This window comes from Eleutherodactylus coqui, chromosome 7, assembly GCF_035609145.1.
Source record: "Eleutherodactylus coqui strain aEleCoq1 chromosome 7, aEleCoq1.hap1, whole genome shotgun sequence".
NCBI lineage: Eukaryota > Metazoa > Chordata > Amphibia > Anura > Eleutherodactylidae > Eleutherodactylus > Eleutherodactylus coqui.
In genome coordinates, this window is record NC_089843.1 from 137,812,762 (window position 1) to 137,956,940 (window position 144,179).

Here is a 144,179-nt window from a genome sequence, read left to right on the forward strand (position 1 = left end):
TCCTCCCCGCTCTCTCCTGCAGCTCCCCGCTCCGTGCCGGCACCCGAATCTTCAGGGACGAGCACAGCGATACTCGGATAAAGCAAATTACTCGAGCGAGTAGTGCTTTTCTGAGTACGCTCGCTCATCTCTAGTTTTTAAATCACAAGAATGCTGTTAATTTATTTTATACTATCCATAATAAAGGTTTATATTTTATCTTAGGATAGATACAATCTTTGTTGCTTTTGAAGGCAAGTTTGGTGGAACCTATTAGAGCTCTATCTCCTTAGGGGTCCTCCTTTTTTTAGTTGTAAAACAATTTTTTACCCATGTGCATTCTGCTGAAGGATGGATACAGCAAATACATTGATGTTGTAAAACACTTTGTGAAACTTTGCCCTCACTTTACTCCTAAACATGTAAATATAGGCAAAACTAAAATGTCCAGTGTGTTTCAGAGTAAATTCTAGCAAAGGTTGATATATCACATGACCCTCTTTCCATTTAAAAAATCTGAGCTGCATTCAATATGGCAGAATTTAAAATGTCCGTTAAAAACGTCTCCTCCACCAAAAAATGCAGATTACCTTCCAATTAATATGTACACGTTTGGAGTCAATTTTCTATTATTACACCAGCCAAATGGATGTGTCCAGACTTTTGCCTTACCCTGTTTGAACTTGTATTATATTATTGCTGTACTTTATGTTTCTTTTTTTAAGTTATTTTTTGTTTTCTAGTTGTTTATTAGTAAAAAAAAAATATAGCATCTATTCGGAATAGATACTATAGAGTGAGCAGCAAAAATGACTGGGGTCAAATCCTTAGTAGCAAGGGCTAATCTTTCACCTACTCCAATTTTCTGTATGTGCCATGTAAAATATAATACAGTACAGTGTAAATCTCTGTTACTAGTATTAACATATTAAAACTTTATACAATAAGATTTAGACATATATTAAAGCTTGAGTAAAATAAATACATTATAAAAAGAATGAAAGAAAAAAAAAGAACGACAATATGTCAACACTAAAGAGCTTAGGGCAAACTATTTTCTCAATACCTATGTAATTGAATTGATATTCACTTTTTCATGAATATTAGAAAGGTAGACTTTATTAAAAATGGCAAGGGAAAGTGAGTGTATGACTGTTTAGAGTAACAAGCAGCACAAATTTATTCATTCAATACATCTCTGAATTATTTAAAACTCAGCTTAAGCACAAGGTCACAGAATAATTTTGGCAAGTACGCACTTTTACATGATGCATTTCCATAATTCCCCTGCATCCATAAAGTTAATCACAGCATTGGCATGCAAAACTTCTTCATGTACCAAATGGAGTCAGACAAAGGCTTTCAGTGAGTAATAGCACTAAAAAACAGAGAATAAATACAGGGATACATTATATACATTTGTGTTTTTGTTTCTCTTCACATACTGCAAATAATATGTTAGAATATAAATGAGCATTTTTATCAATTTAAAGGAGGATTTCCATTTATAAAGTTGAAAGCTAAAACATAATACCAGTTAAATGAAGTCAAATTACAGAATTCCACTGTAATTGCAGAATTTCTAAATCAATGATTCTTCCATTTTCCTTATTAGGTATTTTTACATTTGAGCATGAACTTATTGCTTAAGCAGTTCATAATATACTTTAGGAAAAGGTTACCATTTGTATAATATTTATAATCTCAGTTGTTGGAGTACTGTACTGATAGTTGTGTATTAGCCAGAACTTCAGGAGAGAAAGATGTAGGGCAGCATCATAGGAGCATTTGCATATTTGTCACAGCATATTTGCAGACAACATTCTTAATTATTACATTATTTTCCTACTTGTTGGAAGATCATTATTGTTAATGATAGGTTTGGTTCATTTTAACTATTCCATTGTTTATAAACTGTGTTTCCCCGATAATAAGACATACCCCAATAATAAGCCCTACCCCTGTTTTCGGGAGAGGCTTGAATACACCACTCACCTGGTCCGGCACTTGATTATTCACAGTCACTCAGTGAATGACATCATTGAATGGCTGTGATTGGCTGATTGAGCGCCGGCTGTGATTGGCTGTCGCTCGAGCCAAACACAGAGCTCGCTTTGCTGGAAGCCCCATCACTAGAACGAAGCTGAGAAGTCAGAGTGGAGGACACTGCAGCTTGCGAAGCATCGGGACTCGGCGGACCAGGTAAGTATAAGCCCCCCTGAAAATAAGACACTGCGCTTCTTTTGGGGCAAAAAATTATATGACAGTGTCTTATTTTTGGGAAAACATGGTATCAAAAGGGTTTCTCTAGGCAATTGGTATTGTTGACCTATTGTCAGGATATATCATTAGAGATGAGCAAACGTACTCGGTAAGGCCGATTTCGCAATCGAGCACCGCGATTTTCGAGTACTTCCCTACTCGGGTAAAAAGTACTCGGGGGCGCTGTGGGTGAGCGGGGGGTTGCAGAGGGGAGTGGGGGGGAGAGGTAGAGAGAGAGGACTCCCCCCTGTTCCCTGCTGCTACCCCCCGTTCCACCACGCCACGCCCCGCCCCACAGCGCCCCCGAGTACTTTTCACCCGAGTAGTGAAGTACTCGAAAATCGCGGTGCTCGATTGCGAAATCGGCCTTACCGAGTACGTTCGCTCATCTCTATATATCATCAAAGCTGATTGGCTGGAGTCTGCTGCTGGAGAACGTGGTCTGTGAGGTGTTCAGCTGCCAGCTGTCAACATTATAATAGGGTACAGAGAGGAAACAGACAGCCCCAAACCCTGTGTTGTGGCTGGTGTTGGTAATTGCAGGCTCAGCTTTCATTAAAATTAATGAGGGCTGCATTTGTAACTACTAGCACTGGCAATTACACAGGAGTCAGACTGATCTGCTTCCACTCTATACCACATGTGTTGTGGCATTGACAGCAGGCAACCAAATAGCTAATCAGTTGGGATTCTGAGTAGCGGATCCCAGCCGATCAATTATCCTGAGGATAGATTATCATCAATAACAAATGCATAGAAAACCCCTATTTAATCACATGAATAATTTAATTGGAAGACAAAACAAATACGTATTTTAATCTGAAAGGTAGTGGCAGGAAAACGAGTTCCTTTGAAGAATTTTCTTTCATCTTACATAGTTTCCATAAACTGTTCCTCTAAGATTAATCATGAAAGCTTCCATGAAGCATCTATCAGTTTCAGTTTTCCAGTGAGTGGAGAAGGTTCAAATATACTGTGTTTCCTTGAATAAATTCTCTCAATTGAATAAGTTCATGGATCATTAACAACTAAGAAAAGTACTACTTTGAACAAAAAGATAGAAGGCGTTGTTTTTAAAAGGTGAATTGTAACATCATCCACGCTGCATGCATCTCATTCACTCTCATTTTCTGAAGGAAAGTGATAAAAATTAAACAAACACGGAAAATTACTTTAATATTATGTTAATGTGAATAATTTTTGCTTTAAATTTATGCAAATTATAACTCTGTTATTTTAACAAACTTATATTAAGGAAAGCTGTACAATTTAAAGAAACACTTAACATAGAAATAAATTATAAAAGTAATCAGAAGAAAATCTGTAGTGGATGCCAGTCTACAGTATTTTTGACTGCCTTTTAAAACGTCTTGTAGAAATTCTAAAGACAATTTTAGATGTTAATGTCTACTAATTACTTATATTCTTGTAAAGCAGGTGGTTAATAGAGGTGGGATTTGACTAAAGGGCAAAGCTTAACATTCTGACTTTCTTATGGAAGACAGAGAAATGAAAAGGGCTCCTACTACAGCTAATTACCTTATAGCTCGAGATACATTTATGAAAAGAAGGGAGTGGCTACTTTCCTGAAATCTAACATATACAAGTACTGAAAAAAATTAAAAAAGGTACTGGTTGTATTTAGATGCAATAGAAAACCCCCATGCTATGTCTTAAAACAACAGAAAAAAGTTGTCTAAGGTATAACATAAAAATGTTCACCATGCAAAGGTGACTTTGCTCCCTCTCTCCTAGCATATCTGATTTAAATTATGGAAAATATATAATCACCATAAATACCATTGTGGAAACAATTACAGGCAGCGCTCAGCTGTCATTCAATGAATTGCTGAGCACTGCCTGTGATTGCCTGAGTGCTCAGCCAATCAGATGCAGCCCTTTCAGCAGGCGGAAGTTTTAAATCCCTGCCTGCTGAAAGGGATCCGGCAGCGTCAGAGAGGTGAGTATATATATATATTTATTCTTTACACCAAATAGGAATAATTATCAGGGAAGGGCTTATATTTAAAGCCCTTCCCTGAAAATCACTGCAGGGGTTGCCGGCAGACCATTGCTTTCAATGGGGCCACCTGCAGCAGCTGCGGCCCCATTGAAAGTAATGCTGCACAGACCTTCATTCACGTGTGCATGTACATGGGTGCGCCGATTTCGTGTGCACCTATGTACACACCAGCACACACTCGTGTGAATGCACCCTTATTTATATAGCGCATGCATATTACACAGCACTTTACAACACTTAATATTTTCTGTCCCCATTGGAGCTCAAAATCTATATTCACCTATCTATGTTTTTGAAGTGTTGGAAATTCATATAAACATGGCTAAAACATACAAGCTCAATGCAAATGTTGTTCTTAGTCAGACTTATGTCTATGGCCCAGTGCTAAAAGGCAACACTGCTAACCAGCTAACCATAGAGCTACAATTGCTGCCCAAAATACTTCAGTGTTGCAGTATATTAAATTTCTGCAAGTATTCTATTAAGATGTGCCACAAACACATCTTGATTGGTAGTAATGGATTGCACTCCTGGGGCCTTCACAAGGCCCTGGGCTGCTATGTCACTCTTAGCAGCACCATGCAATCTCATTGTGGTGGGGGAGTTTGGGAGACAGATTTGACAGCTAGATCTAAATGGTTAACAGCTGTGATAGAAGTTATTTTTTATTGCATTTTCTTGCAGACAATTATCAGTTTCTTGTGGGCCAGAGATTGCAAATCAACCTCCCTCCCCTTCAACTACAGCTCAGCTTTATTGCCTCAACAAACTTTGAGTATTAGAAAATGTTATCCAGTTAAAGAGGTAACATGCAGGTTTTCCTATCTAATTAGGGTTGTGTGGCTTTCTTTTCATTCAATTATTTTATTGGGTTTTATGATAAACAGAGAATAAAGTTAACATATTTGTTGCGTTAGAATACAATTTTTGTACCGTAACATAAATATTCTATATTTTGAAACTCAACTCAATTGACAACTTGCAAGTGTAAACCCCAGAACCAAATTCTCTCAACCTTGGTGCACTTTCTCCACTCCCCCATTGTACTCCTGTGAAATGAATCTTTTCCAGGATTAAACATAACTTTTCTTCCATTTTCTATAAATATGGAAACGGGGACACTGGAATTAAGTTGTGGTATTGCTCATTGTGATGTACAAAACTAATCTGTATTGGAAATCTTATATTTATCGTATTACTATGCAACTTAATTAATGTGTATGATATTAATTTATCTATATGTTTGCTTTCCTCTTCCTTTCTCTTTGAAAATTTTCAAGAAAAACAATTGAAGAAAAAAAGTGTATACTGCTTTATACTAATGTATTCTGGTCAGACAGAGGTCAAGACCTCTGTCAAGCCAATGAAGCCAAATGTATATGCTTAGCATATGTGATGTAAATATAGCCTCAAATAAGTTTAGGAAATGAAAGAATGTGGGATTGAGACATACTGATATTGCAAACTGATGGAGTCTGTGTACCGTAGAAATGAAATGTACTGCTAGCAGCAACTTTCGAAAGCCATATATACTGTTCACAAGAGGTTCCAGAAGTTGTTGCTGTTGCAGTAAACTGATTGGCAAGTTTTCTGCAAGGCTATCTTAACAGTGAGACAAACCCTTTTATTACATGAAGTGAAGCAAGCAGTTAAGGTTGAATTTTTAGTTTTTATGTTTATTATTTTTGCAATTCAATATGATACAAAATGCATTTATGTACTAGTTGTGCATATGAGTTGTGAAAACAGGGAAGTTTCCTGTACTGTACTGTGCTGTAATTGTTATGGCCTGTAGTTTAACCCTTTGCAATCCAATTTTGGATTCAGAGTTTCCTAAGGAGTTTTCTCTTTCTGCCATTATACAATAGCACCATCCGCTGGCTAGAGCCAGTACTGCGGTATGGGACATGCTGGAGAGGCCCCGACAACAGAGCGGCCAGTAACATACAGTAAGAATACCCTGCTGGATGTCTTCCGACATCGGAGCTATACAGCCTTCAATCAGAATGTCTTTAGATGTCAGACAGTGGATTGGAAAGGGTTAATACAGGAAAACATGATTCATCTGTTTACTAAACATACTTATTTATTTCATTTTTGACTAATAGGTAAATAAAGAGAACTATGGCAAAAATGGTAATTTTGCAAAAACAGTCCAAATATTTTTCTGCAATAGTGGAGCTGTTATTTAAAATTTGTAAGAAGCATTACATATTGTGCTATCTAGGCTCTGATATAAGACATATTTTGTAAGTATAGGTATATCTATTTATACCTTTCAGTTTGGCTAATAATTATATACGGTGTTACAGTACTTGAAATGAGTAGTTCCAGCAATCTATTACACTTTAATACATAATGAAAAATGCTGTGCAAATTGAAGTCTGAGTATTGTGCTTACTTTGCTAGTTCACGTTTAGAAATTGTCCTTTTCAGTTTGTACAATTTTATTTTAAGAGAAAGATTTAAAAAATAGATTCTTTTTATGAGCACACCAAACACTCATAAATTCCTAGCGTTAAATATCCAAACTCATATGAAAAAGAAATTAATTTCCTGTGCTTTTTGTAATGCTGCATATATAATTTTACTAGATAAAGGTTTAATTAAAACAGGATAGATTACTGATTTAGTCTATCTAGACACCAAAAGACAGTTTTTCTGTTTAAAGTAAAATAATCATCACAAAATATACATATTTTATCATAGTTCTGAAAAATTTTAGCTATAGAATTTAAATGAATGTAACTCTAATTGACAGCTAAAACTATTTCTTAGCATTTGCAGCCATATAATTTGTGGTATTTTGTGATTCACCTACACATCTCCATTTGCCTGTCTAACATCTAATAGGAAGAAAGACAACCACATATAAATTTGAAATTCATATTCACAAAATAATTGTAAGTTCATTAAAACAGAAGTCCAGTTGAGATATAAAAAATTATATTCAAGCTATTAACTCATTCATATCGGTGATGTCAAGCAGTTGTCCTGGCAACCCAGGCCTTAACGAAGACCTCCATTTCTATTGTGTATGGAAGTCTACTAAGGCCTGCCTGAGGCTAATAATACAGGAGTAATAATTGCAATACAGAAGTGTTACAATGTTTGAAACCAGTGAACAAGACACCATATGTTTCTAGTTACCTTGAGGGAAAAGAGAAATGAAAGTGATCAAAAAGCATATGTACCCACATTATATAAATGTATTTATTATTGAAAGTTTTCAAAGAGAAAGAAAAGAAAGAATATATATTGATATAGTAATAAAATACTCCTCAATTAAGTTACGTATTAAAGGGGTTGTAAAAGCATAGAAAGTAATTCTCACTTCACCCATTCCCACGCAGCTGCTGTTCATATATTTATCACAATTTATATACATATAATGCTGTTATCTAGTTATATGCACACTAAAATAGTGCCAAAAATTCAATTCATACAAAGAACACACATATGGCTCAATTACAAGCTGCAGAAAGTTGTAAAAATGCAAAATAATTTCCTGTCTTTGAGGTCATATTTAGATATCCATATGCGAGTTTTGCCTGAGAAGTTCAATTGTAACTCACAAGAGTGCCCCCCCCCAACAATTTTTACTTCTGAAAAACGCTCATTAGCAAGGCATACCTTAGCTAAGCACCACACTACCTCCAACAAAGCACAATCACTGCCTGCATGACACTCCGCTGCCACTTCTCCTGGGTAACATGCTGCCCAACCGCCCATTTCAGTAATAGTAGCAGTCAAGACAGGCCCCAGTAACAATTCCAAAGCAGCAGTATAGGGGGGAGCACAGTATTAGTTCCATTTCAGTAGTAGTAGCAGTCTAGACAGGCCCCAGTAACATATCACTAGCAGCAGTATAGGGGGAGCACAGTATTAGTTCCATTTCAGTAATAGTAGCAGTCAAGACAGGCCCCAGTAACAATTCCAAAGCAGCAGTATAGGGGGAGCACAGTATTAGTTCCATTTCAGTAGTAGTAGCAGTCTAGGGTATTAATGAGCGACTACTACCCCCAGCAGACACGCAGTAAACTGTAGACGGTCACAGGCTAAGCTGGGTAATAATGAGCGACTACTACCCCCAGCACACACGCAGTAAGCTGAAGACGGTCACAGGCAGCCCAAATATAGTATTTTTTTCCAATTTTTGGGAAAAAGCCCACTGCCTATATAGTCTGTATATGGATTTCCCTGTTGGAGGATGACTGTGGTTATTGAAAGCACAGTGCAGCCAGAAAACATTATGTGCAAGGCTGCAGTAACACCTAGCTGGGTAATAGTGAGTGACTACTACCCCCAGCAGACACGCAGTAAACTGAACACAGTCACAGGCAGCCCAAAGATTTTTTTTTCCAATTTTTTTGAAAAAGCCCACTGCCTATATAGCCAGTATACCTCTTTCCCTGTACCACTGTCCCTGCCTCACCAGTACTGTCCCTATACTCAGTAAAATGACTGCAGACTGAGGACGCGTTCGTCCGAGCTTGATATTCGTGCGAATATTAGGGTGTTCGGGATGTTCGTTATTCGTGACGAACACCATGCGGTGTTCTGGTTACTTTCACTTCCTTCCCTGAGACGTTAGCGCGCTTTTCTGGCCAATTGAAAGACAGGGAAGGCATTACAACTTCCCCCTGCAACGTTTAAGCCCTATACCACCCCCCTGCTGTGAGTGGCTGGCGAGATCAGGTGTTCGCCTAATATAAAAGTCGGCCCCTCCCGCGGCTCGCCTCAGATGCGGTGTGAGTTAGATGAGGGACAGTGCTGTTTATACCGGAGCTGCTGTAGGGAAAGAATTGGTAGTTAGTGTAGGCTTCAAGACCCCCCAAAGGTCCTTATTAGGGCCACTGATAGCTGTGTGTTGGCTGCTGTTAGCAGTGGGATTTTTTTTTTCTCAAAATCGCCTCTGCAGACCGTTGCACCTGGCATTAGGGACAGAAGTGCTGCATAGGCAGGGAGAGTGTTAGGAGTGAGTGTAGCCTTCAAGAACCTCAACGGTCCTTTCTAGGGCCATATTTATCCGTGTGCAGTACTGTCCAGGCTGCTGTTGGCTGTGCGGCATTTTTTTTGGGCTTCTCAAAATCGCCTCTGCAGAGCATTCCACCCTCCATTGATACTGCAGGGAAAGAATTGTATAGGCAGGGCCACAACACAGTTATTATTCATAGAATATACGCAGTGCTGCCTGTTGGTGGGAAAAAACTGAAAAGAAATCTATTTGTCCAGCCTGTGTCCGTCCTTACGCCTGTGGAGACGTGTGAGCTGCGTGAAAAACATTGCTAAATCATACGCACCCAGCTACGCTTTACTGCTGGGTTCGCCATTTGCTTTCCTTAATTGGGAAAAAAAATACCTGCTCTCCAAGAGTTATAATAACTCTGCTACCCTCACGTTCTGTGACACATAAGCAGGGACACAGCACAGTTATTAAACTTCTCAGGTTCATTGAATATACGCAGTGCTGCCTGTTGGTGGGAAAAAACTGAAAAGAAATCTATTTGTCCAGCCTGTGTCCGTCCTTACGCCTGTGGAGACGTGTGAGCTGCGTGAAAAACATTGCTAAATCATACGCAGCCAGCTACGCTTTACTGCTGGCTTCGCCATTTGCTTTCCTTAATTGGGAAAAAAAATACCTGCTCTCCAAGAGTTATAATAACTCTGCTACCCTCACGTTCTGTGACACATAAGCAGGGACACAGCACAGTTATTAAACTTCTCAGGTTCATTGAATATACGCAGTGCTGCCTGTTGGTGGGAAAAAACTGAAAAGAAATCTATTTGTCCAGCCTGTGTCCGTCCTTACGCCTGTGGAGACGTGTGAGCTGCGTGAAAAACATTGCTAAATCATACGCAGCCAGCTACGCTTTACTGCTGGCTTCGCCATTTGCTTTCCTTAATTGGGAAAAAAAATACCTGCTCTGCCAGAGTTATAATAACTCTGCTACCCTCACGTTCTGTGACACATAAGCAGGGACACAGCACAGTTATTAAACTTCTCAGGTTCATTGAATATACGCAGTGCTGCCTGTTGGTGGGAAAAAACTGAAAAGAAATCTATTTGTCCAGCCTGTGTCCGTCCTTACGCCTGTGGAGACGTGTGAGCTGCGTGAAAAACATTGCTAAATCATACGCACCCAGCTACGCTTTACTGCTGGGTTCGCCATTTGCTTTCCTTAATTGGGAAAAAAAATACCTGCTCTCCAAGAGTTATAATAACTCTGCTACCCTCACGTTCTGTGACACATAAGCAGGGACACAGCACAGTTATTAAACTTCTCAGGTTCATTGAATATACGCAGTGCTGCCTGTTGGTGGGAAAAAACTGAAAAGAAATCTATTTGTCCAGCCTGTGTCCGTCCTTACGCCTGTGGAGACGTGTGAGCTGCGTGAAAAACATTGCTAAATCATACGCAGCCAGCTACGCTTTACTGCTGGCTTCGCCATTTGCTTTCCTTAATTGGGAAAAAAAATACCTGCTCTCCAAGAGTTATAATAACTCTGCTACCCTCACGTTCTGTGACACATAAGCAGGGACACAGCACAGTTATTAAACTTCTCAGGTTCATTGAATATACGCAGTGCTGCCTGTTGGTGGGAAAAAACTGAAAAGAAATCTATTTGTCCAGCCTGTGTCCGTCCTTACGCCTGTGGAGACGTGTGAGCTGCGTGAAAAACATTGCTAAATCATACGCAGCCAGCTACGCTTTACTGCTGGCTTCGCCATTTGCTTTCCTTAATTGGGAAAAAAAATACCTGCTCTGCCAGAGTTATAATAACTCTGCTACCCTCACGTTCTGTGACACATAAGCAGGGACACAGCACAGTTATTAAACTTCTCAGGTTCATTGAATATACGCAGTGCTGCCTGTTGGTGGGAAAAAACTGAAAAGAAATCTATTTGTCCAGCCTGTGTCCGTCCTTACGCCTGTGGAGACGTGTGAGCTGCGTGAAAAACATTGCTAAATCATACGCACCCAGCTACGCTTTACTGCTGGCTTCGCCATTTGCTTTCCTTAATTGGGAAAAAAAATACCTGCTCTCCAAGAGTTATAATAACTCTGCTACCCTCACGTTCTGTGACACATAAGCAGGGACACAGCACAGTTATTAAACTTCTCAGGTTCATTGAATATACGCAGTGCTGCCTGTTGGTGGGAAAAAACTGAAAAGAAATCTATTTGTCCAGCCTGTGTCCGTCCTTACGCCTGTGGAGACGTGTGAGCTGCGTGAAAAACATTGCTAAATCATACGCAGCCAGCTACGCTTTACTGCTGGGTTCGCCATTTGCTTTCCTTAATTGGGAAAAAAAATACCTGCTCTCCAAGAGTTATAATAACTCTGCTACCCTCACGTTCTGTGACACATAAGCAGGGACACAGCACAGTTATTAAACTTCTCAGGTTCATTGAATATACGCAGTGCTGCCTGTTGGTGGGAAAAAACTGAAAAGAAATCTATTTGTCCAGCCTGTGTCCGTCCTTACGCCTGTGGAGACGTGTGAGCTGCGTGAAAAACATTGCTAAATCATACGCAGCCAGCTACGCTTTACTGCTGGCTTCGCCATTTGCTTTCCTTAATTGGGAAAAAAAATACCTGCTCTCCAAGAGTTATAATAACTCTGCTACCCTCACGTTCTGTGACACATAAGCAGGGACACAGCACAGTTATTAAACTTCTCAGGTTCATTGAATATACGCAGTGCTGCCTGTTGGTGGGAAAAAACTGAAAAGAAATCTATTTGTCCAGCCTGTGTCCGTCCTTACGCCTGTGGAGACGTGTGAGCTGCGTGAAAAACATTGCTAAATCATACGCAGCCAGCTACGCTTTACTGCTGGCTTCGCCATTTGCTTTCCTTAATTGGGAAAAAAAATACCTGCTCTGCCAGAGTTATAATAACTCTGCTACCCTCACGTTCTGTGACACATAAGCAGGGACACAGCACAGTTATTAAACTTAGATAATTCATTCACTAGAGGCAGTGGGGCCTTTCGTTTTCCAAAAAGGGCAAAAATTATATTTGGCCTGCAGTCTTGCGCCAATTTATTTCCTGCCTGGGAAATCTAATCACTGGTAATACAGCATGCTGAGGGGTAGGGGTAAGCCTAGAGGACGTGGACGTGGACGTGGCCGAGGACGCGGAGGGCCAAGTGAGGGTGTGGGCACAGGCCAAGCTCCTGATCCAGGTGTGTCGCAGCTGTCTGCTGCGCGATTAGGAGAGAGGCACGTTTCTGGCGTCCCCACATTCATCGCCCAATTAATGGGTCCACGCGGGAGACGGTTATTAGAAAATGAGCAGTGTGAGCAGGTCCTGTCCTGGATGGCAGAAAGTGCTTCGAGCAACCTATCGTCTACCCGCAGTTCTGCGCCGTCCACTGCTGCCAATCCGAATCCTCTGTCTGCTGCTCCTCCTTCCTCCCAGCCTCCTCACTCCACTACAATGACACCTGCTCAGGAGCGGGAACACTCCCAGGAACTGTTCTCGGGCCCCTGCTTAGATTGGGCAGCAGCGGTTCCTCTCCCACCAGAGGAGTTTATCGTCACTGATGCCCAACCATTCGAAAGTTCCCGGGGTCCGGGGGAAGAGGCTGGGGACTTCCGCCAACTGTCTCAACAACTTTCTGTGGGTGAGGAGGACGATGACGATCAGACACAGTTGTCTTGCAGTGAGGTAGTAGTAAGGGCAGTAAGTCCCAGGGAGCAGCGCACAGAGGATTCGGAGGAAGAGCAGCAGGACGATGAGGTGACTGACCCCACCTGGTGTGCAACGCTTACTCAGGAGGACAGGTCTTCAGAGGGGGAGTCAAGGGCATCAGCAGGGCAGGTTGCAAGAGGCAGTGCAGTGGCCAGGGGTAGAGGCAGGGCCAGACCGAATAATCCACCAAGTGTTTCCCAAAGCGCCCCCTCGCGCCATGCCACCCTGCGTAGGCCGAGGTGCTCTAAGGTCTGGCAGTTTTTCACAGAGACGCCTGACGACCGACGAACAGTGGTGTGCAACCTTTGTCGCGCAAAGCTCAGCCGGGGAGCCAACACCAACAGCCTCACCACCACCACCATGCGCAGACATATGATGGCCAAGCACCCCGCAAGGTGGGACAAAGGCCGTTCACCGCCTCCGGTTTGCACCCCTGCCTCTCCCCCTGTGCCCCAACCTGCCACTGAGATGCAACCCCCCTCTCAGGACACAGGCACTACCGCCTCATGGCCTGCACCCACACCCTCATCTCCGCTGTCCTCGGCCCCATCCAGCAGTGTAGTTCAGCGCACCGTTCAGCCGTCGCTTGCGCAAGTGTTCGAGCGCAAGCGCAAGTACGCCGCCACGCACCCGCACGCTCAAACGTTAACCGTCCGCATCGCAAAATTCATCAGCCTTGAGATGCTGCCGTATAGGGTTGTGGAAACGGAGTCCTTCAAAAGTATCATGGAGGCGGCGGCCCCGCGCTACTCAGTTCCCAGTCGCCACTACTTTTCCCGATGTGCCGTCCCAGCCCTGCACGACCACGTCTCCCGCAACATTGTGCGCGCCCTCACCAACGCGGTTACTGCCACGGTCCACTTAACTACGGACACGTGGACAAGCACAGGCGGGCAGGGCCACTACATCTCCCTGACGGCACATTGGGTGAATTTAGTGGAGGCTGGGACAGAGTCAGAGCCTGGGACCGCTCACGTCCTACCCACCCCCAGAATTGCGGGCCCCAGCTCGGTGGTGGTATCTGCGGAGGTGTATGCTTCCTCCACTAAAGCACCCTCCTCCTCCTCCTCCTCCTCTGTCTCACAATCAAGATGTGTTAGCAGCAGCATGTCGCCAGCAGTCGGTGTCGCGCGGTGTGGCAGCACAGCGGTGGGCAAGCGTCAGCAGGCCGTGCTGAAACTACTCAGCTTAGGCGATAAGAGGCACACGGCCCACGAACTGCTGCAGGGTCTGACACAGCAGACCGACCGCTGGCTTGCGCCGCTGAGCCTCCAACCGGGCATGGTCGTGTGTGACAACGGCCGTAACCTGGTGGCGGCTCTGCAGCTCGGCAGCCTCACGCACGTGCCATGCCTGGCCCACGTCTTTAATTTGGTGGTTCAGCGGTTTCTGAAAAGCTACCCACGCTTGTCAGACCTGCTCGTAAAGGCGCGCCGGCTCTGCGCACATTTCCGCAAGTCCCACACGGACGCTGCCACCCTGCGCACCCTGCAACATCACTTTAAGCTGCCAGTGCACCGACTGCTGTGCGACGTGCCCACACGGTGGAACTCTACGCTCCACATGTTGGCCAGGCTCTATGAACAGCGTAGAGCTATAGTCGAATACCAACTCCAACATGGGCGGCGCAGTGGGAGTCAGCCTCCTCAATTCCTTTCAGAAGAGTGGGCCTGGTTGGCAGACATCTGCCATGTCCTTGGTAATTTTGAGGAGTCTACCCAGGTGGTGAGCGGCGATGCTACAATCATTAGCGTCACCATTCCTCTGCTATGCATCTTGAGAAATTCCCTGCAAACCATAAAGGCAGCTGCTTTGCGCTCGGAAACGGGGGCGGGGGAAGACAGTATGCCGCTGGATAGTCAGGGCACCCTCCTGTCTATTTCTCAGCGCGTACAGGAGGAGGAGGAGGAGCATGAGGAGGATGAGGAGGAGGGGGAAGAGACAGCTTGGCCCGCTGCTGACGGTACACCGGCTGATTGCCTGTCATCCTTTCAGCGTGTATGGCCTGAGGAGGAGGAGGAGGAGGAGGATCCTGAAAGTGATCTTCCTAGTGAAGACAGCCATGTGTTGCGTACAGGTACCCTGGCACACATGGCTGACTTCATGTTAGGATGCCTTTCTCGTGACCCTCGCGTTGCACGCATTCTGGCCACTACGGATTACTGGGTGTACACACTGCTCGATCCACGGTATAAGGAGAACCTGCCCACTCTGATTCCCGAAGAGGAAAGGGGTTCGAGAGTGTTGCTATACCACAGGACCCTTGCAGACAAGCTGATGGTAAAATTCCCAGCCGACAGCGCTAGTGGCAGAAGGCGCAGTTCCGAGGGCCATGTTGCAGGGGATGTGCGTAGATCGAGCAGCATGTACATCCCAGGCAGTGCAACAGTCTTTAAGGGCCTGGCCAGCTTTATGGCTCCCCACCAAGACTGTGTCACCGCTCCCCAGTCACGGCTGAGTCGGCGGGAGCACTGCAAAAGGATGGTGAGGGAGTACGTAGCGGATCGCACGACCATCCTTGGTGACGCCTCTGCCCCCTACAACTACTGGGTGTCGAAGCTGGACACGTGGCCTGAACTAGCCCTGTATGCCCTTGAGGTGCTTGCTTGTCCTGCGGCTAGCGTGTTGTCGGAGAGGGTGTTTAGTGCGGCTGGGGGAATCATCACCGATAAGCGTAGCCGCTTGTCAACCGACAGTGCCGACAGGCTAACACTCATCAAGATGAACAAAGGCTGGATTTCGCCAGACTTCTGTTCTCCACCAGCGGACAGCAGCGATACGTAAGCAATACGTAGGCTGCACCCGCGGATGGAAGCTACGTTCTCTCTCACCATCCAAAACGGGGACATTTGTGCTTCATCAATCTGTGTCTAATATTCCTCCTCCTCCTCCTCCTGCTCCTCCTCCTGAAACCTCACGTAATCACGCTGAACGGGCAATTTTTCTTAGGGCCACAAGGCTCACTCAAATAATTTTTCAGAACAATTTTTATAAGTTTCAATTAGCTTAAAAGCGTTGGAACTTTAACTTGAACCAATTTTTCGTTACACTGGGCTGCCTCCAGGCCTAGTTACCACTTAAGCCACATTAACCAAAGCGATTCACCTGCCATCTTGGTTGGGCATGGCCAATTTTTACTGAGGTACATTAGTACTGTTGGTACACCAATTTTTTGGGGCCCTCACCTACAGTGTAATCATAGTAATTTCTATGTTCTTCGCCTGCACTCATGGTACAGAAAGGTGTGTGGGGTTGGCCTACAGTTTAGCTACATAAATGTCACTTGTGCCTTGGCTATACTAAGGCTACTGAAATGGAACGAAGACTGCGCTCCCGCTATACTGCTGCTTCAGAATTGTTACTGGGGCCTGTCTTGAGTGCTACTATTGCTTACATGGAACGAAGACTGCGCTCCCGCTATACTGCTGCTTCAGAATTGTTACTGGGGCCTGTCTTGAGTGCTACTATTGCTTACATGGAACGAAGACTGCGCTCCCGCTATACTGCTGCTTCAGAATTGTTACTGGGGCCTGTCTTGAGTGCTACTATTGCTTACATGGAACGGACACGTGGAGAGGACACGTAGTGCCTCAAAAACATCCCCCTCCTCCTCCAACAGGGAAAACATTGTTGGCAAATGCCTTTGCATTGGTTCGTCTGGCGGCAGTCCAAGAATTTCACCTTTACCGACACTACAAGAGAGCCCCCCCACCATCCCCCCGCCACGGCCCACTTAATCCTGGCCACATTCCGAAAACCAACAAAATACAACCGTGGTACTAGGTCCGCAGTCACCACCACATTACCACCAACGCGGTTACTGTTAAGGTGCATATAACCACGGACACGTGGAGAGGACACGTAGTGCCTCAAAAACATCCCCCTCCTCCTCCAACAGGGAAAACATTGTTGGCAAATGCCTTTGCATTGGTTCGTCTGGTGGCAGTCCAAGAATTTCACCTTTACCGACACTACAAGACAGCCCCCCCACCATCCCCCCGCCACGGCCCACTTAATCCTGGCCACATTCCGAAAACCAACAAAATACAACCGTGGTACTAGGTCCGCAGTCACCACCACATTACCACCAACGCGGTTACTGTTAAGGTGCATATAACCACGGACACGTGGAGAGGACACGTAGTGCCTCAAAAACATCCCCCTCCTCCTCCAACAGGGAAAACATTGTTGGCAAATGCCTTTGCATTGGTTCGTCTGGTGGCAGTCCAAGAATTTCACCTTTACCGACACTACAAGACAGCCCCCCCACCATCCCCCCGCCACGGCCCACTTAATCCTGGCCACATTCCGAAAACCAACAAAATACAACCGTGGTACTAGGTCCGCAGTCACCACCACATTACCACCAACGCGGTTACTGTTAAGGTGCATATAACCACGGACACGTGGAGAGGACACGTAGTGCCTCAAAAACATCCCCCTCCTCCTCCAACAGGGAAAACATTGTTGGCAAATGCCTTTGCATTGGTTCGTCTGGTGGCAGTCCAAGAATTTCACCTTTACCGACACTACAAGAGAGCCCCCCCACCATCCCCCCGCCACGGCCCACTTAATCCTGGCCACATTCCGAAAACCAACAAAATACAACCGTGGTACTAGGTCCGCAGTCACCACCACATTACCACCAACGCGGTTACTGTTAAGGTGCATATAACCAGTCTGACTGGGGCATGCAGACACCTTGACAGAATGAATAGTGTGTGGCACATAGGTTCCCCATTGCTATGCCCACGTGTGCAGCTCCTGATGGCGGTGGCACAGGATTGTATTTCTCATTGCTTCTGTACAGCATTGTGGGCTATCGCCCCGCCCCTATTAAAGAGGGTCGCTACCTAGCCGTGCCAACCCTGTGCAGTGTGTGCCTGCGGTCCCTCGTCGTGGCAGACGCACTTCTAAATAGACATGAGGGTGGTGTGGCATGAGGGCAGCTGAAGGCTGCGCAGGGACAGTTTGGTGTGCGCTGTGGGGGGGAGGGGGTGCGGTTGGGCAGCATGTAACTCAGGAGAAGTGGCAGTGGAGTGTCATGCAGGCAGTGATTGTGCTTTGTTGGAGGTAGTGTGGTGCTTAGCAAAGGTATGCCATGCTAATGAGCGGTTTTCAGAAGTAAAAGTTGTTGGGAGGGGGGGGGGCCCACTCTTGCCGCTATTGTGGCTTAATAGTGGGACCTGTGAACTTAGGATGCAGCCCAACATGTAGCCCCTCGCCTGCCCTATCCGTCACTGTGTCATTCCCATCACTTTCCTGAATTGCCCAGATTTTCACACATGAAAACCTTAGCGAGCATCGGCGAAATACAAAAATGTTCTGGTCGCCCATTGACTTCAATGGGGTTCGTTGTTCGAAACGAACCCTCGAGCATCACGGGAAGTTCGTTACGAATAACGAACACCCGAACATTTTGGTGTTCGCTCATCTCTAGTCTGCACGCCCGATATACAAAAGAAAACTAAATGTGCAAAACTGCTAAAAGCAGCCTCAACAGTACTACACATGGTCAGATGTGGCCCCAAGAAGGACCGTTGGGGTTCTTGAAGATGAAGATAACAGCCTAACACTCTCCCTATAGCAGCTACAGCAGGACGGCACTTTCCCTAATGTCTCTCAGCGTGCATCTGTGGTGAGCCGCGGCCGGCCCCAGTTTATATACTCGGATGTCACCTGATCTCCCCAGCCACTCACTGCAGGGGGGGTGGGATATGGCTGGAACTTCACAGGAGGAAGCTGTAATGCCTTCCCTGGGTTTCTATTTGCAGAAAACGGCGCAAACTTTTCTGGGAGGAAAATGAAAGTGACTTGAACGAGTAACGAGCATCTCGAGTACCCTAATACTCGAACGAGCATCAAGCTCGGACGAGTACGCTCGCTCATCATTAGTCTTTACCAAGTTCTAGATCCTAGCAAAGACATATGTAATGCAGACATTGGTTTATATGACTTGTCTGGCACTCTTTGTGACACTTTCTGTTGGAGTCTGCTTACGTTTTCACTTTGCTTTTAGAATTTGTGTGCAATTAAAGTTAAACAAACACATGTACAATGCCCCTGTGTACAGATAATTTGGGGCTGTGGACCTTCGTGTGTCCTATAAATTACCACAGAAAAATAATGTAAAATGCCTCCTACATTTTTCAAAATTGCCAAGACTAGTTGCGCTTTATATCCTGCAGGTTTGCTCCATGAAGAGTGGGCAGATATTTATATTTGTTTAATTAATTCGTAGTCATCTGTTTTGAATTATGTGTCACCTGTTTTGAACTTTGCAAATTCCACAACCACTGTAAGAACATGTTTGATAACAGTTTTTTTCTTCTATTAGATCATCTGATAACTTCCCTGAAGATGATCTGGGGGAAGTTGAGAGGACAGCCCATGCTGGTGCATCCTCGCTGTAGAACATCAATCCTGAGGGGCAGGAAGCAGCAGAGAATGGTTTGCAGCCCTTGACTTTGGCTCAAATACCCCACCATGCAACATCAAGGCAGCATAACCCAGATGCCCATCTCCCTCCTGAATTGCAAGTAGACCAAAATGTCCTGACGTACTTGGAAATCAGGAGAAAGAAGGATTGGTCAGACATATACTGCCACAGTTTAGCACATTCTTTCCATCTGTTGCCTTGGCACAAAATCCACACAATGCAAGCTGCTATTGCCATGCTTTTTATGGCATGTCTACCACCTGTGGAAAGTGAGGAGTGCTTTTTAGCTTAAATTAACCCTGAAAGATGGCTGCAAGCTGCATTTGGAAATTTTCCCCCCACCACCAGCCCCTCCCCAACCACAGTACAAAAGATGCATGCCCTATGAAACTGGCCATGTGTCTCTGAGTTTATCACATAGAGCCCATGGTCAGTTTCATAGATATGATCATTGTTATGCCCCCCCCCCTCTGCCCACCCTCAAAATCAATCCTCCATTACTGCCCCCCACCCAGCCTGGCCCTAGCACTATGGCCGGAAACCATAGGCTAGAGCCACTGTACCCACAGGACAGTGAGCCATACATGAGGAACCTCTAAAGGGTTTGGGGGGTTTCCTTTTATGTTTAATTTTTAGTACTTCTCTTTTTTAAACATGACAAAAATGTATACATTATGTTAATTCTGTTTAAAAATATTTTTTTTCAGCAAGATGCAATGAGTACTTTATTCATCCTCCATGGTAAACAGGTGCATCTATACAGTTCTCCTATTGAAAAATGTAACATTTTGTAGCAGTAGTCATACAGTGGCCCTGAAATGAGCCACTGTATGTTTACTTACAATATAGACACTCCAACACATGGTTGATGCAGGTGCTTACGTTGTTTACATACAGTGTGCTCATAATTCTTTTTCCAACAAAGTATGTGTCGTGGCTTGTCAGTCGTGACAACGTCATGTCATGGTGGCCTTAATATAGGTAAAGACCTGTTGCCTTGTTAAGCAGGTCAAGGGTTAATGCACTATGTGCAGAGTCTGCTGGTGCTGTCTGCCTTTGCCGCATGGATGCGTGCTGGAGTAGTCATGCCTGAGAGTACAGTGGAGGTGTAGTTTCTATTCACTCTTCCAGTTTTTCAGGTGCAGAGTGGCTTTATATTCTCACCCCTCCTGGTGATCAAAGCTGCTTATTCCATTTCATAGTGGAGAACTTGGAGTTTGGAGCTCTGATGGGCTGGGTGTTTTACTACTTGCAGATAAGTTGCTACGGGTTCCTTTTCAGTTGTATTGTTGCTTTACATTTCTGTTTTTGCTTTGCATGTTGGTTCATCTCTCCAGGGGTTCCTATAGGGACAATTAGGGCCCAGAACAAAGACCGCTGGGCCGCCTTTTATCAAGACGATGACTCCGCTTTAGGCAGGGACCCGTTGTCTCCCTGCTAGGTTAGGGCCAGGCTTTCTTTCCTCTCCCTGGAGTGGTGCTACTGTCCCGTATATGGTGTTGTGCGGCTATTTCCAACTGTGTGTTTGTTCCCTGTTGCCATGCTGAGTGTAGTACTATTGTGTTGCATGGGCTTTACATCTGGGCTACGTATTTCAGTAGTGGTCCGCACTGTTCCTCAGTGCAATGGTCTTTTAGTTACAGTAGTTGTTATCATCACCCTGCATCCGTGCTGAGCGAGGTGCTCGTGTTCTGCATGGACATGACAGTATGAAAGCAATAGTGCAGATAAAAACAGTAGTGTGGCACTATTGCATTACTGTGCCTGACAACCTTTAATGTGTCCTCGTTGTCCTGCAAATCCCTAACTAAAAATGTGTCAAATAGTATGTAACTAAACGAAAAAATGAAAGTATAGCCGGCTTAAAAAAATTGTACTGTTTGTTCGAGGAGGCAGATGAACTGATTTCCCCATAGTGCATCTGCCATGAAACTGCTCCCTGAGTACTCAGAAAGTAATATGTGAGGATGTCCCTGACTTGGAGAACAGATGCTGCTGGTCTGCATTGTAGCCTGGGGTCTTCCACAACCTCCAATGGGTAAGTTGTGTCATGGAATATAAAGTGTTACGTTTCAGAATGTAATAAGTATGTTTCTTACCTTGTATTGGACTATTGACCCTTAAATTGAAGACTAAAACCTATGCTTTGTAGTGCCAGTAACTGGGATTTTAAAATAAGAAGACAACAGACAAATTAAATAAGGCTAAGCTAGGTTAACAGAGAAGACACACAACTATAGCAGAAATATTGTCTAATGCAACAGCAATATCCTGACTGAAGTAATTTCTATGTCTAAGACGGGCCTTAAGAGCTTTGAGAATATTTGGTAGATGTCAATAAGCCTTATGATCAATCAGCTTTGTCACCTATGTAACACTAATCTTTGTACCAAGTAACTCTTGAATCCGCCTTCTTCTTTCTGTATAAGAGTTGGTAATGTTGATAATAAAGTAGAATTCATTGAGTTCTCGTAGAGAAGTGTCTTGACATAACATGGAGTGATTTCATGCTATTGATAGATAATTGCTAGCAAATCTTCTCATCACGGGCTTCCATATCTACCAATTTGGCACCTGGCAACGAGGTCATCAGATCGGTACCGGTGTGGTCCAATAACAGTTGCAAGTTCAGCCTCCTCTGCATTCCAACCTGCATCGTTGACCCTATTGATCTACCACAACGCTTTTTCACAGACATGAACAGAATCCTATCTCAATTCATATAGGCGAAATTCAAACCTTGGTTGATCAGCATCATATTCACTAAAGATAGATGGGTAGGAAGCCTGAGCCTCTCAGACGTTCAAGGCTACTATGCAGCAACACTTGCTTCTCAACTTGTACCCATGGTGAAGGTCTGAAAACAAAAAAAACATTGAGTCTATATTGAACATCATTTAGCTTATTTTATCTCAAACAAATCTTTACTCATAGTTTTGTTGTGGCATTTGCCTTTACCACCCTACCTATCTCCACTAGCTCAAATTTCTTTAAAAGTTTGGAACAAATTCCATGATCAGTCAAAACCACAAAGCTCCCTCTTGAAATACTACATCAGTCTAGATATACTTCAATATGCAATCCCATACATAAATATTTCAATTGGAGATCATTAGGTATCTATACAGTTATACATTTACATTGGAGTAATCGCTTGTTCCATTTGAGCAACTCAAAGCTCAATACCATCTGGCATCAGGAGACCAATGCAAATGCAGGGAAGGCACGGCAGACATTTTCGAGATTGTTCAGGATAATCTCATTATGGAACAATGCTCAACTAAGTTGAGATGGAGATGTTCATCAAGCCTCCTCCTTGGAACAACCTCCTCCCTCTCGTGTGACTTCTTAAATCTGTGCAACAGCAACCAAGGCAAAATACCATCTTTATCAACAGCTTTGGCCATCTCAGCTACTCTCTCACAAACTCAGAAGGTACCAGAAGCACCGCAGGCTAGCATCACATCGCGCATGTTAAATATTTATGGGTGATTACAGTGTGCAGCTATTGTGATTGGAAAAAAAATGCCATTGTGCACGCAAGAACGTTCACTGCACAAATACGTTACACAGGAGTGAGCGTATTTGCACTTATGCTCATCTGTAGGAGCCCTACCTCTGGTCACCTGCAGAAAAGCAACATAAATTCTGGTGCTGAGTTTTCGCAGCTCAGATGTTGTGTGTGAATGTTGCCTTACCAGTCCTCAATTAAATGCTAACACAAAGCTCGTTCTTTGACAATATAATATAATATGATTAAAGGAACATACCAGACTGTAAGGCCGGGCTCACATGGGCGGATTTATATTGCAGTTTCCACGATCGCTGTCCACACGGACTATCCGCTGTAAAACACAGGCATTGACGTTTGATTTTTCCTTCACACTCATAGGTACAAATTGTCTATTCCACCAGCAGAAGAATATTCATAGCATGCTTTAGTTAGTCATGGGATCTTAGCATATAACCTCCATCGAACTCAATGGAGGCATCCGACCCACAGCCCATACGCAATTAACATTGCGTATAGGCTGCGGATACCTGTGTCATTGCTAAGCGACAGCATGGGAAATACAAATTAACAAAAGAAAAAACTGTACTGTGCATTATTGCATGCGAGCCTCCACGGTAATCCACATTACAGTTAATGGAGGTAGGTAGGGTCATTGCCCCAGGCTCACAACCGTAATCTGTGGCAGGCCAACTTTTGAGCCTGGACCTCTGAGCCGAATCTTATGACTTATTTACATTGTTCAGAGTTATTCATACACCCGCGGGAATTTGAGCGGTAGTCGTCCCAGGTAAATGCATGCAAAGACTGAATAACCTAACAAGAGTTGCTCGGCCGTTCAGTTTCTGCATGCAGAAACTGAACAATTAAACTTTAAGTGTAAACAGCAATCATTCAGTTTTGAACGACTGCCTGTTTTAGGTGAATGGAGGCGGGCAGGGGAAAGCACTCCCCAGCTGCCCTGCCTCCACGCTAGACGTGCTCTGAGAGATGCCAGTGATACTCACTCCTGTGTAACAGCCCAGGAGCTGGCATCACTGGGATGCATTGTCGGGCATTGTTGGCATAAGAGTTTTTTATGGCTCAGTGATTGGTTTAAGATTCCTGAATGCAAGGAGTACATGAAAGATCCACCTGGTAGTATAACATCTACGGGTTCATCACATCAATGAGGGGCTTCTATGCTGGGGGATCCCTCCTCGGGTATGTGACCAACTCTTTCTGCATAATTTTATCTACTCCCAGAGGAAACCAAGGTTTGCAGACTTCTCCTTTTTTTGTTTGTCCCCATAGTTACATTTGGGCATTTGCAATGTGTTTTGTGTCTTGGGCACCACTGTGAGTATCTGGTGATATTTAGGGTCTGCAGCTCTGCATGTGCCAGTCGATATTATCTGGGGTATATCTAATGAATGCTATGTTAATTGCCTGAGCACTCTCCTACCTAATTGTTCTTTTAGTGACATAACAATAGGAAGCAGCTATAATAGTACAAGTCCTTCTGACAGTATACTGCTACTTCATATTGTTTATAGACAGTCAAGTTATCTAGAAGAGAACCAGTGTAATATTCATGGTCCAAATACCCCTCTCTCTCACCCTTCCTTAATATCTGCATATATTCTGCATTGTAGAAGAGACCATCATGTCCCTATATCATAGCATCAGCTGAAGATATCCCCATAACAGTGTGTCAGCCACAGATATCTACTATATGAAATATTTTTGCACAATGTTTGGTTTGAAATATGTTTTTTTCTCACATACATCTAACTAAAACTTTGGTGTGTCTTATAGTCCGAACAATACAATAATTGTTTTTCTAGAAAATGTTTTTCTTTCCATAAGGTTTATGTATTACTAGAGATGAGCGAGCACCAAAATGCTCAGGTGCTCGTTACTCGAGTCGAACTTTCAGTGATGCTCGAGAGTTCGTTTCGAGTAACGAACCCCATTGAAGTCAATGGGCGACTCAAGCATTTTTGTATATCGCCGATGCTCGCTAAGGTTTTCAATTGTGAAAACCTGGGAAATTCAAGAAAGTGATGGGAACGACACAGAAACGGATAGGGCAGGTGAGGGGCTACATGTTGGGCTGCATCTCAAGTTCCCAGGTCCCACTATTAAGCCACAATAGTGGCAAGAGTGAGACCCCCCCCCCCACACTGTCAACATAAAGATCGTTCTCCTCTGCCACAGCTGTAACAGCTGTGGCAGAGAAGAACGATGTTAGCCCATTGAATTCAATGGAGCGGGCAATACAGCTGGCTCCATTGAAAGCAATGGGCTGCCGGCAATCGCGGGATGAATTGTCGGGAAGGGCTTAAATATATAAGCCCTTCCCTGCAATTCATCCAGAAATGTGTAAAAATTAAAAAAAAATATACTCACCTTGTCCCGGCAGAACGATGTTAGCCCATTGAATTCAATGGAGCCGGCAATACAGCTGGCTCCATTGAAAGCAATGGGCTGCCGGCAATCGCGGGATGAATTGTCGGGAAGGGCTTAAATATATAAGCCCTTCCCTGCAATTCATCCAGAAATGTGTAAAAATTAAAAAAAAATATACTCACCTTGTCCCGGCAGAACGATGTTAGCCCATTGAATTCAATGGAGCCGGCAATACAGCTGGCTCCATTGAAAGCAATGGGCTGCCGGCGATCGCGGGATGAATTGTCGGGAAGGGGTTAAATATATAAGCCCTTCCCTGCAATTCATCCAGAAATGTGTAAAAATAAAAAATATATATATACTCACCTGGTCCCGGCAGACGGAGTTCAGCGTGGCCAGCGGCAGTCCTCCTGAACTGCTCTGAACAGCTGTGAGTAGTATTCAGCAGCCGGGGATTTAAAATCCCCGCCTGCTGAATGAGCTGCCTCTAATTGGTCACAGCCTGACCAATCAGAGGCAGATTCCACTCACACACCCATTCATGAATTTATGAATGGGTGTGTGACTGCTGCCTCTGATTGACTCAGCGGGACCAATCAGATGAGAGGCAGCAGTCACTCACCCATTCATAAATTCATGAATGGGTGTGTGAGTGGAATCTGCCTCTGATTGGTCAGGCTGTGACCAATTAGAGCAGGGGTGTCAAACTCATTTTCACAGATTGCCACATCAGCCTGATGGTTGTCTTCAAAGGGCCGACTGTAATTGTAAGGCTGCCTGTCCAAAGGTGATTGTTCATTGCTTTATCCGCGGCAATAATCCGACCGTGGGTAACGCAGTGAACGCTTTCCTTAGAGTTCACCAGCAGAGAATGATAAAAATTCAAATAACAATGAACACAAAACAAAATGCAAGCACAACCCCACAGAGACCTCCACAGTAATAGTGACTCCCACAGAGTCCTCCACAGTAATGGTGACCCCCCACAGAGACCTCCGCAGTAACAGTGACCCCCACCAAGACCTCTACAGAAATAGTGACCCCCACCAAGACCTCTACAGAAATAGTGACCCCCACAGAGACCTCCACAGAAATAGTGACCCCCACAGAGTCCCCCGCAGTAATAGTGACCGACACAGAGACCTCTGCAGTAATAGTGACCCCCACAGAGACCTCCACAGTAATAGTGACCCCCCACAGAGACTTCCGCAGAAATAGTGACCCCCACAGAGACCTCCACAGAAATAGTGACCCTCACAGAGACCTCCACAGTAATAGTGACCCCCACAGAGACTTCTGCAGAAATAGTGACCCCCACAGAGACCTCCGCAGAAATAGTGACCCCCACAGAGACCTCCGCAGAAATAGTGACCCCCACAGAGACCTCCGCAGAAATAGTGACCCCCACAGAGGCCTCCACAGAAATAGTGACCCCCAAAGAGACCTCCACAGTAATAGTGACCCCTTCAGAGACTTCCACAGAAATAGTGACCCCCATAGAGTCCTCCACAGTAATAGTGACCCCCACAGAGACCTCCACAGTAATAGTGACCCCCACAGAGACCTCCATAGAAACAGTGACCCCCACAGAGACCTCCGTAGTAATAGTGAGCCCCCACAGAGACCCCCACAGTAATAGTGACCCCACAGAGATCTCCTTAGTAATAGTGACCCCCACAGAGGCATCAACAGTAATGCTATTACTACTGGAGCCGATATAGGGGACACTATTACTAATAGTACCCGCTATATCAGCCCCTGTAGTAATAGCATCCCCTGAAATCCATATACTTACCTCCTCCTTATGGAAGTGCCGCTGCTCCTCTGCTCGCTGTTCCTGGCGCTGATTGCAAGTGCACACTATGAGGTCAGTGTGCACGTCTGGACGCCTCCTCACTTCTGCTCTCGCGGAACCAGTGAAAAGGTAGAAGGATCCTGGGTGCACACTGATGTCACAGTGTGCGCCTGGGATCGGCGCCACTGACTGAATACCGTCAGGGGAGCCGCGGCCCCCCGGCTGGTATTCACTGCTGTGGTGAGCGGCCGCCGGCATGCGATGCCGGCCATGCTCGCGGGCCACATTGAACAAAGCGGCGGGCCGGATTTGGCCAACGGGCCGTGTGTTTGACACATGTGAATTAGAGGCAGCTCATTTAGCAGGCGGGGATTTTAAATCCCCGGCTGCTGAATACAACTCACAGCTGTTCAGAGCAGTTCAGGAGGACTGCCGCTGGCCGCGCTGAACTCCGTCTGCCGGGACCAGGTGAGTATATATATATATTTTTTTTACACATTTCTGGATGAATTGCAGGGAAGGGCTTATATATTTAAGCCCTTCCCGACAATTCATCCCGCGCTCGCCGGCAGGCCATTGCTTTCAATGGAGCCGGCTGTATTGCCGGCTCCATTGAATTCAATGGTCAGTGCTCGTTTAATCGAGACGAGTACCGCGTGGTGCTCGTCTCGAGTAACGAGCATCTTGAGCACCCTAATACTCGAACGAGTATCAAGCTCGGACGAGTATGCTTGCTCATCTCTATGTATTACATTACACACCACTGCACCATTACACACTAAGGGCTCAGTCAGACGGGTGTTTTTTCGCGTGATTTGCGCATGCGCATGCGTCCGGCGATTTTATAAAACCATTGCTTTGCAATGGTATCGGACACATGAGCGCTTTTTATGCGCTCGTCCGATAAATTATAGAACATAAATCGCAGGTCGCACCTATCTGCGATCTGCAATTCCTGTTCTCTTCTCTATATGCGCTCAATGGGGCCGGCGGCAGCAGCGCCGACCCCATTGAGAACATATAGTAGACAAATCATTCTCCTCTGCCACAGCTGTAACAGCTGTGGCAGAGAAGAATGATGTTTGCCCATTGAATTCAATGGAGCCGGCAATACAGCCGGCTCCATTGAAAGCAATGGGCTGCCGGCGATCGCACAATGAATTTTCGGGAAAGGCTTAAAAATATAAGCCCTTCCCAGAAATTCATCCAGAAATGAGTAAAAACAAAAAAAAATTTATACTCACCTGGTCCCAGCAGACGGAGTTCAGTGCGGCCGGCGGTTCTCCTGAACTGCTCTGTGTAGTATTCAGCAGCCGGGGATTTAAAATCCCCGCCTGCTGAATGGGATGTCTCTGATTGGTCACAGCCCTACCAATCAGAGGCAGCTCTCACTCACACCCATTCATGAATTCATGAATGGGTGAGTGAGTGCTGCCTCTGATTGGCTCAGCGCAGGGACCAATCAGAGGCAGCACTCACTCACCCATTCATGAATTCATGAATGGGTGTGAGTGAGAGCTGCCTCTGATTGGTGAGGCTGTAACCAATCAGAGGCAGCTCATTCAGCAGGTGGGGATTTTAAATCTCCGGCTGCTGAATACTACTCAGAGCAGTTCAGGAGAACTGCCGGCCCACGCGCTGAACTCCGTCTGCCGGGACCAGGTGAGTATATATATATTTTTTGTTTTTACACATTTCTGGATGAATTTCCGGGAAGGGCTTGTATTTTTCTAAGCCCTTCCCAAAAATTCATCGTGAGATCGCCCGCAGCCCATTGCTTTCAATGGAGCTGGCTGTATTGCCGGCTCCATTGAATTCAATGCGCTGGACAGCTCCGGCCCGTTTCTATTAAAACGCGGCTAGGAGCCGTTTTTTAGGGCGATTTTTCGGTCCCAGTCACGCGATTTCGGCATCCGTCATGCGATCCGCAAATCGCTGGAAAAAACGCCCGTGTGACTAAGGCCTAAAAGGGAGACCACTGGGCAAAATTAACATGGAAAAGATCTTGGGGATTTTTGTTCACTCTAAGCTTAACTCGAGGAACTAATGTCAGGCAGTTGCTGCCAAGGTAAATAGCATCATGGGGTGCATTAAAATAGGTCTAGGGGCACATGACGAGAACATTGTTCTTCCTCTTTACAAGTCACTGGTTAGACCACACATGGAATATTGTGTACAGTTCTTGGCACCAGTAATCACAAAGGACATATCAGAGCTTGAGCGGGTTTAAAGGTGGACAACTAAAGTGATAAATAGAATGGGTGGACTACGATGCCCAGAGAGGTTTTCAAAATTGGGATTAGTTTAGAAAAAAGACCTCACAACTACGTATAAATATATCAGGGGACAATACAAAGATCACTCCAATGATCCGCTTATACTCAGGACTGTAACTGTAAGAAGGGGGCGGCCTCTACATCTAGAGAAAAGAAGGTTTCAACAGCAATAAAGAAGGGGATTCTTTACTGTAAGAGTAATGAGACTATGGAATTCCAAGCCCGAGGATTTGATGATGGTGAAGTCTATAAAAGAGTTTATGAGGGGCCAGGATGCCTTTCTTAGTGATACGATATTATATGTTATAGTCACTAGTTACATCAAAAGGGTTGTTGATGCAGGGATTATTCTGATTGCCAGATTGGAGTCGAGAAGGAATTTTTTCCTTAAATTTGGAAAATTGGCTTCTACCTCATTGAGGATTTTTTTTTTTGCCTTCCTCTGGATCAACATGTGGAGGAAAACAGGCTAAACTGGATGAATATATGAATTTTTTCGGCCTAACATACTATGTTACCATGTTACCATGTTGCATGAAGACTCACTGCTCCCTTCTCCCTTAAAGGGGTTGTCCCGCGGCAGCAAGTGGGTCTATACACTTCTGTATGGCCATATTAATGCACTTTGTAATGTACATTGTGCATTAATTATGAGCCATACAGAAGTTATAAAAAGTTTTTTACTTACCTGCTCCGTTGCTAGCGTCCTCGTTCCCATGGAGCCGACTAATTTTCGCCGTCTAATGGCCAAATTAGCCGCGCTTGCGCAGTCCCGGTCTTCTTCTCTTCTCAATGGGGCTCCGTGTAGCTCCGTGTAGCTCTGCCCCGTCACGTGCCGATTCCAGCCAATCAGGAGGCTGGAATCGGCAATGGACTGCACAGAAGAGCTGCGGTCCACGGAGGGAGAAGATGCCGGCGGCCATCTTCACCGGTAAGTATAGAAGTCACCGGAGCGCGGGGATTCAGGTAAGCGCTGTGCTGTTTTTTTTTTTAAGTCCCTGCATCGGGGTTGTCTCGCGCCGAATGGGGGGGGGGGGGGGCGGGGGGGTTGAAAAAAAAAAAAACGTTTCGGCGCGGGACAACCCCTTTAAGTTATAACACTTAAATGTTCAGTACAGTATACAAAGATGTTATCCAATACATTCTACATTTTATCCACACTAAACATTTATTTTTCATTTCAGAGAGAAAGTTAGCTGAAGGCAAAATTAAAAATAAATAGTCCTTTACACTGTAAAGCTAACAGGAAAATAAATGTATAAAACTGCTTTGATTAGCATGCTATATCAGCATTTAATGCAACATTAGGTTTATACTTGGTGAATTATCTTAACCCCTTCAGGTATGGCCTATTTTGTGAAAGACATGTAGCAGCAGCTGTATAATTAAAATAATTGGCAATGACCATGCAGTCTTTCCTGTAAAACTTTAGTATTACCAGAAAAGTCATGTGGCCAATTAAAAAGCTATTAGAAAACCTGCTCATCCCACAAGGATGTAGTTTTGGCCATGTGTGTAGCTGCTCCATATTTCCTCACCTTGAAGTGACTAAATGCTTTCTATTGACATTGATCTACAGTGGTCTTTCAATATACCGTACAATATTTATTGGCTCTGGAATAACCATTGTATGTTGTAACTATAACTAATAGTTGGTTCCAAAGGTTCCAAAATGTCAATCAAGAGTAATACAAAATGCAGATTAAAGAACGCTAGCAGTGTGGATTTTGGGGCTGCATATTCTGCAGGATGGCATAGTCCGAAACGCTGTTGCGGAATATCCTGTCCTGTGTGAAAGGTCCCTCAATGTTCTGTACAGCACATACTGTGTTCCAGAAAAATAACATGGAACCACCTTCACCTGGCGGCCAAAGGACCTGCTGATCCTGGTACAGGTAAAGATCAGTACAGAACATCTATTACCATAATGCACTGTAGAGAGACACTACTAGATAGCCAATCAGTGCATGCACTTAGTTATATAGGTGTTTTTAATTAATAAAATGCCAAAACTGATTGGCATAGCATTTCACGCACAGCAGATCTGGACTGTCTGTGTCATTTTATGTTGAATCTGGTATTAACATACAATGTCCTACGAAAGACCATTGTTTGTTGAAAACATTGTATCCTAAGGGCATTGTAACTTGAAGGATCACTGTATTGTGACATTTGGACACAGAAATGTTTGCCTGTGTCTGGTTGTTGACATCTTATTGTATGTAATGAGTGGCACACAGCTCAGGAACAATGATAGGTAAATACTTATGGTGCACTGTGTAGCCATCTCTAAGTCCCGTATGTATTAGGAAAATAAAGTCCCTTGACCCCTGTTTGTCATTAAAGAAAGAAGCAGATAAGTTAGAAGCGGCCATCCATGCATTTATCTCTCTTCATAGTAGTTTGTGAGAGTTGTCAAATGCTAAGCTTTTACCAAAACACGCATAATCTACAGTGGAGAAAGCCATATGTATGCTTGAACGCCTCTCTTTAGTGCTAACTGGGGAGAAGAGGACCCCCATTATCCTGATAAGTGTAAAAGTCCTGAATCTATCATGTATTTGCTACTTGTATATTTTTTATGCCATAAATCTTCCAGAAGGTAATACCCCTTTAAGTTTTACTGTTTCCCTTAGGAGTGGTTCAGTAAAACAGTGTGGACCTTGGCCCAGAACAGGTTGTGTACACCAGCTACATGTCATATGCTTTTAGGAGTCAGAAACACTATCTTTTCTCATTAGGGAGAGCACCAAGATGGTGAGTGAGGAGACTCAAATTGCCATGCACCCTTCTCTGGGTAATATGCAAATAAGGAAGATGGAATAAAACCTCCACAGTGCCACCGATTGGAAGGCAGCATTCCCTCAAGCCAAAGTCAGACTCTCTTTCCAAGCCTTGTAACAATGACTGGGAATTAAAAGCAAAGCCAGACTCCATGCACAGACAACTGTTTCAGGGTATTTCCCCTTTATCAGTGTACAGTAAGAGTCTGGCTGTGCTAGTATGATGCCTGGGACAGGGGTCAGAAATGCTATCTTTTCTCCTTAGCCAGAGCACCTAGACGGTGAGTGAGGAGACTCAAATTGCCATGCACGCTCCTCTGGGTAATATGCAAATAAGGGAGATGGAATAAAACTTCCACAGTGCCACCTACTGGAAAGCAGCATTTCTTAAGGCCAAGTCAGACTCTCTATACAAGCCTTGTAACAATTTCTGGGAATTAAAAGCAAAACTAAGATAAATCAAGCCCCTTGACAAACAAAGTGTAAAAACTGTCTAAAAACCATAATTAATGTGGTGCATAAAGGACCTTTTAGACTAGCAGAATTTGGCCCCAACACACTGCAACTCACTGTGTTTAAAAAAAAACAAACAAACAAACAAACAAAAAATAAAACAGCTATATACAATATGCATTAATTATCTGCAAAAAAATTAAAAAAATAGATGCATCACTCAACAGATGCTGTACACTTTGCGGCGTCTTCTCTGCAGGTCTCTCGAAACTTGCTTGCAGTTTTTTCTCAGCACTTACTGGTCAGGGGTCCAAATTCCCCGCCTCCAGGAAGTGCTGTCTATGATTGGCTCTCGAGCGTTACTCTCAGCCAATCAGAACCAACGCTCGATGAACCAATCACAGCCAATCGCAGCCATTCAATAGATGGCTGTGATTAGTTCATCAAGCACTAGCTCTGATTGGCTAAGCGGCGGCGCTAGAGAACTAATCACAGCCAGCGCTTCCTGGAGGCAGGGAATTTAAACCTCTGACTAGGAAGCTCTAAGAGAATACTACAAGCAAGTTTCGGGAACATGCACAGAAGATGCGGCAGAGTGAACAGCGGCTGTTAGGTGATGTATTTGTTTTTTTTCTAAGCAGCTAGGGCTTTCATACTGTAAAAGTTGCATTGTACCGCATGAAAACTGTGTCCACGTGTAATGCGATGCAACAGAAAGGAAGACTCCATAGGGAAACATGGGCTACAAAACATGGCAAATTGCGGTAATATTTAGCAACCCCCAATTTTTTTCCCCACAATGTTGTAAGCTACAAAACATCGCTAATGGGAAGGAAATCATAGGAAAGCATAGGCTTCACATACATGCAATTTGTATCACTGTCACATCGTGAGAAAATTGCACATTTCATTTGATGCAGTTTTTGATGCAGATTTCTGTAGCAGCAGCTTCAGTTGCGTGTTGCAGCGAGTGTTGTGGCCAAATACTGACCAATATGAAAGGCACCCAATATGTATGTTTTTTAGCACAAAATAAGCCAGAATTCTAGAGCAGTTAGATTCTGTTAATATTGACTAATATATGTAACAATATCAGCTATATTATAACAGAGCAGATGCTGCTGCTTCCACATTGTTAATAATTAATTTTTCTTTCTGTTAATTGATCAGTTAGATTTTTTAAGAAAGTATTTGCAAAATACAGCTTCATAGTGTGCACCCCCATAGGTAACAACAGCTCGTGTCTTTATTGCAATGAAATTGGCCTCCAGCCTTTTAAATACATCTTGTAAAGTGTGAAATTATTTAATTATAACACAGACCGTATTTAGCCAGAAGTCATATGTTCATCTATTTTGTGCGAAGATCAGAAGCTTATTTCCAACAACACATAAATAAGATATTTTGGATTTAAAGCAGAAACAATTTCACCCGTACAATAAGACTCTTCATTAACAAGTGAAATAGACCAATGAATACACCTCAAACAGCAGGAGCCAGATTAGAGACATCTTTAGATTGTGTTTACCATATTATTTTATATTTCTATTCTTCATATACCTAGTGTATCCAAGAACTATTGAAGTATTTCCCTTTAGGTTTAATTATTTCAAATGAACTACTGAGATGTTTGCATTTACTCTATACAGTAGAGACATGTACGATATTGTACATAATTTGATGTTTCATGTTCAGCATTTTCCCTTCACTTAGCATGTGTTTACTAGATAACTATTTAACATGTTACTACTGAAACCTATAGTAGTATCAATTGATTTTTATACACATATTTTTTTTCTTTCACACACACACACACACACACATATATATATATATATATATATATATACAGTTCAGAGAACTATATATATATATATATATATATATATATATATATATATATAGTTCTCTGAACTGTAAATTACACATTATATATGTATTTAGTATTTTATAACATTGTGCAAGTTATTTCTACTATAAACTATATGGAGGAATTTATTCAGAAATCTGTGGCAGCATCATGGCAGAAAAAAAGTTGTAAATGTTGGTGCACACCTGTTTTGACCAAAAATGTCACCCCCCCCCCCTTTGTGTTGTCCTTGCTACTTTTCTAGTAAGTGGGTGGGGCTTAGCAAGGGCCTTGGCCATCAGTGGCCTGGCTAATTTACAACAATTTGTTCCAAAACTTATTATAGGCAAATATAAACAGGAATCTTGTAAACTTAAAATCCTTTTTAGCAAACATTTATATAAAAAAAATGCATATGTAGACTAATCCACCACCACTATGCATGCCAACATGTTTCTGACATTAGTTCTTAGGTCATGGCTGCTTGCTGAGTGAACTGACATTTCTTATCTACAAACAAAAGCACCCCATGACCCATTAACACCTATAGATGAATGCCACACAGAAGACCTTTTGAAAACCTTCAAAATTAGTACTGTAAAAAAACACCATGTTTCATATTTAAACCACTGGGAGAACTACAGTTAAAAGATCCATATAGATCCCTGATTAAAAACTTTTTTTCTATAGTCACCACTCCTTAATAGACAACACACATTCTCAATGCCTTGGTAACACACTGGTGCTCACTCCTTGCCATGTGATAATCTGCAGCCATCCTATGCTGGGCCCACTACACCACCCTTTCTCCTAGCTACTCTACTGAGGCTTCCTTTTAGTACCACTTGGCTAACTCAGGGCTTTGGCCACTGGGCCTCTTTATATCACCCACTGCGGTCTCTACTGCAGTTCATCTTTGCACACCGCCTTGCAGCTAGCATCCAGGCTCTGTTCAGTTGGGCCTTTCTGGCCTCCTGGGCCTCACTGATTAACTCTTTGGAAGCCTCTAGCCACTCTTCAACATGGAGCTGTGGCCTCACATAACTCTGTGCTCACTACTCACTAGTGGCCCTGGTACTTTAACTGTGCTTGTTTCTGCACCACTATTTCTCTAATGGTGCCCACCCAGCAAATTGCTATGTGAGTATGTTACTGTCAATATGCTAGTCACACCATCAGGGAAGGTAACACCTACACTGTTTATCTCCTGGGCTTCTGTGCCAGTAATGTACTAAACACCTCTTTACTGATGCTTCATGTGCTTGACGAGATGGAGAGGGCAGGACGTCATTCCAACGCTTGTTGGAGCATTACTCTGATAGCCACACCACTCACATTTATCAGTTGAAGAGTGGAGAGCTTCTCAGCCATGGCACATAGCATTTATTCCAATTTCAATGCAGAGTTCTGTTACAATGATTATGATATTGACAAAGTATCTCATACCATACTTATTGAAAAAATTACCAAAAATGGGATGGAAAAGGCAACTGTTAGGTGGATTCAAAACAGGCTGAGTATTTGTATTTAAAGAATGGTCATAAATGGCTGCCCATGTCTCAAGTGGGGCACCACAAGGATCTGTCCTAGGCCCAGTGTTGTTGAACATTTTTATAAATACGCAAATTTTATAGATGAGCAAATTGAGGAAAAACTGATCAAAATTGCTGACGACACAAAGCTAGGAGGGTTAGATAACACTAGAAAAGAGACCTAGATAAGCTTGAGCAGTGGTCTGTGACTAATAGAATAGTATGTAATAGGGAGAAATACAAAGTCCTACAACTGGGCAAGAAAAATGAAAAAAAGCATATAGAGAATGGCAGGAAAAATGCTGCAAAATTGCACTGCAGAATTCCACCCATGAAATGCTAGGGATGAATTCTCCAGCTGTTCTGCAAGTGAAGCGCAGCCAAATCCACAACATTTAGGTGATGATTTGGCTACCTTGGAATTTTTGCGAAATGGCTGCGGGTATTCTGTTGTGGAATGCCCTCAGCGAGTCCTCTATGTGAGAAGGAAAGCTAACAAAGATGTAATTAATAAAAATCCTGGGTAACTAAATAAATAAATGTGAGGAATTCAGCTTAATAGGAAAAGAAAGTGACTGACCAGTAGCAATGCTAAAATTAATAACCTATTTACAGTATAAGCAGTAATGATTAACCACCTGAAAGCCACGTGGACTCAATGTAGTATTAAAGTGTTGAATTCTACTTATGTGACAAAGATAATTACAGCAAGAGGATTAGTGTTTTATTTTTTGCTACCCCTCTATGTTATGTTGTCTTTTTTAAACTGTTTATGATAAGCAGTAGTCATGTATTATTTGTAAGATATTCATTGTTATTTATTACTAGCTTGTTACCCGCGACTTTGTCTGTGTGGAATTTTTATTTTTTTAAATCTAATCTATGTTTTGCTGTATATTGAAACGTAAAAAGTTGAAATAGTGAAAAGAATGTAACTGCAATATGCTATATCAGCACAGGTCTATATACTACATTTTTCGTCGTGTTCTTTTGCTATAAAGGTTTTGTGGTCTGTATACATATGAGCATGGCACATAAAGTTGCGCATGAGACAAATATGTTTTTTCTAAATGTATGCCTGCTACCTTAAGTGTTTGCCCTTCAGCTTTATTGATTGTCATCGCTTATGCTATTTTTAGAGGGAATTGCAGTTTTTTAAATTGAAAACGGTTCTTTGTTCTAGGTTTCAACATGGAACATACTGTGTAAATTGCTGTTGTAATGAAGCAGTATGATAATCCAGTTCTCGTATTAAATCACTACTTTCCCAAGTTTGTTGTGGTCTACTCATTCTTTTCCAGTTATCCTTATCAGCTGGTCTTCCAGCTTTGTTAGTGCTTTTTGGTAAATTAAATCATTGTATGTAACATTTTCATTATGTTCTTGCAATCTGTTTAATATATCATCCGCCATATCAGTTTTCTACTTTTCCCACACTTGAAAGTCCACAGGTTGCTATAAATATGGCAAAAAGCTCTCTTACCTTGGCTGCTGATCTACATTGTACGGCCTCTTCCAGTGTTAAATCCCAACAACTGTCATTCTGTACTAACCCTTTTGCCTCACATGCCTCTATGAATGTAGACAATTTCTGACCATTGTGATTTTTAAGATCTTTAAAACAGGTTGGCCCTCGCATATCATGTAGCAGCATGCTGAAACAAAAGCATTCCATGTTGCTGACATGCACCAATTCATTAGTTCAGGCTAGTTCTGAACAGGTGTTCCTTGAAATAAGTGTATCAGGCTCCCTGATTAACCCTTTCCAATCCAATTTTTTTCCCTCCATTCTCCCCAGCTCCAATTTATGTGGAGCTGGGGAGAATGGCATTCACCCCCCTGATCTCTGACAGAGATCAGGAGGGTGTCGGCGGTCACATGTTCACTGGGGGAATGAGGAAGTAATACTTCCGCATTCTCTCTTCACCCTCCTGATTTTGGCTGTGACTGATAGCCGAGATTAGTAGGGTGCCGGTGGTCATGTGATCGCTGGGCGGAATGCGGAAGTAACACTTCCGCATTCTCTTTTAATCCGCCCGACCTAGGCTGTGAGTGACAGCTGAGGTCAGGAGGCTCCCAGCAGTCACATGATCACTGTGCGGAATGTGGAAGTGTTACTTCCGCATTCTCTCTGCATTACATAGCGCTATATGAGCGCCATGTGATGTTTGAAGGAGAACACAAAAAAGGTTAAAAACCATTTCTGCCTTCTCCTCAGGGGCCCTCGATGAGGACCAGTGTAGGAGTGCATCTGCACCCGATGTGTCTGACGAGCGGGTGCAGATGCAATCCTGCACTGCAGTGGCGGGTCCCTTCCGAAATTGGAGCTATAGAGGAATTTCATGATGTCGGAACAGGTAAGTCCTTGGAGTGGAAAGGATTAACCTGTTAACACAGGCATGTAACATGATATCATGGGTTGCAAACTGTTTGCCTGTAAGCATGGCTGCGACTTCATTTATCAATGGTGTGTTATATCGTTTGCCATGTTCCCCACTTGGTGTACGGTCTGGGTGCTTCACTAATTTATAATCTTCTTCCGGTGTTTTGTCTAAAGCGGTTTTGAAAGATGGTTAAGTTCATGCAACATTTTTAGAACACTATCTTTTTCAACCCCTTGAATATTTTGTCATCTGGGGTCTGCTTCATTATTTTCATCCACCATGAAATAAATCTGGAAGAACTTATGTTGCTGATTATCTGTAGGAAGTAAAGAGCCAATTCTATGGTAAATTTGACCTTGGCTTGTGAAAGTAGGTGAAAAAACTGGCATTATGCCTTACCCTTCCACACCAAATGATGTCATTTGGAAGCACAATTTGTATTTCCTAATGCTATTTAAAAATCACAGTGACTACAGAGTTGTAGTTGTTCCTCTGGCTCAACTAGTGATGGGAGCAAGATTTTCCCACCAGGACAACAGATACCAACAGTTTGTTCCTTCCATTTTAGCGCTTCTCAATGCCTACAATTTTGATTCAGGCTCCTTATGATTACTAATTGATGATTAACATAGTCAAACTATGGGTCATAATGAAATGCAGCATCATGAAAACGCTCCCATGTGCTACGTACAAATGCACATCTCCTTTCTGACTGTCATTCAGCAAATAAAACACACCATTTTTGTAAGCCTTCAAGCGTCTCTGCAGCTGTCAGAGATGCTTGACGCTCAGCATCTAAAATCTGACGGGCTCGAGTTTGCCCTAGGGTTTCGACAGCTCTGAGAGATGCATGATGCTCAGCATCTAAGGTCCGGTGGCTCTGAGATTGCTCCAATGTCTGTGTAGCTCTAAAAGACGCGTGACAGTCAACATTTAAAGTTTTGCAGACCTAACATTGCTCCAATGTATCTAATGGTGGCAGCACAGTGGCTCGGTGGTTAGCACTGTTCTCTCGTAGGAGTCCTGAGTTCAAATCTGACAACATCTGCATGGAATTTGTTTGCCCTCCCTTTGTTTGCATGGGTTTCCTCTGCGAACTCCATTTTCCTCCCACACTCCAAGAATATACTAACAGATGATTTTAATAATCGTGAGTCCCAATGGAGACAGAATCCGTAATATAAAGTGATATTATTTCCTGTGAGTAAGTCGCTCCCTACCCCCGTTTATTGACACTTAACCCCTTAGTGACGAAGCCTGTTTGCGCCTTAGTGACGGAGCCAAATTTTGGAAATCTGACATGCGTCGTTCAACGTAGCATAACTCCATAAAGGCTTTACATATCCAAGTGATTCTGACATTGTTTTTTCACCACATGTTGTACTTCATTTAGGTTGTAAAAAGAGACCAATATAATTTGTGTATATTTATTAAAAGTACCAATATTGGAAAAATTTTGAAAAAATTGTCATTTTTTCACATTTTCAACCGTAATAGCTCAAATATGTCCAAACATACTGTACAAATTTTTGATAAGATATATATTTCCATCTGTTTACTTTATTCTGAATGCACACTTGAAAAACTTTTGTGTTTTTTTTAACCATTTAGAGGACATACAAATTTAACATTACTTTTCAGCATTTTGAGGAACACTTTGCTTTCCTGCACCAAACCAAGTTTGCAAAGGCTCATAAGTGTCAGAATAATAGATACCCCCTCAAATGACCCCATTTTAAAAACTACACCCCTTAATGTATTCACTGAGGGGTGTCATGAGTATTTTGACCCCACCAGTTTTTTTCAGGAATTAATTCAATTTAGAGGAGAAAAAATAAAATTTCATATTTTTGCAAATATGTCATTTCAAAAAGACATATTTTTTTCCTATAGAGCCCATGAAAATGAGGATTTACACACCAAAATGGATACCCCCGTTTCTCCCGTGTTCAGAAACATACCCATTGTGGCCCTAATCTTATGTCTGGATGCACAACGGGACCCAAAATGAAAGGAGTAGTCGGTGTCTTTCAGAACATAAATTTTGCTTGAAGGCGTTTTAGGCCCCATAGCACTTTTGTAGGGCTCTTGAGCGGCCAAAACCAAAGAGAGCCCCCACCAGTGACCCCATTTTGAAAACTAGACCCCTTAACGAATTTATCTAGGGGTGTACTGCCCATTTTGACCCCACAGTTTTTGAATGAATTCAAGCCAAGCAAAAGGAAAAAATTGTGATTTTCGTTTTTTTGTCAATTCTGTCATTTTAAAAACAGCTTTTTTTCTACAGCACACACATGAATGGAGCCTTGCACCCCAAAATGGATACCCCTGTTTCTCCCGTGTTCAGAGACATACCCATTGTGGCCCTAATCTTATGTCTGGATGCACAACGGGGACCAAAACCAAAGGAGTAGTCGGTGGTTTTCAGAACATAAATTTTCCTTGAAGGCGTTTTAGGCCCCATAGCACATTTGTAGAGCTCTTGAGCGGCCCAAATCAAAGAGAACCCCCACAAGTAACCCCACTTTGAAAACTAGACCCCTTAACGAATTTATCTAGGGGTGTACTGCCCATTTTGACCCCACAGTTTTTGAATGAATTCAAGCAAAAACAAAAGGAAAAAATTGTGATTTTTGTTTTTTTGTCAATTCTGTCATTTTAAAAACAGCTTTTTTTGTACAGCACACACATAAATGAAGCCTTGCCCCCCAAAATGGATACCCCCGTTTCTCCCGTGTTCAGAAACATACCCGTTGTGGCCCTAATCTTATGTTTGGATGCACAACAGGACCCAAATTGAAATGAGTAGTCGGTGTCTTTCAGAACATAAATTTTGCTTGAAGGCGTTTTAGGCCCCATAGCACATTTGTAGAGCTCTTGAGTGGCCAAAACCAAAGAGAACCCCCACAAATGACCCCATTTTGAAAACTAGACCCCTTAACGAATTTTTCTAGGGGTGTACTGCCCATTTTGACCCCACAGTTTTTGAAAGAATTGAAGCAAAGCAAAAGGAAAAAATTGTGATTTTCGTTTTTTTTGTCAATTCTGTCATTTTAAAAACAGCTTTTTTTGTACAGCACACACATGAATGAAGACTTGCACCCCAAAATAGATACCCCAGTTTGTCCCGTGTTCAGAAACATACCTACTGTGGCCCTAATCTTTTGTCTGGATGCACAACGGGGCCCAAAATGAAAGGAGTAATCGGTGGCTTTCAGAACAGAAATTTAGCATGAAGGTGATTTAGGCCCCATTGCCTACTTGTAGAGCCCTTGAGCGGCCAAAACGACAGAGAGGCCCCACAAATGACCCCATTTTGAAAACTAGACCCCCTAAAGAATTTATCTAGGGGTGTACTGTGTATTTTTACACTACAATTTTTGAATAAATCTAAGCAAAGCAGTAGGAGAAAAATTACAATTTTCATTATTTCGGCAGTTGTATCAATTTAAAAACAGTTTTTTTTGTACAGCACACATAGGAATGAAGACTTTCACCCCAAAATGGATACCCCTGTTTGTCCCGTGTTCAGAACCATAACCCTTGTAACCCTAATCTACTTAAAGGACACATGGCTAGGCCTATAATGGATGGAGCACCCGTTAGATTTCAGGGTACAACGGTATAAATTCCAGGCCCCATTGCCCACTTATAGAGCCATTGAGCATCCAAAACGATAAAACCTCCCCACAAATGACCCCATTTTAAAAACTAGACCCCTTAATGAATTTATCTAGGGGTGTATTGCGTATTTTGACCCCACAGTATTTGAATAAATCTAAGCAAAGCAGAAGGAAAAAATTACGATTTTCATTTTTTTGTCAATTTTGTCAATTTAAAAACAGTTTTTTTTGTACAGTGTACATAGGAATGAAGACGTTCACCCCAAAATGGATACCCCCGTTTGTCCCGTGTTCAGAAACATACCCATTGTGGCCCTAATCTACTTACAGGAAACATGGCAAGGCCTATAATGGAGGGAACACCCGTTGGATTGCAGGGCACAACTGAATACATTCCAGGCCCCATTGCCCACTTGTACGGAATAAAAATTGACACCTTAAAAAAATATCCACCCCCCCCCCCCACCCCTACCGCTCCGCCCTTTTCGGCGTTACCCAAATCTTAGATAAAAGTAATAATGTGAACTGTGTAATATTTCCAAAGACAAGGGTAATTACGGAGGCTGGTTGGGATGGGTACATGGGGCTATAAAACCGTGTATCCCCCCTCCTCTCATGCTTTTTGGGGGCATTTCTTGACCTCAGTAGCGGGTATAGGGTGTAAACAGTGGCGCTCTGTGAGTCTCCGTAAGCTTAATGAGATGCGGCGGTCTCACACAGAAGGCGCTCAACAAGCTGCTCCTGGAACTGCAGGAAGGCGAACGTTCCCGGGGCTTCTTGTAAATTGCGTATTACAGGTAGCGGTCTGAATAACGCCGAGCTCACATGGCTGTAGGTGGAATCTGCTTGCGGAGGCCCGCAGAGGATCCCAGCTGTGAGCCCGGCTGTGACCCTGCGTACGGCTGCGTAATGTACTGCGCATAACTGCCTACTCACACAGGCGGTCATACGCAGTATATATATATTTTTTTGTTTGTATTTTCCGCACCGTCGCTTAGCGATGACGCGGGTACCCGCAGCCCGTATACAAGGTAGTTGCGTATGGGCTGCGGGTATATCTGTGACCATGGAGCACAATGGGCTCTATGTTGCGGATATCCGCGGTAAAATAGAACCTGCTGCGTTCTCTTTTCTGCGAGTGGATTACGCAATTCCGACCCACTAATGTGAGCGGAATTGGGTAATCCAATGCGATTGATCTGCGTATTACCGCGGATCAGAAGCATGCGGAATCCGTAATTCCTATCCGGTCATGTGAGACAGACCTAAGGTAGATCGCTACCTTTTTTTTACGTGACCGGGGACCGCCCAACGAGGCCACCCGTCACTGCTCCAGGCTCTCGGCGACCGTTGGTCGCTGGGAGCAAGGAGATTTTAAATTTCCTACTCTCCCCGACTCCTGCGCATGTGTCCGATGTTTTGCCGGCGGTCGCATGCGCAGAATCCGGGAACGTTCACGGAAGAAGATTGTGTCGGGGCGCAAATACGGAGGCCTCCGGCAAAAAGTTTCATCTCCTCTCACCGATCGCATCAGTGAGGGGAGATGAACCTTCACCTTTTTTTACTTTTACGTGATCGCCATTATCCATTGGATAACGGCGAACACGTGATCAGGAACCACTCACCGCGGCCCCCCGTGAAATCTCCAGGCTCTCGGCTAAGTTTTGTAGCCAGGAGCAGGGAGATTTTAAATTACCACGGCTTTTGCGCATGCACCTGCCATATTGGCGACGGGCGCGTGCGCAGAAGCTGGGGTAAGGTCCGCGGATAAATCCGCGGGCCTTAGGTACGTCATTTCATCCTCCCTCACGGATATGATCCGTGGGGGGAGATGAAACGCAAGTTTTTTAAACTTTTTTTATTTAACTTTTTGCACTTTTTTTTTTACTTTTTACCCCTTTTTTTATTTTTATTTTTTAACTTTTTGCACTTTTTTTTTTACTTTACATGATCACTGTCATCCATTGGATGACAGTGATCATGTCCCCAGTGACATCCCTCTGCTCTTGGCTACACATGGCAGCCAAGAGCAGAGGGATTTTGAATTTCCCGGGGCTTGAGCCCCTCTGTGCACGCGCCCGATGTCAATCATCGGGCGCGCATGCGCAGACCGGGATTTCGGGTCCCGGGACATCGGGACATCGCAGAGGACCGGGGGTCAGTATTTTCACCTCCCCTCATGGATCCGATCCATGAGGGGAGGTGAAACCTTACTTTTTTTTTACTTTTTCAACTTTTTCGCGATCGCCGCTATCTAATCGATAGCGGCGATCGCGGGCCCGGGGACCGCTCACAGCGGTCCCCGGTAACACCTCCTGGCTCCCGGCTACCTTCAGGAGCCGGGAGCCAGGAGATTTTAAATTTGCCGTGGGCTTCTGCGCATGCGCGTGACGTCATCGTCTGGCGCGCATGCGCAGAAGGCCGCCGGCGGGTCCGGGAGGACGAGATCTCCGTGGGACACCGCCGACAAGCCGGGTAAGTAATTTCAGCTGCCCTGGTGGAGCCGATCCAGCAGGGCAGCTGAAGAACTAACTTTTTTGACAGTTTTCTTTACTTTTTTGCGATCGGCGCTAGCCACTGGCTAGCGCCGATCGCAATGCCGGGGGGGGACTGCCCGCATCCTGGGATGACAGCTCCATGCTGTCGGCTACCTGCCGGCACCGACAGCATGGAGCTGTCACGTCCTCAGGCATGTGGGCATCAATCCAAAGAGGATGCATAAAACTACGTCCTCTAGGATTAAGGCCCACTTTCTGAGGACGTAGTTTCCCGATGGGGCAGTCGTTAAGGGGTTAATATTTAATTCATTATGCATATGTATAATCTTATGATCTTTACTTTATCACTATTAGGCCTTAGTCAGACGGGCGTTTTTTTGCGCGATTTGCGCGATTTGCGCATGCGCATGCGTCCGGCGATTTTTTAAAACCATTGCTTTGCAATGGTATCGGACACATGAGCGCTTTTTATGCGCTCGTCTGATAAATTATAGAACAGAAATCTCAGATCGCACCTATCTGCGATCTGCGATTCCTGTTCTCTTCTCTATATGCGCTCAATGGGGCCGGCGGCAGCAGCGCCGACCCCATTGAGAACATATAGAAGACAAATCATTCTTCTCTGCCACAGCTGTAACAGCTGTGGCAGAGAAGAACGATGTTTGCCCATTGAATTCAATGGAGCCGGCAATACAGCCGGCTCCATTGAAAGCAATGCGCTGCCGGCATGCGCGGGATGAATTGTCGGGAAGGGCTTAAATATATAAGCCCTTCCCTGCAATTCATCCAGAAAAATGTTAAAATAAAAAATATATATATACTCACCTGCTCCCGGCAGCCAGAGTTCCGCACGGCTGGCCTGCAGTGGGTGTGAAGGGGGTGTGAGTCAGACCTGCCCCCTGATTGGCTCAGCGCTGATCGCATGACGGATGCGCATCCGCAAATCGCGTGACCGGTGCCCGAAAATCGCCCGAAAATATGCTCATAGCCGCGTTTCATTAGAAACGGGCCGGAGCTGTCCAGCGCATTGCATTCAATGGAGCCGGCAATACAGCCGGCTCCATTGAATGCAATGCCAGCGCATTGCTTTCAATGCAGCCGGCTGTATTGCCGGCTCCATTGAATGCAATGCGCTGGGCAGCTCCGGCCCGTTTCTAATGAAACGCGGCTAGGAGCAGATTTTCGGGCACCGGTCAGGCGATTTGCGGATGCGCATCCGTCATGCGATCCGCAAATCGCGCGGAAAAACGCCCGTCTGACTAAGGCCTCATATAGCATTGCATGCATTATATTACATCATATGAGACATTAAGTTTTATAAAATACAATTATATGTCATTCTATTGTTTGTACTAATTGTTATTACATCAATTACCTGCATAAACTTTATGGAATTGCTTAAAAAATCCAGTGATAAGGCATTGATTTATGCAAGTAAACACTTCCATTCACTAATCTAAGAATGCTGCAATTCCTTCTATGTGCATGCATTGAAACACTACATCAAGGTCAACTTCACTGGCATGCAGAGCTGTTACTATTTGCCAAAGTGCTTCTGTTTCCTATTTGGATATCTATCTATCTGTACACCACTATGCATATGAATAAATATTAAAAGTGTCTTAATATCTATGTTTATTAATTCTTTGAAGAAAGCCCAATGTAATATAGTGTAAGAGTACTTCTTGTAAAGCAATTATTAATGTTCGTTTTTTTTTTGCTGACAGGTATTTGATTTACTACCATGTAAACTACAAAACTTTTCATCTAAATAACTACAGTAGCTTAAAAATGCAGATTATATACTGTATCCATGCAGAAGGCAAAAATAGATTTTCACGTCTTCTATATCAAAAGATAAAAATAAATTTGTTGCATATTGAATAGGCTGACAAAACATTCAATCACACAGAAAGCTGTTTTCGAATTTCCATAAAACAAAGACGACCCAATTTACATGATAAATTGCTTCAAGACAAAAATCTTAGCTGACTATCCAAATGTTTGCATCACTTATCACTGATTTGTCCTTCAGTACTAAGTGAAATAAAACTAAGGACTTATAGCTAATTGTGCCAGGAAAACACAGCTAATTTGTCCATGCTGCCAAAAATATAAATGGGTAGTGAGTCATTAGATGTGAGTGTAAATCTTACTAAATGTTATAACATACTTTAATTAATTAATTTATTGCCATCCAGTAAGCCAAAGACAGATATTTTATCTGAAAAATTGGACCTTGAAAGGTAATAATTTTGTATGTTCTGCAATGTTTTTGAGAAATGTGTGAAAAAATTTGGCATATTTAAAAATCGATATTTTGTTAGTTTTTAATACAAATGGTGAACAGAGATTTAAAACTAATAATAATGTCATTACTGCAGCACATGAGAAGTGTAATAAATCTTACTGTGCGTAAGAAGTACAGTATACTAATAGCCAAATTAAAAATACATTTTGGTAGGGAAAGGAATTATTAGACTTAGAGAATAAAAATCAAATATTGATGGTTTAGGGCTCAGTCAGATGAGCATGGTTTACTCGCTGCTAAGCAACGAGTAAACCACGCTGCTATCTTCCGTGAAAAGATCACACGAACAGGTTTCTTGTAGTTCCGTGGAGCAGTCCGTTCACACATCCGTAGTGCAGGCTGCATGCTTTCACGGCTCCCATAGGAGCCTATGAAAAGCACGCTGCACCTCAATGCACCACGGAGCTGACATGCGAGTCGGCACTTGCTGTCCTTTCTTTGCTAGAAGCGCAGATTGTGCACTTCTAAAAAGGGTCTGTGTGAACGCTACCATAGGAACTTATTGGTTCCTATAACAGCAAGTAAACCCCGCTCGTTTGACTGGGCTCTTAAAGAGAACCTTTCAGCTACTTTATGTTGTCCTCACTGTGGGCAGCATAATGTAGTGAGACACTCTGATTTTCGTAGTTTGTCACTTATGGGATAATGTGTAGTGGTTTTAAGAATATACAGAATGTTTCTTCAGCTGTCAGCAAAACATAAGCCCAGTTTATTCATGAGGTGCTGCATGCCCTGCCCACCTGCCCTGATTGACAGTTTTCTCGGTATGCAGGGTGAAGCTTTATTCCCATGAGTCTACGTCAGCCTCCATTTTCACGGCCGGCCAATATACGCTACGATCTGAGGAGTAAAAACTCATGAATGGGCGCACAAATCTAATGTTTGTGCGTTTGTTCAGACGGTGTGGGCCCCAGAACATATATATGCCAAGGCCGCCATGTCGTTGCCCCTTCCCTCCCTCTGGTCGGCTCACCGCCTCTCTCCTCCCCTCGGGCTGTTTGGAATGGGAGGGGGCAGGATGGGGATGGAGCTAAGCTCTGCCCCTGCCTATCCCTTGTCAGCAGCCAGCAATGGGAGAAGGCGGGACTGGGAGGCACTTGGCTCCGCTCCTGCCCCTTCCCACTGCAATCAGTCGGAGGGGAGGAGAGAAGAGGCAGGGAGTTTAGCAGTCACGCTGCCAAACTCCCTCCCTCCTCCTTTTCCGGATACTGTCATTGGCTCACATAGGACCCCAGCAAGCAACGTATTCCGTCCCAAAAGATAGTCCCAGGACAATTTTTTGGACCTGACATGAAAGCACCGACCCTATAATGACCCATCCAGATGGAATTATGTCACGGGAATACGACCATGTGATCTGATGCATTGGAATCCAATGCATCAGATTATAGCGTACATCGGCTGACCGTGAAAACGGCACGCCAATATACGCTCGTAGGAAAGAACCCTTAGGCTAGGTACATATTTGCACTAAAAAAATTTCGTGGTGCGTCTGCCATAAAACTGGCGTTTTTCTATCTGTGTTCAACTCTGTGTGGCCTCTGTATTTGATCTGTGTATCAGTTTTCAAGTCTGCAAAAAAAACCAGTGACAAGCTCAATTCTTTTCTTCTGCATCTTTTTTTTTTAAATGGGCAACACGTGAATTGCACATGGGTGACGTCTAAGTGTTGGGCGTTGTTTCCCCATTCCTATTGACTTGAATGAACGAGTGTAGTTTGTAAAAGAAATCAGAATACTGCATGCAATTAGTTCTTTACCATGCAATCTGTGTAAAAAAACTTGGCAGTGGGTCCGTATGCTGTCTGTGTGCAGTCTGTTTTTTTTAAATGAACCATATACAGACTACAAATACGATTGTGTACCACAGGTCTAATACCTATAGAACTGTCAACCATGGAAGCTTGCTAGGGCTAGTAACGCCTCATGAAAAGGCTGAATTCACCTCCTTCACAGGAGCATATGTGTTTTTACTCAACATTAATTTGCATGATTACACAATTTTACACAATCAAGTCCTTAGCTTAATTAGCGTTTTCTCATCCATCCACATGGATGAGTCCAGAAATCCCTTGCTTGCATAAATCCTCAGAATGACTTCAAATGCCTAAATAGAGGCACCTGTAAACCTTCCTAGTGTTTGACGCTGTTACACTGCCCCGCTACTGGTGTATCTTGACGCCACCAGAAGGTAGTGGTGTGACAGGGCTTAGAGAGAGGGACGGCCCTGTCACCCCCCTACCTTCGGATTGGCTACCAGTCAATGTTCTGTGCAGTGCCCCCGCAGCTGTTATGGCTACTACTGCTGCTCTGTCGGGTGCTACTGCGCCATGTCAAGCATCCGAGTAGAGCGTCAGATGAGTGGGGATGCGTGGCGCAGTGGAGCTGATCCGCGGTTATTGCTGGACAGAAGCGGAGAGCGCAGGCGGGGCTCACACAGCAGAACAAGGCGGCTGAGCGGCAACCAGAGGCAGGGGGAGCTGAGCAATGGCTGTAAGTACAGCACTGGAGCCTGGAGCGCAGCCAGGTGTAGGTGAGTAGTTCTAAATACTGCGGTGGAGCCGGGGAGCACAGCCTGCTTGAGATGAGACCACACAATTTCTGAAGCGCAGCAAGGGGGAGCACAGCATGCAGCGCAGCCAGGGGGAGTTGGGCGCCGCTACATACAGCAGCAGACCTGCCAGCAGAGCCAGGGGAAGATGAGGCAACTGTATAACTGCAGTGCAAAAAGGGGGAGCGCAATGCCGCCCCTCTCACCTAGCCCCACTGTCACTGCTCTGGGCACCTTGGCTCTCACTGTCTTCCCAGCCGGTGTACTAGCCAATCGGAAACTAGGGGCTTGCCAGGAGGCGTAAACCCCAGCAAAGCCTGGTAAGCCCCTAGCTTCCAGTGGCTTCAAAATACACCAGTACCCACTTCCCCCTCCCTTTTTCCAGCTCCAATAGGAGTCTATGGGAGCCACCAGCATATATTGGTCGAAAGATAGATCTAGAACTATCTTTTACGGTCGTGCGTAAAAGCACCTGCTGATTTCGGTCGCATATGTTCTAGTTTTTGTGGTGCAACGTTTTTACGCTCTGTAAATTTACCCATTTGAATGAATGCATTGGAAGCTCGCGTTTTTCGGTTGGACATGAAAACACGGCTAGATAGCCGCATAAAAATGCTCATATGAATATGACCGAAGGTTCAGGAATAGCCTGCAAGTTTTTAAAAACCACTGCACATTACTCTATATGTGACACAATGCATTTACAGTTAAAGCTATGTGGAGCGGATTTTAAAAATCGACTTCACATGGCAGGAATATTTTTTACGATGAATCAGCAATGCTTTTGAAAATTACTGCTGTGCAATCGTGCTGCGAAATTCAACCCTTTCAGTACAAGGGTTAAATTCTGCAGCTGTTTCGTAAGCAAAACCACAACCAGATCTGCACTATTCTTGCGGAATTCCCACAGTAATTCTGTCATATAAGAAGGCAGGCTAATGGTATTCTTACACATTGTATATTAGTTGCAGAATTTCAGGTGCAGAAAGTACACTGAAATTATGCAAGAAAGTGAAGTACATAAGGCTGGGTTCACACGGGACATATTTCTGCGGATTTCTCACGGATTGGCACCGAAAGTCCGCGAGAATTCCACTGGAAAACCGCAGCTGCGGGTTTTGGAGCAGCTTCGCGGCCTGCATTTCCGCTGCGACCATCTGTCCCCATAAAAAAGAAGAGAGAGGCCGCTGCGGGAAAAAAAAAGAATTGACATGCTGCGTCTTTAATTTCCGCGCAGCATGGTTGTTTCCATACCGTTTGTCCGCAACGGATTGGTGGCAGCGTGTAAATGAGATTTTTGCAAAATCTTGTCCACTTTGCTGGCTATTTCCAGGATTAGGAGCCGCGTGCGAAATTCTGCAGCAATCCATCGGGTGTGAACCCAGCCTTAGGGTGGCTTCACACGAGCATGTTTTTGTGCATACATGGGTGTGTGCATAAGTGCGGAGAGCGTTGTCACACATGCACAAAATACAGAAAAGTGAATAAACCCTTTGAAATCAAAGGGTTTTTTATTAGAGATGAGCAAGCATACTCGCTAAAGGCAATTACACGATCAAGCATTGCCCTTAGCGAGTACCTGCCCACTTGGAAGAAAAGGTTCGGCGGTGGGCGGAGAGCATCGGGGGAGAGCAGGGAGGAATGGGGGGGGGGAAATCTCTCTCTCCATCTCTCACCCCCTGCTCACTACCGCAACTCACCTCTCACCCGCACCGGCAGCCAAACCTTTTCTTCCGAGTGGGCAGGTACTCGCTAAGGAAAATGCTCAATAGAGCAATTGTCCTTAGAGAGTATGCTCGCTCATCTCTAGTTTTCATTCTATGAGCATTGTTCATACAAACACATGTACCCATGTGAAGCCAGTCTAATGTTAGTGAATTGAATTTTTAACAAATCTCATTCAATCTGCAGTATGTTGTAGGCTTCTTTCACATGAGGGTCATTTTAGTGCTCCAACACCCGCACTGAAAAATTGCGGCTATCAGAGTGCTAAATTGCATGAACAAAGATTAGTCACGACATGGCTAGCTGAGGTGTCTTGCAGTGCACTGATGCTGCAGCCCCAAAATTCCTTGGCCGCCAGGACAATGAAAGGCATCACGGTGAGGATGAAGAGAATCCCCCCAATGGAAATGAAGGGAGCCCCCTCGGGAATGAAGGTAATCCCTCACCATAGGGATGAAGGGAATCCCCCATGGTGGGGATGAAGGGAGTCCCCATGGCAGGGATGCAGAAAATCCCCTGCTGCAGGGGATTTCCTTCATCCCTGCGGTGAGGGACTTCCTTGATCCTTATGGCATTGGACTCCCTTCATCTCCCTTTGCTGGCCAACTCACATAATCTCCCATAGGAGTCTATGGAGCCGCAGGCGTTGTGCCATCAATAGATAGGTCAAGCCTATTGCACTACCTTTTGAGGCACAATTTTTTTAGGTGCGTCAAAAATCGTCTGTCTGAAAGAACACATAGGAAACCATAGGTTCTTTTAGATATGATTTTTTTGACCCACCTACTCTGCGTCAAAATGACTTTCATGTGAAAGAAGCCTTAGTCGTTGCAAATATGGATTTTTCATCATGAATTTCATTCATTTCAATGCAACGAGTGAATTCTGCAACTATATTTTTTTACCAAAATCCAAAATAAAGTAATGTGCTGATTTCATTGTAGATTTTAATGTAGAATGTTAGTGTGGATTGAAAGAAAAAATTACCACTTTTTTCCATGTATAAGACGCACCCCTGTATAAGACGCACCCCTAGTTTTCCCTCCCAAAACTCAGAAAATAAATTCTATACAGCTCTCCCCTTCACTTCCTATTTACAGGTTGCTATGGGAACCAAGCACAGAGTACTGTAAACTCGGCCAGCCAGTGCTGACAGGACATGGCTGGTGAGTATACAGTGGCTCTATGTGTGTGTGGTGTGTATTGTGCTGTGTATTGTGCATGTAGTGTGTGTGGGTCAGCCTTGGGCATACTCACCTAGCTGCTGCTCTCCCTCTCCCCGCCGCTGTTCTGTACTATGCCGGAATGTTAGTGTAAATTTTGTTGTATCACTTCCGACGAAAACATACACTATAATGTCGGCATCCCATGTATAAGACGCAGGGGGAGTTGACAAAAAAAATTGGCAAAAAAAGTATCTTATACACAGAAAAATACAGTATATATTTGTATTGCTTATGTGAAAGCACCCTATTATGGAAAATAAAATGTGAAATGGTGACATTTCCATATGAAATTTCTTTACTTTTATTAATTTGCTTTATCAAATTATGTATTTGATAAAGAAAACTAATAAAAATAAAGAAATATAGAAGAGAAAAAGTATTCTCTTTAGCAACAAATAACAAATCCAGCTCTACTGCATCAGGTGACAAACGCTGCCCTGTCTATGGCTGGGTTCCTAAAATATGCAGCTAAAAGCTTTAATTTAAATAATAATGTACTGTAAAATATAAAATAAAAGGATTGAGGTTTTGCAGAAACTGACACAGAAAATGATCAGCATTAATATGATTTGGTATCAATTTAATGACATACAGCAGCAGTTTCACAGCTAGTTTACCCTTTTCCTGCAACTATCGGTTAACATTTTACTTAAATATAATATGAAAAAAGCTGTTAATGCATTATTTTATATGCTTCAGCAACAAATAAAATATTAGCTATTTTTGCTGGCACATATTTAAACAGATGCGTTGAAATGTGAAATTTGCTTTGTATGGTCCTTGAAAATGTCTTATGATGGTAAATATGTAGTTTAAAAATTGAGAAAACAAGAGAATCAGCCAGTAGTAGGACTGACATTTATCACAGCTGTACTCTCTATGGCAATCTTACTAATTAACTATTTTTAATTGCATTTTCACAATCCTGGAAAAAGTTAATCTAATATGCCAAATTTTATCGCATTCAGCTCCTACGTTAAAGTGGATATGCTTTGATATCATTTGAGAGTGCACAAAGGGCTTTTGCTTAGCAATGTTAAAACATAGGTTGTCACACCAGTCTCCTTTCATTCTTTATCCCTTCAAACAGCATGTTGGTGCCTCGAAAGTGGGAACTACTGGGCAAACACATGTTATGTATAATCGCAGAATGTCAGAATGTCAAGTCAGCTCACAATAAAACAGTTTGAACACATTTGTGTAATAACTGCATGGTGCTAGTTCTTTGCAAACAATTTACATAACAGTAAAGTTAAACGTTGCTAGTAATTGCATATGTGGCTTATGTAGCGAAAGTTTGTGTAGCTGTGGAGTATTTAAAAATAATTTTCTGCTTTTTAACAATTTTTTATAATAATTTACTATATATCAGTTTCTATAAAAATAAAGATGCTGAAGAAGTCATATAAATGTAAGGGCATGGTCAGAGGAGGTGGCTCTGCTGCAGATTTTTTGCAGTGGAAAATCTACAGCTCATCTGCCAAAATCTGCAGCAACAAAATCCAGACAAAATTATTTATTTTTGGACAATTTAGGGCTTTTTCACAAGGACGTATGCGTTCACCCGCTGGCGATGTAAAAACGTGCGAATGAGTGCACAAATCTAACGTTTGTGCGCCCATTCAGACTGCATGGGACCGGCGCATATACACTGAGCCTGCAATGCCGTGGGGCAAGGGAGACAGTTTAGGCAGGATGGGGCAGGAGCAATTGTGCTAAACTCATGCCCCCTCTCTGCCCCTTGTCAGCAGCCAGCAATGGGAGGGGGTGGGACAGGGCGAAGCTTAGCAACTAACTCTGCCCCCCCCATCCTGCCCCTACCATTGCAAACAACCAGCAATGGGCAGAGAGGAGGAGAGAAGAGGGAGGAAGTTTAGCAGTCACACTATTAAACTCCCTCCCACACCCCTTCTCCGGCAGCTGTCATTGGCTCCCATAGGAGTCTATGGCAGTGGCCGTATTCCGGCTGGGAAACATAGTTCCAGGATAATCTTTCCTGCCCGGCGTAAAAGTGCCTGGCACTATATTGGCCGGCCAGGTGCTTTCATGCCACAGGAATATGGCCTTCAAGGCTGGAGACTCTGCTAGGGTTCCTTTTACAAACAAACCTTCGTCTGGGCACTAAATTGAGGGTGGCATTAGATCCAGAACATATAGTGACTGTGATTGGGCAGCTTCAGTCTATCTAGACGTGGTTTGTTTGCAGCCCTATGGAGCCTAGAGACATCTGATTATTCTGGGGCTAGGTGCACCTAGCATATAGGTGCTAGTCTGGGTGTTAAAACCAGGGATATCTATTTAAGCACTATAGTTGAATCTGCATCCTAGCAATTATAGGCCTTGTCCATACTATCCAAGGCATTATCCTCTCTACTTAAAGACTTTTGTCTTGGACCATTATTTGGTTCTCTATTCTCTACCACAAAGGCTCCTGATGACTCACTAGGGTGACAGAAATGCGTTGAGCCAATTGACATCTATAGAGTGAACCATTTGAGCTAACATTTGGAATTTTTTGAGTGAACTATTTTTGGCGCTCTCCAATTCCAAACCTACCACAGGTCTATTCTTGGGTATGTCCATGTGTATAAGTGGATCCATAGGCGTACCGGCAGGGTGTGCCGGGGTCGCAATGGCGACCCGCTCCTGCGCTTGAGGGGGCCCAGAGGCCACCCTCCAGCATATACTTTCACTTCTCCCTGCACTGTCGGCGGCCACGTGCTTAGTGTGGTCTGGCCGACAGCAGGAGCCACAGAGGACAGTAGGAGAAGGGAGGAGGAAGTAAGTTGGAGAGATTGTAAGCCGCCGACCGGGGTGGGCTTTCCAGAATACAGCGAAGTCCTGAACAAAAGACGCGACTCAAAACCAATCCGTAGCAATGAGATTTTACTTAATTTGGCAGAACCCTTAACCAACCCGAACTCCCCCAGAAAGTTACATACACTCAGCGGGGAAGCTGAGACTCTTGTGCCATGCAGCGCTGTGCTCTATAATGTGCGCCTTCAATATCCTCCAAGCTTTTGCCTAGCCGCAGGCCGTCTCTAACCAGCCGCTATTACCTTCTATCACCCTGGAAGTAGGAACAATCAGTGAGGATGCTAGGGAAGCACCGGCGGCACAGCACAAGAGCTTACAATCTTATCAACACACCCGTATTCTCCCCTTACACAACACCACTCAACAGATATAACAATATATATATAGCTCACAAGTCAAGGCAAAGTACAGTTGCGTAACGTGTGACTTGTAGATATCCTTAGACAGCTCTACGAGTATAGAGTTCTCTGTGTGTTAGGACTATGTCGGACAGCTCAGTCCCCAGCAGTGCGGCCGGCGGCCATCAGTATGCCTAACTAACTAACTGCCGGCCTTGTTATTAGTCTCAGTCAGATTGGCGGTGCGTGCACGTTTACACCAGAGGCCTTAGTTCTCTGGCTGACCCGGGTCTGGTGGGTACCTTTAGACTTTGTCCGGAACGCAGGAATAGGATTTCATCCAAGAACCATATGAACTCACTGACGCCGCTACTTCTGAGCCCGGTCTGCAATGACCATCTTCTCCGTTAAGATGGTAGTCTGACAAACTCTGGAACAGTCTCTAATGCAGCTCCCCTCACGGAAGCTCCGGTCCTCGTTGGGGTCCTTTTTCCGGTGGATCGCAGTGTCTCTCTCGCTAGCTGCAGTCCTCACCAGCTCGTCTCAGCTCGCTCGCACGCACCTAACCGCTTTTCTCTCCTACTCTCTATGGTCATGATGCACTTCTTTTTTCTCTGTCTCAGTCCAGAGCACAGTGACCTCTTGTGGTCAAAAACAAAATGACAGTTACAACAGAAACCAGGACATTTACAGCAGGAGGACTGTTTCACCATCTTACATGCCACCCCACTAGATGTTGCCGTCCCCGGCAACCTCGCCCACTCAAACTCATCCTGCGCGCAGCGCTGTGGTGGTACACCAGCGGTGGACCTGGCCGTCCTGCGCAGAGCCATAGGACCAGGGACAGTTGGCACACTCGGTGGATGTGGTTCTGCTGGCTGGGCATCTCTCTCCCTGAGTGGCGAGCTTGTCACGACCGGGGACTCCGACATGGCCGGGACAGGAACTACCCACCATTCATCATCTACCAGGGGTTCCCCAATACTAGGGGTAGGGATAAGCATCTCCTTATCAGCCGCAGGTTGCTGAAAGTGACAGTGTCTCAACATGTTACGGTGGAGGTTCCTTGAGGGTCCCCCAGTCCCCTCGGGCTCAACCTCATACACGGGGATATCAGGATCTACCTTCTGCTTCACTATGTATGGAACCGCCTCCCACCGCCCATCCAATTTTCCGGTTGGTCTCTTGGCTCTGACCATCACACGATCACCTGGAGCATACTCGTCCATCTGCACTGGCCCCGGGTTGGGGTGCACCACTTGTCTCAGGCGCTCACCCACAACCTTATGTATTGCTCTCAGTCGACGGCGATGGTCTTGCACCCAGGTGGTGGTGCTCCTCGGCGGAGGCTGCCTCGGATCCGGCATGTGAAGATCCTCGATCTCCTGGCCTGCTCTCCCAAACATAAGCATGTGTGGAGAGTAACCAGTGGTATTGTGAACCCTATTGTTGTAGGCCCACATCAGCTCAGGTAAGTACTCTGGCCACTGGGCTTTTTGACTTTCCTCTAGAGTCCGCAGCATCTGTATCAAGGTGCGGTTGAACCGCTCACACGCCCCATTCCCTTGTGGATGGTACGGAGTCGTGCGGGAACGTTCGATACCATAGAGCTGATACAGCTCCCTCATCAAAGCACCCTGGAAACATGCCCCCTGATCTGAATGAATTCTCCGCGGACACCCAAACACTTGTATAAAGTGTTTACAGACTGCCTCAGCAGCCGATTCAGCCGTCTGATCTCTGGTGGGCACGGCCACTGCATATTTTGTGAAGTGGTCCGTCATGACCAAACAGTAGGGGTGTCCTGAGGTAGAGTACCCGATCTGTACATAATCAATCAATAAGATTTCCAGGGGGGCGGAAGTGCGGATAGTTTGCACAGGGGCCCGTTGCTCGGGGCTTTTACTCAGCCCGCAGGACCGACATTTCAGACATGCCTCGGTCACCATTTCTCCCAAATCCGGGCAATATACAAAGCGCTGGAGCCATTGGTACGTCTTCGCGCTCCCGAAATGAGCCCCCCTCTCATGGGCTTCTTGAGCGGCAGCTGGTCCCAGTGACATAGGGATGACAACCTGTTGCCGGTGCTGCAGCTCTGACTGTACGTATATGGTCCGGCACAGGAGCCCCTGGTTAATACTCAGCTTATCCCATTGTCTCAGCAACTTCTGACCTTCCTGTGTCAGACTGGCCCGCTCGTCCGGGCGAGGCCAAACCTTAGTTCGGACCCACTCTCTCACTTTCCATAGGTCCAAGCAGCTACTTTGGACTCGTTCCCAATCTCCCAACGTCTTCCCCAACACCATCGGCATCCCTGAAGCCACCCCACTTGAATGTGTCAGATTCTGGAATGGTGGTACTCTGCCGAGGTGTGGAATTTCAGTGTCTTCTAAATCCTCTTCTCCCCTCTTGGTCGGCGACCCCACTGGAACTCGGGAGAGGGCATCGGCGTTGCCGTTCTCCCTCCCTGACCGGAACTGGATGCGGTATCGATACTTGGAAAGGCGGGCCATCCATCGCTGCTCAAGGGCGCCTAGCTTAGCGTTTTCCAAGTGCGCTAGCGGGTTATTGTCCGTCATCACAGTCACTTCTGCACCCATCAGATACTCTGCAAACTTCTCAGTCATGGCCCAGACCAGCGCCAAAAGCTCCAACCTAAAGGAGCTATAGTTGTCAGGGTTGCGCTCCGACTCCCTTAACGACCTACTGCCATAGGCAATGACCCTCTCACGCCCGTCTTGAACTTGAGATAACACAGCTCCAAGACCATGTAAACTTCCATCCGTGTACAGCAAGAACGGGCTATCAAACTGTGCATAGGCCAGGATTGGGGCGCTGGTCAGAGTTCTTTTCAATGCCTCGAAGGCTTCTTGCTGTCGTGGCCCCCACTCAATGGGGCGATTCCTGGGCCCTCCAGTTGTGCCTCTCAGCAGCTCGTTTAGTGGACCGGCCAGATGAGAGAACTTGGGTATAAATCTCCTGTAATAACCGGCCAGGCCTAGGAACGCTTGTACTTCCCGTAGGGTTCTTGGCTGGGGCCACTTTTGCACGGCCTCCACCTTGCTAGGGGCCGGTTGTACCCCTTCTGGAGTGACCACATGTCCCAGGAACTCTATGCGCTGTTGAAGCAGTTGACACTTTTTGGGCTTGATTTTCAGACCATGATCTTGTAGTCGTCCCAGGACCTGCCGCAGTTTTTTAAGATGATCTTCGAATGAAGTCCCAAACACCACAATGTCATCCAGATATATCAATACTGATTCAAAGTTTAGGTCACCCAGACAGTGCTCCATCAACCGCTGAAACGTCCCTGGAGCGTTGGTCAGTCCGAACGGCATCCTATTGAACTCATATAGTCCCATGGGCAAGATAAAGGCTGTCTTTGCCTTGTCTTTTTCAGCTACTGGCACTTGTCAATATCCACTAGCCAGGTCGAGCGTGGAAAAGTACTTGGCTCGACCCAAGGAGGATAGTGACTCTTCGATCCGTGGAAGAGGATAAGCATCCCGGATGGTTTGGGCATTCAATTTCCGATAATCTACACAGAACCGAAGACTTCCGTCTTTCTTTCGCACCAGGACCACAGGAGCAGCCCACGGGCTTTTACTTTCCTGTATCACCTGGTTTTCCAGCATGCAGGCCACCATATTTTTCACCTCTTGATACATCTTGGGTGGGATTTGCCTGTACCATTCTCGAACTGGCGCAGCGTCGCGGGTAGGGATTTCATGCTCGATAGCGGTGGCACACCCGAAGTCTTCATCATGCCTTGAGAACGCTTCCTGGTATTCCCATAGCGTGTCTTCCAGAAGCTTTTGTTGCCCCGGGGTCAGAGAGCGGGGGTCCACTCCCATCAGAGACATGATCACTCGACCGTTCCACTCAGCTGTTGGGGCCTGTTCTTGCTGGACCTTCACAGCAAAGGTCCAAGCTGACCTCCCATCTGGCTGTAGCGTGAAGCTCCTCCGGTGAATGACACCGCCCTCGGGCACATGAACTTCAGCCAGCAGGGTATTCCCAGGAACGATCGACTCACTGTCCCAGACATTGAGGCAGCGTATAGGCACGCACCCATCTTTCACGGTGACGAGTGCTCGGGCTACCAGCGGGCGGTTCTGCAGTTCTCCCCGTGGAGCAGGTTCGATCAGGACCTCCAGTCCATTCAGTGGCCGCTCAGCTCCCACTGGAAGCATCAAAATTTTCTCCTGGCGTGGTGGAATCTTCACTGGAGCTCTCAGCGGTACTCTCACATGCCCAATAGGACACCCTGACATGAGGCTCTTCTGTAAACTGCAGCTCCTCACCATCTGCTGTAGGACCTTTTGAGTTGGCTGGTGCGTGGTGGTCCGCTGCCAGTATTTAGGCCCTTCCTTGGCATAGAGGTGATGATCGAGGTCTCTCAGCACGTTCATGCCCAGCGTTACATCGAGTCCCTTTCGGGACGGATGATCTACCAGCACGATCCCCTTTTTGCCAATGTCCTGCCCAAACAGCCGGATTCGCATCCAGACGATCCCTTGTACATCTATTGCACCATTATTGGCAGCTGTCAACCAGATAACACTTCCATCTTCCGGTTCCATCATATGCCCGAAGTGTCTCTCGAAAAACTCCAACGGCATCAGGGTGCATTCCGATCCGGTATCCACTAGGCAGTGTACCTTTTGGCCCTCCAGCTCAGCTTCCATAATGGGACTGCTGGCATAGAGATCGCGTTCATTGCATAGTGGGCTTAGCTCTGAGGGAACTGCCGCAGGATGCCCTGTTACTGCGGCAGTCGGAAGTTTAAAGCCAGCTCAGGTTCCGTCTGTTGGTGGCACTCTCAAGCGATATGGCCATACTGTCGGCAGCTCCAGCAAAGAGGTCCCCTTGATCCCCGCACCCCGGATGGGTCTGGATTAATGGATCCTCGCCCCCGGAACACTCTCTGTGGAGGTGGGCAGGACGATGAGGTCAATCCCGGGGCCCTGGATGAGTCCGCCTTCATCTGGGACACTTCCAGGCGGAGTTCTCTCATTTCTGCTCGTAGGGCCTGGACCACATCCTTCAAGGACTCGGAGTCTTCAAGACCTCCCCGGGCCCCTGTCACTTGGGTGCTACTCACTGCCTTCACACTCACAGCCATGGGCTCTTCTTCTCTCTCTACAGCAGCCCGGTAAACATTATAAAATGTCAGGTCAGCATCTGCCCGGGTCATCTCTTGCAGTTTATCCTGTAAAAATCTATTGGATAGTCCTAGAATAAATTGGTCTCGTAGTAGCCGGTCCACATCCTTGAAAGCTCCCATGGCCCCTGAATCCCGTCGTTGCACTTCATTCAACACTTCCTGTAGGGCGTTAGAGTATTGTATTAACGTTTCACCCTCTCGCTGGGACCGGTTGAAGAAGCTGCTGCGCAACTGCGCTACCCTGGTTCGCCCTCCCTGTGCCCCCTCCAGCAGGGAGAATATTTTCTCCAAAGTGTCTCTTTCTGACTCGGGTCGTACCATCACGGTCCGTCTAGCGTCGCCTTCCAGGGCCCCCAATGCTATCTCTGCACGCAGCGCAGGTATCAAATTACTCAATTTAACTATACTTTGTACCCTTTCGGTCCAGTCCTGCAACCCCATATTTTTACCGTTAAACTTTGGCAAGTGCTGCATTAGTGCTCCAGCCGATAAGTACCCTACTTGGGCTGGCGTGACAGGTACTGGGGCTAGGAATTCTTGTTGCGCAGGGGCACCCTGGGCCGCTGGCGCTAGGGGAATGTTTCCCGCCACGTCTCCGTCCATGACGATCGCTGTATCCTGCCGAACTACGCCAAGTGTAAGCCGCCGACCGGGGTGGGCTTTCCAGAATACAGCGAAGTCCTGAACAAAAGACGCGACTCAAAACCAATCCGTAGCAATGAGATTTTACTTAATTTGGCAGAACCCTTAACCAACCCGAACTCCCCCAGAAAGTTACATACACTCAGCGGGGAAGCTGAGACTCTTGTGCCATGCAGCGCTGTGCTCTATAATGTGCGCCTTCAATATCCTCCAAGCTTTTGCCTAGCCGCAGGCCGTCTCTAACCAGCCGCTATTACCTTCTATCACCCTGGAAGTAGGAACAATCAGTGAGGATGCTAGGGAAGCACCGGCGGCACAGCACAAGAGCTTACAATCTTATCAACACACCCGTATTCTCCCCTTACACAACACCACTCAACAGATATAACAATATATATATAGCTCACAAGTCAAGGCAAAGTACAGTTGCGTAACGTGTGACTTGTAGATATCCTTAGACAGCTCTACGAGTATAGAGTTCTCTGTGTGTTAGGACTATGTCGGACAGCTCAGTCCCCAGCAGTGCGGCCGGCGGCCATCAGTATGCCTAACTAACTAACTGCCGGCCTTGTTATTAGTCTCAGTCAGATTGGCGGTGCGTGCACGTTTACACCAGAGGCCTTAGTTCTCTGGCTGACCCGGGTCTGGTGGGTACCTTTAGACTTTGTCCGGAACGCAGGAATAGGATTTCATCCAAGAACCATATGAACTCACTGACGCCGCTACTTCTGAGCCCGGTCTGCAATGACCATCTTCTCCGTTAAGATGGTAGTCTGACAAACTCTGGAACAGTCTCTAATGCAGCTCCCCTCACGGAAACTCCGGTCCTCGTTGGGGTCCTTTTTCCGGTGGATCGCAGTGTCTCTCTCGCTAGCTGCAGTCCTCACCAGCTCGTCTCAGCTCGCTCGCACGCACCTAACCGCTTTTCTCTCCTACTCTCTATGGTCATGATGCACTTCTTTTTTCTCTGTCTCAGTCCAGAGCACAGTGACCTCTTGTGGTCAAAAACAAAATGACAGTTACAACAGAAACCAGGACATTTACAGCAGGAGGACTGTTTCACCATCTTACAAGATGACAGGGGAAGAGGAGGGGAGGAGCAGAGAGGGCAGAGACTCACCAGCACAGCACGACATCCAGTGGACCAGGGATGATGAGGTCATCTCCCTGCTGCTTCCGTCCTACTGACACAGCTGCTCTCTTCACCAAAGAAGTAGTCCTGGCACCAGGGTATGTATATATCTGCCTGTCTGTATGTCTTTCTATGTGTCTGTCTGTCTATCTAATCTATCTATCTCCTATCTATCTATCTATCTATCTATCTATCTATCTATCTATCTATCTATCTATCTCATATCTATCTATCTATCTATCTATATATCATCTTTCTATCTATATATCATCTATCTATCTATCTATCTATCTATCTATCTATCTATCTATCTATCTCCAATCTATCTATCTATCTCCTATCTATCTATCTATCTATCTATCTATCTATCTATCTATCTATCTATCTATCTATCTATATATCTCCTATCTATCTATCTATCTATCTATCTATCTATCTATCTATCTCCTATCTATCTATCTATCTATCTATCTATCTATCTCTGAATCTCTCTCATATCTATGTATCTATCCATCTTTCTCTCATAGGCCTCATGCCCACTTGGACGCACGGATTTCACTGCTGAATCCCGCAGTGAAATCCGTACAAGCCCGGAGACATGGAGAGGGTAAATACATTATACTCACCTCTCCGAACGCTGCGGGGCTCCCCTCTGTGCTGACCGGATCTTCTTTTTTTCCAGTCAGCGGACGTGCTCAGCACGCCGGCAGCGTGATGCGTGCATGCGCACCAATATCTAAAAAAATCTCCTGTTCTCCCGCATATCCGCGGCACAGCACAAAAACAGCTGCGGCAGGAGCCGTCTGTGCGGCAGACCCGCAGGAAAATGGAGCATGCTGCGATTTCTTCCTGTGCCTGTGACCCGCACTCCGGGAAGGAATCCCATCTGCATGCTTTTAGCTGCCCTACTGATGCTAATGCATTCCTATGGGCAGCAAGATGCACGAATCTTTCGTGCGGGGCCACGCGCATATTTTATAAATAAAATCCGCACGTGGACATTGGCCCTCAGGCATAGGTACGGGGCGAGGAGGAAAAAGGGCCCAGGGGGGCCTGAGCTTAACTTTTGCACCCGGGCCCCTAAGCCTTTAGGTACGCCCCTGAGTGGACCTTTAAGGTAACAGCATTAAGGACTGCCCTTTTGATCTATACTTTTTTTCTGGGAAATATACATAAAACCAGAGTGTATTAAGACTTGGCATCTACCATCTGGTTAGTGGACAAGCCGAGTTGGTTTGGATATAGATATGCACTTTTTTCATCTAGTCCACAGGGGGACTGAATTTACTGGACTTGATCATTCCGGTGAAGGACCTCCCATGGATGGAATAGTCACCATTGACCCTTTTGCGAGTTAGCGAGCAAAGAAAGATTATAAATCACCGATATTGTCTGACATCTTGCTCCCTATCTCTTTACGTAGGATTGCTTACAGGCCATATAGCTGACTGATCATGGTGCCTATTATAATATTTTTTAGTAAAAAGAAATGGTGTTTTCATAAGGCCTTCTCTATTTTCCCCTGCAACTGTGATACATATGGCCATGTGATCTGATGCATTCGAATCCAATGCATCAGATGGTAGCGTATATCAGCCAGCTGTCAAAATGGCGACCAATATACGCTCATATGAATAAGCCCATATATTGTGGAAAAGCCATGGATCTGCCATAGATTTTATCCTTTGCATCTCAAAAAGGGATATCTGCTGTGAAAATTTATTAATCTTCTGTAACATGTGGATAAAATTTCCTTAAATCTCGTTCACTTTGCTTTTACTATTAGGCAACCTTCTCACACAACAGAATCACTGTGGGCACTCCATGATAAAACACCCGCGGCAATTTCACAAGAATTCTGCGGTGACCAAATACGCACCTAAATCGTGCGGATTTGGCTGCCTTTTCACTTGCAGAAAAGCTGTGGAATTCAATACTTTTGTATTTCAAGGTTGAATTTCACAGCATGATTCCACAGCATAAATCAACACGCTTTGCCTTCAGAATCTGCAGTGTTGTACAAAAACGCTACAGTTTTATCGTGGAAAATATCCACATCATATAACAAGAATTTTATAAATCCTCTTAATATCACTTGCACTGCACATGCTGGGGAATTTCCAGAGTACCTTATAACAGGGTGCAATTGGTATGGCCATTCCATTAGGGGATACATGTAGCAATTCCATGGGGAACCCACAGTGAACAAATCTGCACCTAAATGATGCGGATTTGGCAGAGTATGTAATTGCGGGATAGCTGTGCAATCAAACACTTGTATTTGAAGGGTTAAATTCTGCAGTATCATTCTGCAGCATAAATAAACATGCATTTTTGTTTTTCTTTAATGCAGATTTGTCAGGGCAAATTTCTGCCCCTTGTAAAGGAGATTTCTTAAATCTCCTCCACATAGCTTGTACTGTAAACTCTGCAGAATTTTTCTGTGATTCCACTAAAGGAAATTTTGCAGTGTTTGCTGTGTGTTTGAGGGCTTATTTACATGAGCATGTATTGGCCGGTGTTTTCACGGCTGGCCGATATACACTTCCATCTAAGCAGTTCCCCCCTTCCCTCCCGCTCACCGGCTCTCTGCTTCTCTCCTCCCCACCTCACCGGCTCTTTGCTTCTCTCCTCCACTCCAGCGTTTGCAATGGGAAGAGGTGGGATGGGGCGGAGCTAAGCTACGCTCTGTCCCGACACTCTCATTGCTGGCTATGGAAAAGGGGCGGGGGCGGGAGCTTAGCTCTGCCCCGTCCCACTGACTCTCATTGCAAACCGCTTGGAGGGGAGGAGAGAAGCAGTGAGATGGTGAGGGGGAGGGAAGGGGGGAACTGCTGAGATGGAAGCGTATATCGGCCGGCCGATCCACAGATGTGAATTTTGAATTTGCTGCAGATCCGCGTCATCGCCGACGCTTCATGCCCTGCATGCACACTGGAGCAACGGCAGAGACACTTGCAATCGGAATCCGACCCGGCCGTGGGCATGAGGCCTTATTCTATTTTTTTTTGCTAACCCACTTCTACAGTAGCTTTGTTTCAAAAGACTGCATCAAAATCGGCAAGTGTGTTTTTCGAAAAAATGGTGTGTATAAAGTTAACTTTAGGGCTCAGTCACACAGGCGTTTTTTCGCGCGATTTGCGGATCGCATAATGGATGCGCATCCGCAAATTGCGTGACCGAAGCCGACGATTCGCCGAAAAATCTGCACCTCTGATTGGCTGAGCGCAAGGACCAATCAGAGGCAGCACTCACTCACCCATTCATGAATTCATGAATGAGTGAGTGAGTGCTGCCTCTGATTGGCTGAGGACTGTGACCAATCAGATGCAGTCCATTCAGCAGGCGGGGATTTTAAATCCTTGCCTGCTGAATACTACAGAAAGCAGTTCAGGAGAACTGGCAGCTGGACGAGGCTGAACTCCGGCTGCATCAAAAAGGTGAGTATACATTTTTTTTTTACACATTTTCAGGATGCTTTTCAGGGAAGGGCTTATTATTTTAAGCCCTTCCCCGAAAATTCATACAGTGCTTGCCGGCAGCCCATTGCTTTCAATAGAGCCAGATGTATTGCCGCCTCCATTGAATTCAATCGGCAAACATTGTTCTTCTCTGCCACAGCTGTTACTTCTGTGGCAGAGGAGAACGATCTTTAGTATATGTTCTCAATGGGGTCGGCGCTGCTGCCGCACGGCCCCATTGAGCGCATATATAGAACACCGATTTGCGCAGAACGCAGATAGGCGAGTTCTGGGAATCGTTGTGTCCTTTAATTTATCGCACATCCGCATAAAGAATGGACATGTGCCCGCTCTCATTGCGATGCATTGGGTCTATATATCTGCAGCTCGCAAGCGCGTCTGCAAATCGGACCAAAAAACGTCCGTGTGACCGAGGCCTAAGGCTCTCTTTAGACTTAGGTGCTCATATACTTTAACTGGTATTTTATATATCTATCAAAGTAAAGTTAGCAATAGTGTAAAAGTGTAATAAATGTATTAAGAGGAACAGGTCACTTAATACATTTATCACATCTTTCAGGTCATCAAATCTGAAATATACAGTATGCCAGCTATGAGCTAGTGTAAAATTTGGTTAGAATTAATGCCAGTTTCTTGCATAAAATATAGTAAATTTGATGGGCTGCAATTGGCAATTTAGTTTGTGACTTATAGACCAAGTCAATTGGAGGAAGCCTCATGGGATCGGCATCTCCCAGTATTAAAAAAAAAATAAATTCTGCACATTCAACAAATAATTAAATGTGAAGGTACACTTTAAGCCATGGCTGCAACAAAAGGGCTGGGTTCACACAGAGCGGAATCCCGCCAGAAATCTTGTGGTTTTGCCGTAGCGAAGCTTTAAAATCCGCGGCACTTATCTGCTGGTTTTGGAATGGCTTCGCTGCATGGTTTTCCATTGTGGCCGGCACTCCCATAAAAAAGAGCATGGCCATAACAGAAAAAAAAAATAGACATGCTGTGGCCGGGGAATCTGGGCCGCCGGCTTTTGCTGTCTTTGCCGTAATGGATTGGCCTTCCCGTGTGGATGAGATTTTTTGCCAAACAACGGGGATTAGCGGTCGCAGGCGGACTCACCGCAGCAAAATTCTGCACAGAATTTCCATGGCAAATCCGCCCTGTGTGAACCCAGCCTTACAGTAACAAACATGTTTCAGCTCGCATGCTTACTTAATATCTGCATAAAAATGCCTATAGTAAGAGCATAAAAAATACAAGGTTTTTAGAGCATAATTTGATCAAAATCTGCTGGCCCTCCTACCACATCAAGGGAAACCTTGATGGATGGATTCCTAGCTCTATAGACACCTCTCATTGGGCTATAAAGCCTCTACATGAATGGTAAAGCTGGATATCTAGCCATATTCTATTACTGTGTCCTTAGGGACAGATGGGTTAATGGAGTGCACAACACATGTAGGCAGCTACTCTCACACAAGTGCCTATGCAACAAAAAGCAAGTGTGCACATGCAACAAATGAATTAAGTGTGAAGGTACACATTAAACTATGGCTGCATCAATTATAGTAACAAATACATGCTTCAGCACTCATACATACTTAATATCTGCGTAAAAATGCACAACTGGTGTTTATACTAACCACTAGAGATGAGCGAGCACCAAACTGCTGGAGTGCTCGTTACTCGAGTCAAACTTTCAGTGATGCTCGAGAGTTCGTTTCGAGTAACGAACCCCATTGAAGTCAATGGGTGACTTAAGCATTTTTGTATATGACTGGTGCTCCGCTAAGGTTTTCATTTGTGAAAATCTTAGCAAATCACCAAAGTCATGTAAAAAACACAGAAATGGATAGCGCAGGCGAGGAGCAACATGCAGGGCTGCATTTCGGGCTCCGAGGTCTCACTATTTAGCCACAATAGTGGCAAGAGTGAGACCCCCCCTGTCAGCATAACGATCGTTCTCCTTTGCCACAGCTGTAACAGCTGTGGCAGAGAAGAACGATGTTAGCCCATTGAATTCAATGGAGCCGGCAATACAGCCGGCTCCATTGAAAGCAATGGGCTGCCAGCGAGCGCGGGATGAATTTTCGGGAAGGGCTTAAAAATATAAGCCCTTACCTGAAAATCATCCTAAAATGTGTAAAAATAAAAATTATGTCAGCATTAAGATCGTTCTCCTCTGCCACAGCTGTAACAGCTGTGGCAGAGAAGAACGATGTTAGCCCATTGAATTCAATGGAGCCGGCAATACAGCCGGCTCCATTGAAAGCAATGGGCTGCCAGCGAGCGCAGGATGAATTTTCGGAAGGGCTTAAAAATATAAGCCCTTACCTGAAAAAGAAAGATTTTAGTGTAAAAAAGAATAAAAATGCAGGCATTCTCTTCAATGGAGCTGCTGCTGCTGCCGGCGACTCCTTTGAAGACAATGGTCCGCTGGCACACCTGAATTCTTTTTTAGGGAAGGGCTTTACATATAAGCCATTCCCTGGAAATGAATTAAAAGTGATTTAAAAACAAAAAAAATAGATACTCCCCTCCCTTCAGCTGCCGGGGCACAGCCGCGTCTTCTCCTGCTGTCCCCTGCACTGTGGTGCTGAACTGCTGTCATTCAGCTGAGAGCTGCGCTGTGCCAATCAGAGGCAGCATTCACTCACCCATTCAAGAATTCATGAATGGGTGTGAGTGAGATCTGCCTCTGATTGGTCAGGCTGTGACCAATCAGAGGCAGCTCATTCAGCAGGTGGGGATTTTAAATCCCCGGCTGCTGAATACTACTCACAGCTGTTCAGAGCAGTTTAGGAGAACTGCCAGCTGGCCGCAGCTGAACTCCGTCTGCCGGGAGCAGGTGAGTATATATATTTTTTTTATTTTTACACATTTCGGGATGAATTGCAGGGAAGGGCTTATATATTTAAGCCCTTCCCGAAAATTCATTGTGCGATCGCCGGCAGCCCATTGCTTTCAATGGAGCCGGCTGTATTGCCGGCTCCATTGAATTCAATGGACTAACATCGTTCTGCCGGGACAAGGTGAGTATATATTTTTTTTTAACTTTTTACACATTTTAGGATGATTTTCAGTTAAGGGCTTATATTTTTAAGCCCTTCCCGAAAATTCATCTCGCGCTAGCCGGCAGCCCATTGCTTTCAATGGAGCCGGCTGTATTGCCGGCTCCATCTAATTCAATGGTCAGTGCTTGTTTAATCGAGACGAGCACCGCGTGGTGCTCGTTTCGAGTAACGAGCATCTCGAGCACCCTAATACTCGAACGAGCATCAAGCTCGGACGAGTATGCTCGCTCATCTCTACTAACCACATAAAAAATGCAAGCTTCTTAGCACATACTTTATGTGCATGAGTACTGAAGCATATGTTTGTTACTGTCATCTATAAGTATTGACAGGCAGGTTAGAATGTCCCTGGGTTACATCTATAGGGGTTAACAAGCAGAGTTTAGTTTTCTGGTGATTTGATGGCAATTCATTTGTCTACATGGTTCAAAAGGTTGTTCCACAAAATTTTCTTATCACTTATCACTTAATGCATGTTCACTACCTCTCCATTCATTTCTTTAGTACTGCTGGAGTTAACCAAGTACTAGCCAAGTGATAGAGAACTCAGCTTGCCAGTTAGTGGCTTCAACAGTAATAATCACTGGCTTTAAATTTATTTCTAAATGTAGTATTCCTAAATTCAATAAATTGATTTCTCTTTTGATAAGGCTAATAATAAATGCTATTATAGTAAATCTTGGAAGACTCTGCTAGTCCTTTGTTTAAAATATCTCGTAAACTATGATAGATTGATTAGCTCAGCTCAGTCGTAAATTGAAGATTTTCTTTTACATGTGTCAAAGTTGTGTTTACCATGTTTATGCCTCTTGCTCAATTTCTTATTTATTGCACAATATACAAAAATAATATTTTTAAATAATATGTCTTGTTGCAATCGGGCATGACAAAAGTTCTTTCTTCTTTTTTTTTGGTTTGTTTTACTACTTTTGCTTACTAAAGCATTTTGTTTTAACTTTAACATTGTCTGAGTCTAATCCTTTCAGAAATCAATAGAAGGAATTCAAAATCCAATCATTAAAAGGGAACAGAAAGTTATCTAATTTTCACAAGCAATTACTTATTCAAGTTTGTTTGAAAGATACAGTGGATATCAATAAAGATGCTAGCAGTGCAATAAATATACAGTACATTTGAGGCCTGCCATATGTAATGCTCGTAGCATTCAGTTTGACTTATTAAACTTTGAGATGCTTACAAGTACAGGCTTTAAAAAGTCACTAAACCTTGAAGTACAAAATAAATCATGTAAACAAGGAGATTTGACTAAGGGCTTAGTCACATGGGCGCATCCGGGTGCCGATGCGCCCGTCTTTCTGCAGGATAAGACGGCCGCACTGCAGGATAAGACGGCCACTCCATTGCCGGTCATGTGTTCTTTCTTCCGGCGCTGCGGAGAGTCATCTGCACTGCAGGTGCGGCTGTCTTCTTTGTGCAGGAAGACGGGCGCATCGGTGCCCGGATGCGCCCGTGTGACTAAGCCCTAAGGGTGAATGCAGACGGCTGAGTCGGATTCCGACTGCAAGAATTCTAGCAGCAGGATGCGATCTGTGCCCCTGAAGTGACCCGCGGCTCACCTCCTCCGTTGTCTTCTCTCTGCTCTGTGATGTGCCAGCTGGCGCACAGCCGCATATGCGCAGAGCAGAGCCGGCGTGTCAGCGGTGACATTTCTGCGCGGGCCTCTGCGATGCTTGCACAGAAATAGGAACATGCCATGATTTGTTTACTGAGTGAGTTTTCACGCGGTCAAATCGTGGCTGTCTGCATAGAATTACATAAACCAATGCAACCCTATGGCAGCGTGCACGGGCAGAAATTCTGCGGGAAATCTCTGCGGGAGATTTCTCGCAGCGGGACCTGACCAGAGCATCTGCAGAGAGCAGCGTGACACTCACCTGCTCCCGCGACCCCGGCTCTTTCATGTGCCGGCTGCCAGTTAGCCGACGCATGCGCAGAGCGGAGCCGGCGGCCGTAGAGTGACGTTTCTGCGAGCCCCGCACAGAAATAGAGCATGCCGCAATTTGTTTGCCGCGCGAGATTTCGCACTGCCAAATCACGGCCGTCTGCATAGGATTGCGTTTGTTAACGCAATCCTATGGCAGCTTCCAGGGGCGGAAATTCCGCGGGAATTTCCGCCCGTCTGCAGGCGGCCTAACATGAGCATACAACTCTATTTGTAATTTCATCAGAAAATGTATAAAAATAACAGTGTCATTAGTTCAAAGTTAATGTAAACAGTGCAAACATTTATGATCACTTTTCCAAAACATATTACTACTAGCATAAAACCAGCCCACCTAATTATTTCTTTAAATAAAATAATACCACTAAAAGCTTCCAAAATGGAATCTTATCTGTTATATAAGAAAATGTTGCATACATTTCTTTGGAATTCTCACTGGTATGAAACTGAATTAAACATAAATCAACTTTTTAAGTAGGATTCGCCATAAAATTTTTCACTAAAAATTCCTGTTTACATTTTAATTTTGAATTGGCTTATAGCACAAATTCTTCGAGTAGAGGATGGATAGCAAGAGTGAGCACAACAATAGGAAATGTAGTGTAGCAATGGTGAGTAAAGATAATGCAGTAATAACATTAAAATAATGCACTATTTAAAATGCACTATATAACTTGACATTAATATTAAGTAAAGGCTCATTTAGACTGGATGAGTGTCGGGCAAACGATGCCCGACACTTGTCCCTACACATACTAGCTCCCGTGCACCTGCATGGGAGCTAGTATCACTGGCTCACAGCTGGGCGGCAAGAGGAGATTTCTCTCCTCGTGCTTCCCCGCCCCTCCCCATTGCCTTAATATATTGGCTGTTCAGTACTGAACGGCTGCTATTTACAATGAGCGATCAGCGATCAGCTCATCATCCATCGTTTATGCAGCATAAACGATGGACGATGAGCTGATCGCTCAGTTTAAATAACAGCCATTCAGTATTGAACGGTTGCTATGTTATGTCATTGGAGAGGGGTGGGGGTGTGCAAGGAGAGAAATATCCTCCTGCTGCCCACCTGTGAGTCAGTGATACTAGCTCCCATGCAAGTGTAAGGGCCCGCAACAACCTAGACACAAGGCCCACACTGAGGAGCTGGCAGGGGTAGAGATGGCAGTTGTCACCGTGGCTCTACCAGGGGGACGCATGTAACCTTGGCCAAGGTACTGCTAGGCCTCTTCCAGGCAACACTGGGGCAGCGGTTACCTGAATATGTGTAGTGGACTGAAGAAGTTGTCACTCATGACGCCCCTGTTCCTTCACACCGTTGATTCTCCAGCGGTAGAAATAATAAAGCTCACAAATGGGTAACATTGAAAACTCAATCAATGGGAACGGACAGTGACTGGAAAACTTTACTTCAGGCTTTGCAGAATACAGCTTATTCGCTCATGCAGGTAGACAACTTTAACAAACGGTCAGGGAGGAAGGACACAGCATGAAATCGGGCCTACAGTTGCTTTCTGTATGACTCTGGTCCTGGACGCACACACTCCAGGATGCAGAATAATACTGGAAGGGGAGCCAACACTCTGCAAACACTCACTTGAGACTTAGAAGGTAAATTGCTGAACGGCGGACTCTTTCTCCTCTCTCTCACTCCTTACAGGTGGTTCCTAGAATTGGGGACCTCAGGATACCTCTCTTCTGCTTCCATTCTTTCACCACATGAGGGTTGAAGGTACACCCATGTGGCCAACACTTTCACTTCTCTCACAACTGCTGAAGAAGGTTGAAGATGAACTCCGCCTAGCTCTCAATCACTCATATTTATCTTATTCAACACCACGTGACTAGACAAACTTGTTACATTTTCCAGACATATCCCAGCCACTCTCAGAGATTAACCTCTTACATGCTGCAGCTGTGCAATACACATGACAGCAGACAAGGCACTTTGCACAGTGCACCCACATTGAAGACATGACATGTGTGACAATAATGAAGAGGCCGGATATATAGACTTCAGGCCACTACACAGGGACATGGGAGCTAGTATGTGTGGGGACGAGTGCCAGGTATCGTTTGCCCGACACACATCCCATCTAAATGGGCCTTAATGATAGAAACAGTGATGAGACTGTAACCACATCACATTAACAAGATATTAATATTCATAGACTGACCAAAAATCTCTTAGGATGGGCAGCCTAGTCAACAAATATACACCAAAGTAAACCAATAGCCAAAGAAACAGAAAATTCCAAGAAATACTACTCAGAATAGTAGAAATTGTGGAACATGAGGATCAGGAAGTAAGTAAAACTCTGGTATATATTGAATGCACTCTCAGATATTCAGGGGAGACAGAACTAATAAATACAGTTCACCAATAGGATTCAAATAAAGTGCCTTGTAATACAGTGAGAATTTAACATTCAAGGGTCTAATGCAGTCCAATGTGATCAGTAGCCCTATCAGGTAGAAGGCTTATTAATAAATATATGCACTTAGTGCATTTTGGGGAGGTATGGCTGATGTTTTTACTACTTGTATCCTGATGAAGAGGGCACCATTGTTTTGTCTCTGAAAAACCCAGATAAGTCCACTGATTGCATTGGACTACATTAGTTCCTTGGATATTAAATCCTTACTATACAACAAAACACTTTACTTGGATCCTAGGGGTGCGCTGTAAATATGGGTTCTCTCTTCCCTCATGTGTAAGTATATCTACAACAGATACCAGAGTTTTATTTAATTCTTATGTATTGCAGCTCAGCCCCAATCCTTTTTTTTATAAATCTCATTGGCCCATTCAACTAGAAAATGCTGTGTACCTGCTGTCTACTACATTAAACATAAGGCGCTGAGCTAATAATTCTCATGGCTCCCAATTTTTGATAGACTGCGATCTACCAAATTGAATATTGATGAGCAACTTGCTATAAGTAGTAAGAAACACATTGCTCAGCATATTACCTTTACATCTACTGTCTCTGTCCATTCCTACAGTAGTTAATAGTTTCTTGTTCATTTTTTAATTCATATGTCAGATATATAAACTTTTTCCAGTTTGAACAAATCACAAAACATCAGTTTTGTGCACATAATTTAGTTTCTTAGAACCCTACAGCATAAGAACCAGAATAGAAAAATAACACTTTACCATTGTTAATTGTCTGAGATATAAAGGAGTCGCTAAAAAAGATCATAAATTAAGGCCATTTGTGCTACACAAATTACCTGTGGTTTTGTTATTTCAGATTCACAGTACAATGAAGACTCATATGAAGGAAATGTACAAAAGTACAAAACATGCATTATTAGAGAAAGTCCCCAACTGTTTTGTCAATAATGTGAAAATAAAAAGCAAAGTAATCAGAGAACAGTTTTAAATTATTGAACTATTTTTTTTTTCAAATTTTTCTTTAATTCATGTGATATTTAATAACTGTAAATTAGAGAAAAGGAAACATATGAAGGTTTTGTTCTGTACATAAGTAATCCAAAAATTTCCCTATTTCATTTGCTTAAAAAAAACAGTAGGTTATTAAAACTAAAGTAAACCCAATGCAGAATATGCATCTGTGTGGTGTTTAGGTTCTGTTCATATTTGTATTATGGCTTAAAGGGAATCTGTCACCAGGTCCATATTGCTCAAACTACAGGCAGCATAAATCCGGAACACATATGCACAGTGCCCTCATTTAAGTGTTATTCTGAAATACTGAGGCGTTTCCGAATTAACACACATCGAAGCAGAGAGAGATGTCACTCTTCATGCTGCAGGAGGTGAGAGCCCAACATTAAACTTATCGATAGTTTTCAGGTTCACTTTCTGAATATTGGCACCACATTTGTTATGCGCCAATCCAGTGTAATACTCCCGATCATTACAGAGTCCTTAAATATAAGAAACAATGGTCTATCTATCACATTACCTATCTCTTCTGCCTGAACTCCTTTTGTGTTTTTGCATTTTCATTTTTTCCTTAACACTTTCAAAAAATCGTAACCTTTTTATTTTCCCAACAATATAGTACATGTATTTTTAAGTAGTACCATTTATCATAGCATATAATGTATTGGAAATCTTTCAAAAATTTGTAGGTGTGGAGTAATGTAAAAAAAAGGGCCATTTTTGCCATTTTTGGGAAGGTTTGCTTTTATGAGGTTCATGGTGCAGTTAAAATTACATCTGATGTACATTCTGTGGGTCAGTACAACTACGGCAACACCAAATTTGTTATTTTTTTATGTAGCACCACTTTAAGGGCGAAGTTACACAAGGTGTGAGTATTTTGCGCCTGTAAAAGATGGACATGTGAACACACCGTAGGAAACCAATGGTTTTATCAGACATGTTTTTTTGTGCTCATTAAATTCAATGAATGGCTGAATGCTGCCTCTGATCGGCTGAGCGCTCAGCCAATCAGACTAGCACTTTCAAGAGGTGGGGATTTTTAAAATCCCGTCTTTTGAAAGTGCTTTAAATTAGTGCCAGGATTGAAGAGAAGATGACGTGCCGGAGCCCGGACAGAGTTGCTAGGTGAGTAATTTTTTATTTTTTTTTTCTACTCCCAGTGATGATTTTCAGGGAAGGGCTTATATTTAAAGCCCTTCCCTAAAAATAACTGTGGGAGTTGCCTGCATCCCATTGCTTTCAATGGGCATAGAGCTATGGTCACATGCATTTTGCAAATGCGTGGAGTGCTTTTTTGTGCAAATAGGTGCCCCAAAAAAATGCTTGTCAGACTGAGCCCTAAAACATAGAATACTTTTTTAAAAACCTTGCCATCACCATTTTTGTCCTCATAACCATTTTATTTTTCCATCAATGGGGTTCAGTGAGGGCTCGTTTTTTTTAAGGTGATCTATAATTTTTATTGATACCATTTTGCGGTACATACGTTTTCTCAATCACTTTTTCTTAAATTTTTTTCTATAAGTTTGGGTAACCCAAAAAAAACAAAAACAAAAACAATTCTGGTATCACTTATTGTTTATTTCAGACAGGATTTGCTGTGTATAATTGATAATGTGATATTTCGCTAAATGCAAATTTTACAGATGCAATCATACCAATTTTCAAATGTTTTTGCTTATTTTATTTTTTATGTGACTACTGGGAAAACGTTTTTTTTTTATTTTTAAATTTTATTACATTTTTTTTATTATTCAATAATTTTTAATGAAAGTCTTAATATAAATTAAACAAAAACATGCATATCACATATTACCCATTTTAGAACACTTACAATTCCCAACAGCGAGATTGTTCAAGCCTCCTTAGCTTGCTATGCCATTTTATACTTACATCATACCTCAAGATTTGAAAGCAAAGCAGTAACTGTGAAACAAAGGTATAATAGAAAAACTTGGCTCAAAATCTAATTGGTGAGGGACAAGATGGGGGGGGGGAGGGGAATGCTGAGATCCAACCCTTCGTATTGTCCTTATTATCCTTTAGTTCTCAACTGATAATCTCTTTTTGAAACATGTCATTATTGTACCAGGAGATGCAAACATCTTCTCTCTATCTCTTTCTGTTCACACCTTCCAACCTCTAGCCCCTTTAACTTCTCCCAGGGGTTGTTTCTCTGCCCAAGAACAGACAAGCTTACACATTTTTTTTCTAATAATTAATAAAACTGATTGTTTTGCTTATTTGTACATTTTTTTAGTCCCTATTGAGAAATCAAACTTCTAATTGTGTGATCATTTATACAGAATAATGAAATACTATAGTGTTACATTATGCTGCATTCTAATCGACCTTATATTAAGACAAGCCACAAGATTGTATAAATAAGTACTCACTTATGGCAGCACTAGGTCCTTCAGAAGGCAGCAAGCAGCCATGACCACTGGACGGTACCTCACAATTTCATCATGAGAGGCCTTTTGGGACCCTGAATGCTGATCTGCACATTTAAAAGGTTAACAGCTGTGATCACAGTTATGGTTATCTCGAACCAAAGATAGTTGACACATGTTGTGTTTGTGGCTCAAAGCTGAGAAAAAAAATATTTAATAGATTTGCTTTCTCTATATCACCTTCTACAATTTTTCCCATATCATTTTTCAAGGGGCCAACAACACTTTCAGTTATAATATTTTAACTATTTATAGAATTAAAGAACAGTTTAGGGTTAGTTTTACACACTTTGGTAATGAGTCTCCCTGCAGTGTGGGCTTCAAACATGACTTTACAGGAAAAATAAACGCCTCAGGCTTTCCAATGTTTGTTGTTATCCCTTGTGAACAGACTGTGACTTTGTAAGTTAACTGCTCAGTCACAGCTTTTATCCAACCAGGTCTCAGTTATTACCACTAAGTCATACTTTTCATCAGACATAATTACTTGCATTTTGTCAACTTTATTGGTCAGACTTCTAGCATTAGTCACCATGCATTTTACATGTTTTTTTTACATTTTTATTTCAAGTGTGCCCTTTTTAACTGTTATACCAGTTCTAACACTCCTAACCCCTCCCACTGTCCCATCCCCATTCCCCATTTTCATTATTTAGTCCCAGGTTACTACCATCAAATCTTCTATTTTGGTAGTTGCACTCCCTCTATCTCCTAGTTTAAACACTCCTCTAACCATTTAGCCATCTTCTCCCCAAGCACAGCTCCACCCTGCCTATTGAAATGTAGCCTATCCCTACGGTAGAACCTGTAGCCAATAGCAATGTCATCCCAGCACTCCAAGAACTCAATCCTCTTTTTCCTACACCAGCTCTTGGGTGAATTATTTACCTCCTTAATCTCTTATGCTACTTTGAAGATCATTGCCCTAAGCCTAAATCCTAGGTTCCTGAAATAATTTTTAAAGATGTTCGACGTACCTATAACATTATCATTGATGTCAAAGTGTATCATAGAAGTAAAAGTCTATCAGGAAAATGCCTTGTGAATGGGTTAATTAATCCCACTGGAGCAACAGCAGGAAGAAAAAAATGAGTATTAACTCACCTGGTGCTAGGTGGGATTACCCGGGTTAGGGAATACCCACCAGCACCACATGTCCTGGTATTTGTAGAAATAGATAGTCCTCATCCACGATCCAATCCTTAGGAGAGACGTCTGGAGTGGAAAACTGCCCGGTTAATCAAACGCTTTAATCTGCAAAAATCACTGGAGAGAAAAAAAACTCCATGCTCTTGTGTGTCCCAGGATTCGTGCTGTTCAGAAATGAAGCTGAATGTATGGTTATATTCTCATTTTATTATTGAAAGTAAATCCTAAGTGACAAGTTTCAGCACGACATTGTGCCTTTTTCAATTTTTTTTTAAACATTGAAACTTTTTTCTTCTCTTCAGTGATTTTCAATGTGTATCATGGTCGCTGGCTCCTCACTAGTGATAAATAATTATTGGAATAACCAGGTCGGTACTGATTGACCACATTTAAAAAATAATAATCAGGAGTCGGGATGACCCCATTTTCATTAAAGTCAGTAGAGTAAAAATCAAGTTCACTAATTTAGCTTCCAGAAGATCGATAACATAGCCAAATGCTCTCAAATTGCATGTGAATACAGCAACACATCTGGGGAACACTGCTCATAAAAAAAATGGTATAAACAGTGTACAATGGCGTGGAGGTCACTTGGAGCACAGGTGTGTCTCTGAAAATGATAAAAAGGCCCCAAACATATGCTAAGGAAGACATCAGGCATGGTGCTTTTAAAAAAAAAAGTAAAATTATACCAGATGAAGAGAAGTCACAAACATGGGCCTCCTCCAAAAAAATAAATAAATAAAAATATTAGAGCTATAACACTTTCTTGTGATTTTAAAATTTTGTTGTTTTAAGGGGAAGCAAAAAGAGAAGTTGGAGGAGGAGACAACATAGAAGTAGGAGAAAGAAAGCAGCAGTAGCACCACCAGAACTACCTTGATGGCAGAGAATGTTCCTTGTAGAAACATTAGGGAGTATAGCTCTTGCTCGTGCTTTTTAAATATTGTTGTTTTGGTAGGAAGAAGAAAGGTAAGGCTGAGTGTCCACGGGCGAGACTGAATATCGGAAGCGATATTCCGCCGTGGGGAGCACTAATGTCACCGCGATTTTCCGTGTGATTTTCCATGATGAACCTATCTTAATGATAGGTTCATCGCAGCAAATTGAGGCATGCCGTAATTTTTAGACTCAAGTGTACATTGGGCTGCACTTTTTATAGTTATCCTATGGAAAGCGTGTCATATGTGCTCTGCGTACAATTTATCGTCACGGATCACGCTATGACAAATCATCCATGGACAGCCAGCCTAACACTAATACAACCTTGAGGTAACACAGAACAACAGGAACTCTTGAAAAGAGGACCAGGAGCCTGGTCCATTTCCGTGCCAGACCGACACTTTCATCAGGCCCCTTTAACTCTCACACAACAGAGGTGTTTAAAAACTGTGGGCACATGTGGGCAAATTACATCATAGAATTATATGACCAAAGGCTCATGATGTGATAAACATAAACCTGCATTAAAGCTAGCAGATTTAAATGAAAAGAAAGTAGATGATAAATGAGGAACAAACAGCTATTAACAATATGTATAAGCAGTGAGTATGAAAAATAGAAAAATAAAGGAATGACAACAAAAACACCCATATATAATCCCACAGGAAATTAAGTCAAGAATGAATAAATCGTCAGATGAAGTAAATTAAAACCTATTAACAGAATTAAACATGATTGAAGGCATTCGCTGGTGATTTCTGCTTACAACTATCACTTGCATACAATGTACAGAACATAGCCAGTAGCAGCTTCACAGATTGATATTAGAGATGAGCGAGCGTACTCGTCCGAGCTTGATGCTCGTTCGAGTATTAGGGTGTTCGAGATGCTCGTTACTCGAGACGAGCACGACGCAGTGCTCGACTCCATTACATTTCCTTCCCTGAGAAATTTGCGCGCTTTTATGGCCAATAGAACCACAGGGAAGGCATTAAAACTTCCTCCTGTGACATTCCAGCCCTATCCCACCCCCCTGCAGTGAAGTGGCTGGAGAGATCAGATGACACCCGAGTAATTAAATCTGCCCCGCCCGCGGCTCGCCACAGACACAAGCTAAGAGAGATCAGGGAAAGTGCTGTCTTGCTGTATATTTGGCCTGCCTGTGACCGTCTTTAGTTTACGGCGTGTCTGCTGGGGGTTGTAGTCGCTGATTAATACCCAGCCTTGCGCATAATTTTTTCTGGCTGCACTGTGCTTTCAATAACCACAGTCATCCTCCAACAGAGAAATCCATATACAGGCTATATCACAGGCAGTGGGCTTTTTCCCAAAAAGTGGAAAGAAATACTATATTTGGCCTGCCTGTGACCGTCTTCAGTTTACTGCATGTGTGCTGGGGGTAGTAGTCGCTGATTAATACCCAGCCTTGCGCATAATTGTTTCCTGGCTCTGCTGTGTCCGTTACATGATCGCTGTCATCCTGCCAGAGGGAAAGAGTATACATATATATGCTGCATACGGCGTCTGTCTGGTTTTTCACCTCACCATTTGAAAAAATTGAAGCAAAATACTTAAGGCCTACCACTGGCCTTTGGCCACTTGACTGGTTCTGCCCTGTGAATTCCAGTAGCTCAGTCATACGCACCTAAGTCTCAATACAGGCTTGCGCATAATTGTTTCCTGGCTCTGCTGTGCGTTCCATAAGCGAAGTCAGCCTCCAACCACAGGCCAATAAGCGGCACATTTAATTTCAGTGTTCTGTTTCTGCTCTACTCGTAATACACCATGCTGAGGGGTAGGGGTAGGCCTAGAGGACGTGGACGGGGGCAAGGACGTGGAGGCCCAAGTCAGGGTGTGCGCACAGGCCGAGCTCCTGGTCCAGGTGTATCACAGCCGACTGCTGCGGGATTAGGAGAGAGGCAAGTTTCTGGGGTCCCCAGATTCATCTCACAATTAATGGGTCCACGCGGTAGACCTTTATTAGAAAATGAGCAGTGTGAGCAGGTCCTGTCGTGGATGGAAGAAAGTGCATCCAGCAATCTATCGACCACCCAGTCTTCTACGTCGTCCACTGCTGCAACTCTGAATCCTATGGTTGCTGCTTCTCCTTCCTCCCAGCCTCCTCACTCCATGAAAATGACACATTCTCAGGAACAAGCAGACTCCCAGGAACTGTTCTCGGGCCCTTGCCCAGATTGGGCAGCAATCATTCCTCTCCCACCGGAGGAGTTTGTCGTGACTGATGCCCAATCTTTGGAAAGTTCCCGGGGTCCGGGGGATGAGGCTGGGGACTTCCGGCAACTGTCTCAAGAGCTTTCAGTGGGTGAGGAGGACGATGACGATGAGACACAGTTGTCTATCAGTTTGGTAGTAGTAAGGGCAGTAAGTCCGAGGGAGGAGCACACAGAGGATTTGGAGGAAGAGCAGTTGGACGATGAGGTGACTGACCCCACCTGGTTTGCTAAGCCTACTGAGGACAGGTCTTCAGAGGGGGAGGCAAGTGCAGCAGCAGGGCAGGTTGGAAGAGGCAGTGCGGTGGCCAGGGGTAGAGGCAGGGCCAGACCGAATAATCCACCAACTGTTTCCCAAAGCGCCCCCTCGCGCCATGCCACCCTGCAGAGGCCGAGGTGCTCAAAGGTCTGGCAGTTTTTCACTGAGAGTGCAGACGACCGACGAACAGTGGTGTGCAAGGTTTGTCGCGCCAAGATCAGCCGGGGAGCCACCACCACCAGCCTCACCACCAACAGCATGCGCAGGCATATGATGGCCAAACACCCCACAAGGTGGGACGAAGGCCGTTCACCGCCTCCACTTTGCACCATTGACTCTCCCCCTGTGCCCCAACCTGCCACTGAGATCCAACCTCCCTCTCAGGACACAGGCACGACCGTCTCCCGGCATGCACCCACACGCTCACCTCCGCTGTCCTCGGCCCCATCCAGCAATGTCTCTCAGCGCAGCGTCCAGCCGTCGCTAGCACAACTGTTTGAGCGCAAGCGCAAGTACGCCGCCACGCACCCGCACGCTCAAGCGTTAAACGTGCACATTGCAAAATTGATCAGCCTGGAGATGCTGCCGTATAGGCTTGTGGAAACAGAGGCTTTCAAAAACATGATGGCGGCGGTGGGCCCGCGCTACTCAGTTCCCAGTCACTACTACTTTTCCCGATGTGCCGTCCCAGCCCTGCACGACCACGTCTCCCGCAACATTGTACACGCCCTCACCAATGCGGTTACTGCCAAGGTCCACTTAACAAAGGACACGTGGACATGTACAGGCGGGCAGGGCCACTATATCTCCCTGACGGCACATTGGGTGAATTTAGTGGAGGCTGGGACCGAGTCAGAGCCTGGGACCGCTCACGTCCTACCCACCCCCAGAATTGCGGGCCCCAGCTCGGTGGTGGTATCTCCGGCGGTGTATGCTTGTGGATTGAGCTATGCGACACCTTGACAGAATGAATACTGTGTGGCACATGGATTCCCCATTGCTATGCCCACGTTTACAGCTCCTGACGGAGGTGGCACAGGATTGGAGTTCTTATTGCTTCTGTACAGCATTGTGGGCTATCGCCCCGCCCCTTTTAAAGAGGTTCGCTGCCTGGCCCTGCCAACCCTCTGCAGTGTGTGCCTCCGGTTCCTCCTCATGGCAGACGCACTTATAAATAGACATGAGGGTGGTGTGGCTATGAGGCCAGTGTGTGGCATGAGGGCAGCTGAAGGTTGCGCAGGGACACTTTGGTGTGCGCTGTGGACACTGGGTCGTGCGGGGGGGTTGGGCAGCATGTAACCCAGGAGAAGTGGCAGCGGAGTGTCATGCAGGCAGTGATTGTGCTTGGTTGGAGGTAGTGTGGTGCTTAGCTAAGGTATGCCTTGCTAATGAGGGTTTTTCAGAAGTAAAAATTGTTGGGAGGGGGCGGGGGCACTCTTGCCGCTATTGTGGCTTAAGAGTGGGACCTGGGAACTTGAGATGCAGCCCAACATGTAGCCCCTCGCCTGCCCTATCTGTTTCTGTGCCGTTCCCATCACTTTCTTGAATTTCCCAGATTTTCACAAATGAAAACCTTAGCGAGCATCGGCGATATACAAAAATGCTCGAGTCGCCCATTGACTTCAATGGGGTTCGTTACTCGAAACGAACTCTCGAGTATCGCGGGAAGTTCGACTCGAGTAACGAGCACCCGAGCATTTTGGTGCTCGCTCAGCTCTAATTGATATCCATCATTATAATTACCACCTACAAATTAATTCAGGGATCCTAAACTGTGGCAACAAAAGTAGTGTGTCAAACTGCAGCGGATTTTCAAAGGAAACAAAATAATATAGGATCAGCATTAACAGCGGGATTTGCATTGTCAAAATGGCTACGTGCTGAAGCAAATTAAAAAATTACATTTCAAGTAAAATAGTTGATCAATTTTTTTTTATAAATTGACTATTGGATTCAATATTAAATCTCAATGACTACATCGAAGATGTATAGTCAATGATCATATAAGAGCAGTGAAGTCAGTAAAAGGATAAAATGTCGCTGTTAAAGATAGTAACCCAAAATATGATGATCACAGAATAAAAACCGATGCCATTAAAACAAAGAAAAACAAATAAAGAGAGAATGATGGTTAAGACAGAGAAGGTAGCTAAGGTCATTTGTAACTGTTTTGTCTATTTTATGAAGGAGTATTTGTATGTGCGCTATGGGGAATATTGACATGAATGTTTCGTCTCTGTCCAGGTTTGAGGGCCATATCGATTTTCCCCATTAAAATATCTTCCACATGAGAATGCATTAAAAAAATTAGAAATTGATATTGTTTATAAGGTGGTATCTGAGAATGATGACATGGTAATTCCCCTAGCCAAAATCTATGCCCCATCTAACACAGATATCTCTCTATCAAATAACTCAAAATATAAATGTAAGTTGAAGGGTTTATTGTTTTAACTAGATCCAAAATGTCAATGCCTCTAGGAGTAAAGCTATTAGCCTTGCTATCGGAATCCCTGATGACAACTTATCTATCTGTTCTGCCACTGATGGTCCATCAGGATCTAATGATTTTCCCGTGACCTCCCTTTCCAGTCCTGGCTTAGACTCTGTTGCAAAGAATGCTTTCAAACCATAAGAACTTTCTCACTTGGACACCTGGGTGGTATCAACCAAAGCAATTCATCCTTCTTTGCCCTATGGTTTCCATCAGACAGAGTTATGGTCCAGCTAGATCCTGATATTGTGTATTTATCTCAAATTTCTGTTTATGAGGATAAACATCTGCTCTACACCAGTGTCGGTAGGCACGTCCAATAAACCATCAGCTAATGACTTAGCTCATTTCCCTACTACTAGTTGATTGTGTTCAGTCTGCCACTTTCCACACATTTGAGCACACCAGATGATTTGTTTCCTTCGGATTGTGGTTTTGGTGCACGTTTCACTGTCTCTTTTTTAGGGTTGCCAACCCAAGTCACTCTAAGCCTCCTACCTGGTCTAACAGTGATACACCATAACTACTTTACACCCCAATATAATAAGTCCCAAAAATCAGATAATCACTTTTTTTTCCCAACGATACAGTGATTGTCCACAAAAAGAAAAACAAGTTCAGAAGTAGCAGAAGGATGGGGTGGGGGGGATCCATATAATGTTGAAGACTAGAGATGAGCGAGCATGGTCGTCTGAGCTTGATGCTTGTTTAAGCATTAGCATACTCGATAGTACTCGTTACTCCAGTGAGCACCACGCGGTGCTAGAGAACATTTCACCCTCTCCACACTAAATTGTTTTCAAGGGAGCCACGGCTGCTGCCGGCGGCTCCATTGAAAACACTGGTCTGCTGGCACCCCTGCATTGTTTTTCATGGAAGGGCTTTACATATAAGCCCTTCCCTGAAAAACAAGCATTTTAGTGTTAAAAAAAAACAACTTACCTATTCGCCGCTGCCGTGTCCCTCGCAGGGATAAAGAACACATCAAGAAGCTTTCATATAGACGATTGTTAGACATGCTGAATCCTTGCACCTAACAAAGACAGGACATGCAAGTGCAAACTCGCATGTCAACTCCGAGGTGCGCACAAAGATAGGACCTGTCTTATCTTTGCTGCGTGCTTTCCATACACTCCTATGGTAGCAGGAAAGCGCTCAGCCCGTACCTTGGATCATGTGAATGGGCTACTTCAAGTAGCTGAATTATACCTGCTCATACGATCTTTAGAGCAGTGTAGCTGCGAGCTATGCACATGGCTACACTGCGGGAGGAAGGTACTCATCTGAAAGAGCCCTTACCATCATTTTCCATCTACGAAAGATATATAAAAACCTAATCAATTCCCTGGGATGTCAGGAATAAACTAAAGTTGTAATTTGAGCCATTTTGTGAACCTTTACTTCCAGAAATTGGTTGTCAGCCAGCTTTATTTTGTTAGGGACTTCCAACTAATCATGGAGATCATGCAACAGGACCTTGATTGATCTAAGGTGAGCTTTATTACTGCAGATGTTTCTGCTCTCTTACAAATATCCCCCATTCCAAGGGATTGGAAACAGTTGATTATTTTTTATCACAAGATCCACTAATGCCATATCTGCAGAGAATGCTCATTTTAGGCCTCTTTCACACGGCCATAGACATACTTCCGTGCGCCCGCCGACACCGTAAAAACATGTGAACGGGTGCACAAATCTAATGTTTGTGCACCCGTTCAGACAGCACAGCCCTGGTACATATCCCCCGAGGCAACAATGCCTTTGAACCTCCCCCCCCCCTCCCCTCGCCAACTCACCTCCTCTTTCCTTTCATCTGGCTATTTGCAATGGTAGGGGGTGGGGGGTGAAGCTAAGCCCTCCCCCCGCTCCTTGTCCACAGCCAGCAATGGGAGGGGCAGGATGAAGCTTAGCTCCGCTCCCATCCTACCCCCTACCATTGCAAACAGCCAGAGTGGAGGAGAGAGGAGGAGAGAAGAGGGAGGGAGTTTAGCAGTCACACTGCTAAACTCCCTCCCAACTTCCTTCTCCGGCTGCTGTCATTGGCTCCCATAGGAGACCATGCAGCGGCCTACGTATTTTGGCCCGAAAGATAGTTCCAGGACTATTTTTCTGAGCCAGCATGAAAGTGCCCAGCGCTATATTGGCCTGGCCGGGGGCTTTTACGCCGTGGGATTATGGCCATGTGATCTCATGCATTGGAATTCAATACATTAGATCGTAGCATATATTGGCCGGCCGTGAATACATCGGCCGATATACGCTCATGGAAAAGAACCCTTAGACTGTATACTTTTTATCTTACAAAGCAATTTCATTAGGTTTGATGGTTCTATTTTTCAAGAGACCACAGGTTGCAAAACGGGAAGCCATTTTGCACCTTCTTTTGTGACTCTGTTTATGGAGTGCTTTGAATATATGTTTCTTGATATCACTGCCCACTCTTAGGCCTTGGTCACCCGAGCAATTTTTCAACGCATGTATAGGTGCGCTAAAAAAAAAAATCACACATTCCATGTGTTAAAAATCGTGTGACTGAAGCAAAAAAAATCATGCATAAATAGTGCAATGAGTATCCCCTGCTGCAGGGGACTCTTTGGATGTGAAAACCCTGGATGCTATCACATGGGATGAAGGCAACTCCTGCAGCGATTATTTTTTTTTGTTGGGGGGGGGGGGGCTTGAAATATAAGCCCTACCATGAAAATCATCCCTAGCTGCAGAAAAGAAAGAAAGAAAAAAATTATACATCACCTTGGAAGCGCGGTTATCTCCGGCATTTTCTTCCAGGTCCCAGCATTGCTCTTCTTCTGGCCGGGGATTGAAAAATCACTGCCTCCTGAAAGTGCTGCCTCAGATTAGTCACAGCGCCCAGCCAATCAACAGCTCCAGCCCCATTGAAAGCAATGGGATAACATTGCGCCCCTTTGTCACAGCTGTGATAGCTGTGGCAGAGGAGCGTATCTTCTCCCTAGGTTTTCAATGGGACCAGCGCTACTGCTGCCAGCCCCATTGACACATTTTTGTGCTTTGGTCATGCAATTTTTACACATGTAATGTGCGCTTAAAAACGCTGTCCTGAGGGGCGTGGCTAACCGCTAATGGAGTAGGACGCGTGTCCCCTTCGCTCCTGACCGACCCGCCACTAATAGAGACAGAACAGCCGCCGCAGACAGATCCCTACCTGTCATGGGCAAGAAGAGGAGCCCCGAAGCCCAGGAGCAGCACCAGAAAACCTCCGCCGCCGGAATGGAGCGTTTCCTCCGCTCCCCAGGAGGAGCGCAGCTGCAGAAGGAAGCAACCAAGATGGCGCTGCGCCCGGCAGCACGTGTAGCGGAGGGAGAGCAGACGGCCGCGGGACACAGCAGTGAGATCCGCTCCAGCCCGCACCCGAACGAGGCAGCTGAGCAGGAACCCAGACGGCCGGAGATGATTCCTAGGGGCTCTGGGACCCCGCAGGTACAGGGGACGGCGGGCAGAAGCAGCAAGCACCCAGAGGAAGGGGGGAAGGGAGGCAGACACACACGATGCAGAGAGATGTCCCCCCCCCACCTATCCAAAGGCAGTCATTGAGACCCCGGAGGACATAATCCCCCTGCAGTCAGCTCCCCGACGGATGGGACTATCACCTGAAAGTCACCCAGCAGCTGTAAGCCACCTGCCCTCAGGCAATTCCCACAGCCCACAGTCTCCCCAGTCCCCCGAAGAAATTGCTGAGGAGTGGAATGAGCCATACTCAGAAGATGGGAGGCAAGATACTGCAGAGATCCTGGGAGCCTCTGCCCTCCCTCAAAGACCCTCCCGAGGCCCTCAGAGTCCCCCAATACAAATAACTGCTCCCCATGCAGAATGGGGGAATGCAGGGGATGACAAATGCAATGTGTCAACTGCGAAGAAAATAGCCAAACAGCAAACAGCGATAGAGAAGGCTAATACTCCAAATCTCCAGCATGCATCACGTGCCAGTCCTCCAGGCAGTGGGGGCTCCTACCCCCAAGACGACGATTGGGATTGGAAGGCCCACTTGAAAGCTATTCCTACGAAAATGGAGATGAATTCCCTACTGCAACAACTGGACGCAGCCCATAAACAAGACATTGCAGCCCTCCAAGGAGACATTAGACACATCGGACAAAGGGTTGTAGAAATAGAAGAGACCCAAAGCACGATCCAGAACACTCTGGAAGAACACGCGCAACTATTCGAAATGCAAGCACACCAGATTGCTGAATTGACCAACCATATAGATGACATCGAAAAAAATCGCCATAGGCGAAACAATCTTCACATAAGAGGCCTGTCAGAAGTGGTGGACAACAGTGAACTAGAAAATTGGGTCACCTACTTCTTCAACCACATTTTGGGCAGATCCCCGGAGAGTATCCTAGACTCGACAGAGTACATCGTGCATTAGGCCCGAAATCAGCAGACCCATCTAAACCTAGAGATGTCCTTTGCCGGGTCCACTTCTACAAAGAGAAAGACCAAATTCTACAAAAGACACGTACAGCCGGAGACCTGACCTCCTGGGGGCACAAGGTGTCGGTGTACCCGGATCTCTCTAAACGCACACTCCAGCTACGACGGGCCCTGAAACCTGTGTTCAACGCCCTACGAGAGAGAAACATCCCATACAGATGGGGCTTCCCCCTTCAACTGCAAGCTAGAAAGGGAGGAAAAACGGCCATATTCAGAAACTTGGGGGACTTACCCAAATTCCTGGGAACTCTGGAACTGCCGCAAATAGCGATCCCGGATTGGCCTAAAATTGGAGGCTTGCCAACACCTCCGCCGAGGATGGAATGGCAGATGGTGGGAAATGGCGGCCATGGAGCAAGAGATAACGCAGCAAGGGAACGCGACACTGGCTGATACCAGGAACTCACTCATTCTCCGAACATCTGGGTATCATGGTCGCATGATACTCTCGAGCTGAATAGAGGTTCTTTCTTCTTCCCAGAACATATGGATCGGACTTGTACTACATCTTGACTTTCCAGGGTTGGGACGGTCCTGCGGCGGACCTGTGCTTTGTCTTCAGAAGCAAATATATATTTTTTTTCTCTTCTTTCTTTTTTTCTCCTCCTATTTTTTATCTTTCTCTCTTTCTCCTCTCTCCCCCATCTCCTCTCCTTCTCTCTCTGATCCTCCCTCTATGTGCCCCCTTCATCTAAAAATCTATTTATTTATTTTTCTCTCTTCCTCCTCTCATTCTCATTTTTCCCTCCGCCACCTCTCTTCTTTTACTCCTCTCCCTACACTTCTTTTCCTCTTCCTTCTAGAAGGAATGGCGATGGCGGTGAGGTCGGGGGTGGACCTCTGTTCCCGGTTTCCTTTTCCCCCACTTAGGGTAGGCAGCCTCGAGCTGCATCGAAGGATGTTTGACAGGCTACCAAACTTTGCCTGTCGAGGTTTATTAAGTTCCACAATGTTTATGCTTTTTCCCATTTTTTTCCCCTCCCTGCATTTCCTACCTACTTGTCCTTCCCTCCTCCCTACCCAACACAGATCCTTGCCTAGAATTGTAGCAGGGTTTCTCCTGGCTTTCTACCATGACTAATCTGAGGGTTTGCTCTTATAACACCAAGGGACTGAATATCCCATCTAAGAGAGGTCAAATTCTCTACCATATGCAGAAGGGGATGAAGGTGCTCCTATTACAGAAGACGCACTTTAAGGCCGGGGAGATACCGGTATGTGCCACTAAAGTGTTTCCCTTGTGGTACCATAGTCCCGACCCGGCCCGTAAAACAGGAGGCATCTCTATCGCTTTCCATAGCTTCCTTCAGATTCAGCCTCTAGATGTGCTACGCGACCCGGAGGGACGCTTTATATTTATCAAAGCGGAAGTGATGGGTAAAGTGATCACATTTGCTAACTTATATTTCCCAAACCAGGGACATGCCTCCTTTGGAATCTCCACCCTGGTGAAACTGATGAGGTTCGCAGAAGACTCGGCCATTATACTGGGAGGGGACTTCAACCTTGCGTTTGATCCAGAATCCGACACTTCTTCGGGTAAGTCCTCTGTCTCGCGGGTTGCAACACGCTCCCTTCTCAGAGAGCTAGGAAAACTATATTTGGTAGACTTATGGTTGGTTATGCATCCGGGCGCTAGAGACTACACCTTCCACTCATCTGCACATAATAGTTACAGCAGGCTAGACTACCTTTGGGTATCCCACACGCTTCTTGACACACAGCCATCTAGTTCAATAGGACCCTTTCTCTGGTCGGACCACGCGCCGGTCTACGCGGAATTTGCAGACACTCAGGGTGACGTGCGCTGCAAAACATGGAGACTAAATGATAATGTGATAAAAGATCCCCTATGCGTTCAAGATGTTAAAACAACCTTAACCAACTTCATAAAAGACCACCAGGAAGATGAGACGCGGGCCCCACTAAAATGGGAGGCTTTAAAATGTGTGCTGAGGGGAATACTAATTTCGCACGGAGCCAGATTGAAAAAGGAGCGCTCTCGTGAACTGAGCGATTTACTGTCATCCCTTCATGACCAAGAAATGGCAAACAAAAGAGCCCCAAGTAATGCACTACAGGCAGATATCTCGTCCCTCCGTCAACGAATCAGGTCAATACTAGACCAGAGGTCTTTGGCGTATAGGGACAGGATCCGTGGAGAAGCTTTTGAGTCGGGGGATAAGTGCGGCTAATGGCTGGCCCGGTCCTTACACCCCAGAGCGCCACAGACGTTTATAGCAAAACTCCACAAAAAGGGGGGAAACCTGGCCTTTTCCACTCGGGACATTCTAAAAGAATTTCATCTTTACTACGATGGCTTGTACAACATAGAATGGGAACATGGGCCAAATGAGGCTACCAGAAAAGAAGAAGAGGAGTACTTGAAAGAGTTTGCACCGGGTCCTCTTAACCGGGAGCTAACTGAGGCCCTAGAGCAGTATTTCGCGCATGAGGAAGTGTTGGAATGCATCGGGGAACTAAAAATAGGCAAAAGCCCGGGCCCAGATGGGTTCTCAGCACGGTTTTACAAATTATTCAAAGAGGAACTGGCCCCGCTCCTAATGCAATCCTTCAACGAGGTGTCCCAAGGAAGCCCTTCCCCCCCCCCCCCCCAGCTCTCCAAGCGCATATTGCAGTTATCCCAAAATCAGGAAAAGACTCCTTCTTCTGCGCAAACTATAGACCGATCTCCCTAATAAATATTGACGTTAAAATGTTCGCCAAGCTCATAGCCAACAGACTCAGTAAACTTATCCCTGGCCTGATCCACAAGGAGCAGGTAGGTTTTGTCCCTGGCAGGGAAGCCAGAGACAACACAATCAAGTCTATTTCTTTGATTGGCAGAGCCAGAGCGAAAAATAGCCCATTCTGTTTGCTCGCAATAGACGCAGAGAAAGCGTTTGACAGAATCAGGTGGAGGCATCTCGACGGGACCCTTCATCACTTGGGGCTAGGACAGAGGATGAGGGAATGGATCATGGCATTGTATAGCTGCCCCTCGGCCAAAATTAGAGTAAATGGAGCCCTCTCGGACACCATAATGATCCGCAATGGCACACGCCAGGGCTGTCCGCTCTCGCCCCTGCTCTACATTTTGTCAATGGAGTCTCTAGCCAATGCCATTAGGAAAAACGCCTCAATTAAGGGCTTAACAGAAGGCACCTTGGAACATAAAATGGCGTTGTTCGCGGATGACCTCCTCCTGTTCCTGTCAAACCCCAGAGTGGGTTTACCAGTGGTGATGAAAGAATTTACGAGATACGGACGGGTGAGCAATTTTAAGGTTAACCTACAAAAGTCTGAAATACTCAACGTAACACTCCCCCAAAACGAATCCCAGGAGCTTTCAGAGGAATTCCCCTTTAAATGGAGATCCTCATTTATTAAATATCTAGGGGTACAGTTACCCGCGGACCCCGCCCAGATTTTTGAGCTAAATTTCGAGCCATTTTTATCCAACCTCAGGGCGGACCTTGAAAAATTGAGCCCTCTTTATGTGTCCTGGACAGGCAGAGTCAACGCAGTGAAAATGGATTCCCTGCCAAAGTTCCTGTATTTGTGCCAGACTTTGCCCGTCCACCTTAACCGACAATACCTGATGAGCATCCGATCCCTGATCATCAATTTCGTATGGAACAGATGTAGACCCCGTCTCAGTTTCACACTCCTCACCCGCCCTAAGGAGGGGGGAGGACTGGGGCTCCCAGACTTCGCCCTATATTACAGGGCAAGTCTTGCTAACTTTGTGCTAACTCTCCTTCAGGGCAGAAGCTCCAAGCTATGGGTAGAGATGGAGCATGGACCAGATTCCGCAACAATATAGGGGGCCCCCTGGATCCCGAGGCAACTCCTGAAAGAAGTCCGCACCCTATTCCCACTTTTGTTGGGAGTTCTTAGAATGTGGGGGACATTCGCTCCCAAAATGGGCCTGATATCTGTTCCGGGACCACTAACCCCGCTGGTGGCCAACCCCCAGTTCCCGGCCTCCAAGGGCAGAGACACAGTCCTATCCCTGCCTACCGTCACAATCCCCCGGGTAAGAGATGTAGTCACTTAATCAGGGGTAAAGCCTTTAAGTGAATTTTACAGTGACACTAGACCTCCCCCAGGGGCTTGGCTGAACTATTTCCAGGTGAGGGGTTATGTGGAGTCATTAGCGCCTAGAGGATGCTGTACCTTGCCACTGACACGCTTTGAAGTTGTATGCATGGCGTCGTCCCCCGTGGAACACGGGATTTCATTAATATACAAATTGTTGATAACCCGCGGGACAGAGGACAGCCTCCCCGGCTACACGGGACACTGGGAACACGAACTGGGGGTGGAATGTACCAGCCAAGACTGGAAGAGGGCCTTCTGCTTGTGCCACAAGAGTACCAAATTCAGCAAAATTCAGGAACAGAACTTCAAAATCTTGACACGCTGGTATAGGACACCGTCGAGGCTGCATCAAATGGATACCCAGGTCTCACCTCTGTGCTGGAGGTGCCAGAGCAGTCCTGGGACAATGCACCACATTTGGTGGGACTGTCCCCCAGTTAGAGACTTGTGGAAAAAAGTAGAACTTCTCTATAACCACATGACCAGATCGACGGTGTCCCTGACAGCTAACATGGCCCTCTTACTTATGCTACCAGGGTCCTTGGCAAAGATCAAGTCAGAACTGCTGAGATTGGTTCTCTTGGCGGTTAGGATGTCTGTCCCTGGCCTGTGGCGCTCGTCATCCCCCCCCCCCCCCACCACCACCACAAGGATTACATGGACAGAAAACCTCAACACACTCATGAGATACGAAGTTGAGGGATCAGTGGAGGAGAGTGAGCGAGCCAGATCCTACGAACTTTGGAGACCGTGGATTGCCATGCGAGCCTCAGTGGCCTTTGAGAATTGGATGAATACAGGCCGTCTGGATTCCTAGAGGTCAGTTGAATCGAGAAGGCAAGGACTTCCCCCTGCCCTCCCTACCTTCCCTTTCCTTCTATCCCCCCCCCCCGTTTCCCCCGCAGTTAGGTGTTCGTTTTTTTCACATTTTCTTTATCTTTTTTTTTAATGAAAAGTTAGTATAATCTGCTATAACTATAATAACACCTGCAGTGATGTGATTGGATCACGTACTGACTGAAAATACTCGGGCAGATCAATATTGTGAAATATCGCGCTGTAATAATTGAAAATGTTTAATAAAAACTGATTGAAATTAAAAACGCAGTCCTATCTCTTACAGGTGCAATTTTTTTGCACTCGTAAAAATCGGACATGTGACCCCTTTCATTGGAAAGCACTAGAGATGAACGAGCACCAAAATGCTCGGGTGCTCGTTACTCGGGACGAAATTATCGCGATGCTCGAGGGTTCGTTTCGAGTAACAAACCCCATTGAAGTCAATGGGCGACCGGAGCATTTTTGTATTTCGCCGATGCTCGCTAAGGTTTTCATGTGTGAAAATCTGGGCAATTCAAGAAAGTGATGGGAACGACACAGCAACGGATAGGGCAGGCGAGGGGCTACATGTTGGGCTGCATCTCAAGTTCACAGGTCCCACTATTAAGCCACAATACCGGCAAGAGTGCCCCCCCCCCTCCCAGCAACTTTTACTTCTGAAAGGCCCTCATTAGCAATGCATACCTTAGCTAAGCACCACACTACCTCCAACAAAGCACAATCACTGCCTGCATGACACTCCGCTGCCACTTCTCCTGGGTTACATGCTGACCAACCCCCCCCCCCCCCCCCACAGCGCACACCAAAGTGTCCCTGCGCAGCCTTCAGCTGCCCTCATGCCACACCACCCTCATGTCTATTTATAAGTGCGTCTGCCATGACAAGGAACCGCAGGCACACACTGCAGAGGGTTGGCACGGCTAGGCAGCGACCCTCTTTAAAAGGGGCGGGGCGATAGCCCACAATGCTGTACAGAAGCAATGAGAAATATAATCCTGTGCCACCGCCATCAGGAGCTGCACACGTGGGCATAGCAATGGGGAACCTATGTGCCACACACTATTCATTCTGTCAAGGTGTCTGCATGCCCCAGTCAGACTGCGGTTTTTAATTCATAGACACAGGCAGGTACAACTCCCTATTGTGAAGTCCCTGTGGACCGACAGCATGGGTGGCTCCCAGGAACCCACCGGTGGTATATAAAAATATCTCATTGCATTGCCCAACACAGCTGAGGTAGTAATGTCGTGCTTAATGCAGGTGGGCTTCGGCCCACACTGCATGCCCCAGTCAGACTGGGGTTCTTTAGAAGTGGAAACAGATGCATTTAGAATTCTCTGTGGACCCACAGCATGGGTGGGTGCCAGGAAGCCACCGGCGGTACATAAAAATATCCCATTGCATTGCCCAACACAGCGGATGTAACGTCAGCTGTAATGCAGGTGGGCTAAAAATTAATTTGATTACACTGTAGGCGAGGGCCCACAAAAATTGCTGTATCAACAGTACTAATGTACATCAGAAAAATTGGCCATGGCCAACCAAGAGGGCAGGTGAAACCCATTAATCGCTTTGGTTAATGTGGCTTAAGTGGTAACTAGGCCTGGAGGCAGCCCAGTTTAACGAAAAATTGGTTCAAGTTAAAGTTTCAACGCTTTTAAGAGCATTGAAACGTATAAAAATTTTTAAGAAAAATTATCTGAGTGAGCCTTGTGGCCCTAAGAAAAATTGCCCGTTCGGCGTCATTACGTGAGGTTTCAGGAGGAGGAGCAGGAGGAGGAGGAGGAGGAGGAATATTATACACAGATTGATGAAGCAGAAATGTCCCCGTTTTGGATGGTGAGAGAGAACGATGCTTCCATCCGCGGGTGCAGCCTACGTATTGCTTAGGTATCGCTGCTGTCCGCTGGTGGAGAAGAGAAGTCTGGGGAAATCCAGGCTTTGTTCATCTTGATGAGTGTAAGCCTGTCGGCACTGTCGGTTGACAGGTGGGTACGCTTATCCGTGATGATTCCCCCAGCCACACTAAACACACTCTCTGACAAGACGCTAGCCGCAGGACAAGCAAGCACCTCCAGGGCATACAGCGCGTGTTCAGGCCACGTGTCCAGCTTCAACACCCAGTAGTTGTAGGGGGCAGAGGCGTCACCGAGGACGGTGCTGCAATCGGCTACGTACTCCCTCACCATCCTTTTACAGTGCTCCCGCCAACTCAGCCTTGACTGGGGAGCGGTGACACAGTCTTGCTGGGGAGCCATAAAGCTGGCAAAGGCCTTGGAGAATGTTCCCCTGCCTGCGCTGTACATGCTGCCTGATCTCTGCGCCTCCCCTGCTACCTGGCCCTCGGAACTGCGCCTTCTGCCACTAGCGCTGTCGGATGGGAAGTTTACCATCAGTTTGTCCACCAGCGCCCTGTGGTATAGCATCATTCTCGAACCCCTTTCCTCTTCGGGAATGAGAGTGCAAAGGCTCTCCTTATACCGTGGATCGAGCAGTGTGTACACCCAGTAATCCGTAGTGGCCAGAATGCGTGTAACGCGAGGGTCACGAGAAAGGCATCCTAACATGAAGTCAGCCATGTGTGCCAGGGTACCTGTACGCAACACATGGCTGTCTTCACTAGGAAGATCACTTTCAGGATCCTCCTCCTCCTCCTCCTCCTCCTCAGGCCATACATGCTTAAAGGATGACAGGCAAGCAGCATGGGTACCGTCAGCAGTGGGCCAAGCTGTCTCTTCCCCCTCCTCCTCATCCTCCTCATGCTCCTCCTCCTCCTCCTGAACGCGCTGAGATATAGACAGGAGGGTGCTCTGACTATCCAGCGACATACTGTCTTCCCCCGGCTCTGTTTCCGAGCGCAAAGCGTCTGCCTTTATGCTTTGCAGGGAACTTCTCAAGATGCATAGCAGAGGAATGGTGACGCTAATGATTGCAGCATCGCCGCTCACCATCTGGGTAGACTCCTCAAATTTTCCAAGGACCTGGCAGATGTCTGCCAACCAGGCCCACTCTTCTGTAAATAATTGAGGAGGCTGACTCCCACTGCGCCGTGCAAGTTGGAGTTCGTATTCCACTATAGCTCTACGCTGCTCATAGAGTCTGGCCAACATGTGGAGCGTAGAGTTCCACTGTGTGGGCACGTCGCACAGCAGTCGGTGCACTGGCAGATTAAACCGATGTTGCAGGGTCCGCAGGGTGGCAGCATGCGTGTGTGATTTGCGGAAATGTGCGCAGAGCCAGCGCACCTTTCCGAGCAGGTATGACAAGTGGGGGTAGTTTTTCAGAAAGCGCTGAACCACCAAATTAAACACATGGGCCAGGCATGGCACGTGCGTGGGGCTGCCGAGCTGCAGAGCTGCCACCAGCTTACGGCCGTTGTCACACACGACCATGCCCGGTTGGAGGCTCAGCGGCGCAAGCCAGCGGTCGGTCTGCTCTGTCAGACCCTGCAGCAGTTCGTGGGCCGTGTGCCTCTTATCTCCTAAGCTGAGTAGTTTCAGCACGGCCTGCTGACGCTTGCCCACCGCTGTGCTGCCACGCCGCGCGACACCGACTGCTGGCGATGTGCTGCTGCTGACACATCTTGATTGCGAGACAGAGGTTGCGTAGGAGGAGGAGGAGGGTGGTTTAGTGGAGGAAGCATACACCCCCGCAGATACCACCACCGAGCTGGGGCCCGCAATTCGGGGGGTGGGTAGGACGTGAGCGGTCCCAGGCTCTGACTCTGTCCCAGCCTCCACTAAATTCACCCAATGTGCCGTCAGGGAGATATAGTGGCCCTGCCCGCCTGTGCTTGTCCACGTGTCTGTTGTTAAGTGGACCTTGGCAGTAACCGCGTTGGTGAGGGCGCGTACAATGTTGCGGGAGACGTGGTCGTGCAGGCCTGGGACGGCACATCGGGAAAAGTAGTGGCGACTGGGAACCGAGTAGCGCGGGGCCGCCGCCGCCATCATGCTTTTGAAAGCCTCCGTTTCCACAAGCCTATACGGCAGCATCTCTAGGCTGATCAATTTTGCAATGTGCACGTTTAACGCTTGAGCGTGCGGGTGCGTGTCGTCGTACTTGCGCTTGCGCTCAAACTGTGGCGCTAGCAACGTCTGGACGCTACGCTGAGAGACATTGCTGGATGGGGCCGAGGACAGCGGAGGTGAGGGTGTGGGTGCAGGCCAGGAGACGGTAGTGCCTGTGTCCTCAGAGGGGGGTTGGATCTCAGTGGCAGGTTGGGGCACAGGGGGAGAGGCAGTGGTGCAAACCGGAGGCGGTGAACGGGCATCGTCCCACCTTGTGGGGTGCTTGGCCATCATATGCCTGCGCATGCTGTTGGTGGTGCCTCCCCAGCTGATCTTGGCGCGACAAAGGTTGCACAGCACTGTTCATCGGTCGTCAGGCGTCTCTGTGAAAAAGTGCCACACCGTAGAGCACCTTGACCTCTGCAGGGTGGCATGGCGCGAGGGGGCGCTTTGGGAACCAGTTGGTGGATTATTCGGTCTGGCCCTGCCTCTACCCCTGGCCACCGCACTGGCTCGGCCTGTGCCCACACCCTGACTTGGGCCTCCGCGTCCTCGCCCGCGTCCACGTCCTATAGGCCTACCCCTACCCCTCAGCATGGTGTATTACCAGTGATTTGATTTCCCAGGCAGGAAAGAAATATGCGCAAGCCTGCTGTTAAACGTAGCTGGCTGCGTATGATTTCTGTTTACGTTCTGCACCCACCACACACGTACCCAGAACGCTGAGGACTGTCAGAGGCAGGCCAAATAGAATGTTTCCCTTTTTTTGGTAAAGAAAAGGCCCACTGCGTATATTCAATCAATAATATATGTCTTCTGGCCCTGCCTACGCAATTCTGTCCCTGTAGTATTACTGCAGGGCGCAATGCTCTGCACAGCCGATTTAAAAAAAAAAAAATGCAACACTGCTAACAGCAGCCTGTACAGTTCTGCACACGGTTAAATGTGGCCCTAAGAAGGACCGTTGGGGTTCTTGAAGCCTACACTCACTCCTAACACTCTCCCTGCCTAACCACCACTTCTGTCCCTGGACTATTACTGCAGGGCGCAATGCTCTGCAGACAGCCGATTTTGAAAAACAACAAAATGAGCAATACTGCTAACAGCAGCCTCCACACGGATAGATGTGGCCCTAAGAAGGACCGTTGGGGTTCTTGAAGCCTACACTCACTACTAACACTCTCCCTACAGCAGCTCCGGCACCAGCAGCACTGTCCCTCAGCTAACTCACAAGGCATCTGAGGCAAGCCGCGAGAGGGGCCAACTTTTATACTCGGGTGACACCTGATCTCCCCAGCCACTCACAGTAGGGGGGTGGTATAGGGCTTGAACGTCACAGGGGGAAGTTGTAATGCCTTCCCTGTCTTTCAATTGGCCAGAAAAGCGCGCTAACGTCTCAGAGATGAAAGTGAAAGTAACCTGAACATCGCGTGGTACTCGTTAAGAGTAACGAGCATCCCGAACACCCTAATATTCGCACGAATATCGAGCTCGGACGAGTACGTTCGCTCATCTCTAGAAAGCACTGGTTCTTATAGTCGTGATTGTTATGCGCACCTATTCATGCGCTAAAACATTTGCTTTTCTGACTGAGGCCTAAGCGTAATATCCTCCACTACTGAAGATGTATTGATGCCTTTTTTTTTCCTATTCTCAGAAGACAGTGAAGAGCCCCATTACTTTGTATCCTGGCTTAACACAAATGATTTTGGCATGCTCTTCTCATATAATTTTTCAAATGAGCAGGTATTTTTTTTTTTAGATTTATGCGTTCATATAGATGCTGAAGGTAAGATACAGACAAAGACCCACTTTCAACAGATGTATGTCAATAGCTACCTTGATTTTAAAAGCGCACATTATAAGCCACGGCTGCAAAATGTACTTTTTGTACAATATAAAAGGATTAGAAAAATCTGTTCTGGTGATCTTGTTTTCCACCAGCAAGCTTAAATTCTCAGTAATAGTTTCAGGCAGAAATACTTTCCTAAGTACATTGTAAGGAACACCTATTTGAAGGTCACTTCCCTTTCTCAAAGGGAGTTCCTACAGAAAAGGAAATCCACAGCCAATACCTCTTCTTTTACACATAATATTATAACTACCTGCAACTTCAGCCACCAATTGATCAAGCAAACCTCGATCAATTATTGGCAATTCCTCCTCAGTGATCCATGGCTGGCTAGGGCCACCACCTTAAAAAACATACTTGCCATAGTTGTTTAAAGAAAAAACTATCTCACCCCATCAATGTTGCCCTCTCTAGTGGGATCTTTTAAATGTAGGAGACCTCATTGCTTATGCTGTCATAGCATCTGCTACAAACATAACTCTATCATCTTTTGCCACACCTAAAACCTTTATGATTAATTCCTTTTTAAATTGTTGTTTAGACTATGTTATGTACCTAAGTGAATGCCCCTGCAAACTCTAAATTGTAGCCTGGACTACACAGTGCCTACATAATTGACTTAATAAACACAGGTCCAATGTTGTTAATAATTTCACTTTATATAGGCTATTTCATCATTTCCTGTCGCACATCGGGCTGATTTTAATTTGCTTACTATCACTAGCATCTGCTAGTTTTTCCAATTCGCTCCACCAATTAATACACCAGGGATCATACTGGATTAAATCATGCACACTAATGGCCTAAATGAATTTACTGAATCAGTTTACCTGTAATATATGCATGAACGCATATACCTACACCATGTCTAGTGTCCCTATGTTTGCTACATCCGCACGGGCTACAAAATCTCACTACAAAATCATCGCTACAATGTGAAGCCCATGGTTTCCAATGGGTTCTTTCACATGAGCGATGTTTTGTAGCGAGATTTTGTAGCCCGTGCAGATGCAGCATATTCTTAGGTCTAATTTTCTATAAATATACTTATAGACTCTCACTTCCAGTCGCACTCCATCCAGCTCATCCGGATGTAATTAATATCAGATTGATTTAACTACCCTCTCTGTCTCATTCATCATTCTCTCTGTTTATTTGTTTTTCTCTGTTTTAATTGTATTGGTGTTTATTATGTGCTCTTCATATTATGGGTTACTATCATTAACTGGCAACATTTTATACTTTTAATGTTATGGCTTCACCACTCTTATATGATCATTGACTTTACAGCTTCAATGCGGTCATTGAGATTTAATATTCAATCTAACAGTCAATTTATTAACTAATTATTAACTATTTTAATTTACTTGAAATGTTTTATTATTTGCTTCACCACTTAGTCATTCTAACAATGTCAATCCTGCTGTTAATGCTGATTCTATATTATTTTATTCTCTTTGTAACACTACTTTTATTGCCACATTTTAGGATCCCTGAATCAATTTGTAGGTGGTCCTGCCATCAGCAGAGAATATCTGGGGTTTGTGATGGATGGAATGTCCTTTTTGTAGCCCCTCCCCTACCTCTGAATCTATATTATCTTCCTCATCATCATCTTCTTCCACCTCGTATTGCTTTTCTTTTCTGACACGTCAGAAATTATGCTTCTTTTGTCAACCAACTCCACCTGCCCTGCGCTGTTGAGTAATGATGGACTGCATGAAAGTTGGAAAAATATTATGCATTCTTCCTCTCTCTGTGGCAACATATCATTGTCCCTGAGGCCTTGTACTATCTATTCCAACAGGCAGACAAGAGAGATGATCTTACTGATCACTGCAGATGAATGTACCCCCCAAGTCTGTGGGGTACCATGAAATGAGGCACATCCCTTTTGGTTTCATTTCTGACATCTAGGACATTGACACAGGGTGCTGTCAAAGATATTTACTGCCCCTGCTCATGCTTGCTCTACCATGTGTTCATGTCAGGTGCACTGTGCCAACCACAGCGTTATTCAACACCAGAGACATGTTATCACTCACATTGCGGTGCAGAACAGGGGCAAATTTATTGGCAAGTAAATGGCAGATTGGCATCTGGTACTGTGGGTTAGTATTGACCATTGTGGAAATAATCTGTATCTACAAGCCTTAAGGGCAGCATTTCCATTGCCAGCAGCTGTGTAATGCTTGCATTTAGGCTCTGTGCTTGGAGTGGTTGCAATGGTACTTTATATACTAGGCTGGATGGCTGTTGATCTGAGACATGCTGGAATCTGAGGTAGATGGTAAGGTCAGTGAAAATAGTGGTGCTGGTGATGGCTCCATATGTGCTGTCCATTTTTCACTTTGAGCTCTAAAGCATGCAGCCTGGTCATTAGTGCCATTGGAGAGGCTTAAACTAGTCCTGTAATTGCACATAGACAATACTGCCTCTCACTGCTCAGAGACTACTGCATGAACGAGGAGGAAGCTGGAGAAAGAGGGAGACATAGATGTGAATAACTGTTTTCCCTCTGGCCTAGGTGAGCTCTCCAAGGTTGGGGGAATTTATGTGCCTGTTCATACATGTTGTGTTGATGTTGTTTATAATCTTTTTTCATTTCAAAAGCTTACTACCGATCTTACAGATAACCACTGTTCTGTTACAATGTGCAGTTTTAAAGAATGCCCAGACTGCACAAGTCCTGTAAGCAGGCTAAGCTGTGGGGTTTGATGTTGCTGCTGCAGCTATTAGTAGCTGGGGGTGGCAATATGCCCCTTTGGTTTTTTTAGAACCCCCTACTGTTATTCTTGGGGAGATGCAATTCCACAATGTCCACCTCTTCCTCCTTCACCACTGAGCAGCTATGATGACACTCCCTACCTTCACACCACGTTGAGTCAAGTACCTCATCATCTTCTACCTTCTCTTCATCATCCTTCTTCTCCTGAATGCACTTTATGCTACAATGAGCATCCGAAGCTGGCACCTCTGTTTTGGCATCCTCCTGAGTACACATAGCTTGTGGAGGGCTGACCACATATACTGACCCAACCTCATTTTCCTCTGCTAAGGAGATAAATAGTTGGGTATCAGTGAATACAATGTCTTGTTTTTCTCCCAATGGTTGTTTGGAGTTCCCCCATTGGCATCCATGACTTATAATGATCAAACAGCTCTTCAAGCTGATCAATGTGGACTGCTTGGGAGTATTTGGGTGATTTGGCACAGGGTGAAGTAAAGGGCTGATGCTCATGGGTGATTGGTGCAGACTTAGTAGTTGATGCATGCTATGTCATCCACTCTATGACCTGTTATGCATGCTCCGGATGTAACATAAAGGCCAAATCACTTCTAAACAATGGCAGCAGGTTTGAATCGGCTCATGCAGAATGTAAAGCCATAGCTTCAGTGATAGCCACTTGAAGCACAAACTTAACCCATCCTCTATCACCACGACTACTGACACATCCACTGTACTTGCTTTCTCTATTTATTCATTTTTTTTAAGATACAGGTGGCTCTATAATGTACATAACTGTCTAATATGGCAGATTCAGAACTTTAAAAAAATTCTGATAGCAGAAACACATAGTATTTTTTTTAAATCTTCTTCCTGTTTATGTTTTTTAAGTGTAAAGAAAATTGAGCAGCTGAAGTGCACTGAATGCTCTGCAGACTATATCCACCACAGAATAGAGCAAGTTGTATGTGCTAAGCTGTAAAACGCTGCTGGTAACACAGCGTTTTTCAGCTTAGCACATAAAATATATGGCTGGGTCATGTAATACAGTTGTCCAATGAAAGTGCTGCCCATATGCAACATGAAGGATACATTTGCTAACATCATTGATGCACTCGGCCTGCTGATTGGTTGCAAGCTGACCTGGAATAAATTTCTCCTATAGGACTCTTTGGCATATAGAGTAGTGGTTATCAAATTTTCATGTGATCTAATCACCTCAACATTCAAATAATTAAATCTAGATGAATGAACATCAATGCTAGATTTAATTAGCTCATGAGATTGGTTCAAATACTCTTCAAATTGTATTGATTCTTCATTTGCCCCCTTCCATAATATGAACACATCATCCATAAATCTCCACCAGCCTTTCATCAGATTATTATAACAAGAATTGATAAAAGACCTCTCCGTGAATTTCCATGTATAAATGTTCACCAAACTTGGGGCCACAGGGGACCCAACAAACATTCCTGTAATTGCAAATAGAATGTGGATCCAAATCAAAGATAGTTTTTCTAAAGAATAATTTCTAACAATAATAAAATAAATCAAAATAAATACTTGTTTAACCATGTGTTCTCACATACGTTCTCCTGGAATATCTGCCTAATTGCCTGGATGTTGGTATACAAACTTTGGATGTCAATTTTAACAAACAATATCACACCTGAAAAATCTATATTATCTCTGCTATTCAAAAACTTAGTAGTATCTTTCAAACGCTGTTAGTGGACGATTTTGGTGTCATTAGATTGGTAACACCCTCACCAACGCCATAAAATCCTAAAATTTGAGTTTGGTACAGTGATTGACCTGTGCAGGCAGCCTGAAGTTCCTATATTAAGTGTATGGGCACGCCGCTCAATTTAGATGTAAAATTCTGTGCTAAACTGTTGGCTAAAAGAATGGAAGACTATGTCTCTGATCTGATCATTAGGGAACAGGCGAGCTTTGTCAAGGGGAGGGAGGGTAGAGACAACTGCCTAAGGTTGCTACATGTCTCTAGATATGCACGATTACACAATATTCTCATGGCCTTTATAGGGACTGATGCAGAAAAGGCCTTTGACAGGGTGGACTGGATCTATATGGAAAGAGTGTTATACCGATTCAACTTTCCTGCCCCATGTATTACTGCTATTTTTCCCTATATGCCAAGCCACATGCTAGACTGAAAGTTAATGATATACTCTCTCCCCCCTTTAATATTTGCAATGGTACTAGACAGGGTTGCCCACTTTCCCCTACTCTTTTTATTCTTGCTATGGAACCCCTTTTACAAGACGTGAGGCAGGATCCAATTATTAAAGGCCTTAAGCTACCCTCTTACACATTATCTACCGCCGCTTTCGCAGACGATATCATGTTTATAGTTATGGACCCTGAGAAAAGCATTCCAAGACTAGTTTCACTCCTGGAAGATTTTAGCACTATTTCTGACTTTAAAGTGAATTTCTCTAAATCTACAATTTTAAATGTATCTATCCCTGAGCCTAGCCGTAATTCCCTGAGATCCAGTTCACCCTTCACTTGGTCAGAAACTTCTATAGATTATCTGGGCATCAAACTAACCAAAAAAAACTGAGGACCTTTTTGCATATAATTTTCAACCTCTAATAAACCAGGTTAAAGCCAAGCCCCTCCCATATGACCTTCCTTTCATTTCCTGGTTTGGCAGAAAGAATATCCTGAAATCCTATGTTCTCCCCATTATTTTATACAAACTTCGCATGTTTTCTATTTATCTCCCAATGTCTTTTTTCAAAGCCGTATGCATTGCTTTCTCGGGTTTTGTCTGGAGACAGAGGAGACTGCGCTTAGCCTACAGCCTCATGATTAAGAGACGCTGAGAGGGCGGAATTGACCTGCCTTGTGTCCATGACTTCTACCAAGCCATTCAACTTAGCTACTGGATAGACCTGACTTACCTTACTAGAGATCCACTACTGTATGATCTGGTGGTGAACTCATATAGTGAGACCCTACTGGAGGACCTTTGGTTCCCAAATAAGAATGTCCTCAAAACTAAGAGAGTTTTTTCGGGCGATTTTTTGGCCCCGGTCACGCGATTTGCGGATGCGCATCCGTCATGCGATCCGCAAATAGCGGGAAAAAACACCCGTGTGACTAAGGCCTCAGGGTGACACATGGCTAACCCAACACAATATAAAGTCATGTGTGACAATGGGGATAACCTACTGGTAGCTCTTCACTTTGGAAATCTCAAACACACCTTGCCTGACCCATGTGATGAACCTGGTAATGCAGCACTTCCTAAACAATTGCCCAGGTTTACATCCAGTGCTGGAAAAGGTGAAAAATTATTCTAGCACTTTCAGCGTTCACATCCAGCACTTCTCTGGTGGAGTCGCAGATATAATTTGACCTATCACTCAACTGACTCATCTGTGATAAGTCTACATGGTGGCATTCCACATTGCATACATTGTACAGGCATAGCCAGCAGTAAAGAACAATCACAGAGTACCAGATGGTGTATTTCATTAGCTGGCACTGCATGGAGATTGGCCACTTTATGTCTATGTAGTGGCTGCAGATCAAAGATATTTATGCTATTTAGCATGCCTTTAGGAAGCAACCGAAGTAGTCAGTATTGATGACGCTATGATCAGTATGACCATCCTTGTTGTCTGCCTGTTGGAAAAGATGCTACAGGGCCTCAGGGACAACTGAGATGCTCTTGTTACAAAAGGAGGAAGAGGAAGAAATACAAATCTCACCGCAAGGAGGGTGGCTTTGGGCAAGAAAGGGGGATGTCTTCTCCAAAACATTTCTCCAACCATGTGAGTGCAACTTTATAACATACTTTTGCAAATTATAGTCTACGCACTCGGGCAGATTGCAAGTTAAGGAATTAATTCCTGAAATAAATGGACATCCAGGTGAAATTAAAAAAACAACAAGAATTTTTCTTATTTCTTTTTTTATATAATCACATATGTCTTTCTTAACCAGACCTGCGTATTGCTCCAAGTATTCTACAGTGTGATCAGTGTCTAATCATAAATAGTTGTTGTACAAATTCCTGTAGGCCTCAGGCCTCAGTCAGACGGGCGTTTTTTCGCGCGTTTTGCGCATGCGCATGCGTTTCGCGCATATATAGAACCAATAGTTCGCTATGATATCGGTCACATGTCCGCTTTTGCGAAAAATTATAGGACACGACGATTCGCAAATCGCGCCTATCTGCGTTCGCCGTTTTATGTGCGCACCAAAATCATTTTTTTCGCCGGTCAGACGAAGTTTCCTGCGCATTTTGATGCGCACGGCGATTTTTCTCCGGTCAGACGGGCGTTTTGCAGCGACGATAAACGCGGGTAGGTGCAGATTTTTCCCGCGATTTTTCGCCTCCGGTCACGCGATTTGCGCATGCGCATCCGACATGCGATGCGCAAAACGCGCGAAAAAACGCCCGTCTGACTGAGGCCTCATTGAGCTATAAGTATCTTGCTTCTGGACCACTATAGCCCCTTTTCCCTGCACTGTTAATAACAATATTGACATTAGCAGCCTAAGTATAAAGTGAATTATGTCCAACTGTTGTAGGATTGTGTGTTTTAAACAGACACGGTCCTAATTCTCCAAAAGCAGTATACACTAAGAGAAGGAAAATTCTATGACTCCCTTTATGATACAGTGTGAAAATGTTGGCTTAAGTTGTAAATTGGTTGAAATGTGTGGCAAAGAAGTAGGATCTATAAGAGTGGAAGCCAATTGGTGTCTAGACAACCTAGACATGCGGTACATATTCATTTCAAAAGTTTTTATTATGTCCAGCTGCTTCAAGAGTAGCAAAAAATATTGTCAATGTTAGTTTGCATGTGTAAGTGATCAAATGGAAAAATAGTCTAAAGTCAACTGTTTTTCCTTCGGAGCAAAAAGAGACTTTTAATCAAGAGGCTGTAATGTACAGACTGTGTCCCAGCCTTATGGCAATAGGAGTGCTGCTTCTGTGCATATACTTGTCCTAATATACAGCCCAATGATGTGCCAAGTTTCATTTGTTTATACTGTGTTAAAGTTGAGTGTATATGTGTTTCTATGATTCTGGTCCTTTAAGACGGCAGCCCCTGCAATGGGAATGTGATGCTGGAGGGACACACCCCTATGAGATCAGCCTGCCTGTCTGCAGACAGAGTGTGAGAAGGGATGCAGGATGTGACGACACAGAGAGAGCAGCAGCCATCTTTGCAGAGAGAGAACCAAGTGTCTGTGCTGTATTGAGAGTGTGTGGAGATCTTAGCTGCACAGGAAAGTCCTCTAACCTGTGTGTAATTCAGTCCAGAGGCAGACAGAGTATAAAGAGACAGTATGTTCAGTGGAGCCATGCTGAAAGGACTGTGCCCAGTGGCTAACCAGTAATACTGACATTGTGGCTGTGGACATTGCCACCAAAGCTAAAGACTGGCAGTGCTGTTGAGTACCGGACGGTAACTGCACAACCCCTGGCTTATATCACACCGCAATGTATTGATTCTGCAGGACTGTTAGTGTGCTGAGCTACTTGCTGTTGGATCCCATTTCATCCGTTTTGTTTTCCTGCCTGCTGAGAAAAATCTTATTGCCTCAGATATTGTGATAACCGTGAGGAGAGGACGCTTCGCTATACAAGGAAGGAACGACATTGGGCCCCAACGCACGCTTCTACAAACTGTAAGCAGTCCACCCGGACCACTGGTAAGAGGGGTGCGCACCCAAATGTGCAGTTAGGGTCAGTTAGGGATAGTTTTGGGACTATTGTTATTTCAGTGTCCGTGCTGTGGAGGTGGACATAGTAAATGTGGAATACATTGTGAAATCCAACTTGAATTGTTCAAACTATACTGTGTATTTTGCTTGTCATTATTCCTGTTGTTTTACCATTAACTTGCCTTTATTAACCTGTAGTAAATACATTTTTCTTAACTTGACCACCCCGTGTGCGTCCTTTCTGGTTGCGGAGACCAAACCACCTGCCTTGCTTTCGGTTCACAAGGCTAACTTTACCCTCTGACAAAAAATAGTCCAATTATAAATATGTAATGTATTAATTTATTTGTCTTTTGGCTTGAAAGATCATTTTTGGGATCTACACCTTTCTACCCTATATTCCCTTCTGGTTTTTTTTTTTGTTGTTCATCTTGGAGTGACTGGTCTGGAGAATTCCTTGACCTGAGTCAAATTCAGATTCTCTTTCACATGGTAAAGATACAGCATTTCTAAAACTGAATAGCTTAACATGTTAACCTGACATGATAGTGTGCAGTAACATGCTAAAGAAACATAACCCTGATATCTTATTGGCTTTCCAGATTTTAAAATGCCTGCAGACATATAGCGAGTAAGGAGACTGATTGCTGCAGTTTGGGAGAAGAATGTTGTCCCATTCTTGTCTGATGTAGGATTCTAGCTGCTCAATAGTCCTTGGTCTTTTTTGTTTCATAGTGTGCAAAATGTTTTCTGTTGATGAAAGATCTGGACTGCAGGCAGGCAAGTTCAGCACCAAATCTCTTCCTCTGTGAAGCCATGCTGTTGTGAAGGATGCAGTGTGTGATTTAGCATTGTCTTGCAGAAATAACAAAAGGCCTTCCCTGAAAGAGAGTGTTTCTTCATTGTGTTAACATATGGCTTCTGCTTTGCATGATATGGCTTTAATTAGCATTTGTGGACTACATGGTGGACTGTGTCCACAGACAATAAATTCTGAAAGCTTTCTTTGGTCAATGCAGTGATTTGCATTACAGAATCAGGCCTGTTTTAATGCAAATAAGGAAGATGGAGCAGGACCTCTGCAGAGCCATGTATTGGATGGCAGCATTCCTGCAAATCAATGTCAGACCCTTTATACAAGTCTTTATAACAATGATTGGGAATTGACCAAAACCCAGAAAACCACACAGCTGTTTCAGGATTTTTTTCTCTCATCAGTGTGCAGTAGGTTTCTGGCTGGGCTAGTGAGAGGCCTATGATGTGGGTCTGGAAGGGTATCAACTCTCCTTAAGGAAAGCACCTAGTAAGTGCATGGGGAGACTTATAAGGCAATGCAAGCTCATCTGGAAAATATATGCAAATAAGGAAGATGGAACAATACCTCAGCAGCGACACCTATCAGATGGCAGCATCCCTACAAATCAATGTCAGACCCTTTATACAAGTCTTTAAAACAATGATTGGAAATTGACCAAAACCCAGAAAACCATGCACATACAGCTGTTTCAGTGTTTTTGCCCCTCATCAGTGTGCAGTGAAACGTATAGGCTCATAGATTTTGAGCATCCAATATTGACCATTGCCCATGTCCCCTGTGCACATGAATTTCTCTAGAATCTCTGAATCCTTTGACTATATTATGCATTGTAAATAGTGGGATATTCAAAGTCTTCACCATTTTACGTTATAAAACACTTTTCAGAATTTGTTCCATCATTTAAGATGCAGTTTTTCACAGATTAGTTAACCTCTGACAATCTTAAATTTTGACATATTCTGCTTCTTCCACCGTAGCATGGTCTTTTTATACACAGTTATTTGACTTAGCAAGAAAATTGACTCTCCAGCTGTTTTTTATTAGTACCACTTACTTTACAGCGTTTTGTTAAGCCTGCTCCAACTTTATGCAGATGTGTTGCTGCCATCAATTTTTTAAATGAGTTATTTTTTTTTTTTATTAAATGGAAACATATCTTACTTTCAACTTCTGATGTGGGTTCTATGTTATAGTGTGATTACAATATGGTAATATGAGATTTCCAAATCATTGGATTCTCTTTTTCTATACATTTATTTACATTTACACGGCATCCCAACTTTTTGGGAATTGGAGTTGTCTTATTTTTATATATGGGAATAGAGAAGAGAGGGATGTGCAAAGAAAAGAGTGCAAAAAGGTGTACATTTAGTCACTGAGTCTGATAAATGCAGCACATATTGTCAGCTTGCAACAAGGATACCTACACACATCATCTGACAGGGCTGTGTGCAATATTAAAGAAAAGAGCATCAGTGACATGAAATACAATTACTTGTGTCTCTGCTGAAGGATTTCCACATTCTTCTGCTTCCAGATATAGCATGGATTCTTGTATCTCTATAATTTATATATATTTTTTTTTACACTTTGTAAAAAAAACTGCTGCAAAACCCGGCATGCAGTTACATCTCAGGCAGATATGCAAAGGATTAGAGTTGTGGTGTGATTAGATAAATGGTCTTGCCACCCGAGGCTCTAAAAGTGATTCAACAAAGTAGCTCTCAGAGGCTACATGTGTGTAATGGCAGTCTTTTCTCGCTTGTGTAGAGCTTGCTGACCACTAGACCTGCTTCTACAATGCAATCAAATTGATTTTGCTCAGGTAACAGAGTTTGAGAGGGGGCCCACCACCTGGGCTGCTCTGACCAAACTGAAAGGAGATTGTTGGCACCAGTAGATGGCAGTCACACAAGGCGACTGGGCTCCAGATGCCCCCAACCGACCACAAGCAGGGATGATTGTCTGATATTCTCTCAACCACAAGAAGCTCCAAGTGTTTCATTGTCCGCTATCCAGAAACAAGTGGCACCATTGTTACAAGCCCCTGTGTCCATTGGAAACATTTCCAGGTGATTGCCTGAGGAACATTTGGTCTCATGGCACCCATTACATGTACTGCCTTTGACACTCACTAACCATCACCTCCCTTTGCAGTAAACAACAAAACTGGACTGCTAGGGAGTGGAAATGGTTTGTCTTCAGTAATAAATCCAGGTTTAGTTTAGACACTGACGATGGCCGTGTTCATGTCTGGAGACCTAGGGGTGAGCGTCTCAATCATGCCTTTGCTGTGGAGCAGCATACTGCCCCCACTGCTGGGGTGATAGTCTGGGAGGCCATTGCATATGGCAGTTGGTTAACCCTAGTAGTGGTAAGAGAGACAATGACAGCTCAGCGATATGTTCAGGCTTCCAAGAGGCATTTTGCAGCTGGATAATACTTGACAACACATAGCAAGGGTGTCACATGAATGTCTTTACAACTTTATCACACTTCTGTGACCTGCCATGTTGCCAGATTTACTGGTAATAAAACATTTATGGAACCATCCGGAATGCCAACTTTGACAGGCTATCAGTTTGCACAATCTAGAGGCTCAGTCTCAGCAAACGTTGGCCGACATGCCACAGGATAACTTATGGAACCTGTATGCCTCCATGCCTACCTGTATCACATCTTGCATCCAACTAGAGGTACACCAACAGGATTCTAAAGCCTCCCTTCAAGTACTCAGTTCTCTGCAATAGATTATCCTTTTGCTCTGATATTGTAATCACTTATATCAACTTTACAATCACACAGATAAAGTTTCATTTGATTCTGACCACTCCATTTAGATGTTTGATTAATTTTTACAATGATTAGATAGATAGAATATATTATTTGTTTATTGATCTATTAGAGGATGGACGAGAAGAGTAGAAGGAGATGGAGAAATATATTATTTATTATTTTATCTGTATGATAATAAGCAAAAAGTGGGTAGGGAAATATATTATTTATTTATCTTTCATAGGTAAGAGGAAGAGGTATCAGGAAATTTGTATTTATTGGAAGGTGAGGGGGAAGAGGAGAAGTGGATGTGAGAATATATTATTTACTTAGTTATCAGAGGGTCAAAGCGATGCTAAAATATATTATGTACTTATCTATTGGAGGAAAAGTAATGGGGAAATATATTACTAATTTATAAGAAGGTGGTGAAGAAAGGGAGGGTGGAACATGTTATTTAATTATCAAAGGATGGAGGGAAAGGAGAAAAGGGGATGGGGATTATATTATGTTTTGTGCTATTGTCTCTGAAACACTAGCTAGCCTGGGCTAAAAACAAGCACGCCATTACCGAATACTAAAAAAGGATTAAGGCTAATAGCCTACCAGCATATGCACCATGCTTGCTGCGGTATCAAGCTGCAATATTAGACAAAATAAGTGTATTATCTACAGTCAGAAAGGTATATTCCAAAAAAGAAATGGAATTAGGTTGTTCGCCAGTTGCTAAGATAGTAGCAGAATCTTTAGCCTTAAGAGAGGTAAAAATTAGGCTAAAAGCAGTGGGAGGGACTGTCAGGGACGTATATGTACATGTGCTGATTACATCTAAATATTTTTTTTCTCCCACTACAGCATTACACATATTAATAATAAAATTAAAATCAATAGAGATCATCCTATTAGAAGTTTCTGTAGTCTCAGTTTGATCAACAACAACCCATAGCAGGTTGGAACAATCACACTCATTGTTAAAGGGGCTATCCAGGTGTTCATCAATTTTGTTTTTAAATAGATCCAACTTTGTTATGATACTTATATGTCCTCATCCCCAGTGATCCAGTACTGCAGCCCCACGGTCCTCCCAGTCTTTTTTTTTTTTTAGAACAGCAAACATCTGGGCACTGTAGGCAATGATAGACCACTTCGGTGAGGTGCCATTCTTTTGGCATTGTGGTTACCAGCATCTGAGAGGTGATACCAGAAGAAATGCACCTGACCACTGTGGCCTCTGATTGGCTTCAGTGGTCAGGTGGTAGCTGTTCAAAAACACACACCTGGATAACTGCACAGTTGCAGCTCTGGATCATCAGGACTAAGGATGGGTAAGTACTGCTACTGTTTTTAGATGCTGCGAATAGGAAAGAAAATCTTGAGGGTGTATCAGTACTAGAATTATTGCTGGCTCAGTTTTTTTTCCTTATACCAGACACAGGTTAATTTATAGATGGGTCTGTTGTGGTATAACCCCTCCTTTGCGTAAGATTAAGGGCGAGCACCCACTGGCGTTTTTTTACCTGCGTTTTGCGTTTTGCGTTTTTCCTGCACAGGCATAGAGATAACATGTGTTCCTGTCCACTGGCGTTTTTTTTGCGTTGCGTTTGCGTTTTTAACATAGGAACTGTCAGTTGCATATGTGTCCTTATTTTTCTCCTAATGCACCCATGAAAGTCAATGGAAATTAATGGAAAAGCCGCGAAAACGCCACGAAAACGCCGCGAAAAACGCGCGGAAAAATCGCGGGAAACGCGGCGAAAACGCTGCGTTTTTTTCCCGCGGAAAACGCAAACGCCAGTGGGTGGGCGCCCTTAGTCTGTGATAGATGTCATCCTTTCTTTTTCTATTTTTCTGTTTCAACCAAAACTTTACATTATTTTCTCCATAGTTTCTATGACCCCTATTTAACTAGCTGTTCTTCTTATCGAAGCATCCTTTTCAAGTTGAAGAATTCTACATGTCAAAATCCTATTGAACCTCAAGAAATCTGTCTTATGTACATAAAGCAATTTGAATTTTAGCTTCCAAATCAAACAAGTTTAAGCATAACTTCTCAAACATTCTCCTCACACATTCATGCATAAACAAATTCAATTCTTGGAATCATTTTTGAAAGGACTCAAACCTCAAATTCAATCCCCTAGATAAGATATTCTCCTTTGGATATAGATACAAAAAAAGAATGATATCTCATTTTATCTTTCACCAAATGTTCCAATTTAGAAAAACATTTCCTAGTTCCTTAGGTGCTAGAGGCATAACTATTTAGAAAACTGTATGACAGTCCTCTTGCATATGCTGCGTTCTCTAAGTCAACACTCCTGATACATCCAGGACTTGAAATTCACACCACCAGAAGAAAAAGTAGAGTATATACTTCACAGTAGGTAATGGGAAGTCCAGTGTCTAATGATATAATCTAATATTATTTATTGACTATAAAAATAGTTACACTAGATGTGCCCAACTTATCTGTGCTGTACATTCCAAACTCAGGATATATTAGGAGTAATGATGAGTGAGCACCAAAATGCTCGGGTGCTCGTTGCTCTAGTCAAACTTTTCGTAATGCTCGAGAGCTCGTTTCGAGTAATGAACCCCATTGAAGTCAACAGGGGACTCGAGCATTTTTCAAGCTGACCGATGCTCCGCATGGGGGAGGGTGTGTGAAACACCTGAAAACATGACAAAGTCATGGAAACACCACAGAAATGGATAGGGTACGACAGGGGCAGCATGCATGGCTGCATCTGAGGCTCCCAGGTCCCCCTATTAAGCCAAATTGGGGGCAAGAGCCTGGCGGTCAGCCCCCTAACAATTTAATTGGAACAGACCATAAGCAGCAAGCCACATGTGCTGGCACATCTTAGCTAAGCACCACACTAGCTGCAACCAAGGAAATCACCGCCTGTGGGTGACACCACTGCCTCTTCTCCTGGGTTACATGCTGGCATTGCTGTATAACCCCCCGCACGAGCCTGCATCCACAGCGCACACATGCTCGCTTGATAGCCACACCACCCTCATGTCTATTTATAAGTGCGTCTTGGATGAGGAAGATCCGGAGACACACACTGCAGAGGGTTGGCAGGGCCAGGCAGCAACCCTCTTTAAAAGTGTGGGCGATAGCCCACAATGTTATTGAGAATTGATGATAAATTGACATCGATCATCATTCCAATCCCATGCCACCTCCGTCACAAAATTGCCAGGAGCCGCAAACGTGGGCATAAAGGGGACTCAGGTGCCAGCACCTCTACACATCTCTACAATGCTGCAGCGCATACTAATACCAAAGATTGGTTTGAAGCAGGAGGTGTAGAAAAAGTAGCCACCATAGGTATACAGTGATCCTTTGAAAGTTTCATGAAATCTGTTTCGCTTCCTGTGAATGCTCCAATCCATTATCTCGGATAACTGTGGTAATTTGTAGCATGAGAGATAATACATGCCAACCAACGCTGATCCCCAGACCTCACGGAGGAGGAGGAGGTGGCATAATAAGCCCGAGAAACTGTGACCGAGGTAGGACCCGCAATACTCTGTGTGGGAAGCACGTGAGCTGGCCCAGGGTCAGGCTTGGTCCCAGCCTCCACCTGGTTGACCCAATGTGCTATGAGTTACATAGCTATGGAAAATCCATGTGTCCCCACACAATTCATTCGGTGTATATGTCAGATAGCTAAAACACGGCAATGGGAAATCTTTGTGCACCCACAGCATAGGGAGCCCCTGCAACCCAGGGAAGTATGAAATATGAAGAAATCAGAGTGCCCACACATGGCAGAGTTTCATCCCGCCCAGGACCTCAGCCTCTGCCCACAACCTCAACAATCGTGGGCATGAAGCGCACTCGAATGCTAGTTTGGCTGTGAACATTGCCTTAAATCAGTTAAGCTTCTTTTGATTGGTCAAAACCAGTGTATCAGATAACTGTAGTAACACAAGAGCAAATACATGTCAACCAGCGCTGATCCCCAGACCCCAAGCAGGAGGAGAGAATACTATATACCCAAGAGCATTGTTATACAGGCTTACCTGATGACAGATACCTGATGATGACTTTCAAACTGAAGACAGAGGCAGAGATGACTTAGTATTGTATAAAGTTTCTGTAATTACTCTTGAAAGCTTTTGTAGCTTTTAAAAGAGGCTAGGTTTAATCCATTTAGTTATTTCATAGTCTCCAAATCTTATTGTCATCAACTAAGTAAAGTGGGGTGAATTTTTTTATTTTTGTTGGCTACTATTTTTTAATGGCCAGAGGAACTGAATTCATTATAGGGTATACCTTCTGGTCACAATTTTTTGTAGCTACTTGGCTGAGTAGTTGGCATTAGGAAAATTAGCCTCAAGAATAAAGCACTGTACTTAGTCTGTAGATCTAAAACACTAAACACTATCTATCTATCTATCTATCTATCTATCTATCTATCTATCTATCTATCTGTCTGTCTGTCTGTCTGTCTATCTATCTTTCTATCTGTCTTTCTATCTATCAAATATATTTTAACATGAGCAGGATTCTTTAATTTTTTTTTCTGAAAATCTACTGCTTAATTGATATATATTTTTTTGAGAAATCTTTTAAAGTTCAAGTTGCAGTCCATAGCTAATTTTGTATAAGTTTAAATATTTTATCAAGGAAACTATATGAAAATGGGAGCTATATGAAATATAGTTTGTGAATAGAGATGAGCGAACGTACTCGTCCGAGCTTGATACTCGTTCGAGTATTAGCGTGTTCGAGATGCTCGTTACTCGTAACGAGCACCACGCGATGTTCGGGTTACTTTCACTTTCATCTCTGAGACGTTAGCGCACTTTTCTGGCCAATTGAAAGACAGGGAAGGCATTACAACTTCCCCCTGCGACGTTCAAGCCCTATACCACCCCCCTGCAGTGAGTGGCTGGCGAGATCAGGTGTCACCCGAGTATAAAAATCGGCCCCTCCCGCGGCTCGCCACAGATGCGTTCTGACAGAGATCAGGGAAAGTGCTGTCTTGCTGGAGTTGCTATAGGGAGAGTGTTAGGAGTATTTTAGGCTTCAAGAACCCCAACGGTCCTTCTTAGGGCCACATCTAACCGTGTGCAGTACTGTGGAGGCTGCTTTTTGCAGTGTTGCACTTTTTTTTTTTTTTGGTATATCGGCCGTGCAGAACATTGCGCCCTGCAGAAATACTACAGGGACAGAAGTGGTGGTTAGGCAGGGAGAGTGTTAGGAGTTATTGTAGGCTTCAAGAACCCCAACGGTCCTTCTTAGGGCCACATCTAACCGTGTGCAGTAGTGTGGAGGCTGCTTTTTGCAGTGTTGCACTTTTTTTTTTTTTTTGGTATATCGGCCGTGCAGAGCATTGCACCCTGCAGTAATACTCCAGGGACAGAATTGTGTAGGCAGGGCCAGAAGACATATATTATTGATTGAATATACGCAGTTGGCCTTTTCCAAAAAATATTGGGCAAAAAATCTATTTGGCCTGCCTGTCACTGTGCTGCTCAGTGTTCTGGGTCCGTGTGTGCTGGGTGTAGTAGTTCTACAAATAAATACGCAGCCAGCTAAGTGTTACAGCAGGCGTGCGCCAAATTATTTCCTGGCTCTGAAATCACCGCTCTGTTGCAGTTAATAACAGTGCAACACTCTTTAGTTATGTCACACACTCCAGGGACAGAATTGTGTAGGCAGGGCCAGAAGACATATATTATTGATTGAATATACGCAGTGGTCCTTTTCAAAAAAATATTGGGCAAAAAATCTATTTGGCCTGCCTGTCACTGTGCTGCTCAGTGTTCTGGGTCCGTGTGTGCTGGGTGTAGTAGTTCTACAAATAAATACGCAGCCAGCTAAGTGTTACAGCAGGCGTGCGCCAAATTATTTCCTGGCGTTCCGTAAACGAAGTCAGCCTCCAACCACAGGCCAATAAGCAGCACATTTAATTACAGCGTTCTGTTTCTGCACTACTGCTAATACACCATGCTGAGGGGTAGGGGTAGGCCTATAGGACGTGGACGAGGGCGAGGACGCGGAGGCCCAAGTCAGGGTGTGGGCACAGGCCGAGCCAGTGCGGTGGCCAGAGGTAGAGGCAGGGCCAGACCGAATAATCCACCAACTGGTTCCCAAAGCGCCCCCTCACGCCATGCCACCCTGCAGAGGTCAAGGTGCTCTACGGTGTGGCAGTTTTTCACAGAGACGCCTGACGACCGACGGACAGTGGTGTGCAACCTTTGTCGCGCCAAGATCAGCTGGGGAGGCACCACCACCAGCATGCGCAGGCATATGATGGCCAAGCACCCCACAAGGTGGGACGATGCCCGTTCACCACCTCCGGTTTGCACCACTGCCTCTCCCCCTGTGCCCCAACCTGCCACTGAGATCCAACCCCCCTCTGAGGACACAGGCAGTACCGTCTCCTGGCCTGCACCCACACCCTCACCTCCGCTGTCCTCGGCCCCATACAGCAATGTCCAGACGTCGCTAGCGCCACTGTTTGAGCGCAAGCGCAAGTACGACGCCACGCACCCGCACGCTCAAGCGTTAAACGTGCACATTGCAAAATTGATCAGCCTAGAGATGCTGCCGTATAGGCTTGTGGAAACGGAGGCTTTCAAAAGCATGATGGCGGCGGCGGCCCCGCGCTACTCGGTTCCCAGTCGGCACTACTTTTCCCGATGTGCCGTCCCAGGCCTGCACGACCACGTCTCCCGCAACATTATACGCGCCCTCACCAACGCGGTTACTGCCAAGGTCCACTTAACAACGAACACGTGGACAAGCACAGGCGGGCAGGGCCACTATATCGCCCTGACGGCACATTGGGTGAATTTAGTGGAGGCTAGGACAGAGTCAGAGCCTGGGACCGCTCACGTCCTACCCACCCCCAGAATTGCTTGCCCCAGCTCGGTGGTGGTATCTGCGGGGGTGTATGCTTCCTCTACTAAACCACCCTCCTCCTCCCCCTACGCAACCTCTGTCTCGCAATCAAGATGTGTCAGCAGCAGCAGCACGTCGCCAGCAGTCGGTGTCACGCAGCGTGGCAGCACAGCGGTGGGCAAGCGTCAGCAGGCCGTGCTGAAACTACTCAGCTTAGGAGAGAAGAGCCACATGGCCCACGAACTGCTGCAGGGTCTGACAGAGCAGACCGACCGCTGGCTTGCGCCGCTGAGCCTCCAACCGGGCATGGTCGCGTGTGACAACGGCCGTAACCTGGTGGCGGCTCTGCAGCTCGGCAGCCTCACGCACGTGCCATGCCTGGCCCATGTCTTTAATTTGGTGGTTCAGCGCTTTCTGAAAAGCTACCCCCACTTGTCATACCTGCTCGGAAAGGTGCGCCAGCTCTGCACACATTTCCGCAAATCCCACACGCACTCTGCCACCCTGCGGACACTGTAACATCGGTTTAATCTGCCAGTGCACCGACTGCTGTGCGACGTGCCCACACAGTGGAACTCTACACTCCACATGTTGGCCAGACTCTATGAGCAGCGTAGAGCTATAGTGGAATACCAACTCCAACATGGGCGGCGCAGTGGGAGTCAGCCTCCTCAATTCTTTACAGAAGAGTGGGCCTGGTTGGCAGCCATCTGGCAGGTCCTTGGAAACTTTGAGGAGTCTACCCAGATGGAGAGCGGGGATGCTGCAATCATTAGCGTCACTATTCCTCTGCTATGCCTCTTGAGAAGTTCCCTGCAAAGCATAAAGGCAGACGCTTTGGAATCAGAAACGGAGGCGGGGGAAGACAGTATGTCGCTGGATAGTCAGAGCAACCTCATGTCTATATCTCAGCGCGTTGAGGAGGAGGGGGAGGAGCATGAGGGGGAGGGGGAAGAGACAGCTTGGCCCACTGCTGAGGGGACAGATGCTGCTTGCCTGTCATCCTTTCAGCGTGTATGGCCAGAGGAGGAGGAGGAGGAGGGGGAGGAGCATGAGGAGGAGGGGGGAGAGACAGCTTGGCCCACTGCTGAGGGTACAGACGCAGCTTGCCTGTCATCCTTTCAGCGTGTATGGCCGGAGGAGGAGGAGGAGGATCCTGAAAGTGATCTTCCTTGTGAGGACAGCCATGTGTTGCGTACAGGTACCCTGGCACACATGGCTGACTTTATGTTAGGATGCCCTTCTCGTGACCCTCGCGTTACACGCATTCTGGCCACTACGGATTACTGGGTGTACACACTGCTCGACCCACGGTATAAGGAGAGCCTTTCCACTCTCATTCCCGAAGAGGAAAGGGGTTCGAGAATGATGCTATACTACAGGGCGCTGGTGGACAAACTGATGGTAAACTTCCCATCCGACAGCGCTAGTGGCCAAAGGCGCATTTCCGCGGCCCAGGTAGCAGGGGAGGCGCAGAGATCAGGCAGCATGTACAGCGCAGGCAGGGGAACACTCTCTAAGGCTTTTGACAGCTTTATGGCTCCCCAGCAAGACTGTGTCACCGGTCCCCAGTCAAGGCTGAGTTGGCGGGAGCACTGTAAAAGGATGGTGAGGGAGTACGTAGCCGATTGCAGCACCGTCCTCGGTGACGCCTCTGCCCCCTACAACTACTGGGTCTTGAAGCTGGACACGTGGCCTGAACTCGTGCTGTATGCCCTGGAGGTGCTTGCTTGTCCTGCGGCTAGCGTCTTGTCAGAGAGTGTGTTTAGTGTGCCTGGGGGAATCATCACGGATAAGCGTACCCACCTGGCAACCGACAGTGCCGACAGGCTTACACTCATCAAGATGAACAAAGCCTGGATTTCCCCAGACTTCTCTTCTCCACCAGTGGACAGCAGCGATACATAAACAATACGTAGGCTGCACCCGCGGATGGAAGCATCGTTCTCTATCACCATCCAAAACGGGGACCTTTTTGCTTCATCTATCTGTGTATAATATTCCTCCTCCTCCTCCTGCTCCTCCTCCTGAAACCTCACATAATCACGCCGAACGGGCAATTTTTCTTAGGCCCACAAGGCCTGACGCCTGACGACCGACGGACAGTGGTGTGCAACCTTTGTCGCGCCAAGATCAGCTGGGGAGGCACCACCACCAGCATGCGCAGGCATATGATGGCCAAGCACCCCACAAGGTGGGACGATGCCCGTTCACCACCTCCGGTTTGCACCACTGCCTCTCCCCCTGTGCCCCAACCTGCCACTGAGATCCAACCCCCCTCTGAGGACACAGGCAGTACCGTCTCCTGGCCTGCACCCACACCCTCACCTCCGCTGTCCTCGGCCCCATACAGCAATGTCCAGACGTCGCTAGCGCCACTGTTTGAGCGCAAGCGCAAGTACGACGCCACGCACCCGCACGCTCAAGCGTTAAACGTGCACATTGCAAAATTGATCAGCCTAGAGATGCTGCCGTATAGGCTTGTGGAAACGGAGGCTTTCAAAAGCATGATGGCGGCGGCGGCCCCGCGCTACTCGGTTCCCAGTCGGCACTACTTTTCCCGATGTGCCGTCCCAGGCCTGCACGACCACGTCTCCCGCAACATTATACGCGCCCTCACCAACGCGGTTACTGCCAAGGTCCACTTAACAACGAACACGTGGACAAGCACAGGCGGGCAGGGCCACTATATCGCCCTGACGGCACATTGGGTGAATTTAGTGGAGGCTAGGACAGAGTCAGAGCCTGGGACCGCTCACGTCCTACCCACCCCCAGAATTGCTTGCCCCAGCTCGGTGGTGGTATCTGCGGGGGTGTATGCTTCCTCTACTAAACCACCCTCCTCCTCCCCCTACGCAACCTCTGTCTCGCAATCAAGATGTGTCAGCAGCAGCAGCACGTCGCCAGCAGTCGGTGTCACGCAGCGTGGCAGCACAGCGGTGGGCAAGCGTCAGCAGGCCGTGCTGAAACTACTCAGCTTAGGAGAGAAGAGCCACATGGCCCACGAACTGCTGCAGGGTCTGACAGAGCAGACCGACCGCTGGCTTGCGCCGCTGAGCCTCCAACCGGGCATGGTCGCGTGTGACAACGGCCGTAACCTGGTGGCGGCTCTGCAGCTCGGCAGCCTCACGCACGTGCCATGCCTGGCCCATGTCTTTAATTTGGTGGTTCAGCGCTTTCTGAAAAGCTACCCCCACTTGTCATACCTGCTCGGAAAGGTGCGCCAGCTCTGCACACATTTCCGCAAATCCCACACGCACTCTGCCATCTGCCACCCTGCGGACACTGTAACATCGGTTTAATCTGCCAGTGCACCGACTGCTGTGCGACGTGCCCACACAGTGGAACTCTACACTCCACATGTTGGCCAGACTCTATGAGCAGCGTAGAGCTATAGTGGAATACCAACTCCAACATGGGCGGCGCAGTGGGAGTCAGCCTCCTCAATTCTTTACAGAAGAGTGGGCCTGGTTGGCAGCCATCTGGCAGGTCCTTGGAAACTTTGAGGAGTCTACCCAGATGGAGAGCGGGGATGCTGCAATCATTAGCGTCACTATTCCTCTGCTATGCCTCTTGAGAAGTTCCCTGCAAAGCATAAAGGCAGACGCTTTGGAATCAGAAACGGAGGCGGGGGAAGACAGTATGTCGCTGGATAGTCAGAGCAACCTCATGTCTATATCTCAGCGCGTTGAGGAGGAGGGGGAGGAGCATGAGGGGGAGGGGGAAGAGACAGCTTGGCCCACTGCTGAGGGGACAGATGCTGCTTGCCTGTCATCCTTTCAGCGTGTATGGCCAGAGGAGGAGGAGGAGGAGGGGGAGGAGCATGAGGAGGAGGGGGGAGAGACAGCTTGGCCCACTGCTGAGGGTACAGACGCAGCTTGCCTGTCATCCTTTCAGCGTGTATGGCCGGAGGAGGAGGAGGAGGATCCTGAAAGTGATCTTCCTTGTGAGGACAGCCATGTGTTGCGTACAGGTACCCTGGCACACATGGCTGACTTTATGTTAGGATGCCCTTCTCGTGACCCTCGCGTTACACGCATTCTGGCCACTACGGATTACTGGGTGTACACACTGCTCGACCCACGGTATAAGGAGAGCCTTTCCACTCTCATTCCCGAAGAGGAAAGGGGTTCGAGAATGATGCTATACTACAGGGCGCTGGTGGACAAACTGATGGTAAACTTCCCATCCGACAGCGCTAGTGGCCAAAGGCGCATTTCCGCGGCCCAGGTAGCAGGGGAGGCGCAGAGATCAGGCAGCATGTACAGCGCAGGCAGGGGAACACTCTCTAAGGCTTTTGACAGCTTTATGGCTCCCCAGCAAGACTGTGTCACCGGTCCCCAGTCAAGGCTGAGTTGGCGGGAGCACTGTAAAAGGATGGTGAGGGAGTACGTAGCCGATTGCAGCACCGTCCTCGGTGACGCCTCTGCCCCCTACAACTACTGGGTCTTGAAGCTGGACACGTGGCCTGAACTCGTGCTGTATGCCCTGGAGGTGCTTGCTTGTCCTGCGGCTAGCGTCTTGTCAGAGAGTGTGTTTAGTGTGCCTGGGGGAATCATCACGGATAAGCGTACCCACCTGGCAACCGACAGTGCCGACAGGCTTACACTCATCAAGATGAACAAAGCCTGGATTTCCCCAGACTTCTCTTCTCCACCAGTGGACAGCAGCGATACATAAACAATACGTAGGCTGCACCCGCGGATGGAAGCATCGTTCTCTATCACCATCCAAAACGGGGACCTTTTTGCTTCATCTATCTGTGTATAATATTCCTCCTCCTCCTCCTGCTCCTCCTCCTGAAACCTCACATAATCACGCCGAACGGGCAATTTTTCTTAGGCCCACAAGGCTCAGTCATATAATTTTTCTAAACAATTTTTATACATTTCAATGCTCATTAAAGCGTTGAAACTTTCACCTCAACCAATTTTTATTTTAACTGGGCTGCCTCCTGGCCTAGTTACCAATTAAGCCACATTAACCAAAGCGATTAATGGGTTTCACCTGCCCTCTTGGTTGGGCATGGGCAATTTTTCAGAGGTACATTAGTACTGTTGATACACCAATTTTTGGGGGCCCTCGCCTACAGTGTAATCAAATTAATTTTTAGCCCACCTGCATTACAGCTGACGTTACATCAGCTGTGTTGGGCACTGCAATGGGATGTATTTATGTACCGCCGGTGGCTTCCTGGCACCCACCCATGCTGTGGGTCCACAGGGAGTTGTAAATGCATCTGTGTCCACTTCTAAAGAACCCCAGTCTGACTGGGGCATGCAGTGTGGGCCGAAGCCCACCTGCATTAAACATGACATTACTACCTCAGCTATGATGGGCAATGCAATGGGATATATTTATGTACCGCCGGTGGGTTCCAGGGAGCCACCCATGCTGTGGGTCCACAGGGAGTTGTAAATGCATCTGTTTCCACTTCTAAAGAACCCCAGTCTGACTGGGGCATGCAGTGTGGGCCGAAGCCCACCTGCATTAAACATGACATTACTACCTCAGCTGTGATGGGCAATGCAATGGGATATATTTATGTACCGCCGGTGGCTTCCTGGCACCCACCCATGCTGTGGGTCCACAGGGAGTTGTAAATGCATCTGTGTCCACTTCTAAAGAACCCCAGTCTGACTGGGGCATGCAGTGTGGGCCGAAGCCCACCTGCATTAAACATGACATTACTACCTCAGCTGTGATGGGCAATGCAATGGGATATATTTATGTACCGCCGGTGGCTTCCTGGCACCCACCCATGCTGTGGGTCCTCAGGGAGTTGTAAATGCATCTGTTTCCACTTCTAAAGAACCCCAGTCTGACTGAGGCATGCAGTGTGGGCCGAAGCCCACCTGCATTAAACATGACATTACTACCTCAGCTGTGATGGGCAATGCAATGGGATATATTTATGTACCGCCGGTGGGTTCCAGGGAGCCAGCCATGCTGTGGGTCCACAGGGAGTTGTAAATGCATCTTGTTCCACTTCTTAAGAACCCCAGTCTGACTGGGGCATGCAGTGTGGGCCGAAGCCCACCTGCGTTAAACATGACATTACTACCTCAGCTGTGATGGGCAATGCAATGGGATATTTTTATGTACCGCCGGTGGGTTCCAGGGAGCCACCCATGCTGTGGGTGCACACGGAATTCCCATTGCGGAGTTGTACCTGCCTGTGACTATATATAAAAAAACGCGGTCTGACTGGGGCATGCAGACACCTTGACAGAATGAATAGTGTGTGGCACATAGGTTCCTCATTGCTATGCCCACGTGTGCAGCTCCAGATGGAGGTGGCACAGGATTGGATTTCTCATTGGTTCTGTACAGCATTGTGGGTTATCGCCCCGCCCCTTTTAAAGAGCCGTGCCAACCCTCTGCAGTGTGTGCCTGCTTTTCCTGTGGCAGACGCACTTATAAATAGACATGAGGGTGGCGTGGCATGAGGGCAGCTGAAGGCTGGGCAGGGACAGTTTGGTGTGCGCTGTGGACAATGGGTCATGAGGGGGGGGGGGATTTGGCAGCATGTAACCCAGGAGAATTGGCAGCGGAGTGTCATGCAGGCAGTGATTGTGCTTTGTTGGAGGTAGTGTGGTGCTTAGCTAAGGTATGCATTGCTAATGAGGGCTTTTCAGATGTAAAAGTTGTTGGGGGGGGGGGCACTCTTGCTGCTATTGTGGCTTAATAGTGGGACCTGGGAACTTCATATGCAGCCCAACATGTAGCCCCTCGCCTGCCCTATCCGTTTCTGTGTCGTTCCCATCACTTTCTTGAATTGCCCCGATTTTCACAAATGAAAACCTTAGCGAGCATCGGCGATATACAAAAATGCTCGGGTCGCCCATTGACTTCAATGGGGTTCGTTACTCGAAACGAACCCTCGAGCATCATGAACAATTCGTCTCGAGTAACGAGCACCCGAGCATTTTGGTGCTCGCTCATCTCTATTTGTGAATATTTTCTGTGGTATCCTTACAGGTGTATAAATCTAAAAGTCATTCCCAGGGTAAATAATTTTCTTCCTGGTAAATTGAAGGTTAGTGTGTCAGAGATACAATCTTTCAAAAGTAAGTTTCACATACGTTTTTATTTTTTTTTTATTTTAAGCTGAAGTTGAAGTCAAAGAAATCCCAGTAATAAATCTAAAGAAATGAACATGCTCATCTTTGTCTATTGTAAATAAAAGTTATAGCAAAGATTTTCTCTGTGAGTAAAATGTTCATCAATTGTGACCATTTCCATTTAAAACTAGATTTTCTAGTCACAGTTCCTACTTCATAAACATATGATGTTTTTAGACATGCTTGTACTATTTTTTTCTTCTGATGTGTTAAGTATCTTAATATGCTCCCTCTATCTCACGCCTCAATTTTTGCTCACGTATTGCCTAGATAAAACTTTTTTTCAAAATATGCTATGGGAAATCAGATTTTTTTACAACTGGCACAGGAAAAAGAGCCATTTTAAAATATTCTATATGATTTAGGTTAAAAAGTCAAATACAAAGTATACCTGATATGCATGGAATTTGACTTGCAGCTAGCTTTAAAAAGGTCCTATAATGATAACCCTTAACCCCTTCATGACATGGCCTATTTTGGGCTTAAGGACGCAACAATTTTTGGCGGATTTTCTTCTCCGTTTATCAAAAGCCATAACTTTTTTATTTTTCCGTCGACGTCGCCGTATGAGGGCTTGTTTTTTGTGTGGCGAACTGTAGTTTTTATCGGCGTCATGTTTGGGTACATTAACTATATTGTAAAACTTTTCTTTTTTTTTAATGATAGCAGGGAGAGAAAACGCATTAATTCTGCCATAGATTTTTTTATTTTTTTTACAGCGTTAATCATGAAGCATAAATCAGACATTCCATTTTTTCTGCGGGTCGGTAAGGTTACAACGATACCAAAATTCCCAATAAAACCCCTTTTTTTTGGAAATCTTTTTTCTTTTCTAAATCGCTGCATTCAAAGTCCTGTAAGTTTTTTATTTTTTGATGTACAGAGCTCTGTGAGGGCTTATTTTTTGCGAGACGAGCTGTAGTTTTTACTGGTACCATTTTGTGGTACATACAGCTTTTTTAATCACTTTTATTGCATTTTTAGTGAGGCAAAATGCTAAAAATTAGCATTTTGCCTCAGTTTTTTAGCGTTTTTTTCCGAGCACAGTCAAAAGCATGTGCTACTTATTGTACGCGTCGTTACGGATGAGACAATACCAAATATGTGGGGTTTTATTTATTTTTTTACTTTTTTTATGCTAATCTGAGAAAAAGCATAAAAAAATGTTTTTTTTACTATTCTTTTACATTTTTTTATTCATTTTTTTAATCTTTGTTTTTTTTACAACATTTGTGTCCCCCTGGGGGACTTTGACCACTGCCCTGATGATTGCTGTCATAAGGCATGGCAGAGCTACTGCTCTGCCATGCCTTATCGCTTATACAGCGATCTAAGGCACTGGTAACACAGGACGCCAGTGTCTGGTGTCCTGTTACCATGGTGACAGGCCGGGCTCTCGCGATGTTATCGCGAGAGCTGGCCGGAGACACAGAGGGAGTCTGCTCCCTCTGTGAACTCTTTCCCTGCTGCGATCTACTTAGATCGCGGCAGGGAAGGGTTAACAGCGGGGGGCGCATCTCCGATGCCCCACCGCTGTTGCAGCAGGACGCCGGCTGTGACTGACAGCCGACTCCTGCTGCAGGATAGCGCGGGATCATATGTGATCCAGCGCTATCCCCAGGACATAAGTTTACGCCCTGTTGCGGGAAGTACCCTGCTGCCAGGACGTAAACTTACGCCCTGCACCGGGAATGGGTTAAAGGCCAGGTCTTATACTACCTTTTTTGATAGTGTTTTTTGGGAGTGTCATGCCATAAGGAATTTATTTTCTACTGTAACTCTTTTAAAGTTTATTTTTGAGGTGAAAATCACAATTAATTTTTTAATATACGTATTTCTGTTAAGATTCTCATTGTGAGCTTGTGTATGACTGTTACAAATTTGACACTGACTAGACTGGAGCACCGATTCTAAGAACTCTCTGATTTTCATCCTTTAACTTTAACAAGGCTCTGTACTCTGCTACAGGGTACTCCCAGGTAATGGTCCCTAAAACAGTTATCAATAAGCAGCCAATGAAGCAATGACAACAGGACTGGACAAAGATTGGACAAAAGAGAGCAGTAGACAAGATCCTCCACCACCACGAGTAGAAATAGCTTTGCACAAGTAGCCCAGAATTTCACCACTACTCCAAGATTTGACCAAGTATACAAAATATGCCAATACATCAGACCTGAGACAAGAGGTGTCAAAAGGATGGTGTCAAAATGGAATGCAGTAAGTAGCAACATAAATGGCGCAGTATGTTACAATTCACTTTTGGACTTTCATGAAAATATCTCTTACATTTTTAGTGTCGCTATTTGCAGGGGTAGATTAAGGTTATCATAAACCCTGGGCTGTGTGGGATCCCCACATTTTTCTTTAATGATGATATGACACCGCATACATATGGTAACATAACCAAAGTCACTACATAGATATGGTACCAGAACCAAGTTCACTGTGTAGATATAGTGCTGGAGCCATGCTTCCTACATAGATATGATAACAGAATTAAGCTTACTACAAAATATGCTGTATGAATCAGGATTTCTTTATAGATACAGAACAAAGATTACTACATAGATGCAATACCAAAACTAAGCTTTCTGAATAGATAGAGTAACATAATAAAAGTTACTAAATACATACAGTAACAGAACCAGGCTTATTACATAGATGAAGTACCAGAAATATGCTTACATTTTCCTATATTGCCTGGCCAATATAGCGGTGTGCACTTTCACGCCGGCCTGCAAAGATAGTCCTGGAACTATCTTTCGGGCCAGAATATGTCGGCCGCTGCATGGGCTCCTCTGGGAGCCAATGACAGCGACCGGGGAAGGGAAGGGGGAGGAAGTTTAGCAGCGTGACTGCTAAACTCCCTCCCTCTTCTCTCCTCCTCTCCCCTCCCCTGGCTGTTTGCAATGGAAGGAGGCGGGGCGGGGGTGGCCCAACGGCATTGCGGGCTCAGCGTGTATGCACTGGGGCCCGTGCTTAAAATGCCTACTGCCATGTGAAAGAGCTCTTTGGGCAGAATTGATTAAAATGACATTATGCTTACTATGGAAGACATCAGTAGCCTTAATCATAGGCTATATTGTGTTAGACAGAGGTCATTTACACTTATCTGAGTACATTTTTCTGTCTTGTTAAAAATGCTGGAAAGGTACAAAACTAGAGATGAGCGAACGCGTTCGTCCGAGCTTGATATTCGTGCGAATATTAGGGTGTTCGGGATGTTCGTTATTCGTAACGAACACCATGCGGTGTTCTGGTTACTTTCACTTCCTTCCCTGAGACGTTAGCGCGCTTTTCTGGCCAATTGAAAGACAGGGAAGGCATTACAACTTCCCCCTGTGACGTTCAAGCCCTATACCACCCCCCTGCTGTGAGTGGCTGGGGAGATCAGGTGTCACCCGAACATAAAAGTCGGCCCCTCCCGCGGTTCGCCTCAGATGCGGTGTGAGTTAGATGAGGGACAGTGCTGTTTGTACCGGAGCTGCTGTAGGGAAAGAATTGGTAGTTAGTGTAGGCTTCAAGACCCCCCAAAGGTCCTTATTAGGGCCACTGATAGCTGTGTGTTGGCTGCTGTTAGCAGTGGCAAATTTTTTTTTTCTCAAAATCGCCTCTGCAGACCGTTGCACCTGGCATTAGGGACAGAAGTGCTGCATAGGCAGGGAGAGTGTTAGGAGTGAGTGTAGCCTTCAAGAACCTCAACGGTCCTTTCTAGGGCCATATTTATCCGTGTGCAGTACTGTCCAGGCTGCTGTTAGCTGTGCTGCATTTTTTTTTGCTTCTCAAAATCGCCTCTGCAGACCATTGCACCCTCCATTGATTCTGCAGGGAAAGAATTGTATAGGCAGGGCCACAACACAGTTATTATTCATAGAATATACTCAGTGCTGCCTTTTGGTGGAAAAAAACTGAAAACAAATCTATTTGTCCAGCCTCTGTCCGTCCTTACGGGCGGTGGACACGTGTGAGCTGCTTGAACAACATTGCTAAATCAGACGCACCCAGCTACGCTTTACTGCTGGCTTCGCCATTTGCTTTCCTTAATTGGGAAAAAAATACCTGCTCTCCAAGAGTTATAATAACTCTGCTACCCTCACGTTCTGTGACACATAAGCAGGGACACAGCACAGTTATTAAACTTCTCATGTTCATTGAATATACGCAGTGCTGCCTTTTGGTGGAAAAAAACTGAAAACAAATCTATTTGTCCAGCCTCTGTCCGTCCTTACGGGCGGTGGACACGTGTGAGCTGCTTGAACAACATTGCTAAATCAGACGCACCCAGCTACGCTTTACTGCTGGCTTCGCCATTTGCTTTCCTTAATTGGGAAAAAAATACCTGCTCTCCAAGAGTTATAATAACTCTGCTACCCTCACGTTCTGTGACACATAAGCAGGGACACAGCACAGTTATTAAACTTCTCATGTTCATTGAATATACGCAGTGCTGCCTTTTGGTGGAAAAAAACTGAAAACAAATCTATTTGTCCAGCCTCTGTCCGTCCTTACGGGCGGTGGACACGTGTGAGCTGCTTGAACAACATTGCTAAATCAGACGCACCCAGCTACGCTTTACTGCTGGCTTCGCCATTTGCTTTCCTTAATTGGGAAAAAAATACCTGCTCTCCAAGAGTTATAATAACTCTGCTACCCTCACGTTCTGTGACACATAAGCAGGGACACAGCACAGTTATTAAACTTCTCATGTTCATTGAATATACGCAGTGCTGCCTTTTGGTGGAAAAAAACTGAAAACAAATCTATTTGTCCAGCCTCTGTCCGTCCTTACGGGCGGTGGACACGTGTGAGCTGCTTGAACAACATTGCTAAATCAGACGCACCCAGCTACGCTTTACTGCTGGCTTCGCCATTTGCTTTCCTTAATTGGGAAAAAAATACCTGCTCTCCAAGAGTTATAATAACTCTGCTACCCTCACGTTCTGTGACACATAAGCAGGGACACAGCACAGTTATTAAACTTCTCATGTTCATTGAATATACGCAGTGCTGCCTTTTGGTGGAAAAAAACTGAAAACAAATCTATTTGTCCAGCCTCTGTCCGTCCTTACGGGCGGTGGACACGTGTGAGCTGCTTGAACAACATTGCTAAATCAGACGCACCCAGCTACGCTTTACTGCTGGCTTCGCCATTTGCTTTCCTTAATTGGGAAAAAAATACCTGCTCTCCAAGAGTTATAATAACTCTGCTACCCTCACGTTCTGTGACACATAAGCAGGGACACAGCACAGTTATTAAACTTCTCATGTTCATTGAATATACGCAGTGCTGCCTTTTGGTGGAAAAAAACTGAAAACAAATCTATTTGTCCAGCCTCTGTCCGTCCTTACGGGCGGTGGACACGTGTGAGCTGCTTGAACAACATTGCTAAATCAGACGCACCCAGCTACGCTTTACTGCTGGCTTCGCCATTTGCTTTCCTTAATTGGGAAAAAAATACCTGCTCTCCAAGAGTTATAATAACTCTGCTACCCTCACGTTCTGTGACACATAAGCAGGGACACAGCACAGTTATTAAACTTCTCATGTTCATTGAATATACGCAGTGCTGCCTTTTGGTGGAAAAAAACTGAAAACAAATCTATTTGTCCAGCCTCTGTCCGTCCTTACGGGCGGTGGACACGTGTGAGCTGCTTGATCAACATTGCTAAATCAGACGCACCCAGCTACGCTTTACTGCTGGCTTCGCCATTTGCTTTCCTTAATTGGGAAAAAAATACCTGCTCTCCAAGAGTTATAATAACTCTGCTACCCTCACGTTCTGTGACACATAAGCAGGGACACAGCACAGTTATTAAACTTCTCATGTTCATTGAATATACGCAGTGCTGCCTTTTGGTGGAAAAAAACTGAAAACAAATCTATTTGTCCAGCCTCTGTCCGTCCTAAGGGCGGTGGACACGTGTGAGCTGCTTGAACAACATTGCTAAATCAGACGCACCCAGCTACGCTTTACTGCTGGCTTCGCCATTTGCTTTCCTTAATTGGGAAAAAAATACCTGCTCTCCAAGAGTTATAATAACTCTGCTACCCTCACGTTCTGTGACACATAAGCAGGGACACAGCACAGTTATTAAACTTCTCATGTTCATTGAATATACGCAGTGCTGCCTTTTGGTGGAAAAAAACTGAAAACAAATCTATTTGTCCAGCCTCTGTCCGTCCTTACGGGCGGTGGACACGTGTGAGCTGCTTGAACAACATTGCTAAATCAGACGCACCCAGCTACGCTTTACTGCTGGCTTCGCCATTTGCTTTCCTTAATTGGGAAAAAAATACCTGCTCTCCAAGAGTTATAATAACTCTGCTACCCTCACGTTCTGTGACACATAAGCAGGGACACAGCACAGTTATTAAACTTCTCATGTTCATTGAATATACGCAGTGCTGCCTTTTGGTGGAAAAAAACTGAAAACAAATCTATTTGTCCAGCCTCTGTCCGTCCTTACGGGCGGTGGACACGTGTGAGCTGCTTGAACAACATTGCTAAATCAGACGCACCCAGCTACGCTTTACTGCTGGCTTCGCCATTTGCTTTCCTTAATTGGGAAAAAAATACCTGCTCTCCAAGAGTTATAATAACTCTGCTACCCTCACGTTCTGTGACACATAAGCAGGGACACAGCACAGTTATTAAACTTCTCATGTTCATTGAATATACGCAGTGCTGCCTTTTGGTGGAAAAAAACTGAAAACAAATCTATTTGTCCAGCCTCTGTCCGTCCTTACGGGCGGTGGACACGTGTGAGCTGCTTGAACAACATTGCTAAATCAGACGCACCCAGCTACGCTTTACTGCTGGCTTCGCCATTTGCTTTCCTTAATTGGGAAAAAAATACCTGCTCTCCAAGAGTTATAATAACTCTGCTACCCTCACGTTCTGTGACACATAAGCAGGGACACAGCACAGTTATTAAACTTCTCATGTTCATTGAATATACGCAGTGCTGCCTTTTGGTGGAAAAAAACTGAAAACAAATCTATTTGTCCAGCCTCTGTCCGTCCTTACGGGCGGTGGACACGTGTGAGCTGCTTGAACAACATTGCTAAATCAGACGCACCCAGCTACGCTTTACTGCTGGCTTCGCCATTTGCTTTCCTTAATTGGGAAAAAAATACCTGCTCTCCAAGAGTTATAATAACTCTGCTACCCTCACGTTCTGTGACACATAAGCAGGGACACAGCACAGTTATTAAACTTCTCATGTTCATTGAATATACGCAGTGCTGCCTTTTGGTGGAAAAAAACTGAAAACAAATCTATTTGTCCAGCCTCTGTCCGTCCTAAGGGCGGTGGACACGTGTGAGCTGCTTGAACAACATTGCTAAATCAGACGCACCCAGCTACGCTTTACTGCTGGCTTCGCCATTTGCTTTCCTTAATTGGGAAAAAAATACCTGCTCTCCAAGAGTTATAATAACTCTGCTACCCTCACGTTCTGTGACACATAAGCAGGGACACAGCACAGTTATTAAACTTCTCATGTTCATTGAATATACGCAGTGCTGCCTTTTGGTGGAAAAAAACTGAAAACAAATCTATTTGTCCAGCCTCTGTCCGTCCTTACGGGCGGTGGACACGTGTGAGCTGCTTGAACAACATTGCTAAATCAGACGCACCCAGCTACGCTTTACTGCTGGCTTCGCCATTTGCTTTCCTTAATTGGGAAAAAAATACCTGCTCTCCAAGAGTTATAATAACTCTGCTACCCTCACGTTCTGTGACACATAAGCAGGGACACAGCACAGTTATTAAACTTCTCATGTTCATTGAATATACGCAGTGCTGCCTTTTGGTGGAAAAAAACTGAAAACAAATCTATTTGTCCAGCCTCTGTCCGTCCTTACGGGCGGTGGACACGTGTGAGCTGCTTGAACAACATTGCTAAATCAGACGCACCCAGCTACGCTTTACTGCTGGCTTCGCCATTTGCTTTCCTTAATTGGGAAAAAAATACCTGCTCTCCAAGAGTTATAATAACTCTGCTACCCTCACGTTCTGTGACACATAAGCAGGGACACAGCTCAGTTATTAAACTTCTCATGTTCATTGAATATACGCAGTGCTGCCTTTTGGTGGAAAAAAACTGAAAACAAATCTATTTGTCCAGCCTCTGTCCGTCCTTACGGGCGGTGGACACGTGTGAGCTGCTTGAACAACATTGCTAAATCAGACGCACCCAGCTACGCTTTACTGCTGGCTTCGCCATTTGCTTTCCTTAATTGGGAAAAAAATACCTGCTCTCCAAGAGTTATAATAACTCTGCTACCCTCACGTTCTGTGACACATAAGCAGGGACACAGCACAGTTATTAAACTTCTCATGTTCATTGAATATACGCAGTGCTGCCTTTTGGTGGAAAAAAACTGAAAACAAATCTATTTGTCCAGCCTCTGTCCGTCCTAAGGGCGGTGGACACGTGTGAGCTGCTTGAACAACATTGCTAAATCAGACGCACCCAGCTACGCTTTACTGCTGGCTTCGCCATTTGCTTTCCTTAATTGGGAAAAAAATACCTGCTCTCCAAGAGTTATAATAACTCTGCTACCCTCACGTTCTGTGACACATAAGCAGGGACACAGCACAGTTATTAAACTTCTCATGTTCATTGAATATACGCAGTGCTGCCTTTTGGTGGAAAAAAACTGAAAACAAATCTATTTGTCCAGCCTCTGTCCGTCCTAAGGGCGGTGGACACGTGTGAGCTGCTTGAACAACATTGCTAAATCAGACGCACCCAGCTACGCTTTACTGCTGGCTTCGCCATTTGCTTTCCTTAATTGGGAAAAAAATACCTGCTCTCCAAGAGTTATAATAACTCTGCTACCCTCACGTTCTGTGACACATAAGCAGGGACACAGCACAGTTATTAAACTTCTCATGTTCATTGAATATACGCAGTGCTGCCTTTTGGTGGAAAAAAACTGAAAACAAATCTATTTGTCCAGCCTCTGTCCGTCCTAAGGGCGGTGGACACGTGTGAGCTGCTTGAACAACATTGCTAAATCAGACGCACCCAGCTACGCTTTACTGCTGGCTTCGCCATTTGCTTTCCTTAATTGGGAAAAAAATACCTGCTCTCCAAGAGTTATAATAACTCTGCTACCCTCACGTTCTGTGACACATAAGCAGGGACACAGCACAGTTATTAAACTTCTCATGTTCATTGAATATACGCAGTGCTGCCTTTTGGTGGAAAAAAACTGAAAACAAATCTATTTGTCCAGCCTCTGTCCGTCCTTACGGGCGGTGGACACGTGTGAGCTGCTTGAACAACATTGCTAAATCATACGCACCCAGCTACGCTTTACTGCTGGCTTCGCCATTTGCTTTCCTTAATTGGGAAAAAAATACCTGCTCTCCAAGAGTTATAATAACTCTGCTACCCTCACGTTCTGTGACACATAAGCAGGGACACAGCACAGTTATTAAACTTCTCATGTTCATTGAATATACGCAGTGCTGCCTTTTGGTGGAAAAAAACTGAAAACAAATCTATTTGTCCAGCCTCTGTCCGTCCTAAGGGCGGTGGACACGTGTGAGCTGCTTGAACAACATTGCTAAATCAGACGCACCCAGCTACGCTTTACTGCTGGCTTCGCCATTTGCTTTCCTTAATTGGGAAAAAAATACCTGCTCTCCAAGAGTTATAATAACTCTGCTACCCTCGCGTTCTGTGACACATAAGCAGGGACACAGCACAGTTATTAAACTTCTCATGTTCATTGAATATACGCAGTGCTGCCTTTTGGTGGAAAAAAACTGAAAACAAATCTATTTGTCCAGCCTCTGTCCGTCCTTACGGGCGGTGGACACGTGTGAGCTGCTTGAACAACATTGCTAAATCAGACGCACCCAGCTACGCTTTACTGCTGGCTTCGCCATTTGCTTTCCTTAATTGGGAAAAAAATACCTGCTCTCCAAGAGTTATAATAACTCTGCTACCCTCACGTTCTGTGACACATAAGCAGGGACACAGCACAGTTATTAAACTTCTCATGTTCATTGAATATACGCAGTGCTGCCTTTTGGTGGAAAAAAACTGAAAACAAATCTATTTGTCCAGCCTCTGTCCGTCCTAAGGGCGGTGGACACGTGTGAGCTGCTTGAACAACATTGCTAAATCAGACGCACCCAGCTACGCTTTACTGCTGGCTTCGCCATTTGCTTTCCTTAATTGGGAAAAAAATACCTGCTCTCCAAGAGTTATAATAACTCTGCTACCCTCACGTTCTGTGACACATAAGCAGGGACACAGCACAGTTATTAAACTTCTCATGTTCATTGAATATACGCAGTGCTGCCTTTTGGTGGAAAAAAACTGAAAACAAATCTATTTGTCCAGCCTCTGTCCGTCCTAAGGGCGGTGGACACGTGTGAGCTGCTTGAACAACATTGCTAAATCAGACGCACCCAGCTACGCTTTACTGCTGGCTTCGCCATTTGCTTTCCTTAATTGGGAAAAAAATACCTGCTCTCCAAGAGTTATAATAACTCTGCTACCCTCACGTTCTGTGACACATAAGCAGGGACACAGCACAGTTATTAAACTTCTCATGTTCATTGAATATACGCAGTGCTGCCTTTTGGTGGAAAAAAACTGAAAACAAATCTATTTGTCCAGCCTCTGTCCGTCCTAAGGGCGGTGGACACGTGTGAGCTGCTTGAACAACATTGCTAAATCAGACGCACCCAGCTACGCTTTACTGCTGGCTTCGCCATTTGCTTTCCTTAATTGGGAAAAAAATACCTGCTCTCCAAGAGTTATAATAACTCTGCTACCCTCACGTTCTGTGACACATTAGCAGGGACACAGCACAGTTATTAAACTTAGATTATTCATTCACTAGAGGCAGTGGGGCCTTTCGTTTTCCAAAAAGGGAAAAAATTATATTTGGCCTGCAGTCTTGCGCCAATTTATTTCCTGCCTGTGAAATCAAATCACTGGTAATACAGCATGCTGAGGGGTAGGGGTAGGCCTAGAGGACGTGGACGCGGCCGAGGACGCGGAGGGCCAAGTCAGTGTGTGGGCACAGGCCGAGCTCCTGATCCCGGTGTGTCGCAGCCGACTGCTGCGCGATTAGGAGAGAGGCACGTTTCTGGCGTCCCCACATTCATCGCCCAATTAATGGGTCCACGCGGGAGACGGTTATTAGAAAATGAGCAGTGTGAGCAGGTCCTGTCCTGGATGGCAGAAAGTGCTTCGAGCAACCTATCGTCAACACGCAGTTCTGCGCCGTCCACTGCTGCAAATCCGAATCCTCTGTCTGCTGCTCCTCCTTCCTCCCAGCCTCCTCACTCCACTACAATGACACCTGCTCAGGAGCGGGAACACTCCCAGGAACTGTTCTCGGGCCCCTGCTTAGATTGGGCAGCAGCGGTTCCTCTCCCACCAGAGGAGTTTATCGTCACTGATGCCCAACCATTCGAAAGTTCCCGGGGTCCGAGGGAAGAGGCTGGGGACTTCCGCCAACTGTCTCAACAACTTTCTGTGGGTGAGGAGGATGATGACGATCAGACACAGTTGTCTTGCAGTGAGGTAGTAGTAAGGGCAGTAAGTCCAAGGGAGCAGCGCACAGAGGATTCGGAGGAAGAGCAGCAGGACGATGAGGTGACTGACCCCACCTGGTGTGCAACGCTTACTCAGGAGGACAGGTCTTCAGAGGGGGAGTCAAGGGCATCAGCAGGGCAGGTTGCAAGAGGCAGTGCGGTGGCCAGGGCCAGGGGTAGAGGCAGGGCCAGACCGAATAATCCACCAAGTGTTTCCCAAAGCGCCCCCTCGCGCCATGCCACCCTGCAGAGGCCGAGGTGCTCTAAGGTCTGGCAGTTTTTCACAGAGACGCCTGACGACCGACGAACAGTGGTGTGCAACCTTTGTTGCGCAAAGCTCAGCCGGGGAGCCAACACCAACAGCCTCACCACCACCACCATGCGCAGACATATGATGGCCAAGCACCCCACAAGGTGGGACGAAGGCCGTTCACCGCCTCCGGTTTGCACCCCTGCCTCTCCCCCTGTGCCCCAACCTGCCACTGAGATGCAACCCCCCTCTCAGGACACAGGCACTACCGCCTCATGGCCTGCACCCACACCCTCATCTCCGCTGTCCTCGGCCCCATCCAGCAGTGTAGTTCAGCGCACCGTTCAGCCGTCGCTTGCGCAAGTGTTCGAGCGCAAGCGCAAGTACGCCGCCACGCACCCGCACGCTCAAACGTTAACCGTCCGCATCGCAAAATTCATCAGCCTTGAGATGCTGCCGTATAGGGTTGTGGAAACTGAGTCCTTCAAAAGTATCATGGAGGCGGCGGCCCCGCGCTACTCAGTTCCCAGTCGCCACTACTTTTCCCGATGTGCCGTCCCAGCCCTGCACGACCACGTCTCCCGCAACATTGTGCGCGCCCTCACCAACGCGGTTACTGCCACGGTCCACTTAACTACGGACACGTGGACAAGCACAGGCGGGCAGGGCCACTACATCTCCCTGACGGCACATTGGGTGAATTTAGTGGAGGCTGGGACAGAGTCAGAGCCTGGGACCGCTCACGTCCTACCCACCCCCAGAATTGCGGGCCCCAGCTCGGTGGTGGTATCTGCGGAGGTGTATGCTTCCTCCACTAAAGCACCCTCCTCCTCCTCCTCCTCCTCCTCCTCCTCCTCTGTCTCGCAATCAAGATGTGTTAGCAGCAGCATGTCGCCAGCAGTCGGTGTCGCGCGGTGTGGCAGCACAGCGGTGGGCAAGCGTCAGCAGGCCGTGCTGAAACTACTCAGCTTAGGCGATAAGAGGCACACGGCCCACGAACTGCTGCAGGGTCTGACACAGCAGACCGACCGCTGGCTTGCGCCGCTGAGCCTCCAACCGGGCATGGTCGTGTGTGACAACGGCCATAACCTGGTGGCGGCTCTGCAGCTTGGCAGCCTCACGCACGTGCCATGCCTGGCCCACGTCTTTAATTTGGTGGTTCAGCGGTTTCTGAAAAGCTACCCACGCTTGTCAGACCTGCTCGTAAAGGCGCGCCGGCTCTGCGCACATTTCCGCAAGTCCCACACGGACGCTGCCACCCTGCGCACCCTGCAACATCACTTTAAGCTGCCAGTGCACCGACTGCTGTGCGACGTGCCCACACGGTGGAACTCTACGCTCCACATGTTGGCCAGGCTCTATGAACAACGTAGAGCTATAGTCGAATACCAACTCCAACATGGGCGGCGCAGTGGGAGTCAGCCTCCTCAATTCCTTTCAGAAGAGTGGGCCTGGTTGGCAGACATCTGCCATGTCCTTGGTAATTTAGAGGAGTCTACCCAGGTGGTGAGCGGCGATGCTACAATCATTAGCGTCACCATTCCTCTGCTATGCATCTTGAGAAATTCCCTGCAAACCATAAAGGCAGCTGCTTTGCGCTCGGAAACGGGGGCGGGGGAAGACAGTATGCCGCTGGATAGTCAGGGCACCCTCCTGTCTATTTCTCAGCGCATACAGGAGGAGGAGCATGAGGAGGATGAGGAGGAGGGGGAAGAGACAGCTTGGGCCGCTGCTGACGGTACACCAGCTGATTGCCTGTCATCCTTTCAGCGTGTATGGCCTGAGGAGGAGGAGGAGGAGGAGGAGGATCCTGAAAGTGATCTTCCTAGTGAGGACAGCCATGTGTTGCGTACTGGTACCCTTGCACACATGGCTGACTTCATGTTAGGATGCCTTTCTCGTGACCCTCGCGTTGCACGCATTCTGGCCACGACGGATTACTGGGTGTACACACTGCTCGATCCACGGTATAAGGAGAACCTGCCCACTCTGATTCCCGAAGAGGAAAGGGGTTCGAGAGTGTTGCTATACCACAGGACCCTTGCGGACAAGCTGATGGTCAAATTCCCAGCCGACAGCGCTAGTGGCAGAAGGCGCAGTACCGAGGGCAAGGTAGCAGGGGATGTGCGTAGATCGAGCAGCATGTACATCCCAGGCAGTGCAACAGTCTTTAAGGGCCTGGCCAGCTTTATGGCTCCCCACCAAGACTGTGTCACCGCTCCCCAGTCACGGCTGAGTCGGCGGGAGCACTGTAAAAGGATGGTGAGGGAGTACGTAGCGGATCGCACGACCATCCTTGGTGACGCCTCTGCCCCCTACAACTACTGGGTGTCGAAGCTGGACACGTGGCCTGAACTAGCCCTGTATGCCCTTGAGGTGCTTGCTTGTCCTGCGGCTAGCGTCTTGTCGGAAAGGGTGTTTAGTGCGGCTGGGGGAATCATCACAGATAAGCGTAGCCGCTTGTCAACCGACAGTGCCGACAGGCTAACACTCATCAAGATGAACAAAGGCTGGATTTCCCCAGACTTCTGTTCTCCACCAGCGGACAGCAGCGATACGTAAGCAATACGTAGGCTGCACCCACGGATGGAAGCTACGTTCTCTCTCACCATCCAAAACGGGGACATTTCTGCTTCATCAATCTGTGTCTAATATTCCTCCTCCTCCTCCTCCTGCTCCTCCTCCTGAAACCTCACGTAATCACGCTGAACGGGCAATTTTTCTTAGGGCCACAAGGCTCACTCAAATAATTTTTCAGAACAATTTTTATAAGTTTCAATTAGCTTAAAAGCGTTGGAACTTTAACTTGAACCAATTTTTCGTTACACTGGGCTGCCTCCAGGCCTAGTTACCACTTAAGCCACATTAACCAAAGCGATTCACCTGCCATCTTGGTTGGGCATGGCCAATTTTTACTGAGGTACATTAGTACTGTTGGTACACCAATTTTTTTGGGCCCTCACCTACAGTGTAATCATAGTAATTTCTATGTTCTTCGCCTGCACTCATGGTACAGAAAGGTGTGTGGGGTTGGCCTACACTTTAGCTACATAAATGTCACTTGTGCCTTGGCTATACTAAGGCTACTGAAATGGAACTAAGACTGCGCTCCCGCTATACTGCTGCTTCAGAATTGTTACTGGGGCCTGTCTTGAGTGCTACTATTGCTTACATGGAACGAAGACTGCGCTCCCGCTATACTGCTGCTTCGGAATTGTTACTGGGGCCTGTCTTGAGTGCTACTATTGCTTACATGGAACGAAGACTGCGCTCCCGCTATACTGCTGCTTCGGAATTGTTACTGGGGCCTGTCTTGAGTGCTACTATTGCTTACATGGAACGAAGACTGCGCTCCCGCTATACTGCTGCTTCAGAATTGTTACTGGGGCCTGTCTTGAGTGCTACTATTGCTTACATGGAACGAAGACTGCGCTCCCGCTATACTGCTGCTTCAGAATTGTTACTGGGGCCTGTCTTGAGTGCTACTATTGCTTACATGGAACGAAGACTGCGCTCCCGCTATACTGCTGCTTCAGAATTGTTACTGGGGCCTGTCTTGAGTGCTACTATTGCTGACATGGAACGGACACGTGGAGAGGACACGTAGTGCCTCAAAAACATCCCCCTCCTCCTCCAACAGGGAAAACATTGTTGGCAAATGCCTTTGCATTGGTTCGGCTGGTGGCAGTCCAAGAATTTCACCTTTACCGACACTACAAGAGAGCCCCCCCACCATCCCCCCGCCACGGCCCACTTAATCCTGGCCACATTCCGAAAACCAACAAAATACAACCGTGCTACTAGGTCCGCAGTCACCACCACATTACCACCAACGCGGTTACTGTTAAGGTGCATATAACCACGGACACGTGGAGAGGACACGTAGTGCCTCAAAAACATCCCCCTCCTCCTCCAACAGGGAAAACATTGTTGGCAAATGCCTTTGCATTGGTTCGTCTGGTGGCAGTCCAAGAATTTCACCTTTACCGACACTACAAGAGAGCCCCCCCACCATCCCCCCGCCACGGCCCACTTAATCCTGGCCACATTCCGAAAACCAACAAAATACAACCGTGCTACTAGGTCCGCAGTCACCACCACATTACCACCAACGCGGTTACTGTTAAGGTGCATATAACCACGGACACGTGGAGAGGACACGTAGTGCCTCAAAAACATCCCCCTCCTCCTCCAACAGGGAAAACATTGTTGGCAAATGCCTTTGCATTGGTTCGTCTGGTGGCAGTCCAAGAATTTCACCTTTACCGACACTACAAGAGAGCCCCCCCACCATCCCCCCGCCACGGCCCACTTAATCCTGGCCACATTCCGAAAACCAACAAAATACAACCGTGCTACTAGGTCCGCAGTCACCACCACATTACCACCAACGCGGTTACTGTTAAGGTGCATATAACCACGGACACGTGGAGAGGACACGTAGTGCCTCAAAAACATCCCCCTCCTCCTCCAACAGGGAAAACATTGTTGGCAAATGCCTTTGCATTGGTTCGTCTGGTGGCAGTCCAAGAATTTCACCTTTACCGACACTACAAGAGAGACCCCCACCATACCCCCGCCACGGCCTACTTAATCCTGGCCACATTCCGAAAACCAACAAAATACAACCGTGCTACTAGGTCCGCAGTCACCACCACATTACCACCAACGCGGTTACTGTTAAGGTGCATATTACCAGTCTGACTGGGGCATGCAGACACCTTGACAGAATGAATAGTGTGTGGCACATAGGTTCCCCATTGCTATGCCCAGGTGTGCAGCTCCTGATGGCGGTGGCACAGGATTCTATTTCTCATTGCTTCTGTACAGCATTGTGGGCTATCGCCCCGCCCCTATTAAAGAGGGTCGCTACCTAGCCGTGCCAACCCTGTGCAGTGTGTGCCTGCGGTCCCTCGTCGTGGCAGACGCACTTCTAAATAGACATGAGGGTGGTGTGGCATGAGGGCAGCTGAAGGCTGCGCAGGGACAGTTTGGTGTGCGCTGTGGGGGGGAGGGGGTGCGGTTGGGCAGCATGTAACCCAGGAGAAGTGTCAGTGGTGTGTCATGCAGGCAGTGATTGTGCTTTGTTGGAGGTAGTGTGGTGCTTAGCAAAGGTATGCCATGCTAATGAGGGCTTTTCAGAAGTAAAAGTTGTTGGGAGGGGGGGGGGGGGGCCCACTCTTGCCGGTATTGTGGCTTAATAGTGGGACCTGTGAACTTGAGATGCAGCCCAACACGTAGCCCCTCGCCTGCCCTATCCGTTTCTGTGTCATTCCCATCACTTTCTTGAATTGCCCAGATTTTCACACATGAAAACCTTAGCGAGCATCGGCGAAATACAAAAATGTTCTGGTCGCCCATTGACTTCAATGGGGTTCGTTGTTCGAAACGAACCCTCGAGCATCACGGGAAGTTCGTTCCGAATAACGAACACCCGAACATTTTGGTGTTCGCTCATCTCTATACAAAACCTATGTCAAACACAAACATAAGTGGTCTTTGTCTGACACACTAAACCTACTGTTCAGGGCTCTGTCAGAAACCCATTTTATACATTGCACACAATGTTACAGTACAAGCAATGTAGAGAAAGGCTGCAGATTAAATTGACATGTAGTATGAAATTTCAATCTACAGCATCTCAATTTATGCTGCAGATTTTTACTGCAAATACAGTATTCATCAGCCCTTCAACTGAATGCATAAACATCACTAAGCATCTGCACCTAAATCTACAGCAAATCTAACACATACAGATTTTATGTGGATTTTCTGTTGCAAACAATATATCCTGTGTGAGTATATCCTTACAAATATGCACAATTAGGGCTTATTTACATGAGCGTATAGCAGCTGATGTTTTAACGGCCCGCCGATATACGCTTCCATCCAAGCAGTTCCCCCCTTCCCTCCCCCTCACCAACTCTCTGCCTCTCTCCTCCACTCCGGCATTTGCAATGGGAGGGGATGGGGCAGAGCTAAGCTCTGCTTTGTTCCGCCCACTCCAATTGATGGCTATAGCAAAGGGGCAGGGAGGGGCGGAGCTTAGCTCTGCCCCAGTCCTGCCCTCTCCCATTGCAAACTGCTCGGAGGGGAGGAGAGAGGCAGAGAGCCGGTGAGTGGGAGGGAAGCATATATCAGCCGGCTGTGAAAATGCTGGCCGGTATACGCTCATGTAAATAAGCCATTAGGGCGGTGTCACACGAACGTATGCACAAATATGCTTGTCACAGCGCAACATGAATAATGTTTGAAGAGCCACATAATCAGTCTATTGTGTACATGTAAGCACATATTACTGTAATATTTGTGCGCCCAGGGCCAACTCACATGCACGTATGACACTCCCTTTCCATGGAATTAATTGGCTATTAAAGCCTAAGGAGGTGCAGCTGTCTTCTATTCCTGAAATTTGCACAGTGTTTCACCCTTCCCCTTGCATATTTGCCCACCCCCTATAGACTTCTATGGGGCTATTGCTGTCCAAAATTCAGGAAAATAGAACAGTTCCTATGTTTTTGCGCACACACGAAATGTGAGCACAAAACACGCTTATGAGATTGATCCCATTGAAATCAATGGGTTCTATTTCCGGTGTTTAGCGTGCAGATTTTGTGTGCCCAAAAACATGCGCAAACACGCTTGTGTGAAGGAGCCCTTAGGGTCTTTTTACACAGCCTGATTATTAGGCATAAATGTTCGTCTAAACATCAGATCCTGTAACAGAAATAATGATTAGCTAATAAATAAGCAAATACTCGTTCATCAGCTAATCATTGATTTTCAGCAAATATAAAAATGCTCATTGGTCAACGTTACATTTTTGCTTGTGAACATGGAGATGTACCTTCACAGGTATAGACTAAAAGAGTATAGTTTATTAGAAACTCTTAAAAACATATACGGGCTGACTAACAGTACTAACATACATTAACACAAAAAAGAGGAGAAGATATATTTCGGTGCAAGTTTGAATTATGCATCCAATGTCTCCAATGTAGATAATGGTCACAATAGCATGGTCAGTATAAGTGGATAACTTTAGTGCATATACAGAGTTCCTGCACTGAATGACTGGTGACAGTCGTATGTAGAGGTCGCAGAGAACTACGGCTCTGAATGACTGGTGAAGTCACAGAGAAATACGGCTCAACGCGTTTCTCCGCTCGCTTTAGAGCGGT